The sequence below is a fragment of the Ixodes scapularis genome, unplaced genomic scaffold (assembly GCF_016920785.2).
Source record: "Ixodes scapularis isolate PalLabHiFi unplaced genomic scaffold, ASM1692078v2 PGA_scaffold4__175_contigs__length_147842914, whole genome shotgun sequence".
Classification (NCBI taxonomy): Eukaryota; Metazoa; Arthropoda; class Arachnida; order Ixodida; family Ixodidae; genus Ixodes; species Ixodes scapularis.
The window spans coordinates 27,606,821-27,750,999 of record NW_024609879.1 but is presented as its reverse complement, the minus strand read 5'-3'; the positions used below and the strand labels follow the sequence as shown (position 1 = coordinate 27,750,999).

Sequence of the window (144,179 nt, the reverse complement as noted above, 5' to 3'; positions counted from 1 at the left end):
TCGATGTAAACCGCATCGCGAACGAAGACGCGAAAGCGATTCCACCGACAATGTGGACAGCGTCGCCAATTAAAATACGACAACGTGATCAGCAATTCGATTGTCGATGTAAACCGCATCGCGAACGAAGACGCGAAAGCGATTCCACCGACAATGTGGACTGCGTCGCCAATTAAAATACGTCAACGTGATAAGCAATTCGATTGTCGATGTAAACCGCATCGCGAACGAAGACGCGAAAGCGATTCCACCGACAATGTGGACTGCGTCGCCAATTAAAATACGACAACGTGATAAGCAATTCGATTGTCGATGTAAACCGCATCGCGAACGAAGACGCGAAAGCGATTCCACCGACAATGTGGACAGCGTCGCCAATTAAAATACGACAACGTGATAAGCAATTCGATTGTCGATGTAAACCGCATCGCGAACGAAGACGCGAAAGCGATTCCACCGACAATGTGGACTGCGTCGCCAATTAAAATACGTCAACGTGATAAGCAATTCGATTGTCGATGTAAACCGCATCGCGAACGAAGACGCGAAAGCGATTCCACCGACAATGTGGACTGCGTCGCCAATTAAAATACGACAACGTGATAAGCAATTCGATTGTCGATGTAAACCGCATCGCGAACGAAGACGCGAAAGCGATTCCACCGACAATGTGGACAGCGTCGCCAATTAAAATACGACAACGTGATAAGCAATTCGATTGTCGATGTAAACCGCATCGCGAACGAAGACGCGAAAGCGATTCCACCGACAATGTGGACAGCGTCGCCAATTAAAATACGACAACGTGATAAGCAATTCGATTGTCGATGTAAACCGCATCGCGAACGAAGACGCGAAAGCGATTCCACCGACAATGTGGACAGCGTCGCCAATTAAAATACGACAACGTGATAAGCAATTCGATTGTCGATGTAAACCGCATCGCGAACGAAGACGCGAAAGCGATTCCACCGACAATGTGGACTGCGTCGCCAATTAAAATACGACAACGTGATAAGCAATTCGATTGTCGATGTAAACCGGATCGCGAACGAAGACGCGAAAGCGATTCCACCGACAATGTGGACAGCGTCGCCAATTAAAATACGACAACGTGATAAGCAATTCGATTGTCGATGTAAACCGCATCGCGAACGAAGACGCGAAAGCGATTCCACCGACAATGTGGACTGCGTCGCGAATTAAAATACGACAACGTGATAAGCAATTCGATTGTCGATGTAAACCGCATCGCGAACGAAGACGCGAAAGCGATTCCACCGACAATGTGGACAGCGTCGCCAATTAAACTACGACAACGTGATAAGCAATTCGATTGCCGATGTAAACCGCATCGCGAACGAAGACGCGAAAGCGATTCCACCGACAATGTGGACAGCGTCGCCAATTAAAATACGACAACGTGATAAGCAATTCGATTGTCGATGTAAACCGCATCGCGAACGAAGACGCGAAACCGATTCCACCGACAATGTGGACTGCGTCGACAATTAAAATACGACAACGTGATAAGCAGTTCGATTGTCGATGTAAACCGCATCCCGAACGAAGACGCGAAAGCGATTCCACCGACAATGTGGACAGCGTCGCCAATTAAAATACGACAACGTGATAAGCAATTCGATTGTCGATGTAAACCGCATCGCGAACGAAGACGCGAAAGCGATTCCACCGACAATGTGGACTGCGTCGCCAATTAAAATACGACAACGTGATAAGCAATTCGATTGTCGATGTAAACCGCATCGCGAACGAAGACGCGAAAGCGATTCCACCGACAATGTGGACTGCGTCGCGAATTAAAATACGACAACGTGATAAGCAATTCGATTGTCGATGTAAACCGCATCGCGAACGAAGACGCGAAAGCGATTCCACCGACAATGTGGACAGCGTCGCCAATTAAACTACGACAACGTGATAAGCAATTCGATTGCCGATGTAAACCGCATCGCGAACGAAGACGCGAAAGCGATTCCACCGACAATGTGGACAGCGTCGCCAATTAAAATACGACAACGTGATAAGCAATTCGATTGTCGATGTAAACCGCATCGCGAACGAAGACGCGAAACCGATTCCACCGACAATGTGGACTGCGTCGACAATTAAAATACGACAACGTGATAAGCAATTCGATTGTCGATGTAAACCGCATCGCGAACGAAGACGCGAAAGCGATTCCACCGACAATGTGGACAGCGTCGCCAATTAAAATACGACAACGTGATAAGCAATTCGATTGTCGATGTAAACCGCATCGCGAACGAAGACGCGAAAGCGATTCCACCGACAATGTGGACTGCGTCGCCAATTAAAATACGACAACGTGATAAGCAATTCGATTGTCGATGTAAACCGCATCCCGAACGAAGACGCGAAAGCGATTCCACCGACAATGTGGACAGCGTCGCCAATTAAAATACGACAACGTGATAAGCAATTCGATTGTCGATGTAAACCGCATCGCGAACGAAGACGCGAAAGCGATTCCACCGACAATGTGGACTGCGTCGCCAATTAAAATACGACAACGTGATAAGCAATTCGATTGTCGATGTAAACCGCATCGCGAACGAAGACGCGAAAGCGATTCCACCGACAATGTGGACTGCGTCGCCAATTAAAATACGACAACGTGATAAGCAATTCGATTGTCGATGTAAACCGGATCGCGAACGAAGACGCGAAAGCGATTCCACCGACAATGTGGACAGCGTCGCCAATTAAAATACGACAACGTGATAAGCAATTCGATTGTCGATGTAAACCGCATCGCGAACGAAGACGCGAAAGTGATTCCACCGACAATGTGGACTGCGTCGCCAATTAAAATACGACAACGTGATAAGCAATTCGATTGTCGATGTAAACCGCATCGCGAACGAAGACGCGAAAGCGATTCCACCGACAATGTGGACAGCGTCGCCAATTAAAATACGACAACGTGATAAGCAATTCGATTGTCGATGTAAACCGCATCGCGAACGAAGACGCGAAAGCGATTCCACCGACAATGTGGACAGCGTCGCCAATTAAAATACGACAACGTGATAAGCAATTCGATTGTCGATGTAAACCGCATCGCGAACGAAGACGCGAAAGCGATTCCACCGACAATGTGGACTGCGTCGCCAATTAAAATACGACAACGTGATAAGCAATTCGATTGTCGATGTAAACCGCATCGCGAACGAAGACGCGAAAGCGATTCCACTGACAATGTGGACTGCGTCGCCAATTAAAATACGACAACGTGATAAGCAATTCGATTGTCGATGTAAACCGCATCGCGAACGAAGACGCGAAAGCGATTCCACCGACAATGTGGACAGCGTCGCCAATTAGAATACGACAACGTGATAAGCAATTCGATTGTCGATGTAAACCGCATCGCGAACGAAGACGCGAAAGCGATTCCACCGACAATGTGGACTGCGTCGCCAATTAAAATACGACAACGTGATAAGCAATTCGATTGTCGATGTAAACCGCATCGCGATCGAAGACGCGAAAGCGATTCCACCGACAATGTGGACAGCGTCGCCAATTAAAATACGACAACGTGATAAGCAATTCGATTGTCGATGTAAACCGCATCGCGAACGAAGACGCGAAAGCGATTCCACCGACAATGTGGACTGCGTCGCCAATTAAAATACGACAACGTGATAAGCAATTCGATTGTCGATGTAAACCGGATCGCGAACGAAGACGCGAAAGCGATTCCACCGACAATGTGGACTGCGTCGCCAATTAAAATACGACAACGTGATAAGCAATTCGATTGTCGATGTAAACCGCATCGCGAACGAAGACGCGAAAGCGATTCCACCGACAATGTGGACAGCGTCGCCAATTAAAATACGACAACGTGATCAGCAATTCGATTGTCGATGTAAACCGCATCGCGAACGAAGACGCGAAAGCGATTCCACCGACAATGTGGACTGCGTCGCCAATTAAAATACGTCAACGTGATAAGCAATTCGATTGTCGATGTAAACCGCATCGCGAACGAAGACGCGAAAGCGATTCCACCGACAATGTGGACTACGTCGCCAATTAAAATACGACAACGTGATAAGCAATTCGATTGTCGATGTAAACCGCATCGCGAACGAAGACGCGAAAGCGATTCCACCGACAATGTGGACAGCGTCGCCAATTAAAATACGACAACGTGATAAGCAATTCGATTGTCGATGTAAACCGCATCGCGAACGAAGACGCGAAAGCGATTCCACCGACAATGTGGACTGCGTCGCCAATTAAAATACGTCAACGTGATAAGCAATTCGATTGTCGATGTAAACCGCATCGCGAACGAAGACGCGAAAGCGATTCCACCGACAATGTGGACTGCGTCGCCAATTAAAATACGACAACGTGATAAGCAATTCGATTGTCGATGTAAACCGCATCGCGAACGAAGACGCGAAAGCGATTCCACCGACAATGTGGACAGCGTCGCCAATTAAAATACGACAACGTGATAAGCAATTCGATTGTCGATGTAAACCGCATCGCGAACGAAGACGCGAAAGCGATTCCACCGACAATGTGGACAGCGTCGCCAATTAAAATACGACAACGTGATAAGCAATTCGATTGTCGATGTAAACCGCATCGCGAACGAAGACGCGAAAGCGATTCCACCGACAATGTGGACAGCGTCGCCAATTAAAATACGACAACGTGATAAGCAATTCGATTGTCGATGTAAACCGCATCGCGAACGAAGACGCGAAAGCGATTCCACCGACAAAGTGGACTGCGTCGCCAATTAAAATACGACAACGTGATAAGCAATTCGATTGTCGATGTAAACCGGATCGCGAACGAAGACGCGAAAGCGATTCCACCGACAATGTGGACAGCGTCGCCAATTAAAATACGACAACGTGATAAGCAATTCGATTGTCGATGTAAACCGCATCGCGAACGAAGACGCGAAAGCGATTCCACCGACAATGTGGACTGCGTCGCGAATTAAAATACGACAACGTGATAAGCAATTCGATTGTCGATGTAAACCGCATCGCGAACGAAGACGCGAAAGCGATTCCACCGACAATGTGGACAGCGTCGCCAATTAAACTACGACAACGTGATAAGCAATTCGATTGTCGATGTAAACCGCATCGCGAACGAAGACGCGAAAGCGATTCCACCGACAATGTGGACAGCGTCGCCAATTAAAATACGACAACGTGATAAGCAATTCGATTGTCGATGTAAACCGCATCGCGAACGAAGACGCGAAACCGATTCCACCGACAATGTGGACTGCGTCGACAATTAAAATACGACAACGTGATAAGCAATTCGATTGTCGATGTAAACCGCATCGCGAACGAAGACGCGAAAGCGATTCCACCGACAATGTGGACAGCGTCGCCAATTAAAATACGACAACGTGATAAGCAATTCGATTGTCGATGTAAACCGCATCGCGAACAAAGACGCGAAAGCGATTCCACCGACAATGTGGACTGCGTCGCCAATTAAAATACGACAACGTGATAAGCAATTCGATTGTCGATGTAAACCGCATCCCGAACGAAGACGCGAAAGCGATTCCACCGACAATGTGGACAGCGTCGCCAATTAAAATACGACAACGTGATAAGCAATTCGATTGTCGATGTAAACCGCATCGCGAACGAAGACGCGAAAGCGATTCCACCGACAATGTGGACTGCGTCGCCAATTAAAATACGACAACGTGATAAGCAATTCGATTGTCGATGTAAAAGGCATCGCGAACGAAGACGCGAAAGCGATTCCACCGACAATGTGGACTGCGTCGCCAATTAAAATACGACAACGTGATAAGCAATTCGATTGTCGATGTAAACCGCATCGCGAACGAAGACGCGAAAGCGATTCCACCGACAATGTGGACAGCGTCGCCAATTAAAATACGACAACGTGATAAGCAATTCGATTGTCGATGTAAACCGCATCGCGAACGAAGACGCGAAAGCGATTCCACCGACAATGTGGACTGCGTCGCCAATTAAAATACGACAACGTGATAAGCAATTCGATTGTCGATGTAAACCGCATCGCGAACGAAGACGCGAAAGCGATTCCACCGACAATGTGGACTGCGTCGCCAATTAAAATACGACAACGTGATAAGCAATTCGATTGTCGATGTAAACCGCATCGCGAACGAAGACGCGAAAGCGATTCCACCGACAATGTGGACAGCGTCGCCAATTAAAATACGACAACGTGATAAGCAATTCGATTGTCGATGTAAACCGCATCGCGAACGAAGACGCGAAAGCGATTCCACCGACAATGTGGACAGCGTCGCCAATTAAAATACGACAACGTGATAAGCAATTCGATTGTCGATGTAAACCGCATCGCGAACGAAGACGCGAAAGCGATTCCACCGACAATGTGGACTGCGTCGCCAATTAAAATACGACAACGTGATAAGCAAATCGATTGTCGATGTAAACCGCATCGCGAACGAAGACGCGAAAGCGATTCCACCGACAATGTGGACTGCGTCGCCAATTAAAATACGACAACGTGATAAGCAATTCGATTGTCGATGTAAACCGCATCGCGAACGAAGACGCGAAAGCGATTCCACCGACAATGTGGACTGCGTCGCCAATTAAAATACGACAACGTGATAAGCAATTCGATTGTCGATGTAAACCGCATCGCGAACGAAGACGCGAAAGCGATTCCACCGACAATGTGGACAGCGTCGCCAATTAAAATACGACAACGTGATAAGCAATTCGATTGTCGATGTAAACCGCATCGCGAACGAAGACGCGAAAGCGATTCCACCGACAACGTGGACTGCGTCGCCAATTAAAATACGACAACGTGATAAGCAATTCGATTGTCGATGTAAACCGCATCGCGAACGAAGACGCGAAAGCGATTCCACCGACAATGTGGACTGCGTCGCCAATTAAAATACGACAACGTGATAAGCAATTCGATTGTCGATGTAAACCGCATCGCGAACGAAGACGCGAAAGCGATTCCACCGACAATGTGGACAGCGTCGCCAATTAAAATACGACAACGTGATAAGCAATTCGATTGTCGATGTAAACCGCATCGCGAACGAAGACGCGAAAGCGATTCCACCGACAATGTGGACAGCGTCGCCAATTAAAATACGACAACGTGATAAGCAATTCGATTGTCGATGTAAACCGCATCGCGAACGAAGACGCGAAAGCGATTCCACCGACAATGTGGACTGCGTCGCCAATTAAAATACGACAACGTGATAAGCAATTCGATTGTCGATGTAAACCGCATCGCGAACGAAGACGCGAAAGCGATTCCACCGACAATGTGGACTGCGTCGCCAATTAAAATACGACAACGTGATAAGCAATTCGATTGTCGATGTAAACCGCATCGCGAACGAAGACGCGAAAGCGATTCCACCGACAATGTGGACAGCGTCGCCAATTAAAATACGACAACGTGATAAGCAATTCGATTGTCGATGTAAACCGCATCGCGAACGAAGACGCGAAAGCGATTCCACCGACAATGTGGACAGCGTCGCCAATTAAAATACGACAACGTGATAAGCAATTCGATTGTGGATGTAAACCGCATCGCGAACGAAGACGCGAAAGCGATTCCACCGACAATGTGGACAGCGTCGCCAATTAAAATACGACAACGTGATAAGCAATTCGATTGTCGATGTAAACCGCATCGCGAACGAAGACGCGAAAGCGATTCCACCGACAATGTGGACAGCGTCGCCAATTAAAATACGACAACGTGATAAGCAATTCGATTGTCGATGTAAACCGCATCGCGAACGAAGACGCGAAAGCGATTCCACCGACAATGTGGACTGCGTCGCCAATTAAAATACGACAACGTGATAAGCAATTCGATTGTCGATGTAAACCGCATCGCGAACGAAGACGCGAAAGCGATTCCACCGACAATGTGGTCTGCGTCGCCAATTAAAATACGACAACGTGATAAGCAATTCGATTGTCGATGTAAACCGCATCGCGAACGAAGACGCGAAAGCGATTCCACCGACAATGTGGACAGCGTCGCCAATTAAAATACGACAACGTGATAAGCAATTCGATTGTCGATGTAAACCGCATCGCGAACGAAGACGCGAAAGCGATTCCACCGACAATGTGGACTGCGTCGCCAATTAAAATACGACAACGTGATAAGCAATTCGATTGTCGATGTAAACCGCATCGCGAACGAAGACGCGAAAGCGATTCCACCGACAATGTGGACTGCGTCGCCAATTAAAATACGACAACGTGATAAGCAATTCGATTGGCGATGTAAACCGCATCGCGAACGAAGACGCGAAAGCGATTCCAAAGACAATGTGGACAGCGTCGCCAATTAAAATACGACAACGTGATAAGCAATTCGATTGTGGATGTAAACCGCATCGCGAACGAAGACGCGAAAGCGATTCCACCGACAATGTGGACAGCGTCGCCAATTAAAATACGACAACGTGATAAGCAATTCGATTGTCGATGTAAACCGCATTGCGAACGAAGACGCGAAAGCGATTCCACCGACAATGTGGACTGCGTCGCCAATTAAAATACGACAACGTGATAAGCAATTCGATTGTCGATGTAAACCGCATTGCGAACGAAGACGCGAAAGCGATTCCACCGACAATGTGAACTGCGTCGCCAATTAAAATACGACAACGTGATAAGCAATTCGATTGTCGATGTAAACCGCATCGCGAACGAAGACGCGAAAGCGATTCCACCGACAATGTGGACAGCGTCGCCAATTAAAATACGACAACGTGATAAGCAATTCGATTGTCGATGTAAACCACATCGCGAACGAAGACGCGAAAGCGATTCCACCGACAATGTGGACAGCGTCGCCAATTAAAATACGACAACGTGATAAGCAATTCGATTGTCGATGTAAACCGCATCGCGAACGAAGACGCGAAAGCGATTCCACCGACAATGTGGACAGCGTCGCCAATTAAAATACGACAACGTGATAAGCAATTCGATTGTCGATGTAAACCGCATCGCGAACGAAGACGCGAAAGCGATTCCACCGACAATGTGGACTGCGTCGCCAATTAAAATACGACAACGTGATAAGCAATTCGATTGTCGATGTAAACCGCATCGCGAACGAAGACGCGAAAGCGATTCCACCGACAATGTGGACAGCGTCGCCAATTAAAATACGACAACGTGATAAGCAATTCGATTGTCGATGTAAACCGCATCGCGAACGAAGACGCGAAAGCGATTCCACCGACAATGTGGACTGCGTCGCCAATTAAAATACGACAACGTGATAAGCAATTCGATTGTCGATGTAAACCGCATCGCGAACGAAGACGCGAAAGCGATTCCACCGACAATGTGGACTGCGTCGCCAATTAAAATACGACAACGTGATAAGCAATTCGATTGTCGATGTAAACCGCATCGCGAACGAAGACGCGAAAGCGATTCCACCGACAATGTGGACAGCGTCGCCAATTAAAATACGACAACGTGATAAGCAATTCGATTGTCGATGTAAACCGCATCGCGAAGGAAGACGCGAAAGCGATTCCACCGACAATGTGGACAGCGTCGCCAATTAAAATACGACAACGTGATAAGCAATTCGATTGTCGATGTAAACCGCATTGCGAACGAAGACGCGAAAGCGATTCCACCGACAATGTGGACTGCGTCGCCAATTAAAATACGACAACGTGATAAGCAATTCGATTGTCGATGTAAACCGCATTGCGAACGAAGACGCGAAAGCGATTCCACCGACAATGTGAACTGCGTCGCCAATTAAAATACGACAACGTGATAAGCAATTCGATTGTCGATGTAAACCGCATCGCGAACAAAGACGCGAAAGCGATTCCACCGACAATGTGGACAGCGTCGCCAATTAAAATACGACAACGTGATAAGCAATTCGATTGTCGATGTAAACCGCATCGCGAACGAAGACGCGAAAGCGATTCCACCGACAATGTGGACAGCGTCGCCAATTAAAATACGACAACGTGATAAGCAATTCGATTGTCGATGTAAACCGCATCGCGAACGAAGACGCGAAAGCGATTCCACCGACAATGTGGACAGCGTCGCCAATTAAAATACGACAACGTGATAAGCAATTCGATTGTCGATGTAAACCGCATCGCGAACGAAGACGCGAAAGCGATTCCACCGACAATGCGGACTGCGTCGCCAATTAAAATACGACAACGTGATAAGCAATTCGATTGTCGATGTAAACCGCATCGCGAACGAAGACGCGAAAGCGATTCCACCGACAATGTGGACTGCGTCGCCAATTAAAATACGACAACGTGATAAGCAATTCGATTGTCGATGTAAACCGCATCGCGAACGAAGACGCGAAAGCGATTCCACCGGCAATGTGGACAGCGTCGCCAATTAAAATACGACAACGTGATAAGCAATTCGATTGTCGATGTAAACCGCATCGCGAACGAAGACGCGAAAGCGATTCCACCGACAATGTGGACAGCGTCGCCAATTAAAATACGACAACGTGATAAGCAATTCGATTGTCGATGTAAACCGCATCGCGAACGAAGACGCGAAAGCGATTCCACCGACAATGTGGACAGCGTCGCCAATTAAAATACGACAACGTGATAAGCAATTCGATTGTCGATGTAAACCGCATCGCGAACGAAGACGCGAAAGCGATTCCACCGACAATGTGGACTGCGTCGCCAATTAAAATACGACAACGTGATAAGCAATTCGATTGTCGATGTAAACCGCATCGCGAACGAAGACGCGAAAGCGATTCCACCGACAATGTGGACTGCGTCGCCAATTAAAATACGACAACGTGATAAGCAATTCGATTGTCGATGTAAACCGCATCGCGAACGAAGACGCGAAAGCGATTCCACCGACAATGTGGACAGCGTCGCCAATTAAAATACGACAACGTGATAAGCAATTCGATTGTCGATGTAAACCGCATCGCGAACGAAGACGCGAAAGCGATTCCACCGACAATGTGGACTGCGTCGCCAATTAAAATACGACAACGTGATAAGCAATTCGATTGTCGATGTAAACCGCATCGCGAACGAAGACGCGAAAGCGATTCCACCGACAATGAGGACTGCGTCGCCAATTAAAATACGACAACGTGATAAGCAATTCGATTGTCGATGTAAACCGCATCGCGAACGAAGACGCGAAAGCGATTCCAGCGACAATGTGGACTGCGTCGCCAATTAAAATACGACAACGTGATAAGCAATTCGATTGTCGATGTAAACCGCATCGCGAACGAAGACGCGAAAGCGATTCCACCGACAATGTGGACTGCGTCGCCAATTAAAATACGACAACGTGATAAGCAATTCGATTGTCGATGTAAACCGCATCGCGAACGAAGACGCGAAAGCGATTCCACCGACAATGTGGACAGCGTCGCCAATTAAAATACGACAACGTGATAAGCAATTCGATTGTCGATGTAAACCGCATCGCGAACGAAGACGCGAAAGCGATTCCACCGACAATGTGGACTGCGTCGCCAATTAAAATACGACAACGTGATAAGCAATTCGATTGTCGATGTAAACCGCATCGCGAACGAAGACGCGAAAGCGATTCCACCGACAAAGTGGACAGCGTCGCCAATTAAAATACGACAACGTGATAAGCAATTCGATTGTCGATGTAAACCGCATCGCGAACGAAGACGCGAAAGCGATTCCACCGACAATGTGGACAGCGTCGCCAATTAAAATACGACAACGTGATAAGCAATTCGATTGTCGATGTAAACCGCATCGCGAACGAAGACGCGAAAGCGATTCCACCGACAATGTGGACTGCGTCGCCAATTAAAATACGACAACGTGATAAGCAATTCGATTGTCGATGTAAACCGCATCGCGAACGAAGACGCGAAAGCGATTCCACCGACAATGTGGACTGCGTCGCCAATTAAAATACGACAACGTGATAAGCAATTCGATTGTCGATGTAAACCGCATCGCGAACGAAGACGCGAAAGCGATTCCACCGACAATGTGGACTGCGTCGCCAATTAAAATACGACAACGTGATAAGCAATTCGATTGTCGATGTAAACCGCATCGCGAACGAAGACGCGAAAGCGATTCCACCGACAATGTGGACAGCGTCGCCAATTAAAATACGACAACGTGATAAGCAATTCGATTGTCGATGTAAACCGCATCGCGAACGAAGACGCGAAAGCGATCCCACCGACAATGTGGACTGCGTCGCCAATTAAAATACAACGTGATAAGCAATTCGATTGTCGATGTAAACCGCATCGCGAACGAAGACGCGAAAGCGATTCCACCGATAATGTGGACTGCGTCGCCAATTAAAATACGACAACGTGATAAGCAATTCGATTGTCGATGTAAACCGCATCGCGAACGAAGACGCGAAAGCGATTCCACCGACAATGTGGACAGCGTCGCCAATTAAAATACGACAACGTGATAAGCAATTCGATTGTCGATGTAAACCGCATCGCGAACGAAGACGCGAAAGCGATTCCACCGACAATGTGGACTGCGTCGCCAATTAAAATACGACAACGTGATAAGCAATTCGATTGTCGATGTAAACCGCATCGCGAACGAAGACGCGAAAGCGATTCCACCGACAATGTGGACAGCGTCGCCAATTAAAATACGACAACGTGATAAGCAATTCGATTGTCGATGTAAACCGCATCGCGAACGAAGACGCGAAAGCGATTCCACCGACAATGTGACTGCGTCGCCAATTAAAATACGACAACGTGATAAGCAATTCGATTGTCAATGTAAACCGCATCGCGAACGAAGACGCGAAAGCGATTCCACCGACAATGTGGACTGCGTCGCCAATTAAAATACGACAACGTGATAAGCAATTCGATTGTCGATGTAAACCGCATCGCGAACGAAGACGCGAAAGCGATTCCACCGACAATGTGGACAGCGTCGCCAATTAAAATACGACAACGTGATAAGCAATTCGATTGTCGATGTAAACCGCATCGCAAACGAAGACGCGAAAGCGATTCCACCGGCAATGTGGACAGCGTCGCCAATTAAAATACGACAACGTGATAAGCAATTCGATTGTCGATGTAAACCGCATCGCAAACGAAGACGCGAAAGCGATTCCACCGACAATGTGGACAGCGTCGCCAATTAAAATACGACAACGTGATAAGCAATTCGATTGTGGATGTAAACCGCATCGCGAACGAAGACGCGAAAGCGATTCCACCGACAATGTGGACAGCGTCGCCAATTAAAATACGACAACGTGATAAGCAATTCGATTGTCGATGTAAACCGCATCGCGAACGAAGACGCGAAAGCGATTCCACCGACAATGTGGACAGCGTCGCCAATTAAAATACGACAACGTGATAAGCAATTCGATTGTCGATGTAAACCGCATCGCGAACGAAGACGCGAAAGCGATTCCACCGACAATGTGGACAGCGTCGCCAATTAAAATACGACAACGTGATAAGCAATTCGATTGTCGATGTAAACCGCATCGCGAGCGAAGACGCGAAAGCGATTCCACCGACAATGTGGACTGCGTCGCCAATTAAAATACGACAACGTGATAAGCAATTCGATTGTCGATGTAAACCGCATCGCGAACGAAGACGCGAAAGCGATTCCACCGACAATGTGGACTGCGTCGCCAATTAAAATACGACAACGTGATAAGCAATTCGATTGTCGATGTAAACCGCATCGCGAACGAAGACGCGAAAGCGATTCCACCGACAATGTGGACAGCGTCGCCAATTAAAATACGACAACGTGATAAGCAATTCGATTGTCGATGTAAACCGCATCGCGAACGAAGACGCGAAAGCGATTCCACCGACAATGTGGACAGCGTCGCCAATTAAAATACGACAACGTGATAAGCAATTCGATTGTCGATGTAAACCGCATCGCGAACGAAGACGCGAAAGCGATTCCACCGACAATGTGGACTGCGTCGCCAATTAAAATACGACAACGTGATAAGCAATTCGATTGTCGATGTAAACCGCATCGCTTTTAAGACGCAAAAGCGATTCCACCGACAATGTGGACTGCGTCGCCAATTAAAATACGACAACGTGATAAGCAATTCGATTGTCGATGTAAACCGCATCGCGAACGAAGACGCGAAAGCGATTCCACCGACAATGTGGACAGCGTCGCCAATTAAGATACGACAACGTGATAAGCAATTCGATTGTCGATGTAAACCGCATCGCGAACGAAGACGCGAAAGCGATTCCACCGACAATGTGGACAGCGTCGCCAATTAAAATACGACAACGTGATAAGCAATTCGATTGTCGATGTAAACCGCATCGCGAACGAAGACGCGAAAGCGATTCCACCGACAATGTGGACTGCGTCGCCAATTAAAATACGACAACGTGATAAGCAATTCGATTGTCGATGTAAACCGCATCGCGAACGAAGACGCGAAAGCGATTCCAGCGACAATGTGGACTGCGTCGCCAATTAAAATACGACAACCTGATAAGCAATTCGATTGTCGATGTAAACTGCATCGCGAACGAAGACGCGAAAGCGATTCCACCGACAATGTGGACTGCGTCGCCAATTAAAATACGACAGCGTGATAAGCAATTCGATTGTCGATGTAAACCGCATCGCGAACGAAGACGCGAAAGCGATTCCACCGACAATGTGGACAGCGTCGCCAATTAAAATACGACAACGTGATAAGCAATTCGATTGTCGATGTAAACCGCATCGCGAACGAAGACGCGAAAGCGATTCCACCGACAATGTGGACTGCGTCGCCAATTAAAATACGACAACGTGATAAGCAATTCGATTGTCGATGTAAACCGCATCGCGAACGAAGACGCGAAAGCGATTCCACCGACAATGTGGACTGCGTCGCCAATTAATATACGACAACGTGATAAGCAATTCGATTGTCGATGTGAACCGCATCGCGAACGAAGACGCGAAAGCGATTCCACCGACAATGTGGACTGCGTCGCCAATTAAAATACGACAACGTGATAAGCAATTCGATTGTCGATGTAAACCGCATCGCGAACGAAGACGCGAAAGCGATTCCACCGACAAAGTGGACAGCGTCGCCAATTAAAATACGACAACGTGATAAGCAATTCGATTGTCGATGTAAACCGCATCGCGAACGAAGACGCGAAAGCGATTCCACCGACAATGTGGACAGCGTCGCCAATTAAAATACGACAACGTGATAAGCAATTCGATTGTCGATGTAAACCGCATCGCGAACAAAGACGCGAAAGCGATTCCACCGACAATGTGGACTGCGTCGCCAATTAAAATACGACAACGTGATAAGCAATTCGATTGTCGATGTAAACCGCATCGCGAACGAAGACGCGAAAGCGATTCCACCGACAATGTGGACAGCGTCGCCAATTAAAATACGACAACGTGATAAGCAATTCGATTGTCGATGTAAACCGCATCGCGAACGAAGACGCGAAAGCGATTCCACCGACAAAGTGGACAGCGTCGCCAATTAAAATACGACAACGTGATAAGCAATTCGATTGTCGATGTAAACCGCATCGCGAACGAAGACGCGAAAGCGATTCCACCGACAAAGTGGACAGCGTCGCCAATTAAAATACGACAACGTGATAAGCAATTCGATTGTCGATGTAAACCGCATCGCGAACGAAGACGCGAAAGCGATTCCACCGACAATGTGGACAGCGTCGCCAATTAAAATACGACAACGTGATAAGCAATTCGATTGTCGATGTAAACCGCATCGCGAACGAAGACGCGAAAGCGATTCCACCGACAATGTGGACTGCGTCGCCAATTAAAATACGACAACGTGATAAGCAATTCGATTGTCGATGTAAACCGCATCGCGAACGAAGACGCGAAAGCGATTCCACCGACAATGTGGACTGCGTCGCCAATTAAAATACGACAACGTGATAAGCAATTCGATTGTCGATGTAAACCGCATCGCGAACGAAGACGCGAAAGCGATTCCACCGACAATGTGGACAGCGTCACCAATTAAAATACGACAACGTGATAAGCAATTCGATTGTCGATGTAAACCGCATCGCGAACGAAGACGCGAAAACGATTCCACCGACAATGTGGACTGCGTCGCCAATTAAAATATGACAACGTGATAAGCAATTCGATTGTCGATGTAAACCGCATCGCGAACGAAGACGCGAAAGCGATTCCACCGACAATGTGGACTGCGTCGCCAATTAAAATACGACAACGTGATAAGCAATTCGATTGTCGATGTAAACCGCATCGCGAACGAAGACGCGAAAGCGATTCCACCGACAATGTGGACTGCGTCGCCAATTAAAATACGACAACGTGATAAGCAATTCGATTGTCAATGTAAACCGCATCGCGAACGAAGACGCGAAAGCGATTCCACCGACAATGTGGACTGCGTCGCCAATTAAAATACGACAACGTGATAAGCAATTCGATTGTCGATGTAAACCGCATCGCGAACGAAGACGCGAAAGCGATTCCACCGACAATGTGGACAGCGTCGCCAATTAAAGTACGACAACGTGATAAGCAATTCGATTGTCGATGTAAACCGCATCGCAAACGAAGACGCGAAAGCGATTCCACCGACAATGTGGACAGCGTCGCCAATTAAAATACGACAACGTGATAAGCAATTCGATTGTCGATGTAAACCGCATCGCAAACGAAGACGCGAAAGCGATTCCACCGACAATGTGGACAGCGTCGCCAATTAAAATACGACAACGTGATAAGCAATTCGATTGTGGATGTAAACCGCATCGCGAACGAAGACGCGAAAGCGATTCCACCGACAATGTGGACAGCGTCGCCAATTAAAATACGACAACGTGATAAGCAATTCGATTGTCGATGTAAACCGCATCGCGAACGAAGACGCGAAAGCGATTCCACCGACAATGTGGACTGCGTCGCCAATTAAAATACGACAACGTGATAAGCAATTCGATTGTCGATGTAAACCGCATCGCGAACGAAGACGCGAAAGCGATTCCACCGACAATATGGACAGCGTCGCCAATTAAAATACGACAACGTGATAAGCAATTCGATTGTCGATGTAAACCGCATCGCGAACGAAGACGCGAAAGCGATTCCACCGACAATGTGGACAGCGTCGCCAATTAAAATACGACAACGTGATAAGCAATTCGATTGTCGATGTAAACCGCATCGCAAACGAAGACGCGAAAGCGATTCCACCGACAATGTGGACAGCGTCGCCAATTAAAATACAACAACGTGATAAGCAATTCGATTGTCGATGTAAACCGCATCGCGAACGAAGACGCGAAAGCGATTCCACCGACAATGTGGACTGCGTCGCCAATTCAAATACGACAACGTGATAAGCAATTCGATTGGCGATGTAAACCGCATCGCGAACGAAGACGCGAAAGCGATTCCACCGACAATGTGGACTGCGTCGCCAATTAAAATACGACAACGTGATAAGCAATTCGATTGTCGATGTAAACCGCATCGCAAACGAAGACGCGAAAGCGATTCCACCGACAATGTGGACTGCGTCGCCAATTAAAATACGACAACGTGATAAGCAATTCGATTGTCGATGTAAACCGCATCGCGAACGAAGACGCGAAAGCGATTCCACCGACAATGTGGACAGCGTCGCCAATTAAAATACGACAACGTGATAAGCAATTCGATTGTCGATGTAAACCGCATCGCAAACGAAGACGCGAAAGCGATTCCACCGACAATGTGGACAGCGTCGCCAATTAAAATACGACAACGTGATAAGCAATTCGATTGTCGATGTAAACCGCATCGCGAACGAAGACGCGAAAGCGATTCCACCGACAATGTGGACTGCGTCGCCAATTAAAATACGACAACGTGATAAGCAATTCGATTGGCGATGTAAACCGCATCGCGAACGAAGACGCGAATGCGATTCCACCGACAATGTGGACAGCGTCGCCAATTAAAATACGACAACGTGATAAGCAATTCGATTGTCGATGTAAACCGCATCGCGAACGAAGACGCGAGAGCGATTCCACCGACAATGTGGACTGCGTCGCCAATTAAAATACGACAACGTGATAAGCAATTCGATTGTCGATGTAAACCGCATCGCGAACGAAGACGCGAAAGCGATTCCACCGACAATGTGGACTGCGTCGCCAATTAAAATACGACAACGTGATAAGCAATTCGATTGTCGATGTAAACCGCATCGCGAACGAAGACGCGAAAGCGATTCCACCGACAATGTGGACTGCGTCGCCAATTAAAATACGACAACGTGATAAGCAATTCGATTGTCGATGTAAACCGCATCGCGAACGAAGACGCGAAAGCGATTCCACCGACAACGTGGACAGCGTCGCCAATTAAAATACGACAACGTGATAAGCAATTCGATTGTCGATGTAAACCGCATCGCGAACGAAGACGCGAAAGCGATTCCACCGACAATGTGGACAGCGTCGCCAATTAAAATACGACAACGTGATAAGCAATTCGATTGTCGATGTAAACCGCATCGCAAACGAAGACGCGAAAGCGATTCCACCGACAATGTGGACAGCGTCGCCAATTAAAATACGACAACGTGATAAGCAATTCGATTGTCGATGTAAACCGCATCGCGAACGAAGACGCGAAAGCGATTCCACCGACAATGTGGACTGCGTCGCCAATTCAAATACGACAACGTGATAAGCAATTCGATTGGCGATGTAAACCGCATCGCGAACGAAGACGCGAAAGCGATTCCACCGACAATGTGGACTGCGTCGCCAATTAAAATACGACAACGTGATAAGCAATTCGATTGTCGATGTAAACCGCATCGCAAACGAAGACGCGAAAGCGATTCCACCGACAATGTGGACTGCGTCGCCAATTAAAATACGACAACGTGATAAGCAATTCGATTGTCGATGTAAACCGCATCGCGAACGAAGACGCGAAAGCGATTCCACCGACAATGTGGACAGCGTCGCCAATTAAAATACGACAACGTGATAAGCAATTCGATTGTCGATGTAAACCGCATCGCAAACGAAGACGCGAAAGCGATTCCACCGACAATGTTGACAGCGTCGCCAATTAAAATACGACAACGTGATAAGCAATTCGATTGTCGATGTAAACCGCATCGCGAACGAAGACGCGAAAGCGATTCCACCGACAATGTAGACTGCGTCGCCAATTAAAATACGACAACGTGATAAGCAATTCGATTGGCGATGTAAACCGCATCGCGAACGAAGACGCGAAAGCGATTCCACCGACAATGTGGACAGCGTCGCCAATTAAAATACGACAACGTGATAAGCAATTCGATTGTCGATGTAAACCGCATCGCGAACGAAGACGCGAAAGCGATTCCACCGACAATGTGGACTGCGTCGCCAATTAAAATACGACAACGTGATAAGCAATTCGATTGTCGATGTAAACCGCATCGCGAACGAAGACGCGAAAGCGATTCCACCGACAATGTGGACTGCGTCGCCAATTAAAATACGACAACGTGATAAGCAATTCGATTGTCGATGTAAACCGCATCGCAAACGAAGACGCGAAAGCGATTCCACCGACAATGTGGACAGCGTCGCTAATTAAAATACGACAACGTGATAAGCAATTCGATTGTCGATGTAAACCGCATCCCAAACGAAGACGCGAAAGCGATTCCACCGACACTGTGGACTGCGTCGCCAATTAAAATACGACAACGTGATAAGCAATTCGATTGTCGATGTAAACCGCATCGCAAACGAAGACGCGAAAGCGATTCCACCGACAATGTGGACTGCGTCGCCAATTAAAATACGACAACGTGATAAGCAATTCGATTGTCGATGTAAACCGCATCGCGAACGAAGACGCGAAAGCGATTCCACCGACAATGTGGACAGCGTCGCCAATTAAAATACGACAACGTGATAAGCAATTCGATTGTCGATGTAAACCGCATCGCGAACGAAGACGCGAAAGCGATTCCACCGACAATGTGGACTGCGTCGCAGATTAAAATACGACACCGTGATAAGCAATTTGATTGTCGATGTAAACCGCATCGCGAACGAAGACGCGAAAGCGATTCCACCAACAATGTGGACTGCGTCGCCAATTAAAATACGACAACGTGATAAGCAATTCGATTTTCGATGTAAACCGCATCGCGAACGAAGACGCGAAAGCGATTCCACCGACAATGTGGACAGCGTCGCCAATTAAAATACGACAACGTGATAAGCAATTCGATTGTCGATGTAAACCGCATCGCGAACGAAGACGCGAAAGCGATTCCACCGACAATGTGGACAGCGTCGCCAATTAAAATACGACAACGTGATAAGCAATTCAAATGTCGATGTAAACCGCATCGCGAACGAAGACGCGAAAGCGATTCCACCGACAATGTGGACTGCGTCGCCAATTAAAATACGACAACGTGATAAGCAATTCGATTGTCGATGTAAACCGCATCGCGAACGAAGACGCGAAAGCGATTCCACCGACAATGTGGACAGCGTCGCCAATTAAAATACGACAACGTGATAAGCAATTCGATTGTCGATGTAAACCGCATCGCGAACGAAGACGCGAAAGCGATTTTACCGACAATGTGGACAGCGTCGCCAATTAAAATACGACAACGTGATAAGCAATTCGATTGTCGATGTAAACCGCATCGCGAACGAAGACGCGAAAGCGATTCCACCGACAATGTGGACTGCGTCGCCAATTAAAATACGACAACGTGATAAGCAATTCGATTGTCGATGTAAAGCGCATCGCGAACGAAGACGCGAAAGCGATTCCACCGACAATGTGGACTGCGTCGCCAATTAAAATACGACAACGTGATAAGCAATTCGATTGTCGATGTAAACCGCATCGCGAACGAAGACGCGAAAGCGATTCCACCGACAATGTCGACAGCGTCGCCAATTAAAATACGACAACGTGATAAGCAATTCGATTGTCGATGTAAACCGCATCGCGAACGAAGACGCGAAAGCGATTCCACCGACAATGTGGACTGCGTCGCCAATTAAAATACGACAACGTTATAAGCAATTCGATTGGCGATGTAAACCGCATCGCGAACGAAGACGCGAAAGCGATTCCACCGACAATGTGGACAGCGTCGCCAATTAAAATACGACAACGTGATAAGCAATTCGATTGTCGATGTAAACCGCATCGCGAACGAAGACGCGAAAGCGATTCCACCAACAATGTGGACTGCGTCGCCAATTAAAATACGACAACGTGATAAGCAATTCGATTGTCGATGTAAACCGCATCGCGAACGAAGACGCGAAAGCGATTCCACCGACAATGTGGACTGCGTCGCCAATTAAAATACGACAACGTGATAAGCAATTCGATTGTCGATGTAAACCGCATCGCAAACGAAGACGCGAAAGCGATTCCACCGACAATGTGGACAGCGCCGCCAATTAAAATACGACAACGTGATAAGCAATTCGATTGTCGATGTAAACCGCATCGCAAACGAAGACGCGAAAGCGATTCCACCGACAATGTGGACTGCGTCGCCAATTAAAATACGACAACGTGATAAGCAATTCGATTGTCGATGTAAACCGCATCGCAAACGAAGACGCGAAAGCGATTCCACCGACAATGTGGACAGCGTCGCCAATTAAAATACGACAACGTGATAAGCAATTCGATTGTCGATGTAAACCGCATCGCGAACGAAGACGCGAAAGCGATTCCACCGACAATGTGGACTGCGTCGCCAATTAAAATACGACAACGTGATAAGCAATTCGATTGTCGATGTAAACCGCATCGCGAACGAAGACGCGAAAGCGATTCCACCGACAATGTAGACAGCGTCGCCAATTAAAATACGACAACGTGATAAGCAATTCGATTGTCGATGTAAACCGCATCGCGAACGAAGACGCGAAAGCGATTCCACCGACAATGTGGACAGCGTCGCCAATTAAAATACGACAACGTGATAAGCAATTCGATTGTCGATGTAAACCGCATCGCGAACGAAGACGCGAAAGCGATTCCACCGACAATGTGGACTGCGTCGCCAATTAAAATACGACAACGTGATAAGCAATTCGATTGTCGATGTAAACCGCATCGCGAACGAAGACGCGAAAGCGATTCCACCGACAATGTGGACAGCGCCGCCAATTAAAATACGACAACGTGATAAGCAATTCGATTGTCGATGTAAACCGCATCGCGAACGAAGACGCGAAAGCGATTCCACCGACAATGTGGACTGCGTCGCCAATTAAAATACGACAACGTGATAAGCAATTCGATTGTCGATGTAAACCGCATCGCGAACGAAGACGCGAAAGCGATTCCACCGACAATGTGGACAGCGTCGCCAATTAAAATACGACAACGTGATAAGCAATTCGATTGTCGATGTAAACCGCATCGCGAACGAAGACGCGAAAGCGATTCCACCGACAATGTGGACTGCGTCGCCAATTAAAATACGACAACGTGATAAGCAATTCGATTGTCGATGTAAACCGCATCGCGAACGAAGACGCGAAAGCGATTCCACCGACAATGTGGACAGCGTCGCCAATTAAAATACGACAACGTGATAAGCAATTCGATTGTTGATGTAAACCGCATCGCGAACGAAGACGCGAAAGCGATTCCACCGACAATGTGGACAGCGTCGCCAATTAAAATACGACAACGTGATAAGCAATTCGATTGTCGATGTAAACCGCATCGCGAACGAAGACGCGAAAGCGATTCCACCGACAATGTGGACAGCGTCGCCAATTAAAATACGACAACGTGATAAGCAATTCGATTGTCGATGTAAACCGCATCGCGAACGAAGACGCGAAAGCGATTCCACCGACAATGTGGACTGCGTCGCCAATTAAAATACGACAACGTGATAAGCAATTCGATTGTCGATGCAAACCGCATCGCGAACGAAGACGCGAAAGCGATTCCACCGACAATGTGGACAGCGTCGCCAATTAAAATACGACAACGTGATAAGCAATTCGATTGTCGATGTAAACCGCATCGCGAACGAAGACGCGAAAGCGATTCCACCAACAATGTGGACAGCGTCGCCAATTAAAATACGACAACGTGATAAGCAATTCGATTGTCGATGTAAACCGCATCGCGAACGAAGACGCGAAAGCGATTCCACCGACAATGTGGACTGTGTCGCCAATTAAAATACGACAACGTGATAAGCAATTCGATTGTCGATGTAAACCGCATCGCGAACGAAGACGCGAAAGCGATTCCACCGACAATGTGGACAGCGTCACCAATTAAAATACGACAACGTGATAAGCAATTCGATTGTCGATGTAAACCGCATCGCGAACGAAGACGCGAAAGCGATTCCACCGACAATGTGGACTGCGTCGCCAATTAAAATACGACAACGTGATAAGCAATTCGATTGTCGATGTAAACCGCATCGCGAACGAAGACGCGAAAGCGATTCCACCGACAATGTGGACAGCGTCGCCAATTAAAATACGACAACGTGATAAGCAATTCGATGGTCGATGTAAACCGCATCGCGAACGAAGACGCGAAAGCGATTCCACCGACAATGTGGACAGCGTCGCCAATTAAAATACGACAACGTGATAAGCAATTCGATTGTCGATGTAAACCGCATCGCGAACGAAGACGCGAAAGCGATTCCACCGATAATGTGGACAGCGTCGCCAATTAAAATACGACAACGTGATAAGCGATTCGATTGTCGATGTAAACCGCATCGCAATCGAAGACGCGAAAGCGATTCCACCGACAATGTGGACAGCGTCGCCAATTAAAATACGACAACGTGATAAGCAATTCGATTGTCGATGTAAACCGCATCGCGAACGAAGACGCGAAAGCGATTCCACCGACAATGTGGACTGCGTCGCCAATTAAAATACGACAACGTGATAAGCAATTCGATTGGCGATGTAAACCGCATCGCGAACGAAGACGCGAAAGCGATTCCACCGACAATGTGGACAGCGTCGCCAATTAAAATACGACAACGTGATAAGCAATTCCATTGTCGATGTAAACCGCATCGCGAACGAAGACGCGAAAGCGATTCCACCGACAATGTGGACTGCGTCGCCAATTAAAATACGACAACGTGATAAGCAATTCGATTGTCGATGTAAACCGCATCGCGAACGAAGACGCGAAAGCGATTCCACCGACAATGTGAACTGCGTCGCCAATTAAAATACGACAACGTGATAAGCAATTCGATTGTCGATGTAAACCGCATCGCAAACGAAGACGCGAAAGCGATTCCACCGACAATGTGGACAGCGTCGCCAATTAAAATACGACAACGTGATAAGCAATTCGATTGTCGATGTAAACCGCATCGCAAACGAAGACGCGAAAGCGATTCCACCGACAATGTGGACTGCGTCGCCAATTAAAATACGACAACGTGATAAGCAATTCGATTGTCGATGTAAACCGCATCGCAAACGAAGACGCGAAAGCGATTCCACCGACAATGTGGACAGCGTCGCCAATTAAAATACGACAACGTGATAAGCAATTCGATTGTCGATGTAAACCGCATCGCGAACGAAGACGCGAAAGCGATTCCACCGACAATGTGGACTGCGTCGCCAATTAAAATACGACAACGTGATAAGCAATTTGATTGTCGATGTAAACCGCATCGCGAACGAAGACGCGAAAGCGATTCCACCGACAATGTGGACAGCGTCGCCAATTAAAATACGACAACGTGATAAGCAATTCGATTGTCGATGTAAACCGCATCGCGAACGAAGACGCGAAAGCGATTCCACCGACAATGTGGACAGCGTCGCCAATTAAAATACGACAACGTGATAAGCAATTCGATTGTCGATGTAAACCGCATCGCGAACGAAGACGCGAAAGCGATTCCACCGACAATGTTGACTGCGTCGCCAATTAAAATACGACAACGTGATAAGCAATTCGATTGTCGATGTAAACCGCATCGCGAACGAAGACGCGAAAGCGATTCCACCGACAATGTGGACAGCGTCGCCAATTAAAATACGACAACGTGATAAGCAATTCGATTGTCGATGTAAACCGCATCGCGAACGAAGACGCGAAAGCGATTCCACCGACAATGTGGACTGCGTCGCCAATTAAAATACGACAACGTGATAAGCAATTCGATTGTCGATGTAAACCGCATCGCGAACGAAGACGCGAAAGCGATTCCACCGACAATGTGGACAGCGTCGCCAATTAAAATACGACAACGTGATAAGCAATTCGATTGTCGATGTAAACCGCATCGCGAACGAAGACGCGAAAGCGATTCCACCGACAATGTGGACTGCGTCGCCAATTAAAATACGACAACGTGATAAGCAATTCGATTGTCGATGTAAACCGCATCGCGAACGAAGACGCGAAAGCGATTCCACCGACAATGTGGACAGCGTCGCCAATTAAAATACGACAACGTGATAAGCAATTCGATTGTCGATGTAAACCGCATCGCGAACGAAGACGCGAAAGCGATTCCACCGACAATGTGGACAGCGTCGCCAATTAAAATACGACAACGTGATAAGCAATTCGATTGTCGATGTAAACCGCATCGCGAACGAAGACGCGAAAGCGATTCCACCGACAATGTGGACAGCGTCGCCAATTAAAATACGACAACGTGATAAGCAATTCGATTGTCGATGTAAACCGCATCGCGAACGAAGACGCGAAAGCGATTCCACCGACAATGTGGACTGCGTCGCCAATTAAAATACGACAACGTGATAAGCAATTCGATTGTCGATGTAAACCGCATCGCGAACGAAGACGCGAAAGCGATTCCACCGACAATGTGGACAGCGTCGCCAATTAAAATACGACAACGTGATAAGCAATTCGATTGTCGATGTAAACCGCATCGCGAACGAAGACGCGAAAGCGATTCCACCGACAATGTGGACTGCGTCGCCAATTAAAATACGACAACGTGATAAGCAATTCGATTGTCGATGTAAACCGCATCGCGAACGAAGACGCGAAAGCGATTCCACCGACAATGTGGACAGCGCCGCCAATTAAAATACGACAACGTGATAAGCAATTCGATTGTCGATGTAAACCGCATCGCGAACGAAGACGCGAAAGCGATTCCACCGACAATGTGGACAGCGTCGCCAATTAAAATACGACAACGTGATAAGCAATTCGATTGTCGATGTAAACCGCATCGCGAACGAAGACGCGAAAGCGATTCCACCGACAATGTGGACTGCGTCGCCAATTAAAATACGACAACGTGATAAGCAATTCGATTGTCGATGTAAACCGCATCGCGAACGAAGACGCGAAAGCGATTCCACCGACAATGTGGACAGCGTCGCCAATTAAAATACGACAACGTGATAAGCAATTCGATTGTCGATGTAAACCGCATCGCGAACGAAGACGCGAAAGCGATTCCACCGACAATGTGGACTGCGTCGCCAATTAAAATACGACAACGTGATAAGCAATTCGATTGTCGATGTAAACCGCATCGCGAACGAAGACGCGAAAGCGATTCCACCGACAATGTGGACAGCGCCGCCAATTAAAATACGACAACGTGATAAGCAATTCGATTGTCGATGTAAACCGCATCGCGAACGAAGACGCGAAAGCGATTCCACCGACAATGTGGACTGCGTCGCCAATTAAAATACGACAACGTGATAAGCAATTCGATTGTCGATGTAAACCGCATCGCGAACGAAGACGCGAAAGCGATTCCACCGACAATGTGGACAGCGTCGCCAATTAAAATACGACAACGTGATAAGCAATTCGATTGTCGATGTAAACCGCATCGCGAACGAAGACGCGAAAGCGATTCCACCGACAATGTGGACTGCGTCGCCAATTAAAATACGACAACGTGATAAGCAATTCGATTGTCGATGTAAACCGCATCGCGAACGAAGACGCGAAAGCGATTCCACCGACAATGTGGACAGCGTCGCCCATTAAAATACGACAACGTGATAAGCAATTCGATTGTTGATGTAAACCGCATCGCGAACGAAGACGCGAAAGCGATTCCACCGACAATGTGGACAGCGTCGCCAATTAAAATACGACAACGTGATAAGCAATTCGATTGTCGATGTAAACCGCATCGCGAACGAAGACGCGAAAGCGATTCCACCGACAATGTGGACAGCGTCGCCAATTAAAATACGACAACGTGATAAGCAATTCGATTGTCGATGTAAACCGCATCGCGAACGAAGACGCGAAAGCGATTCCACCGACAATGTGGACTGCGTCGCCAATTAAAATACGACAACGTGATAAGCAATTCGATTGTCGATGCAAACCGCATCGCGAACGAAGACGCGAAAGCGATTCCACCGACAATGTGGACAGCGTCGCCAATTAAAATACGACAACGTGATAAGCAATTCGATTGTCGATGTAAACCGCATCGCGAACGAAGACGCGAAAGCGATTCCACCAACAATGTGGACAGCGTCGCCAATTAAAATACGACAACGTGATAAGCAATTCGATTGTCGATGTAAACCGCATCGCGAACGAAGACGCGAAAGCGATTCCACCGACAATGTGGACTGTGTCGCCAATTAAAATACGACAACGTGATAAGCAATTCGATTGTCGATGTAAACCGCATCGCGAACGAAGACGCGAAAGCGATTCCACCGACAATGTGGACAGCGTCACCAATTAAAATACGACAACGTGATAAGCAATTCGATTGTCGATGTAAACCGCATCGCGAACGAAGACGCGAAAGCGATTCCACCGACAATGTGGACTGCGTCGCCAATTAAAATACGACAACGTGATAAGCAATTCGATTGTCGATGTAAACCGCATCGCGAACGAAGACGCGAAAGCGATTCCACCGACAATGTGGACAGCGTCGCCAATTAAAATACGACAACGTGATAAGCAATTCGATGGTCGATGTCAACCGCATCGCGAACGAAGACGCGAAAGCGATTCCACCGACAATGTGGACAGCGTCGCCAATTAAAATACGACAACGTGATAAGCAATTCGATTGTCGATGTAAACCGCATCGCGAACGAAGACGCGAAAGCGATTCCACCGATAATGTGGACAGCGTCGCCAATTAAAATACGACAACGTGATAAGCGATTCGATTGTCGATGTAAACCGCATCGCAATCGAAGACGCGAAAGCGATTCCACCGACAATGTGGACAGCGTCGCCAATTAAAATACGACAACGTGATAAGCAATTCGATTGTCGATGTAAACCGCATCGCGAACGAAGACGCGAAAGCGATTCCACCGACAATGTGGACTGCGTCGCCAATTAAAATACGACAACGTGATAAGCAATTCGATTGGCGATGTAAACCGCATCGCGAACGAAGACGCGAAAGCGATTCCACCGACAATGTGGACAGCGTCGCCAATTAAAATACGACAACGTGATAAGCAATTCCATTGTCGATGTAAACCGCATCGCGAACGAAGACGCGAAAGCGATTCCACCGACAATGTGGACTGCGTCGCCAATTAAAATACGACAACGTGATAAGCAATTCGATTGTCGATGTAAACCGCATCGCGAACGAAGACGCGAAAGCGATTCCACCGACAATGTGAACTGCGTCGCCAATTAAAATACGACAACGTGATAAGCAATTCGATTGTCGATGTAAACCGCATCGCAAACGAAGACGCGAAAGCGATTCCACCGACAATGTGGACAGCGTCGCCAATTAAAATACGACAACGTGATAAGCAATTCGATTGTCGATGTAAACCGCATCGCAAACGAAGACGCGAAAGCGATTCCACCGACAATGTGGACTGCGTCGCCAATTAAAATACGACAACGTGATAAGCAATTCGATTGTCGATGTAAACCGCATCGCAAACGAAGACGCGAAAGCGATTCCACCGACAATGTGGACAGCGTCGCCAATTAAAATACGACAACGTGATAAGCAATTCGATTGTCGATGTAAACCGCATCGCGAACGAAGACGCGAAAGCGATTCCACCGACAATGTGGACTGCGTCGCCAATTAAAATACGACAACGTGATAAGCAATTTGATTGTCGATGTAAACCGCATCGCGAACGAAGACGCGAAAGCGATTCCACCGACAATGTGGACAGCGTCGCCAATTAAAATACGACAACGTGATAAGCAATTCGATTGTCGATGTAAACCGCATCGCGAACGAAGACGCGAAAGCGATTCCACCGACAATGTGGACAGCGTCGCCAATTAAAATACGACAACGTGATAAGCAATTCGATTGTCGATGTAAACCGCATCGCGAACGAAGACGCGAAAGCGATTCCACCGACAATGTTGACTGCGTCGCCAATTAAAATACGACAACGTGATAAGCAATTCGATTGTCGATGTAAACCGCATCGCGAACGAAGACGCGAAAGCGATTCCACCGACAATGTGGACAGCGTCGCCAATTAAAATACGACAACGTGATAAGCAATTCGATTGTCGATGTAAACCGCATCGCGAACGAAGACGCGAAAGCGATTCCACCGACAATGTGGACTGCGTCGCCAATTAAAATACGACAACGTGATAAGCAATTCGATTGTCGATGTAAACCGCATCGCGAACGAAGACGCGAAAGCGATTCCACCGACAATGTGGACAGCGTCGCCAATTAAAATACGACAACGTGATAAGCAATTCGATTGTCGATGTAAACCGCATCGCGAACGAAGACGCGAAAGCGATTCCACCGACAATGTGGACTGCGTCGCCAATTAAAATACGACAACGTGATAAGCAATTCGATTGTCGATGTAAACCGCATCGCGAACGAAGACGCGAAAGCGATTCCACCGACAATGTGGACAGCGTCGCCAATTAAAATACGACAACGTGATAAGCAATTCGATTGTCGATGTAAACCGCATCGCGAACGAAGACGCGAAAGCGATTCCACCGACAATGTGGACAGCGTCGCCAATTAAAATACGACAACGTGATAAGCAATTCGATTGTCGATGTAAACCGCATCGCGAACGAAGACGCGAAAGCGATTCCACCGACAATGTGGACAGCGTCGCCAATTAAAATACGACAACGTGATAAGCAATTCGATTGTCGATGTAAACCGCATCGCGAACGAAGACGCGAAAGCGATTCCACCGACAATGTGGACTGCGTCGCCAATTAAAATACGACAACGTGATAAGCAATTCGATTGTCGATGTAAATCGCATCGCGAACGAAGACGCGAAAGCGATTCCACCGACAATGTGGACAGCGTCGCCAATTAAAATACGACAACGTGATAAGCAATTCGATTGTCGATGTAAACCGCATCGCGAACGAAGACGCGAAAGCGATTCCACCGACAATGTGGACAGCGTCGCCAATTAAAATACAACGTGATAAGCAATTCGATTGTCGATGTAAACCGCATCGCGAACGAAGACGCGAAAGCGATTCCACCGACAATGTGGACTGTGTCGCCAATTAAAATACGACAACGTGATAAGCAATTCGATTGTCGATGTAAACCGCATCGCGAACGAAGACGCGAAAGCGATTCCACCGACAATGTGGACAGCGTCGCCAATTAAAATACGACAACGTGATAAGCAATTCGATTGTCGATGTAAACCGCATCGCGAACGAAGACGCGAAAGCGATTCCACCGACAATGTGGACTGCGTCGCCAATTAAAATACGACAACGTGATAAGCAATTCGATTGTCGATGTAAACCGCATCGCGAACGAAGACGCGAAAGCGATTCCACCGACAATGTGGACAGCGTCGCCAATTAAAATACGACAACGTGATAAGCAATTCGATTGTCGATGTAAACCGCATCGCGAACGAAGACGCGAAAGCGATTCCACCGACAATGTGGACTGTGTCGCCAATTAAAATACGACAACGTGATAAGCAATTCGATTGTCGATGTAAACCGCATCGCGAACGAAGACGCGAAAGCGATTCCACCGACAATGTGGACTGTGTCGCCAATTAAAATACGACAACGTGATAAGCAATTCGATTGTCGATGTAAACCGCATCGCGAACGAAGACGCGAAAGCGATTCCACCGACAATGTGGACAGCGTCGCCAATTAAAATACGACAACGTGATAAGCAATTCGATTGTCGATGTAAACCGCATCGCGAACGAAGACGCGAAAGCGATTCCACCGACAATGTGGACAGCGTCGCCAATTAAAATACGACAACGTGATAAGCAATTCGATTGTCGATGTAAACCGCATCGCGAACGAAGACGCGAAAGCGATTCCACCGACAATGTGGACAGCGTCGCCAATTAAAATACGACAACGTGATAAGCAATTCGATTGTCGATGTAAACCGCATCGCGAACGAAGACGCGAAAGCGATTCCACCGACAATGTGGACTGCGTCGCCAATTAAAATACGACAACGTGATAAGCAATTCGATTGTCGATGTAAACCGCATCGCGAACGAAGACGCGAAAGCGATTCCACCGACAATGTGGACAGCGTCGCCAATTAAAATACGACAACGTGATAAGCAATTCGATTGTCGATGTAAACCGCATCGCGAACGAAGACGCGAAAGCGATTCCACCGACAATGTGGACTGTGTCGCCAATTAAAATACGACAACGTGATAAGCAATTCGATTGTCGATGTAAACCGCATCGCGAACGAAGACGCGAAAGCGATTCCACCGACAATGTGGACTGTGTCGCCAATTAAAATACGACAACGTGATAAGCAATTCGATTGTCGATGTAAACCGCATCGCGAACGAAGACGCGAAAGCGATTCCACCGACAATGTGGACAGCGTCGCCAATTAAAATACGACAACGTGATAAGCAATTCGATTGTCGATGTAAACCGCATCGCGAACGAAGACGCGAAAGCGATTCCACCGACAATGTGGACAGCGTCGCCAATTAAAATACGACAACGTGATAAGCAATTCGATTGTCGATGTAAACCGCATCGCGAACGAAGACGCGAAAGCGATTCCACCGACAATGTGGACTGTGTCGCCAATTAAAATACGACAACGTGATAAGCAATTCGATTGTCGATGTAAACCGCATCGCGAACGAAGACGCGAAAGCGATTCCACCGACAATGTGGACAGCGTCGCCAATTAAAATACGACAACGTGATAAGCAATTCGATTGTCGATGTAAACCGCATCGCGAACGAAGACGCGAAAGCGATTCCACCGACAATGTGGACTGCGTCGCCAATTAAAATACGACAACGTGATAAGCAATTCGATTATCGATGTAAACCGCATCGCGAACGAAGACGCGAAAGCGATTCCACCGTCAATGTGGACTGCGTCGCCAATTAAAATACGACAACGTGATAAGCAATTCGATTGTCGATGTAAACCGCATCGCGAACGAAGACGCGAAAGCGATTCCACCGACAATGTGGACTGTGTCGCCAATTAAAATACGACAACGTGATAAGCAATTCGATTGTCGATGTAAACCGCATCGCGAACGAAGACGCGAAAGCGATTCCACCGACAATGTGGACTGTGTCGCCAATTAAAATACGACAACGTGATAAGCAATTCGATTGTCGATGTAAACCGCATCGCGAACGAAGACGCGAAAGCGATTCCACCGACAATGTGGACTGTGTCGCCAATTAAAATACGACAACGTGATAAGCAATTCGATGGTCGATGTAAACCGCATCGCGAACGAAGACGCGAAAGCGATTCCACCGACAATGTGGACTGCGTCGCCAATTAAAATACGACAACGTGATAAGCAATTCGATTGTCGATGTAAACCGAATCGCGAACGAAGACGCGAAAGCGATTCCACCGACAATGTGGACTGCGTCGCCAATTAAAATACGACAACGTAATCAATTGCCGATGTAAGAACGAAGCCCTCGAAAACAATGTCGTCGTTTTTGCGAACGTGCCGGCACGTAACTTTCAGTCACAAACTTAAATTGCACCTTCGGTTTCGGTTGCCCATATTGTGGGCGACGTAGTTTTCGATACTTTATCCGTAGTTTATACCAATTTGGAATGTCAACCAGGCTCCTGGTCCACAATAGCGAATCAAGACCTGCGGCGGTGATGCTCGCGATCGCAGGCGCGCACCCCATAGGGGCAGTGCCTCGACCGGTCATGGTGACCAGCCGCACTTTCGAGCGCCCTTGAGGCAGCGGCTTATTGTTGCCAAGAGCGAGTTCGGAAAGGGTCTATTGATGCTTCTTATAATGCGGAATCGCGACTTCCTGAGTTTTAGACAGTGTCAGAGGGCTCAAGCGATACCATTTTTCACTTTTTCTAAGTGTTTTAATATTTCTGGAGGAAGGAAAATCATTTCTTGGGATTTCAGATAAAGCCTATGATAACTTGAGTGGGCACGGGAGCAGTGGCGTCGACATGGCTCTAATGCCGCGCTTCTGCGCTTTGCAGGCATTCCTGGCATTTTTCCTGCCCCTGTCTTCAACTTTGCCAAGCGATACAGCCGGATACCCCATCGGATTACAATCTAACGAGAGCGTCGGCCAGCAGCACGTCGTCAGCTCTTTTGTCCCGGATCACCCTCGTCTGCTGCAACCAGTTCGTGGTCCCGCAGCGTCATCGACAGCGACATCAATTCCCGCCCTACTCTTAAACGGCTGGCAGCGCGACTGCTTCTCCAGTGGGCACGGGAGCAGTGGCGTCGACATGGCTCTCATGCCGCGCTTCTGCGCTTTGCAGGTGTGTAATCAATTTTCTCTTTACGCCAAAAAAAAAAAAATAACGACCCCTACTTGCTCTTGCTCCCGTGCCCAGGAGTGCTTTGTGAAATTGCTTGTGATTGTTTTTCGATGTTTCGGTTGCTATTGCGCTGCGGTGACGTCGAAGTGAATCCGGGCCCTCATACTCGTTCTGGGACACTTATGGAGGTTGACACTCTGCCTGACGAGCCGTCCGAACAGATGGCTGTCCTTTTTCACCTTCTTAAAGACCTTCAGACACGGTCTGTTCAATCGGCACAGAGTCAAGTTGAGCTGGTCGCTGACGTAAAATCAATAAAGACTGGCCAAAAAAATATTGAAACTAAAATTGGCCACATTCAAAAACGGCTTGACGCCCTTGAAGAAAAAACAAAGGTACTCGACAATTTTAACACGAACCTGGTCGAAATTCAGGACTCGGTAAAAGTGCTAACCACTCAGCATGACATCAATGGAATCCCGCCTCGACGAACTGGAAGACAGGTCGCGGCGTGACAACTTACTCTTTTATGGCATTCCCGACTCTCGCGAGTCATGGGAGCAGTCTGAGGCACACGTGAAAAGAATTTTGACAAACGCACTCGATACCATGCCTGAAAATTCCATTGAACGCGCTCATCGCCTGGGGCCACTCACGCCGAACAAATGCCGCCCCATCATAGTTAAGCTTTCTGGCTACGAAATAAAAGATAAGATCCTTTCGGCACGCGCTAAGCTGAGGGAAATAAACGTTACTGTTAGCGAAGATTTCTCGCCCGCCACGCGTATTGCTCGAAGAAAGCTTATCGAGGTTGCTAAAAACCTACCTCAGTCACCAACATTCCAACTGCGCCACAATAAGCTCGTGATAAACAAAAAGCAATACGTGTATGACATGGCAACCGAGAGCGTAGTCGAACTTGCGCCCCAACGCGCTCCTGATAACCCACAGCCGAGCACCTCAGCACACGAGGAGAGATAGGGAAACCCGAGGGGCAGTGGTCTTAACGTATCTGATGTATCGGTTCTTTTCTGTAACATTCGTAGCATAACTAATAAGCGCGATTCACTAACCTCAGCTATAGATACCTGCAATGCTCATATCATAGCATTAACTGAAACCTGGTTGCATCCTCATTTTCGCGATCACGATATCTTCGAGTCAGCACATTGTTTTCTGTCTATCGCTGCGACCGCACAACGCTTCGAGGCGGCGGCGTTCTTTTGGCCATTTCCATGGAATTGCCTTCCCAGTGTATTCATATCGCCAGCAACTTGGAAATGGTATGGGCTATTATTGAAATGAATCGGCAAAAAGTTATTGTTGGCGCTTGCTATCGTTCCCCTAATTATTCTTCCACCTTTGTAAACGAGCTACATGATGTAATTAACCTAGTTGTGTCTCGTCATCCTACATTACCTTTATTTTTACTGGGCGATTTTAATATTCCTAATATTTCATGGGACAGCGAATCGCCTTGCATGCAACCTTTTTCCACTCTAGCAGATGAATTTCTAAATCTATGTTCTCTGTTTTCATTCACGCAACTTGTCAAGCAACCACAAGAATAACCGAATCAGTCGCGAATACACTAGACCTTGTACTAACATCTTGCCCTGATCTCATCTCAGAAATTACTTACTTACCTGGCTTGAGTGATCGTACCCTTTTGTCATTTCACGTCAACCTGCAGCGCGTTAAGACTAAAAGAAAAATGAAAACTATTCGTAATTATCAAAAGGCAAATTTTGAGGCTATTAATAGTGATCTATCTGTCTTCCTCGAAACATTTTTAAAGGACTTTGAAATTCGCAGCGTGCAATCCAACTGGGATATCTTCGTGGCCAAGATCAACGACTTAACTAATAAGTACATTCCTACCCGCACTATCATATCTAACAGTAATGCTCCCTGGTATAACCTCCACATCAGACGTCTATCTAACAAAAAAAAAAAACGATTGTACACATCGGCCAATTCATCATCAGACGATGCTCGTTGGGCCGCTTACAAACTGGCTTCTGATGAATACGTGGCGGCCATTAAAACAGCCAGAGAAAAATACCATAATACTACCTTACCATCCATGCTTGTAACCGACATTAAAAAATTTTGGCAAGTGACAAATCCCGCTGATGATGATGATATTTCATTAGTTGACAGTTCAGGGAATCTCATTCCCCCTCACCAATGTCCGCTTATCTTCAATGAAATTTTTACGCGTAATTTTTCTGTAACTTCCGACATCTCACTACCAACTACCTATTTTTACGACTACCCTGCTATGTTCCCGATAATCATAGATCCTTTAGGTGTCGAAAGCATAATTAGATCACTTAAACTTTCCTCCGCTCCTGGTTGTGACCTCATCAGCCCCAAATTTTTAAAATGTACGAGCGTTTATTGTTCAGTTATCCTGTCAAAACTTTTTCAACAGACCATCGATAATGGTTGTCTTCCAGCTGAGTGGACGGTCGGGAAGGTGATTCCACTTCATAAATCAGGTAACAAGCATTCTCCACTTAATTACCGACCAATATCACTAACCAGCATCCCGTGTGAAATTTTCGAACATATACTATCTTCGAACCTCGCCAACTTCCTTGAATATAATTCGTTTTTCACGTCGTCACAACATTGCTTTCGAAAAAACTACTCATGTGAAACACAATTGGTATCAGTCCTTCATAAACTAAATGTTATTCTTGACCATTCCTCATTAGCCGATTGCATCTTTTTAGACTTTTCAAAAGCTTTTGATAAGGTAAGCCATAAGCTATTACTCTATAAATTGCACCAACTTAACCTTGACCTAAAACTTCTTATCTGGCTTGAATGTTTTCTGGTTAACCGCTCGCAGTTCATTGTAGCTAATAATCACCTCTCTCAGCCGAGTGGCGTTCACTCCGGTGTGCCACAAGGCTCTGTGCTCGGACCTCTTCTTTTTCTTATATACATTAATGATCTACCCTCTTGTATCTCTTCCCATATTCATTTGTTTGCCGATGATTGTGTTGTTGTTAGGGAAATAACTTGTGAAAATGACATTAACACGCTCCAGTCCGATCTTAACGCTATTTCTGTTTGGTGCAAAACGTGGTGCATGCAATTGAACATTAACAAATGTAAATTTATGCGGGTGTCCAGGAAAAATCATAATCTACCTGTTTACCATCTTCATAACTCGCCCCTAGATGCTGTGACTAGTTATAAATATCTTGGTATTCACATCAGATCAAATCTCACTTGGACAGTTCATATAACATATATAATTAATAACGCTAACCGTATGTTGGGATATCTTCGACGTAATTTTGCAAAAGTTCCCTCGTCTCTAAAACTTTTACTTTACAAAACACTAATTCGTCCAAAACTCGAATATGCCGTTTCAGCCTGGGACCCTTGTCATGAAAATCTAATTCACTCACTCGAAATGGTCCAGAATAACTCTGTTCGCTTTATCTTGTCCAACTATAACAGAACTGCGAGCATAACCACAATGAAATTCAGCCTTGACTTACCGTCTTTGTCATCTCGTCGTAAAAACTTCCGTCTTTGCCTCTTTCACAAGTTATTTTATCACCCCCATCTCCGCGCCGAACTTATATTACCTCCCCAATACGTTTCATCTCGATTAGATCACGTCCAGAAGGTCGGTGTCCCATCGTGCAGGAGGAATGCTTTTTTTCAGTCATTTCTCCCACGCACATCAGAAGAGTGGAATCGCCTTCCCGTACCAACAGCTTCAATCGAAGACCTCCACCTGTTTAAGAACGCCTTAACTAATATTGTATGAATAGACGCCATTTTTTTTTTATTTCTAGTAACTGCTTTCTTTTACTTCAACACCATTTTTGTAACCACTCCCCTCTTCAATGCCAAAGGCCCTGAGGGTACATGTAATAAATAAATAAATAAATAAATAAATAACTGACATTAATGTATTTAAGCACTAAGAAGGTTGAAGTGAAGCTATCCTAAAGTTTAAATTATTTAGTCTATTTCCCCGTAGTGGTGCCTCAGCCTGAAACCAAAATTCTCAGCAAGCGTCAAAGAAATGGCGTTATTCCGTGTATGTTTCATACACAAGGAAACCAGAAAATGTTAAACATGTGCCCCAGAATGATCTATAAAAAACACAAATTAAAATATATATTTTTTGACAATCGTTTAAGTTGTTTGAACTCCTATCCGTTTGACTCTTTCAGTCACCCCGACCTTTCATACGGAGCACCTCAATAGAGTGGCTACAGTATTAAGGCTACCAACGTAAGAATAAGGAATGACGCAAAAAAAGTGAAAACATTCCGTCACGCAAAAAGGTCAGCCAATAATTATCACGAAATTTCAACTTGACTTCTGAGGTAATAGGTCGCTCTTGAACTTTCGGAAATGTCACTGCACACATCCATATCGTGCCGAATAACAAGTAACACCTTCACGAGAGCCACTTTATCAACAATTAGAAGCTGGCGTCACTACGCTAACGTTTGCTACGCAACGGCCAGTCGTCGTCTTTAAAAAGAAGTTTCGGGTTAACGTGAGGCGTCAGGAGATATGGCTCCATTTCTAGCTTCAGTGCTTATCTGTGCCATGGTGGCGGAGGGCCTTCGGGCAGGTAAGTTACGGATCGGACATTTATAAAAGTAATCTAAGCGTGTGCCTGTTCAAAGTACACTAACGGTGTCAGTAAGATTCAAAAATGTTTTGTAGTCTTTGTGTAGGACTGCTTTAAGTAAACTTAATAGAAACTATCGAAAATTCTACACACCAGCTACCTAAAGAGACGAGAAAAAAGAAACGCTAAATGTTAATGTAGATATTGAAATTGAATAATGCAGAATCGAGCCTTTATAAAGATATTCGTGAAAGCAACGCAGATAAGCTAAAAAAATGTATATCAAAGTTTGTTAGTCTATATCCTAATACTCTCAAGGGAACATGAGTGCCAAATATTTTATATTGATCTATCTATATCGCTCAAAGGCTATCATTGTAAAGGTTATACCAAATTAATATACGCCACACAAAAAAAATGTAAATGTAGATTTCACAAAAAAGCATAACAAAATTAAAGACACTATATATAACATGAATCTTGTAAAGCTGAGAACCTATTCGGGTACATTGAATATTATACATCTGAGACGCTTTAGGGTGTGTGTATTGCAGAAAAGAACGACAGAGTGATTAATAACATCTTTCGCGGGACGTAACCTTTCACACCTTCTTCCCGTGATTGTTTTGTTGTGAAGTAAAGTGCGGTACCTTTATACTTATGGTTATCAACGCCGATTTTAAATGTTAGAATCAGCATACAAATTTAAAACAATAATTTTCTCTGTTCATATAAAAAAAATTTCTAACCGATTTGGTACGTAATGTGGTCATAAAATACACTTTGGCCGAACCAAACAAGGATGCGGGTGTGGGTGGGTGCGAGTGCGAACACGGGTATTTTGTTGCACTTCTGCTGCCCGTGAGGGTTCGAAAGTGCGCAGTGGCGTTTGGACGACACACCAGTACACCGACCGCCGGAGCGACTGGTGAAGTGGCGTCGCGGCGGTTCTTCAGGCGGCCAGTCACGATGTATGTAATGTCACCAGCGATGGCCAACAGAAATCAAATGGAAGTGGTTGCAAAGGGAATGGGGGGAGGGGGGGTGGGAGACAAGGGGGTTGTTTGATGCTGTGGCAGCGGCGAAAAAAGAAAAGAAAAAACGCGCAGGCGTAGACACTACGGGCGAACGAAGGTAAACCAGCCTTTTGGTGGGATTTTCTAGGTACGTCAAAGATGATAATACAAAAAAACGGCTGTTCCTTAACCTCTGTTTGTACCTTTTTATGGTTCCCAAGAAGTGAAAGCTCCACCCCCTTATACGCACACACACCTTGACCCGATCCAGGCGCTCCGGGCCGCCGAATGTAGAAATAATTTCCACTCTCATTGTGGTGAGCAGCAAACGAAACACGTTATCTGTGCCGTCACGTCATTCCAAAAAGATATACGTGTACGGTTCCCGCACTCGCTTCCACTCACATTCCTGTTTGGTTTTCGTCCGCCCTTTATGCCCTGTGTCACATCGCAAATTACTCCACATTAACCTTCGCTCGGCCCCGTGAATGGCCAGGATTCCATAGCGATAACTATCTTAGCACTATGCAAAAATAGTTGTCATCTGCTACCAGAGAACGTATTATATTGTACTTGAGACTCGGGCATAGCCTCCTCTATTCTCACGAAGCCTCACAGTTCGACAACGGAGCCAAAAGGTGATCTGTCGCAGATATAGAGCCCGACGATCTGGTAGCACAGAGCATCAAAGAGCCATTTTTCGGGCAACCTGGAGGTCAGCGCAGAGCTTTTTGCAGCGGCGAGCACCCCAAACACACCTGTTCGCTTGAAAGAAGTTTGTTTGGGCGCCAATCACGTGGCTCTCCTCTCATCCGCAATCTGCGGCTCCACCTTTTTCTTCTTTTTTTTCATTTCGGTGGCCGATTCTCGCCGTGATCTGACAGACTTCGAATGTATTTAGGAGGCTATGGCTTGTGTTATGCGAAAGGGTAAAAGAGAAACATAGTGTAGAAACATTTGAGGCGAAGAATTGCATAACACAGAACAGTGAACATGATCATAAAAACAACCCGCAAAGGTTGGTCAATAAAGTTTGTTTTCTTGCGTTTATTGAATACCTGGAGCTATACTTGCCTCAATTACGCGGTGCAAATTTCATGTTAAAAAGCCACGCTGTGCAACCGCGATTTGCAGAATGCTTGTCTAACATGAAAGAGACCTAAATGATGTGTGTGGAAATCAAAAAAAAAAAGAAACGCACAAGGTGACTGAGAAGTTTGACGCAAAGTCTCGTTATGCTACAAAATACACCACATGAAATTAAGAGGTACCTGCTTGATAATGTGCCCTTTGGGCAGTATATGTACGTCGCAAAGTGTGCATACAATGATCGCTACGTTCAAACCCGGACGTTTGATGTTATAAAAGGCAAGGTATACATCATAACTGCAATGTTGTACATTATTTGGCATAATATATCGAAAAATAAACGTGCTTATGTGTTAGCCAAGAGAAAACCTGCAAGTTGTGTGATAGGTACCCATGCAAACTTTTTTGTAAGGCAAATAAACATTTTCAAAACAAAAAGCTCATCGAATGAGGAATTTCTCAAACGCTTCTATAGAGCAGCAGAACAAGCATAGGTTAAACTCACCCAATAGGGCGGCTTTAAAGCTAACCGTAAATTTGTGAAAGAATTTCAATAGGCGACGAAATTTGTCTTATCTTTTTTCTGTGCCCACATGAAATTCTCATTCTCACACCAATAAATATTTATGCTTAATATTTTATTTTAAGATAGATCGGTAATTTTTTTTTTATGGAAGTTAATGAATAAGGGTGGCGATGTGGGTTAGTTGGTTCATACTGACGAAAAGGCAAACAGCGCACAGTAAACGGGGTTTAAAAAAAGTGCAAACAGGACAAAGCGCCTGTCCTGTTTGCACTTCCTTTAGTCCCCGTTTACTGTGCGCTGTTTGCCTTTTCGTCAGTAAGCTAATGTTTTACCTCTTCACAAATATTGATGCAGAAGCAGAAAAGTGAACAATGAAGGGTTCTTTGAAAATGAATACCGCATTTGACACGTACTCTTACCGAAATTAGCTGCAATTATTGATTCCGGAGTATAAAGAGCCGTTAACTTCCCAGCGTATACAGAAGAAAATTTTAACATGTAACGCTCTATGGGCCGTGCATTTTGTTGGTGAAAATATTATGCACACGGTTTTCAGGTGGTAACAAAAGTTGATTTAAAAGAAATACCATCAATTCCGCATTGATTTAAAATTGCAAATAAAATTGCAATGTTGAAATTAGAAAGCTATAGTTCATGTTGCTGCTGGAATTTAAACAATATTCATGGCTCAGGAGTGAAAAAAAATTGTTTTTCGTGATTTTTAGCTATTCTCAGTTCGAAGTGGATAAATGCTGCAAAAGCAAATTCATCTTCTTTTTATTTTTTTGCTCTTTGGCAATTTTTATCTTGTGCACTAACTAACCCCCCCCCCCCCCCCCCCATTGTTTAGCATATCGGCCGCAGGGACGAGCCACTTTCCACTGCACACTTGGATAGGTGGCAGCTCTTCGCTTCTCTCCTACACAATTTTTCCGCTAGATGGAGTCGTTCTCCATGGGCTGTAAAGGAAAGAGTGATAAAGACGCGGGATAAAAAATGCAGAAGGAACCAACCATCGACAGCTACACGGCAAGAGACATTGATTTTAAAAAGAAGGGAATAATTGGTAATCTTAGAGGCTCCGCGTCATTATTGGAGACTAGACCACAGATATCTGAGAATTAGCAATTATTAGATAAAATGGAAGGAGCTGGATACAACATCCACTACAGTGAAGAAGAAATAAAAACGCCAGAAATTGTTATCATAAAATGTAAATGACTCGAGAACCCAAGGACATCACAAAATTAAGATCACTATTTTATTTCTGGAACTGGGATTTGAGCAGGAAGTTAAATCAAAGCATACCAAGAAGTACAAGAAAGGTAAAAGATGATTTGAGGAATTGTGATCAGAATACAGATTGGAATAGATGTACACTCTGATTAAAATTGTTTAACATCACTGAACACAACGCCAATTTTAGAATTTGGCTAGCTGGGGCAAGTCACCAGTCAATCAAAAGGGAACGGCCTCCACTCATCAATTCGTTCATCTAATTTGAATACACAGTTGGACATGATGCACTGCTCGAATTACTTGTATTTGCTAGTGACGGCAAAGCCGGGTTCGCCATAGGCCTTGTTCAAATGTTATGCCGCATCATAGCTGACATAAAGGTTCTGCATTGAGGAGACAAAACTCAGTTTTTGGAGCGTTTGACTGTGGCCGCGGCGTTACATCAGCTGAATTCGTCCTGGGCGCTAAGAATTATCTGAATATGGGTTCAGCATTTTTTTTTTGCTCAAATTTGGCACAAGAAAAGCGAAAGTGGCGTACGGGATTGAAAAGAGACGAAAAAGAACAAATGAAAAGGTCACGCCGTTCCTAGAATGCTACCTGAAAAAACATGTTTAGATACCGCTCTATTGCAATCATTGTTCCGGCCCCCGGCGCCCGAGAAAATGGCCGATTTCATAATAATTTCACAAGTATCACACTTTATTTCAGATAAATAGTGTCATTTGCTTTTGGGGGTCACCGATTCCCCCGTTTCGGAAAAAGAATATTTCTACATGGTTCGCAGTGAAGTTCCTTAAACTGGGTGTTTTCGATTGCTTTCATTATATAATCACAAGATCTGTCAAAATGGCGTGGATATCATTAATGGCTGCTACGGTGTTCAAAATTTAAAAGAGGCATTTCGAAAGCGCTCTAAAATAAGCCGTTCTAGAGGGAAAGGAAATGATGAGTCGTCTGTGAACATAAAACCCGAATCATTTGCTATTCAAGCTTTCAACTTCCTCAATGTTTGACATTTTGTACCGCGAAGAAATGCACGTGGTTATATTTTTTTTTTCTAGAGGTGCTTGAACTTTCACTTCGACAGAATCAACCAAACTCGTTCCTTTCTCTTTTTTTTACGTTTTCTCCCTCTCGATGAATTTAATACTTTTTGACATTTTCAATAGACGATTTGCGCAAGCGCGAGATCATGGCCACCATTGCTGACCCTCTCTTGTCTTACTGAGATGCCGAGCTACTAATGTGGGCTCTGACGAGCCACCACAAACGTCTGTGCTAGGGAGAAGGACACAGTAGAACATATAATGACAATGACCTGCCCTGCTGTGGTATTGACGAAGTCAAGTAGACGTACTAAGAGGAAGCAAAACTTGAAGGTTGGATATGGCGGCGCCCACGCAGAGCTCCTACAAAGCGTTTATATGCTGTCAATTCTTTAGCGTAAGAAGTGCTTAGCCGGGCTTGCTAAAATTCGATTTTTTTAAATACTGGCACATTATACACAATATTAGTGCTGCCTCTGCTGGAGCACTGCTGTGCATCATCACCTCTCCCTCAACATTACTTAATGGGGAAAGTAGAGAGTGTGCAGCTCCGCGCATCGCGTAAAATCTGTGCGTGGTCACCGGGAGCGGCCAACAGGTCTTTCCCCGCACGGTTGAAAGCTCTTGGCGGTGGCTAGAGCAGAGAAAACGAATTTCGCGAATCCTTGTTCTATATGAACTGCTTTACGGATCTTTTTCTTAAACTCGCCTGTTTGCCGTTGTGTGCCTCAGCAGAAGGTCGCGACAGCCTAAGCTTCGCGTGGCAGGACTGCGCGACGCAGGTAATCTCTTTTGCCTCCTGCCACCGGAGAAGTCCTGTCCATATCGTCGCTGCCGCAGCCCTCTGCCGAGATCGCGCGAGGAGTCCTGGGAACTTCGCAGGATATTTGTGACTCAAATGTCATCGGGCGTGTTGACATAATCCTAAATTTTATCAATCCGTCCCTTTCACCGTTCCCCTCTCCAATCTTAACCATCAATGAAAAAATCGTAAGGGTGCAGACGATCTGGTGAATATTAACCATGTTGAATTGACCTGAGACTTGGGTAGAGAAGAAACATCAAAACGTAGAAGGGACAGCAAATAGACGTCTCAAACTCAACTAACTCATTTATTCACTCCACCTCCTTATACCTGAAATTGACCTTGAGATTGGGACTATATAAAGAGGTGGACTAAATAAACGAGTTAGCTGAGTTTGAGACGTCGTCCTGTCTATTTTCTGTCCCTTCTACGTTTTGACGTTTCTTCTCTACCCCAGTCTCAGGCTAATTCAACATGCTTAACCATCAATTTGAGTTTTTGTTTTTGCGTTGTTTTATTTGCACTCGCAGCGTACACGGCTGGAGGCTAGCAGGCACTCTAGCGTAGGGGTTTTTACGTATCTGCTTTGTCCGGCACAGTGCCGTGTGCACACCTTTTTCGTGCCGATATATCACTTAATTCACTATTGACAGGTTAATCACTGTTAAAATAAACTGAAGTGGAATTATTGCAGTTTTGCACGAGGACCTTTGCAAGTGGACTCTTTTCTTCTCATCCGAAACGCAGGACCTTCTGCAGAATATGTTGTTTACCCAAGACTTGTGGAAGCAAGAGGACTGAATGGAACAAAGCAACTTCAAGTCAATGAGAAAATTACTCTGCATTTAGAGAAGAGTTCTGTACTCGCTGAAAATCTAGTTGTATCAACAATTAATGGCGACGAGCAAGTGGATACTTTGGTAAGTATTCTTTGTTATTCTGAAGTACAACTTTCTTTTCTTTTGCTACTTATAACTGTCTAACTCAGTGGCTAAATCAAGATTTGCAGCTAATAAAGTTTTATAAGCAACCACTTTATGGTGTGATGCCGAAATGTGTTATGCAACTCTAGTATATCCAAACTCGAGGTAAAAACAGATACGTGTAATACTTATAATTTCACTTTGCCAGACATACCAAGTGGATAACAATATATGCTTTGAAGCGGGGGCGGATTTATAGGTTATGCTTGAGCAGAGGGGAAGGGGCCTGCCAAGAGATGACGTCACAGGCAGAGCGTTGCCGAAATCTGTTTGGTTCAGCTAATATGCACCATGCCGCCGAAAAATGAACGTTTCTTCCTAGAAAAATCAGAAGCATGTCTCTTTTTTCCGTTACAAAAAAGTTGGCCCAAACCTGAAATCTGCCCATGCTTTGAAGCATACATGCATTACATGGCTCACGAAATATGTTTTTTTAAGGTTTTGTGCTGATGAAAATTCATGAATTATGAATCTTATATAAATAAGTATTAAAACATAAGTCTCTCTTGTGTATTATTTATTTTTCCTGCTTTCCACTTTTATATTCAATTCAATTCAATGTTTATTTACCACTTTTTTACAAAGGCGGGGGCTGGCAAAAAAAAGCAGAATGGACAGCTTGACGAGTTCCCAGCACCACAAAAGTTTCAGCAGCAGCGGCAATGCGAGTTCACACACAGGGTAACATATTAAAAGAAGGAAATGAAAAAAAAAAACTTAAAAAGTTATACAATATTAGCTAATGCAGAGAACAGTGTATTTAAAAACCAAAAACAAGCAGGATCCCGATTCTTGTATCTAAACTTGAACTCATCTCCGACATAAATTTATAAATTCATACGTCAATTTATAAATGATTTTGTGGTGTATAAATATCTTCGCACACTAAGGTTATTAGCTGCGACACTAAATTTGCAAATTTCGACCTTTTCCTTTGTTGTCCAGAAAAAAACAATAAGATAAACTAATCAGCAAAAATAACTTGAGAAAAATATATGCAAAGAATAGACACGTAAACAAAATTGTAGCCAAAAAAATTCAAAAATACGATTGTGACAACCTCAGGTATTTTCCGACTATTAATACCACTCTGAAGTGTCAATGGTGTGAGGCCCCACAGGAGTCGAAACCTATGTTTAGAATTTTCGGAACAATTTAGAGTGTAATTAAATTGACATTAGTTTTAATTTTAGAACGATTTTTTTTGTTACAGGCAATTTGACAAAACTTTTTACACCAGTTAGCGCTCATCCCTACTGAAAATAGCCCTTAACCCTCATTAGTTGTGAAACCATCTAAACCCTATAAACCCAATCTGCCCTTCAGACTCTTCAGCACTTCAGGCCGTTCACACCTCTAGCCCATCAGACCTTTCAGACCATTAGCCTTTTGGGCCCCTGTCTTTAAACCCTTTAGATGCCCAATTGATTGTGGACCATAAACCATTAACGCAGCTGTTTACGACGTCCTTGTAGGTTTATTTTAGATATTGAGTTTTACATGCATGCTGAAACTCAGAAGGATGACAAAAACTATGAGTATTCAAAACTAGGTAAAGTAGCCCGCGACCTTTCCCAGTACTAGCAGAACTAGCACGTTGCCGGCATCGGTCTTCTTTACCGCTGTGTACTGTATCAGAGCAATTCGTCCGGACGGCACTGTGCCGTTGTTGGTTGTACAAACAACCAGACAAACCGCAGGGTTCTTTTCGACACCCACTGCCTGTCACACAATTGCCTAAGAAGCTAGTGCGAATGCGACGTCTACGGCTTGCACAAGTTTAGCTGTAGACAAAATTCATCTTACAAAATAATTCCAACAAAGTTTTCAGAAGCCAAAAAAAAAAATCTTCTTCAAGGTACTCACAATGCCGCTCGTATGGTCAGTAGTTCAACCCTTAAAACCGAGCAGATGCACCACACACACGCACTCGCACGCGCGCGCGTACAGGCACTGCCAGTTACGTGTTCAGGAAAAACCACGAGCGCGAAACCAACACTCGCTGGGGTTGAAGAAATATTTTGCACGTCACTGTGGCATCCCTCTGTCTGTTTTGCTCGCTGGACGTGCTTCTGAGCTGCAGGGACTAACCGGCTCAAGAGACGGGGAACTCAAATCTTTGTTATACGCACACTGAGCTTCTTTAAGATTTTAGATCCCACGTGTGGGAAGGAAAGCCAACAATGAGTCACAGCTCGCTGCGGCCGCCAAACCCAAAAAAGACAAGCGGATTTCCCTACACACATATCACGAAGGGTCACGTGATATTTTCCACAAATACGTTAAAGCTACTATAAGAAGTCGCGTGCTTTCCCGGTAAAGATTACAACAGACCCCACAGGTTTCTCTGGAAACTAAAATGGACCTCAGATTATTGAGACGTTCTTGAGGGGTACGTCAACACATTTCTCAGAAAACCATGATGAACCTTTCAGACCTGTCAAACATTTCTGGAAGGTGCGACAAGAACCTACAGAAATTCTGGTGTGCCCATATACAATTTTTGTAATTCAGATGCCCTTCCCCGGACTTCTATTTTATGGTACTTACAATTTTGACCATGAGATTTTCCGCGCACTTTGATATTCTGCGTAAACATAATTTAATCAAAGGACAGACTCCAGAAAATTGAAATTGTTTTGATGATTCACCATCAGCGAAAAGGATGTCAGAGTTTGCTATCTTTTGCTGTTATGGTTTATGCTATGGTAGCTCTTGTGATCGGCAAGTCAAGGTAGCGTGGATGAAATTCTAGAATGTGTGATCTTTTGATTGAGCTTGGTAAACCAGCTTGTACCGGTGAATTCGTTATACAGAAGCATCGTCTCTCTATCTTTTTCTTTTTTATCTAGTTCGCCACACATTTGAAGGTTATCACTTGGCAACGATCACCATATAGGGCCATCTATTTTTTACTAACGGCTTAAGAAACGCAGGATACGGCTTATTGTGTTTACGTTTCTTGCTTCGTGATTTGTTTTTGTGCGTTCTTATCGTCGAGGAACGCAATCTCATTGACTACAAAGCGGAAGTGACATGGTCAGTGTTCGCCATGTTCTGCGTTCAAACTCTCAGTGACCAACTGTGCCAACCGAGATTCTATATGCGTGCTATATCCAATAACTAAAAAAATATTCCTACGCACCCTACACACCCGTCTTCGCGCGAAAACAATTGTTTGTGGTTAAGAACAGCTCTAAATTTTACTCTCGGGGTAATTATATTAAAGTACCTACGGTCGTTTTTCTGAAATATACTTGTAACGAGTAGGCATAGCTTCGGTTTGCTTTAACTTTCTTGGTGCCAATTTCGAAACTATGCACTCCTGCGAAAGCGGTGCAGGGTTTTTTATTGGGACAAAAGGACGGGACGGCAGAAGTGGACCTCAAAAACGGGACCTCAAAAGCGGGACTTGTGGTCACCCTACATTATGATTACGTTTATTGACTACTGTACAGTTGTATTTAGGTTAGCACATCACAATTAATAGCACAATATCGCGAACGTGTATTATTCAATGTTTTAGATTACATGGACGCTTCTTGCTTCAAGATCTAGCAACATCGACCCTTCCTAGAGTGAACACTCATCCCATTTTTTTGTAGCGTCCTAGCACGAAGTGAAGGAAGTTGGTAATTTAATCCGCCTTCGTCCAAAATACCTACTTTTGCACATTATTGCAAACAAAGCGTGAGCTATAAGAATAAAAAAACTTGTGTTTGTGTGTCTGTGTGCGTGTGCGTGCGTGCGTGCGCGTGTGTGTGTGTGTTGTTTTTTGTTGTTGTCGTTCTTGTTTTTTTTCTATTTAAAGGGAGAAGGGAAAAGCAATGAAGGATTGAGTGGCGTCCAAACACAAAGTTGGGACTTGACGTGCGACCAAAACGTTTCGAGACTGGTTTTGTAGCGTAAAAAGGGAGGGCAGCATGGTGATGAGCGCTCAGCAGTCGCATTCAGGGACCTTTCATATCTCATTATGCCAAAGGGCGTCGTCCTGTAAGCATTCGGAGCTGAACTTTTTTTTTACCACGTATACGAGCACCACGGCGATTAAACCACGGACTGCAAACTAGAGCCAGAGGGAACATCAATTCTGCGTTAAACTCGGCAAATCTAAAACAAAGGTATGCTTGGGAGAAGAGCGTGTTGGTTTAAGTCATGGATGAAGAAAGAATAAAACAATTAAAACAGGGACTACACAACCACATCTTTCAACTAGCAAAAGACGAGCAAACTTTCAACAGCGAGCAGCCGACTATACCCAAGAGGAGAAGGGGGAGAAGGGAAGATAAGAAAACGCGAAGTGCAAGTCAGAGTGGTGAGCTTATCTCGGATTTTAGAAATTCAACCTCAGCTTTCGTCAGCGGGAGGCAAGGGTTTGACACGTTGTTATTTGCTGTGGTCATAACGAATGACTCTATCATCCCCCTGCCGAATCTACTGTCATGCCCCCCCCCCCCAGGATTTTTGTTTCATAAAAGAGGGGATGACAACGCAAACACGAACGGGCATGTATTACTATCGGATGATGAGAATCTGGAGAGGCCTTAGGAACTTCGTTGCGATGTTCGCGGAGTCTGTGATTGGTGCGTCTGCCGGTCTGTCCTATGTATTGATGGCCGCAGCTCAAGGGAATGTAGTAAACTTTCTTCTCTTTGCATGGAATAAATTTCTTCTCGTGTTTAACAGTGCAGCCAATCGGAATCCTGTTGTTGTTCACTTGTTGACAGAGTTGTTTAAGACGCATGCGGTACGAGAAGACAACATTCGTGTCGAACTTTGAGGTAATGGATTTTATCCGGTGGGCTGAATTGTGTACGTAAGGAATGGCGGCGAATCGGGCTTTCTTTTTGTGGTTGGTGATTGGCGATCAGGCCCGCGAATCAGCCTTTCCATTACTTGTCGAAGAAGGTCGACGGGAAACCCTGCCCTGAGAATCCTCATGTGCTGCAATTTGAAGCTATCTCCTGAAAGATGACAGCAAGACTTCGTAAAGGATTAAGAAAGCAACGATTTGATGATACCTTGTTTTACCGACTTCGAATGGGCGCTAGAAAATGGTAGGACAGGTTTAGCAGACCTTTGTTGAAAGGCCCAGCAGAGTCCAGTGGCACTGACATGAAACCGCAAATCTAGGTACTAAAGACCTTTATTCGAAGGTTCTTCCTTCGTGAATGTAAGGCCTGACAAACAAGCGGAAAAAACGGCTGTAATGCTATCTGGAGAAGTTCGATCAGGATGAATGGTTAGGTAATCATCTACATATCTTAAAACATGGCAGCCAGGCGCGGAGATGTACAGTTCTACTTTTATAGCTCTGTCAACGAATAAAAGAAACAATTCGCTGAGAACAGGGGCGAGGCATGAACCGATGCAACCTCTTTTCTTTTGGCGGTAGATCCCTCTCTGTTGTTCAACTAAGGTGGACTGGAGATATAAAAGAAACAGCTCCACGAATCCAGCAACGAAGACACCGAAGAAATTCTGAAAATCCACAGCTCCGTGCTTAAAGATGGCGTCGGAGATTGAGGCAAGCAATGCGGTAGGATCTAGATTGAAAAACATGTCTTCTATGTCACGTGAAGAAATAGAGTGCGACAAGGAGAAGAAATGTTGGGAACTGATGACAGAGATGAGTTCTATTGAGTTAGACACTCTAAAGGATTGAGGGAGGTGGATGCAGGACAGATGCTTTTGTAGAAAAAGCCCGAGCTGCTTCTGCCAACAACCCTTTTCCGACACAATACTTCGGAGGGGAACTCCAGTATTATGTGTTTTTGCAGTGAAGAAAACTGAAAGGTACTGCTTCGCTGGACTACTAATGGCGCTTTTTAGGAGCGACAGGTTCAAAGACGAGCAGAGTAGTTTAGCTCTTGACCTGAGGCTCCGGGACGGTCGCGATGTCAGTTTGAGAAAAATTTTTGAAAGGGCGGCGTTCACCTCAGTTCCAAAATCTCCCTCCTCTAACACACCAAAAACACCCGTCTTATCGGATTCTAACAGCTTTAGGTGTTCTTGACGAAGCGCTTCAACATCGGCGAGTGGAGAGGTCTTGCCTGGCTCGGGGGGGGTGGGTGGAAGCACACGGCGCGGATGGCGGAGTCGAGAAAATTTTGCTTCTGTGGCTCTGAGATGGCGGCGGCGACTTGATGTACTGAGGCGAATTGTTGAACCTTCTTAGTATGAAGGTTTGGGGCGAACTTGGGGCCGAGAGCAATTCCATGGTGTCGGACGAGATAGCATTGTGTTGTCCTTGTTTTAATTGTTTTATTCTTTTTAGAGCGCAGCTCTTAGGGGCCCGTTTCCAGCTTGAGCGGCGTCGCCGTCGGCGTAACCGCGAGGTCACGTGACCCCCCCGAGGTCACGCGACCTCAGGGGGTCACGTGACCTGAAGGGATCACATGACCTTAGGGGGTCACGTGACCTCAAGGGGGTCACATGACCTTAGGGGGTCACGTGATCTCAAGGGGGTCACGTGACTTTAGGAGGTCACGTGACCTCAAGGGGGTCACGTGACTTCTGGAGTCACGCGACCTAGGGGGGTCACGTGACCTAAGGGGTCACGTGACCCACCCCCTGAGGTCAAGTGACCCCCTTAAGGTCACGTGACCCCTAAGGTCATGTGACCTTAGGGGGTCACGTGACCTGGGTGGGTCACGTGATCTAAGGGGTCACGTGACCCACCCAGGTCACATGACACCCCTAGGGCACGTGACCTCAAGGAGTCACCTATCCCTCAGTACGCTTCCATCTTCCTCCTCAAGAGCTGCGCTCTAACCGGCGTTACAGGGAATTGTAAACGGCTTTCATTTTTTTCGTCCATGACTAAAACAAAGGCGTTTCGAATGATTCAGCAGGCTTATGTCAGCAGGAAATAAATTCTGCTATGTATTTTATATAGCGCTTACGCTTCAAAAATGGCAGAACATCGCTGGAACACGAGGAGTGGTAAGGCGACCTTCTCCGACCTTTTTTTGTCTTCTATCGATATTCGTCCTGTTAGTGCTCATTTCTTGTTCACAAACCAGAATTAGTACGCCGCATGTGCCAGGGGGTAACAGTATAGCAAAAATTTATGTCCAAATTAATTTATATTTTTTCGTTGTTTAGTTTCCACGGACTCAACTGCTTAAAACAAGCTTATCGAGAAAAGAACTGTGATGGTTTATTGAATTCTTCCGGTGATATCTTGATGTCTGTGTCTTACTTTCGTTTTTCAGGTAGATGGCAGAGAAGTGGAAAAGGACATTTACCGTGATCAAAGTAAAATGGCAGCGGTATCTGTCACAGAGAAAGACGGATCTGTGGAAGTGGTAAGCAACACCAAATTATGACACTTGTGAGGTTCCTGCTATAAATTGGGATGCTTGAAGTTTATGAAATAAGTCAAAGTAAGTTGTATAATTAAAATAGCCATAAAGTTAGACTTCCGAATATTATATAATGCTTTATTAGAGTTGCATTAACTTAAGTTGACGTTTTTGTTTTTTTGTTCTATAGTAAACTTGAGTTCGCGTAGAAGCTGTACTTTTTCATTCTTCTACAGAGTGCTTTCGAGCACTATTCAGATGTCAAAACTCGTAAAAATAAGCAAATAATCCAGGTAATCTTAAGCGTTTCACAAAAGTGCCTATATGGGGGTCATTTGTCATTCCGAAATTTGAAGGTTGAAGGTATGTTGAAGCAAATTGATTTCACAACAATCCCGTTATTCTTAGGCGTAAAAGGAAAAACAGAAAAAAAACGTCTTTTTGCCGCTGCGCGACACAGAGGATACAAGATTAAACACGATATTAAACGTTTCTCCGACATAAGCATCCCAAAACAGATCCTTTAGATGCGAGCCTGTGTGGCTTAAGGAGTGAGTAGGAGCGTAAGCAAGGTGTGTTTTCGTGTTTGCTTCTTGTGCATACAAACAACTTGACTTTCTTTTTTCTTTAGTCTGTTTATTTATTTTTGTTACTTACAGTTGCTTAATATGCGTATGATAAACACACCACCTAAGACACCTTCGTGGAAAGTTTTGTTGCACTCCGTCCATTGACCTATTTATAAGTGTGTTTTACGCACGAATAACACTCGGGACGACCTCGCATCAGGGTGTCAAAGCATATCTCTTCCGGACAAGCTACGCAAAAAGTTTAACCGCAGTTACTTTCGTTTTTTGTAGCCTTCAATATTATTTTGTTTAATTCCCATTTGCTTAATAAGAGTAAAGTTCCAGTATCTGAACGAGGCATATAGCTCGTGCAGCGTTCCAACAATCGTTTTCCATAAACATGGTCAGAAAGAAAGGACTAATCTGGCCTTCATAAAATGTTGAGTTTAACATACTATATTATAACGTCGATGTTTATAAAAAGTTTAAAGTTCTAGTGTTGAAAACGCCGTCCCTTCATCAGTGAGATATAAATTATCTACTGAAAATACAATGCAAAACGATTAAAACGTGCAACCTGTTAAGTTGCCCTATTACATTCTGAAAATCTTAAATATTGAAAAAGTTAAAAACTTTTAGCGAATATATTCAGGCAGAGAGCCGGCTATTTTATGGCAAAAATTATTTGAATTGTATTTTTTATGCAATCATTCACACCGATAGGTTGACAAAAAATATGCTGCAATATTGGGAAGGAACATATCATGTAACGTAGTTAACAAAGTGTACGCAATAAGCTTCTATTCTAAGGAATCATTTATTTGTCAACACGTAAACGACTAAAACACTTCGCATTATGTAGTTGCTTTTCAATACAAAAACTATCAGGCACGAGTTTATTAAATAGTCTTCCGACCAAGAATTTTTCATAAGCCATCTCCATATTACTCACAGAGGGGGTCTTTGGGCCACACGCTGAGGATTGCCCCTCTGCCACTGATGGGGCGCTCTGAAGATGGACGCATCGCACACAAAGTTTTTGAAATCGAAGATCCGGCGGAATTCAAAACTGACTACATAGGTGAGATACTGCGCCACAGTTCCCATAAAAAGGATTGCTTTTTTCTGTCGTCGCCAGCCCATCATAGAAATAGGCGTCATCAGTAGAAACGAGGCGCGATATTTATCCCTTACATATAATGGCATGAAGGAACTGGTGATATTAAGGTTTCAGGCGAATGAAAGTTCTACTACATTTTCAGGCTACCACCCAAGGGGCTTGTCGTTCACTCGGAATTAAAGCAAACAGACACGTGGACAAGTGAATGCCGAAAATTACGTCTTTCCAGATGCCTAAAAACTAATTAAAATATTCTAAGATAGCAACTTTTTGCTGAATTTTTCTTACTTGTAAGAACTCAACTCAATTGTGTTTTTTTTTCGGTGTGTAATTAAAACAGTGAATTTTATCATATCAACCGTAAGTCTTGCCATAGCATGATGCTTCGCAAAAAGAACAAGAAATCATTTTGCTGACATGAAACAAAAAAAAAGGAGATATGGTACCGTCAGCAGCGATCATTCTCCAAACCATTCCTCGCCGTGGCCAAATGAGCTTCGAAGCGTGGTTCAGAGAGTTTTCACTGCCGCGCAGGCAGCTATTATTGGGACTCTTTCTAAGATTGTAGAAGGTGTTCCAATGGTGCTAGTACCCTACAATTCTCATCGCCCATACCCTTTTTTTTTCTTCTTTTTTTTACCGCAGTGACCACTTTTATTTGACTTACAGGTTTCTCCAAAATATATGACGCTATTTCTTCACATCAAAATTCATAGTGTTTATAATTCATGTTATTATCCTCGGTACCAGACTTTCGACGTAGTTACGCAGACTAAAAGAACTGCTCTCGTAAAATCAGCTCGTGGCGTTTTATATAACTAAAGTACAGAATAAACGAAACGAATCAATATTTAATTACGCAAACATATTATTGAAAAGCGGGTACCGCACACCCCTGTCAGCAACAAAGGATGGACTGAACACCTACAATAAATTTATATTTATTTTATACATTCTCAGTAGTTTATGTAAACAAACGCCTTAAATATCGCGATCAGTATGCTACTTTCCAGAATTATTAACAAATGACACACATTTTACCTAACATCGATTGAACCAGATTCTTTGAGTGAAAATCAACTGCAATACCATCTGCACGAAGCTATTTTATATTAACCTCGATAAGCTTGAGATATCTTGAGAAATTATTATCCCACTACAAATCTCGTTTTGCAGTCCCATCGGAACGGAATATCCCGCTAACACGACAACGTAAGTTGGTTCGCTTATTAAAAACTAATAATTCGAATTTTCTCCGTGTCTTAAAATTTGATGGAGTGAAATTTTTAGGTCAGAAGAACAATTAAAAAATAAAAAAAGAGCAAATGCGACGGATATAGTGCGTTCTCTATATATCTACAAAGAGAGCATACCTGTATATCATATATATCTATCTCAAAGGAAAGTGAAGCGAGAATTATTATTATAATTTGATTATAATTTTTGTTATTGTTATTATTATTAATATTATTATTATTTTCCGTTATCTTCATTACCTCAAGTAAAACTTCCAAAATTTATATTTTTACTTATTTTCATAATTTTTATTTTAAAATGCGTGTATGAATGTTTTATTTATTTGCGTATGGGGTATTAATTTTACCTCTGTAGCGTTGCGTTGTTTGGGTTTTGATATTGGCTTTTGTGTTTAATGTTACTGTAATGTACATCACCAAGGAGACCGATATAATTGCTTGCAGACACAACCAAAGTGAAGAAGAATTATTATTATCATAATATACTAGATGCGACGTAAACTTTACACTGCGCGATCCAGTCAACCGGAGCATGATATAAGTACTTACGCTTTATTCGCCTCCTTTAACATAGACTAACAAACGGTGTCACGCAAATTGATGCTGCGTATTCGCTTGTTCTCGTGTGACAAATAGCCCCGTTGGTAAATAGCCCCGAAACACTTCCGGTTCTAAACTATACTGCCGGTTTTGAAGTATTTTCAAAATCACATCTACGCGCTGTCTTCCGGGAAAGGTCACTTATGGCACTCTTACACATAATGCAATCTTATGGTAAAGGAATGGTGCGTAAATATTTACAAAATATGGACGAACCGGAGGTAGCTCCCCAAGAGATGGCGCCTTTAATTTTTTTGCCATAAAAAAAGAGAAAATAAGCACATTTTAGTGCGGAGTAGTTTTTATGACATTTTGTAACTGTCCGAGACAAAAATGAAAATACTATCAAAACCACATTCGCACTCCCGGTATGGCGCTCTGTGCGGGTCCGTAGAACAAATTTCCAATGCATGTTTTTAATATATGACACGATCATCTACGTAAATCTACTGTTTTCAAAAAGGGTTAAATAGTTGAAAGGGTCAAAATAAAAAAAAAAACATCTAAAAGATTTGGAACATTCTACTACTTGAGGTGTCAAAAATGATACCTTAAGAGGCAAGCAAAACTAAAAGCACATGTGTTTCTGCATAAAAATGTTTTTTCCTTAAAATGATAATAGACAGAAAATTTCGTTTGTTATCTCAAAGGTATCTAGTAACCTATTATTTCCTTGAAGAATTTACCTCCAGTTTGAGATATACCTGAGAAAATATACCTAGAAATCTAAGGTCAGATTAGCAAAGCTGGCTCTAATTGTGTAAGTTATTCTTGAACAGTTAAATGTGCGGACTCGTACGTAACTTACAACTCGTATAGAACCCTAGGCAGTGCCATATATTTGGGGAAACAATATTTCTACCCTGACACTTGTATTGAAAAATCAATGAACGTCACATCTTTAACACCCATATTTTACTATTTTTTAGCAATACGACCTCAAGTAAAATTGCCCGACCTTTTCCTTGCCGAGGTGCATTTTATTTTCGATGAAAACCACAGTAGACACTTTGCCGGGGTATCGAGCCTTTTAAAGTATGCAGCATTAACTGTTAACATGGTATGACCTCTTTTCTTCATAAATTATTACTAGTATAATGTTTGTTTACTTCTGTGTAACACATCTCGTCTGCCCGTTTTGATGCGCGAAAGACAAAGCTTCAATGTAAAGTTATGTAGGACATTTTTCACACCAGGTAGAGAACTCAAAAGACAACATTTTGCAACTCTATCATAATAATTGTCGATCTTCTATTTCCTTCCCCTAAAAACAGCGAGCGCTCGGCGCTCGCTGAACGAACGTATTTCTTTGCCCCTCGCGAAATGTGAGTTTTCTCTCCCTCTGTCACTGGTAGAAATGGAGCCGTTGGAGCGATCACTGCGCGGCTTCAGCTGATCAGTGGAAAAGTGGCGCTGGGCGTCGAGCGATCCTGAGAAAGTTTCTGCGCTACTTGCTCCCGAGAAGTTTGATCTATATTCATTTGCAAAATTTCAATTTTGATATTTGCGTCGGCGTTGTTGTTCCAGCCATGAAATCGAATGCACCAGCGGTACTTGACGTTGAAAGGTTGTGAGAATATCAGAGGGATGCGGTTATATTACCAGCCTCGTTACGAGCTGTTCGAAGCTTGGCGAAGAGATACGGCGATTTGCCCGGCGTTCCCACCAGATCGCCCCTGTTGCTATCAAGACGGGTGAAGTTGACTCGTACATGGGTGTATACTTAAAATTCCGAGGGAAGTGTAAGTCAATCGCTTGCCTTATAATCTAAGGCAGTAAATAGGAGCTGCGCTCGTCTAGCACGACGACGTTCGTGCTGTACACGGGGCTGTTGAGGCATCGGAGGGTGGCAGTAGAGTCACTAAATAAGCTACGCTTTCAGAGTACCGCATTCCTTTTCTTCGGAATTTTGCCGACAAGACAGTCGCTCTATTCAACAATATTCTGGTTCGCTGCGGCATCATCGGACAGCGGCAGTCACGCGAATCGCTATCATCACCATCGCATTTTTTTTTTCAAATCCACCATCTTGGGTCCAGCGGTACCTTCTGCCTGCTTCTGTTTACTGTTTACTGCGCGCGCACACTGAAGTCCGTCGCTCAGCACGCGCGTTTTCCGTGTTACGTCGAGATACGAACAACACGACCTTAATTCGCTGCCATAGCTGCGGCTGCGGCGGCTGGCGCAGGCGACGGCTGCAGCTCGGCTTGGCCCAGCTAGAGTCACTTCTCCATCTCTGCGTGGGCCCAAGGTGGCGGCGCCTGACGCGCTTCAGACGCGCAGTTTGGGGGTTTCGGTACTCTGGAAGCGTAGCTTTATTTAGTGACTCTAGGTGGCAGTGGAGTAGTAACAGCCAGAAAAGCGCCGTAGCAGCAGCGACAAGCAGAACAACTCTATATGATGTATTGTCCTCAGAGCAGTCGCTCGGCCGCTAAACCACCGAGACCGGATTTCCAAATCTACGAACGCTTTCTATTTTGAAAAGAAGGGGGCTATTAGTAATAGCTTGCTTCTCCCGACGCAGCGAAATATTTCAAAAGTAGCTTGCCTTGTCAGCGATCACAGAAACGAAAACCTGGTCTGAAACTTGTCCAAGTTTAATTTTCTGTCCATGTTTAAAAGTATTCTTTGACTTTTGACATGAAGTCGGAAACACGTGCACGTCACTTTTAAATATGATAAAAACTTATTTTTTTCCTAATTAATAATCAAGCATTTTTAGTAGCGATACACTCAGTTATGATCCACCATGTACAAAAAATTCTGTAAAGTAAGAAAACTTATACTGGAGATCTCACTCAATTCATAGCTATATTAATTTGTGTTTTTGAAACGGGCTCCCTTCAACATCTATTTCAATGTTTTCAATTTCAATAACCTGTTTTAATTATACCTTAAATAAAGCGTGTTCACTAGGAAGCGTATAAATATGCAAAATTAGTTTAAAGACTCACTAAAGCACAGGCTAGAAATAGGAAACTCATAAATAGACTCAAATTGTAGTCAATTTAAGTAGTCATTTCAATATATCGCTGTCGATGTATTCTTTTGGTGCCGAATTATTACTGGCATATAATGATGCAAACAAAAGTTTCTTAACTTCTTGTTGGGGGAGTGATTACTTCAGTAGACGGGTGTTAAGAATGGCACCGGTCATTAGGGTGGACGGACTCAGTCAACTACATCTCGGAGAGGGGGGTGGGGTGAAACCTCCCCACCGAGCACTCACCTGCTTACTAATATAAAAATACATTTCAATTTCACCATACTTTCTCTCAAGATAAACATGCGATACGCCGTTATGACGCATCCAAGAGTTCAGTTTGTTCTGGTTGGTGTTTCTACCATAACAGGGGTATGTACACTTTGCTCAGTTTTTCTCAGATATTCGCTGTTTTTCGTGCGTTTCCAAGAGACTTGTAATGCAAAATCTTAATTTTCCTTTTTCTAGAGGGACTCTATTACGGAAATAGTAGAAGATCAAGATGTCTTGAGGCCACACACCCACAGGAAAAAATACGCGCTATCTGAGAAAACGCTGGAGAATCTTGCAGATGCTGTTTACACCAATAAGATTAAAGTCATTGCAGACCTCACCGTCTTGGTTACATCGTAAGAGAAATTAATTTATATGTACTGATTAAAATTATAACTAGTTCTAAGTCAGGGAATGATTTTGGTAATATTTCTCAATAAGATATAGCACTTTGCAATTCACATCTTAGCCCTTAAAATAATAATTAAAACGTTATCCAAGTAGTCTTAAGTAGTTACATACCGAGGTGCACTAAATACTTCGCGAATTTTCTTATGACCTTTGGTAACAACGTGAAGTAGGTTTCGCTCTAACAAAACACTTCGTTAGTGCTTTTTATTTGTGTGTGTGTGTGTTTTTGCAAGTTATTTGTGACCTCTTGTATAAGGCAATATAGAACGCGCATGGTCGCGGTGGGGCCGAGGAAGTAGTTAAAATTCACTAGCGCTTTTTGCTTTGTGATTTGATGTGTGCAATTTTTATACACCGAAGAAGTGCGCGAAAGAAGGAGATAAGACAGGACGTCAGAAGGCCGAGCTCTGATTCTAACGATTACTGGGTAGGCGTAAAGCTACCCTTACAAAAATTTTTAATGAATTTCATTTGACAGTTTATGGAGTCTACTCATTACATCTTTTCGAGTCTCAATAGAAATGCAAACGAGTTTTGTAACGAGTCCGTAAGGAGTTTACGAAAACTATTGGCCACCGCATTCCAATTGATATTTCGACAAAGCTACCGCATAAAGTTTCCAATGTATTTCATATGAATATAATTTGAAAGTCTATTGACACCGTTTCGAGTCTGTGTTGAAAAACAATTGATTTTTTGTAACGAGTCCCTAAGGAGTTTACGAAAACTATTGGCCACCGCGTTTCAATTACGGTTTTGCCGTGCCACCTCGTAAGAATTTCTAATGGATCTCATTTGAAAGTTTAGATACACTGCTTTGAGTCTCTGTTGAAAATCAAATGTTTTTTTCTACCACGTTGTACTTGAGGTTTTGACGTGCCATCTCATTAGGTATATTCCGACGAGTCGGAATATACCAAATGAGATGGCTCATCAAAATCTGAATTGCAACGCTGTAGAAAATAACATTTGATTTTCAACAGAGACTCAAAGCAGTGTATCTAGACTTTCAAATGAAATGTAATAGAAATTATACTCCTAGCATGGGTTTCTAGATAGACGACTCTAAGGGGGAAGACGGCAATAGGTTGCATAACATGTGATCCGGATCTAACCGTTGTTTTGAGGGAAGGGGGAAGTGAGTGCAAGTGTTTTACTTATATGTATGCCTATATACGCATGCAAGGTTCGGAAAATGCCTGCATAAAACCGTGGGAAGGAGTAATAACTGGTTTATTAAAAATGCAAAATTCGAGTATACGGTACACTGCCTTCGTGTTCATGGGGGACCTTGTACTGCCTTCGTGTCCATGGGAGACCTTGTACTGCCTTCGTGTCCATGGGAGACCTTGTACTGCCTTCGTGTCCATGGGAGACCTTGTACTGCCTTCATGTCCATGGGAGACCTTGTACTGGTAACCTATAAAAAAAAAACATGCACAGTTACACGTTGATCTGCTTATCTAAACTTCAATGTCCGCGCAAGGTATCCTGATCACAGCGCAGCACTACCTCAGCGCTGAATCAGTATTGCAAACCGGGACATCAGTCCTTTATGAAAGGAGGACCCTCAGAACACACAATACAGGCCATGGAAGTAGCAGTGACTCCTTGCCTTAACAGGACTGAGTTAGCGCTGCACTGTATGTGTGAACCAGCCTTAAATGCAGAAAGTCACATTCAAAATTCCTACATTTTTGCTCACCCAGGCACTTAATTTAGACACTACCTTGATAGTTTAATGACTGGCACTAATAACACTGTCAGGGGCACCATAATGCAAAAGTATGTTTTGCCCCCGAGTCTGCGAGAATCAATCGCTCACTGTTTTTGCCGCCGCATTGCACTCTTTTTTATTTCGGCTTTTGAAAAAGTCTACCAAAGATAAGCCAGCAGATGTTGCCGCTTATGAAGTTTACCAAATTCGAACATAGAGAAGCTAAGACTTATAAGCATCTCGCAGAATTAATATGGCAATTCGAGCCAATTGATCCGTGATCGTAGACTAGCGCCGCAAAAAACACATGGACAATAAGTGGTGGTAAACACTGGCGCCAGTGTTTTATGCCCACAATTGTTGTCCCTGTGTATTTTTATTTACTTTTTTGTGTTTGTTTACTATCTTGAAGAAGTATTTTTAATCACAACGGACACGAAGGAAAGGGTAATAGGGTTCTATGCGGATCATAAAGCCATGCTCCGAATGGGTGAGTGTCAACTGCAGCTTTCACAACAGTGGCGGATCTAAAGGGGGGGGAGGGGGGGGGGGCCGCCCCCCCCCTACAAAGTTGACCCCCCTCGCTCCCCCCTTCTCGGACGGCAATTTGATATGAGTGGACCCCCCTTGCACAAGAAAGAATGGGAAAATAGTATCCTTAAAAATTCTCCGCCCACACCAAAACGGAGGTCTGGATCCGCCACACTAAGTTTGAATTATTGAGAGGATCGAGACATCCGAGGCCGAATTCAAAAAGCAAACTTACGATAAAAACTTGCGTATGACAAAACCCGAGAAAAAATCCTAATTAACAAAACAAGATTGTCGCAACTTTTGTGTGACTTACAACGGAATATTACGACATTATCCAAAGTGTCTCACAAACTTTTTAGGGCAAACATGGCCGCACATCACTTGGCTATTTCGCCGCGACCAGCAATGAATATAGAAGCGTGGGCAAGAGGCATGTGTTTTGCGCACTGTTCACATGCATCCCTACTTGAAGCAGCCTAAGGACAATGCTAAACAACACACGAAGGATTCAGCCGACGAGTCTGCCGAGCTGTCCACCCTGCCCGTTAGAGCTAACGAGGTGCAGGACTGCAATCAAAGGCGAGATGCGCCAATGAATCAACGAAAGAAAGTGCCACACAAATCTTCAGTGCACCCAAAAGGATCCTTCACCTATGAATGGCGTGAACCTGATTTGGTGATCACTAGCGCCCTCTCATACTTCAGTAGTGATTTTCAAAGTGGTGAGCAGCTGTGCGACCCTACCACACGAAAAGGCACATTCCTGACTGGATGTGCCTTTTTAATGCGAAAGCATTATATGTCCACGGACAGAAAATCCGAGTTGTACCAAACGTTAACAGAGGAATAAAAGAAAGAATAAAATGTGCTTCCACGGCTGAGATGTGAATCCAGTGTTGCTGTGTGAGAGCCGGGCATGCCAGCTGCTCTGCTATCTCAGCCGCTTCGGAATGCAACATTACTCTCCCCTCAAAAAGAAGCCTGTCCCATTACAGCAAAAGACGGCATGTCTTTACCCGCTCTTCGTCCCTGTTTATCCGAGGCTGTTTTTTCATCATGTTTGACGGCATCGGCGTTGATGTGCCCGAAAGATGGTCATAAAAATATGTCCTCGGTTTGATGACATCACACTCCACGTGACGACATGACGTACCATGATGTGTGACGCCGCATGATGTAATGTAAAACAAATATTAGAGGGGCAATTAGGTATTCCTATGTGGATTGAATGCGAAAGCATTGCCATTCCTAACAATAGAGGGGAAAAAGAAGGAAGTGTCGTTAGGAATGGCAATGCTTTCGCTTTCAATCCACAAAGGGATACCTAAGTGCCCCTCTAATATTTTGTGTGGAGTAGAGCTCAAATAAATGCCGTACGGTGCAGTATATCCACGATTAAGTTGCTGCTAGTCGTGAGGCTTAATGTTTTGCACCAACAATACCATAGTTTTTCCTCGGTTGCGACGAAGCGCCACTGCGCTACGAACTTCCTAGAAATTTCTGCATATGCGACCGCTTTCTTCTGGAAACCTATGGTGACCTGCCACTCACTTTTGGCCAAAGAACAGTGAAAATACCAGATGTGAAAACAGCCATAACAAGCATTAAAGAAATCAAGATGGGGTCATAGCATTAGCTTCCTAACGTGGCGAGACTAGCACAGGATTTCTGTTACTCGCCGTTTATAAGACAGGAGTCGACTTTTTCCGGTCTGATCTTGAAAACAAAGTTTGGTTCGGTTAATTTTGTAGCAGAAGGCCTGTGCTTTCCCATTTGTAGGGTCATTTTCTCGGTTCAAAATATGACACCGAGTCCTTCCCATAAAAATGCATGGGTGCCCGCTAGGACTCTTCGAAATGATTAAATTAACTGAGGTCATGCTATACTCTGTTGCCACTCTAGAATAGCAAAGCCCCTCCCACAAAGCCATTCACTCTTTTTAATAAGCACACACTAGAGAGGAGGAAAGCCAAGAGGACACCGCCAATCATGGCGAGCAAAGGGAATTGTGGGAGGGGCTTGTGCTATTCTATAGTTGCAACGGACTATAACAAAAGTTTACAGTACAATGAAAACAAAAAGACCAAGTATGCACAGAAATTTGCAGGAAGTGTAGCAGGGTAAGAATAGAAAAAACTGCAGCTGCAATATTTACCCTTTAAATTTCCGTCGAACGCATAGCAGAGACAACATGCTGGTCGTCAGAGCCTGGAGGGCCACCCCCTTGTACTGGGAGCACATGTAGTCTGAAACAAACAACAAACAAAAAATTAAATGCATGGACAACCCGCACATGCTGTTATTTCGCTTCATTGGCCGCTTCAGAGAAAGCAAGCATGCACACCGTTGTCCAACCATGTCAACTGCTAGCCGAATCTTCCTGCCGCCAGGATTAAAAAATTTCTTGCGCTATTAAAAAAAAAAAAGTTACACACTACCCAGCTGGCACGCTGAAAGTTCAAACATTGAAGAAACTAACTCATAAAACTTCAATGCACGAGCCACACCTCGTGGACAATACACAAAAGTATGTTCAATGTAAACCTTGGTGCACTGCAAGGCTGCTTTACCTCAGCCAGTTTGGAACATCTGCAGTTTCATTCTTTTCAAGATATTATGCCTGAAAATTTGTGACAAATTAACTGGGTTAAAATTTCTTAATCGATACCCGGCCCAAATATTTAGGAAGTATACTAGTGGGATAATTTCTAACTTACCATAATTATTTTCGGCATCCTGAAGGCGTCGCTTCAGGGTCCAGTTTTCATATTGGATCCAGCTCACCCTCACAGCTGCAACCACACTGAAATGTTTGCAAAGTTTCAGGCAGGGTATTAAACGTCTGCAGTTTCTCTCGAACACCGCTGTCACAAATTTTGTCTTTTTTGTCATTTTGTTCTGTTTAAGGGTGGTTTGGGGGAGGGTCAGTTGCGATTCTCGCACATGTTTACCTGAGCGCCAAAGGCATGAGCTCGGATGAGACTATACTCCCTTTCATACTTAGGGTGCAACGCTGTCAAAGCTACTGGCGCGAGCGTGGGGCTTGATCTCGTTGATCATTTGCACGCCTTCTCGCGCAAGCAAAACCGTAGATAAAGCCACGCACCCGCGCCAGTAGCTTTGACAGCGTTGCACGCTAAGTATGAAACAGAGTATAATGCCGGCCGAACTTCAAACCAATGGGAAGAGGAAGACAAGAAGAAGGAAGTGGGACTTGGAGCGTTTCAGGTTGACCAACCACGAACCTGTGACAACCGCATAGGTCATTCAACACACGTCCCATACCACTTAAACACTGTCAAACTGCATTTTGAAGTCAGTCCCAGTTCCAACGGTGTATGAATAAAGGCATCCATTTCGTGGCATGCCTTGAAATGAATCGAAGTGACGCAAGCTGGGAATACACTGCTGCTGCTTCATTTGGGAACAACTGCGGCCCTTGGCTTTATCACATCACAATTGCAAAATGAAAGAGAAAAAAAAAGGCAAAAGGAACAACTGCTTTATCAATCTAACCAACAAATGTAAACCCAGTTCAATTCTAGAAAGCCAGGGGACCGAAGTTTGTCCTAACAGTACAATCCAGTCCACTTCCATAACTTCAAAACAAAAGGTGGATATCCTCTTCAACCATTTTGACTGAAAAGGAATATTGGCTCTGCATGAAGCGAATTCCAAGGAAGTCTAACTTCTGAAATGTAATGAAGTATTATGAATGTAATCAATTTATAGTTGAATGACATCAGTACACTGCTAAACCAATAAGACATTTTCTAAAGCAACGGAGTGAAAGTAGCATTAGGAATTCAATACATGCTCTGTTGACATAAGCTACAATTTCTTGGACCATACACAGAATGAGTGGCAACTTTTCATTACGCTACACATAGAACCAAACATTAGGACAAATAAAGCAAACCCAACTAGTTAAAAAAAGAAAAAAAAAATTCTAGCTTAACGAGAAAACGTGTGCCGAGAAAATAGGGAGTTTTAGAATATCGGGCGCTACTTTACCGCGCGTTACGGACGGTAAAATAGCGAGGATTGCGGCGAAGAGTTTTAGAATAGCGTTTCTCTGCCGGGGACCCCCCAAAACGCAAGCATCTCGCGCTTAAAACGCCACCAAGATGTCGCGACAGCTTTTATTTGGAATTTAGAAAATTAAACAAGCTTTTGTCCAGAGTAACATTTTTATAGTTGTTTTATACTCAATGCCGCATGTTTTGTTTCTGTCACTGCCAAGCTGCTCTGTTGTACCAGAGCATTGAACGACTCTGGTTGTACTTACGAAGCCCAGACGACCCACTACCCAGGCATGCTTAGATGTCTGCCACGATCGTAAGTACACGCGCCTCGATAGCTTTGCGCCTCGATAGCTTTGCGCCTCGATAGCTCTGAGCTGTGAATCCAGCGATCCGTGGCGTTTGGAAAACGCTTCGACCATACCGACCGCGGGCGCCGAGTGCGACTCACGCAGTTCCCGAGCGGGCGACGGCGTCGAAGACGCGATCAACGGAGATGTCGTGGGCGCCGCCTTTTGCGGTACCCACGCCATTATCGAGAAATAACGGGCCCCAAAGCTCGAGTCCGAAGCTTGTTTTGGGTCTCCGCATGCACAGCAGCCACGAGATTACTCTAAAACTCCATAATGTTCACTTCTCGTTCAACGCGTACAATGCAAACAAAGAAGTATGCTTACCAACTGCGTTGAGTTGCTCGTTCTGTCGCGTCGTCGGTTTTCCGCGCTCTTCTTGAACATAATCATCACAAGAGAAACTTCACAGATAGATAAACTTGATTAAATTAGCACATTTCCATGTCTAAAGGCCATTTCCATCCCGCGACACACCCAACGGTCGCAAAACTGGCGAAACCATGGCTGCCATGGCGGAAAAAGAAAAAAAAAAAAAATAACTGGTGTCGCTACCGATGGGGCGTCGAAGACGCGGTCCTTAAAATATCAAACCGAAACCAGTCAAAGTTACAATACTGAAACCGAAACTGACCAAATCGCGGTAGAGGGGCGCTGTAAATAGGTCTGTTCACATGATGCATCGTGTTGGCGAATCTTGTGGCGCAAAACTAGGTTTCGGGAAACAGATGAACTCGACCGAAAAAGTGGCGCGCCTCCGAAAAAAGTGGCGCGTGTTTCTCACTTCTGCAGCAATTTTTCTCTGAAACCTCACCGACGCCCGTCAATCACCCGAAGGAGAAACGCGGACGCTGCCAATGGCCGCTCGACTTCGCTATGACGTCTGACCTTCGAGGAGGAGCGAGCTTTTGGAGGAGTCTGATTTTTGGCCGATCCCGTATCCGAGCTTTGCCGAAAGAAAACAAACAAACATGGCGAGCGACAAGCCCCCCTATGCGACAAGCGAAGAAGCGGTGCGTACGGGCGACGAGTCTTGGTCCTACTCGGTTGCAGGTGTGTGAACGGCGCCTACAGTACGGATTAGGGGCGCGGTGCAGATTCGTCAACAGTCGCGGCGGGTGCAAGCACCGTGTATAAACATGATGACTGGGGATAACGTTTTTTATTAGCGGTGTAAAAATGTCTAAAATGCTTCGAGATCATCTCGCGGTTTTTCCCGGGTTTGGCAGGACTAGTAAACCCAGTGAGCCGAATCTGACGAAATTCATTGAGTGGCATTAATAAAACAGGCTGTTCCTTCACACTGTGCGTACTTCATATCATTTTGATGCGAAACGCTCGGTATTCCCGGTGCAGATGACAAGGTTTGGCGGAATTCTCGTGAGTCAATACGTCACAGGTTTCGCGCGTCAAACTCCACGTGTGAACAGGCTGATTTCGCGAAATCTTGGTTTCGCTAAACTGTGGCGCGTTGAAGAGATACATCGTGTGAATAAGCCTTTAGGAGTAAAAGAGAGTGAATACAGTTATTATTTTAAGCACAGGAAATAAATCTGTATATCAGAACTAGCACCGACGCGCTATTTGTTTCGGGTGCAATGCAGTAGGGAGTAGATTTATTGATTTTTTTTTTATAACACTCATTTCAATGTGTAATGAGTAAACTCAAAAGAATTGCTATTGATTGGGTAACGATAAACCTCACTTGAATTTGTAATGAGTAAACTCGAAAGAATTGATATTGATTGGGTAACGATAAACCTCACTTGAATTTGTAATGAGTAAATTCAAAAGAATAGATATGGAGTGGGTAATGATAAAACTCATTTAATGATGAGTTTCTTATGAGTTTCATTTGACCCTATAAAAACACATTAGAAGCTCAATTGAAATTCATTGTTCATTTTTGTAAGGGTAGCTGCCTTTGTCTCCCCTGCACTTGTCGAACGCGTGAGAATGCAAAAAGCCAAACGCTGGACGCCGGCGTTCCGTGTTCTAACGCGATCGGCGAGTGCAGTGTGGACAAAGGCAGCTTTACGTCTACCCAGTAATCGTTCCAATCAGAGCGCGGCCTTCTGGCGTCCCCCCACGCGTTCTCGTCTACTCCTGTATCTCACTTTCCCACCGCATAGGATGATGCGGAAATCTCATTGGCTACACAGTGATGATAAAATGCTCCATACTGGCCACGCCATGCGTTTCTCCAGCTGGCAGTGGCAGTCTGCAACTCCAGAGGAGGTGACGCCGCCCAGCGGGAAAGACGTGAAGGAAAAAGGTCTGTTTTTAACGCGATAGCGGTAAGGAGCTCCTGTCGCAGAAAAGCCGGCGTCGGTGGCGTGACGCGAAAATCCTGATGGGTCGATAGGGTCATGACGTCACAGCCAAATGACTTCGCAAGGGAATTTCAAACAACTCACAACGCTCACATGAAACTTGACGTCACGATGCAATGAAAGTGATTGAAAAATGACATATGATGCGAATTAAAGGTTGCCGCATGTGTCAAGTGATTCTACATTATAAAAAAATTAAATTTCTTTAAACATTTTTTTTACTAATTTTAGGTGAGATTCAAATCCACCACCCTTCGGTTGCGAGCCGGACACACTACTGACTAAGCCACACAAGGCACGCTTGTAGTGTTCCACCCTTAAAGGCGAAGTGCAAGTGTCCTTTTAGTTTTTTCTCACAATGTTCGAAGAGATGAAAGCGGTGGATGTGTGCACGTTCGTGATATGCGGGCGAAATGTTGACCGGACGCACTTGAGGAGGGTACGTGACTACACCATTTTGTCTGCATTTTGCGAACGTGCTACAATTTATGAAAGTGCAATCAATGCCAATGTACAAAGAGATGGCAGAGATTATCGATAATAATTCCTGGAGAATATGAAGAAGGGTTGCAAGGGACAAATAAATCTCCAAACACACCCAGGTGACTGGTGCGCGACTGAATAAAATCCACCTTGTCCTAATATCGAAACAGGGAGCTCTCCATTTCCAGTAGAGCGCTCTACCGAGTGAGTTAACCCGCTTGCTTCACTGACGTCTAACTCCTGGTTAGCTCAGTTGATAGAATACTCCACTGGAAATGAAGAGGTCTCTGGTTTGATTCCAGAACCAGGCGGATTTTTTCAGTCTCGCTGCAGTCACCTAGCTGTGTTTGGAGACTCGTCTCTGTACTTTGTCCCCCTTGTACCCCTTCTGCAGGGATTGTTATCGTTGTGCTGCAGTTATCGATCTCACTTCTTCGCAGATTGACGGGAATTCCCACGCCGACACAAGCAAAGGCGCAGGTACTCCCAATGTTGTTGAGCGGTAAAAGCAGGGGGTGACGTTGATGTTCAGCGATGTGCGGAGAGATGGGCGCAAACGTAGAAACGAGGCGAAGCTTTGCGAAATGAACGATGGAAAACGACTAGTTCTAGCACAACATATCTTGTATTTCAAGCGCCGTTTAAAACGTAGAGATGTCATAGAGAAATCTATCGCTGTGGAAGTTTAAAAAACCCTGCAACATTAGGCGTAGAAACCGTATACTGCCAAAGCGGGATTTTGTATAATGCGAGTTTGTTTGAAAACACCTGTTTTGAAATGATCGTTAATAGGCGACGCTTTCTCGTCGTCTCACCGTCATCGGCGGGCTGCCGGAAATCTCCTCTCTTGCCTTTTTCTTTTTGCGTTTTCGAGTTTTAAGGGGAGAGATGAAAAGTATTTTCATCACCGCTGCGACGACAGACTACAAACGCCGACACAGGTAAAGCTGTCGCTTTAAAAAGCTCGAACTTAGGGCTTATCCATTAGTGCAGTGTGTCTAGATTGTCAAGTTTTTCGAACTGCTTGATCGGGGTCAAGTGGACCATGGGCCGTGTTTGCAATGAGAGCTGCAAGGAGATGGCGGGAGCGTCGATCGTCTGAAAGCGTCTCCGCCTCGATCGACTTCCCTCTTTGCAAAGCCACAATGCGCCGCATGCGCCCTTGCGACTAATTTGAACAGGAGGCGTCCGCCATTAAAGTGCAAACGCTCTCTATGGTTTGATATGCTCCTTCTCTTAAATCTAGACTCACCACATGTGTTCAGTGCAAGTGGCACTATTCTGGCGGCCGAAGTGTGAAGTTGCGAAGGGTTTAAATGCACTCCGAGACGAAAAGAGATGCAGCAATTAACCATCCCTGTGCTCTAACACGAAAAGTGGGAGCTCAATGTGCGTTTAAAAACATACAATGCTCGACCGTTTCTTTTTTTTTTTTTTATAGGTTGGACTTTGCAGATTATGAAAATGGACAACTCTCTAATGGCGTCTTGGGTAAGAGAATAGCTTTAACGTGTATGAGGCATTTATAGGGAAAACGCTTTGAATGCTTCTGTTTGACCATGAACTCACACCTTCTCATGTGGTCTCGGAGTAGTAATTCACATTTTACGCACACTTTAAATTATGCTCGGGAAACCTTTCATCTCCCGCGTTGAAACCGCAGCTCTTGTCGCGTTTAATTGGGCACCCTTGATAGAGTGGTTAAAATACTAGCGGTATTCCCGAAGTTAGATGATTATGTTCTGGGCAGTATTCATTAAAAAAAAAAATGTTGCCTTCTGGGCCCTCAAGAAATATACCTAAGTCAAGATAAAAAAAAATTCAACTGTCAAACATAAGAATTGTTATATTTTTATTGTATTTGTGCGCCTCCTCTGCTTTCACCGATCACCCTGCAATTGGGGCATCAATCTTCTCAGGGGCATGGGAGAAGAATTGTTTGGCTCACACTGCATGGAATGACATACATATGTCAGGACGCCAAAACCAGGTTTTACCTCACACGAAAACGAGCCTAATTCAGAACAGGACAATGACATTCAAGTTGTTTGTGAAAAACGTCCCAATGTTTTCCTTCCTAATGGGGTTGCCGTCCGAACTTGGCTTCACCTTTGGCAAAGAAGGCACGAAATTTCACTTTCTCGCAGAGCTCGCTGACCGATTATCTTTTCTTCAGATAATTGGCCAATCGACAAGGCAAGTGTTGGGGGATCGGTGGCCGAGTGGGCTAGCGCACACTAGCTCGGAGCATGTGGAGGGAAAGCTCGCGCTGCAGGACCCAGGGTTCAATGGTTCAATCCCCAGCCCTGCCTGTTTTGATCTGGATGAGCATTGTACCGGCGTGCGGTCGAGTATCACTACTGCGTGATACACGTTAAAGACCCTAGGCTAGCGGTGTGTACTGCACAGGCTAAATTGCTCATTTACAGCTGAGACACCAGATGCCCACTGCGGCTTATTAACTTCCGGCTGTATAAACATACACACATTCTAATCGCTATTAAGGTACCGCATGTGCTGAGGCACTGCACCTGGCAATATAGCTATTTATTCTCCTCGATATATTGTTTTTTCTGGAAGGCTGAAAAGGTAAAGCTTAAATAAACGGTCACTGGTGCAAACTGAAACAGGACGGAAAAAGACACACGTACGACAAAGAAAAGCGCCTTCATAAAAAGGGGGCCGTCAGATAAGGCTAAGGTGAGAGGAGGCGCAGGATGAGGATTAAGAAAAAGAGAGGGAGGATACGGGTCAAGCTGAGGGGTATGGTAGGTGTTGGCCATGAACTAGTGGCGAGCGTACAAGGTTGGTATGCACCTACTCGTGCTGGTATTAGGCAGGTCTTTTCCTTTTCTGTTGGTGTCGCTATTGTCCTTTCATGTGCTAGGGATCATTTCCATTGATAAAGGGTCACCTTCGTGGTCGAGCGTCGTATGCCTGTCTGTAGACTCCGTTGACCAATTAGATACCTTCCCATCTGCTGTTGGCAAGCTGTTCTTGATCAATCATTTCTTGTAAGCTGCTTTCACGGCTTCTGTCATTTCTGTGGCTTGAGATAGATAAGCATTTTTTTTTCAGCTGGTGCTTTGCTTTCGCCGGAACTCTGACGCAGCGTCTATCGGGTTCTACTTGGTATGAGAGAACATCGCCGCTAGCATCCCCGACTTCTAATATGTTCATCAAAAGTTTCGGATTGTGTCGCGGTCGTCTCCAGAGCCTTGTAGTGAAAGTGTATAACTTGACAAGCACTCTTCACTATCATGCCCAAGCCAATTACAACGCGCGCATTTTCGAATAATTCACCGTTGTCAAATATCAGCAGCCCACTTGCATCGTAAACAAAAGGGCAGTCGTCCTGTCATCACCAGAAGGGACTGTATGCCGTAAACCCTGGGTAGCTGAAAAATGTCTTCGGACGTCACCTTGTTATGCCGACGTCACCGTCGCAATTTTAGGCAGACGTCCCTATTCAGTGCCTTTGTGTTCCCCATTCGTTCGCGGTTTCAACTTTTCTGTCGCTTCGGAGCTAGCCGACGTCACCATCCACATATGACTCACCTGAAACTGTCCTTAGGACACCACTTCGTTCATATCGACGCCACCTCAGAATGCATCGCGAAAGGGAACTGCATGGTAAGGCAGACCCGTGAGTTAAGCGTGAACGAAGTTGAGGCACAAGGCTCCAGGTGCAAAACGCATGAGTATAGTCTTATACTTTTCTCTACTGACTGTCAAACTTGAGACGTTTCTTGCGACCATGGGTGCATCTGCAGTGTTCTCCAAATACATTTTAACTTTCCTCACCAGTATAAGAGCCAGCGGTAAAAGTGTTTTCAAATCCTGAGGCAGAGGTTTTTTTTTTTATAGTGAACATAAAAGCACGACCGTTTAAAACAGCCTCTTCTTTTTACTCCTTCATCAACGGAGAAGGTCGTGCAGGGGGCAGCCACTAAAAGTGCTAACGTTTTGTTCGCCATTCGACACCGCGGAACGTGCAAGTGGTACAAGCGTGTGGCTCCGACTTTTGCTCCAGCTGTTGATTAGATGGCTCGTGCAGCCCGGGTGCTATCGAAAGCAAGGAGCTTGCGCTTATGTCCGCAATTGTGCAGGGAAACACAACAAAAAGCCAAACGTTTAAAGGGGGTCATAGTACATGGTACTCATGAAGTATGTAAGAAATACACTGCAGAAACTAAGTGACATATGCGGACAGGAAGGGGACATCTTGGGCCAGAGGTTTAGTAGTGACAAGTCTGGAGTAATGATGTTTAACGACGAAAAAAGAGAACCCCTGAAAATACAAGACAATGTAGAAAGGTGCAAAAATCTGAGGGTAGGGCTCAGTGAGTGAAGAAAATATGTAAGAATCATGAAAATAAATAGATTAAAAAAAAGGAAAGAAAGTTCAGCTATCTATGAACCAAAACGCAGTAGAATTATGTGAGGCATGAACTCTTCAGTGAGTATAAAAAACTAGTGCTGCCCAGTGGACTTTTTCGCAGTAATGTACTGTACACCTGGTTGGAGGTTCAAACAGGATTGGATATTTGATAAAGAATCCTGGGCATATTGTAGCTGGGAGTCTATGGGAACACACCAAATGAGGGGTACATAGGGAATTGGGCTGGACGTTTGCAAATAGCACAGGGTAAATTATGAAACACATTTGAACAAAGGTAAAAATAAACGGAGGATGCGCGGTAGTCATGAAAATAATACAGGCAATTATAAATGAAGCCTTTAAACGAAACAGTAACGAACCGAACTCGAAAGCTGACATTTATTAAACTACAAATAGTAATTGGGCTGAGCAGACTAGTTCAGTAGAATAGAGAGTAATAGAAGGAAAAATGAAAATATTGGAGGAAAGAATGCAAGGAAAGTCAGCTTTAGCAATGCACAAGACACACAAAAAAGCAGGGCAGAAGAAAATAAACAAGTGTTTGATAATTCACGGGAAAGCTCTTTACTGTTTGAAACGAGAACGTGCGTGTTAAGGTCAAACACATTGAGGGCTAAATATAATGAGGTAGGCACATATATGTAATTCGCAATTGTGAAAGCGACACACTAAAACACGCGGTTTAAAAGTGCACCGGTCTTCGTTTTGCCATCCTTACTTCGGTAACGAACTCGGTGGAAGCGTTGGATTTCGCTAGAAAAGATGGATGAACGTAAAAACAAAATAATATAATAACAAGAAAGTAGGCTAGCAGATTGTTAAAGAAGGCCTAGAAAAGCAAGAGAACCGATTCTAGACTAGGTGGTGCCAGTTACCACCCGATACGAAAAGTACCGCCAAGAGTATTCATTTATGCATCCATCCTGCGATAAAAGAGACGCTTACTGGAAGTGTTTTGATCATTTTAACGCTGCCCATCATGAAACAATTGATCTTCACAAAGCCTCGCAAGAGTGTTAGGCTCGGTATATAGAAGAAAGATGGGCTCGTTCTGCTAGAACCAAGGGCTAAAGAAGGAAACGATGTCCATTTCCTTAAAATTAGACAAAATATGATTTTCATAAAAAAAACTACGAAATGATATTACGATTGATGCAGCCTGCAACTAAGGCCCACAAAAATATAGTGAGGATAACATCTTGTTAACAGCAGAAACGAAGGTATCTAGAAGGTCAACGGAGTCTGCAGAGACGAATACAACGTTCGACCTCAAAGGTGACCCTTTATCAATGGAGATGATTCCTAGCAGGTGCAAGCACAATAGTGGCACAAAGTGAAAAAAAAAATATCTGCCTAACACCAGCGCCAATAGGCGAAAACCCAACCTTGTATTCTAGCCACTAGGACATGGCCAATCCGTACCCTACCCCTCCACTTGACCCTCCTCCTTCCTCTACTTGTTTAATCCTCATCCACCGCCTCTTCTTCCTTTACCCTTATCTGACAGCGCTCGTTTTGTGATCCTCAATATGCCAGAGGATTTAACTCCCGAAAGAAACAATATCATTTGGAGGGTCTACTTGGTGGCGAAAAAGTAGACTTTCTATCCGTACAGGTAACAAGAGTGTCCAAGACAGAGTTGGTAGAACAAGCATTACAACATGTTCTGTACGACTACAAGGTATACTTTAGCCCTTCTGTGAGTGCTTTCGCTGGAAATTTATTGCCTATTTAGAAGTCTTTTCATTTGTCTGAGTTAACTGTCACGAGAGACCATTCTGCGCGCTGCATTATCTGCGACTTTCAGGTTTTTGACATACTATGAAGAGTGAAATAAGCGTTGATTCGCGAGTGAGAGGAATTCCACTATCCTTCCTTCAGAAGCAATCAGAGCTCGGCGTCTTCCTGACGTCATCACAACCTCTGCAAAGGAAGCAGACGAACTTGCGCTCCGCACAACCATTGGTGGCAGCAGTCTCGAACAACGCGACTTACAGCGCGCGTCTTTGGTTCTGAGAGTGAACATCAGTGCTGCACGACTGCACCGAGCTGTGGGTTTTCTCGTGAACGGGCTCTGGCTGTCTGCGTAGGCTCGATTTCGGGAGATGGTGGCGGCTAAATTGCTGCGTTCTATTGCTTTCTTTTTCTTTTTTTTGCGTTCTATGGTGAACAGGACTTCTCCGGGATTGAAAAGAAATGTATTGTTTTGGGTAATAAAAACAAACGAATGAAAGCTACTTTTGGCAGGTCCGTGCGCGGCAGAACAAATGCAGCTGGAATGTTTGTTTCACTTTATGTTGAATTTTAAGGCACTATACACTCAGCCGTGTCAATCTACGAAGGTATTAACAGTCCAAAATATTTTACCACAAATGATAGCCGAATAACATGGGCATTCTCCGCTCACAACATAAAATGCAACGAGTCTCATCAATTGAACAAGATATACATTCGTACCCCACGCTGCCGCGTTGGGCGAACAAGATTTTAGAAAGGTTTGAAATAACACAGCATATGCAATGTATAGTGACAATGACAATCACTTCACGACGATCAGGCAGAATCCGGCTTGTTTTGGGGCACGGTTTGAAGACAGCCGCTTTTTTACACAGTATCAGAGCAAATGAACGAACGTCTCTATTCCGTCCCCACGCCGGAGACATAACCGGCAAGGCTTTTCGGGCATTATCTCGGACGGAAATTGCTGCATCTCAGACATCATCTTGTTCGCGCGTGTGCGTCTGGTGTCGGACTAACGACGACGACAACCAACAGACAGTCTCGAGAACAACACGCGAGCAAATCACTGCAATGGAACTGATGGCCTAGCCCAACTAGCTGCCGATGCCCGGTCTGTTGCAAGAGCACATCTCCTGTAAATACTTGTACATAGATTAAAGAGCACTAGTAACGTCTCTAATAATGTCTAGCAATGGCGACGAGTACCGAACCACCCTCTGAAGTCAACGGACGCAACTCCGAGTCTGCGGTGATGACGTACCAAGTACCACAGTTCGACGAGATGAAAGATAAGTGGGCTTCGTATATTATCCGCATTGAGTCCTACTTCGAGGGAAACGGCATCATGGACGATGTAAAGAAGAGAGCGCTTCTCGTTTCGGCACTGGGCTCAAGAGCAATCGACATCTTGAGTGGGCGTTGCGCGCCAAGGAAGGTTAAAGAACTAACCTACTCTCAAGCGATTGAAATTCTCGAGGAATTTTACGCACCGAGACCGAACGAGATAGCTGAAAGCTTCAAATTTTTCACGAGGGTTCAGAAAGAGAAAGAGTCGGCTCAGCAATTCATCGTGGAACTGCGACAAGCAAAGATGCTCACGCACTTCGACCCAGCGAAGCCATTGCGCCTGGAGTGCGACGCATCGCCGTGCGGAATAGGAGCGGTGTTGTCGCATCGCGTTGGAAACATAGACAAGCCAATTGGGTTCCGATCCCGAAGACTGTCAAAGGCCGAAAGAAACTACTCTCAACTCGAGCGTGAAGCATTGGCGTTGGTGTTCGGAGTGTCTAGGTTCCGCGACTATCTGCTTGGTCGATCGTTTATTTTGGTCACAGATCACAAGCCTTTGGTTGGACTGTTTCGTGAGGACCGCCCGACACCAGTCATGGCCGCGGCTCGGATTCAGCGCTGGTCTTTGCTGCTGGGAGCTTACAACTACAGGATAGAGTATAAGCCTGGGCCAGACAACCAAAACGCCGACGCACTCAGTCGACTTCCACTGGAGACTTCCGAGGAAGCAACCGATGAGCTACCTGAGTATGTCCATTCGCTTCAACAGCTCGACAATACTCATCTTTCGTCACAAGTGCTCCGCCAACTGACCTTGAAGGATGAGGTCCTCCGTACGGTGAAGTCCTACATTCTCAGAGGTTGGCCTCGGGAGAGGAAAGTGTCTGATCCACGCATGCGAGCGTATTTTACTAGGAGGCTAGAAATGACCGTAGTCCAAGGTCTTATCTACTGGGACCACCGAGTCATTGTTCCTGAGCCCGCACGAGACCAGATGCTGCAGCTTCTGCACGAGACGCACCAGGGTGCCTCAGCAATGAAGTCTGTCGCACGTACAATCGTGTGGTGGCCTGGACTTGACGGTGAGATCGAACGTCTGGCGAGCAATTGCCACACCTGTGTACAAGCAAGGTCGATGCCGCCGGCGAAAACTCCTTTTAATTGGCCTTTGACTCAGGAGAACTGGTCGCGTGTTCACCTGGATTTCGCTGGTCCAGTAAACGGTGCGATGATCTTGGTTGCGGTGGATTCGCACTCGAAGTGGATAGAGGCAATCGCTATGCAACATGCCACGACCGAGTCCACAATCACGGCATTACGCGAGATTTTTAGCCGGTTTGGCATACCGAGAACCATCGTGAGTGACAATGGCACTCAGTTTACATCCGAAGCGTTTGCCATGTTTTTGTCCAACAACAACGTGAAACACTTGCGCACAGCTCCGTACCACCCACAATCGAACGGCCTCGCGGAGAGAGCCGTACGCACCATCAAGGAGGGTCTCAAGAAACTTCAGACCGGTAGTTTGTCTATGCGCCTCGCAAAGGTGCTATTCAACTACCGTAGGACGCCATTGGAGGATGCAAGATCTCCGTCCCAGCGGCTTTTAGGATACCAAATCCGCTCCCGCCTGGATACCTGCCTTCCGCCTCCTGTCTCTTTTCCTCTCTGCTCAGAGGGAGATACTGCGAGTAAGCTTTGCCCTGGCGACTCCGTCTGGGCACGCAACTTTGGGGAAGGGGAAAAGTGGCTTCCGGGGACAGTTAAAGAAACAACGGGTTCCCGCATGATCACGGTCAAGACGTCAGCAGGAGAGCTGAAACGGCACATGGACCACATTCGTCCAAGAGAGAGCACGGCACCTGCACCACCGGTGAGCAAGACGCCACCGGTGAGCAAGACGCCTGAACCACCCCATCAAGATGCAGCCGCACCAGCGCAGCCTGACGCAGCGGAAGACGAGGCCGTCCCAGCTGTTCGGCGGTCGACAAGACCCAAGAAACCTGTTGACCGATATTCACCTTAAGGAGGGAGGAATGCTGCATCTCAGACATCATCTTGTTCGCGCGTGTGCGTCTGGTGTCGGACTAACGACGACGACAACCAACAGACAGTCTCGAGAACAACACGCGAGCAAATCACTGCAATGAAACTGATGGCCTAGCCCAACTAGCTGCCGATGCCCGGTCTGTTGCAAGAGCACATCTCCTGTAAATACTTGTACATAGATTAAAGAGCACTAGTAACGTCTCTAATAATGTCTAGCAGAAATTTCCTGACCAATTTGACTATGTAGCCAGCGCCAATTTAACGTGCACTTCTAAGGGCCGTTTGCACCAACGTCGCTTACCTTAACCCAAAGCGGCTCTTTCCTAAGTCGGCTTAGCGTACTAAACCGAGCTCGGATAAGCACCGGTTTAAATTCCGGTTGCACCAACGTTAACTCGGCTTTACAGACGCGCCCCTAGCTAAACGCTGAAATTGCCTAGGGAATGTGGGGACAAACAGAGCGAACTAGGGAACGCTCAGAGGGACGAATACGATTGGCAGTGAGGAATCTCGAGATGTAAACAAAAAACTTGCTGTAGTCGGTGCCTGCTTTTTGCTGTATTTCTTCGGTGAGTAAGGAATTAAAGGTCTCCAAATTCATTCATTTTTTCGCTTAACTTTCAAAAACAGGAGTCAGCGCTTTAAATAAACACGAATGCTCTTCACATCTATGATTGTGTATTTAATATCGGTCAATAACAAAATACTTTGACAGTGACAGTACTGTTTTCGTGCTCACATTTTGAAATAAAGGAGCCCTCGGGGGCCATAAGTCTCACCGAACGCGAGAAGGACGCTCTACTCGTTACATCACTGGAGACAAAACATCATCGAGAATAAGTAGGCAGGTAAGATCACCACTAAAATCAAGTCATGCCTGAGACCGATGAAGTTCAAAACAGTGACGAACTTGCCACGGCAGCTGCGAAAATGCCCGGAAATCGTCGAATAGAAGTCGTCGAGTTGTCGTCGCCACGAATGTAAGCTATAAAGCAAAATATGCCTAAAAAAGGCGATCACCAGAAAAGTTACGGTTATGGAACGATACAGTTTTCTGAAGCCAAGATTCTACTCGCGAGACAAGAAAAATTCACCGAAGATTGTCTCGAAACCCAGAAAACAAAAATGAAATTGACTTTTCGCTGTTTTATAATTTAAGAGCGCCGCAATCTGATGCAAATGGCAGAAGTGTCGACAATCAACTGGTCGCCAAGATCATGTACTGCCACTATTCAACGCGCTGATCGGATTAAAGGATATGCATTGCAAGTAGAAATAAACAAGGTGGTAAATAACAATACGTTACAGTTATGCGAAAATGAGTAGAATAAGTACGTATGAATAAGCTCGTTGACAGAATAACCAACGGGAAGACAGACGTGAGCCCCACAGCTCCGTACGTATCTTGGTTAGGGCTAACACGCACTGAAAGTGGAGAGCCAACTTGAAAACAAGGGTCGATAAACACTTCACGCGACAATATTTTGCATCCTTGTCACAATCGATGGCCATTCTGTCGAGACTCTCACGCTGTTGTAGCCTAAAACACTTTGTACAACTAATTTCGTCCACCGCGTCGACCGCCACAAACCAGCCGCCATGTTTTAAATCCAATATTCAGAAACAACCAAAAGCAAAGCGCCCAATGTTCAGCGCTTACGATAAGCGTAGTTTAGAGCTAGGTTTAGCGATAAGCGATTTTGGTGCAACCGAACGAAACCGAAACTTAGCTTAGGTTCCCGGCTCAGCTCCGCTTTGCGCTAAGCGGCGTTGGTGCAACCGGCCCCAAGGAGCTGTGGAATAGATAATGCGTCCTTTCGAGCAAAATAGCTTGTCAGTGAAAAAAACATTCATAATCCCATGAATATTCCGTTTGCGTGACTGCGGAAACAGGCAGTAAAAATATCGGATACATATTTACATCGGCCGAAGATATTAATTTGCAATAATATCTTTGTTTGATTTTTGCGGCTTTTTTTGTGGAAGTGAGGCACATTCCTTCATACATTCCTTACTTTTGTCACCGTCAAAAAAAAAAATTGGAAGTTTTGTTTTTTTGAATTTTTAAGTTCATTACATAAAAAATTGTTTAGTACGCATAAGTTATAGTGTCAATGTTCCCTGCAGGTGTTGCCTACCTTGGGGGTATGTGCAGTATACGTCTGCGAGCTGCCGAAACAGAGGACACACCTCATACATACAGCATGGTCTCCATTTTAGTGCACGAACTCGGGCACTCGTAAGTACTGGCATGACCCGTCTGCTTTACTCTTAATGAAATGATGTACTAGCTTCAAGATAAATGCTAAATTCCGTTCAGTACCTTTCAAAATGTGAAGTATGTCGGTTCTTTTCCATTTTTAACCCTGGAGAGTGAGGAAACAGAGGGACAGTACAACACAGGCCTCCAAACGACGCTAGAAAAATTCAAGTTCCTAACTTGCTCGCCCGAACGCTTGAATTAACTTGGTCATCTACGTTATATCCTTAAAACTTTGATTACTGATGGGCATTTTTCCTCTACAATAACCGGAAATCTTGACATTAAACATTTTTTTTTTATATATCACGAGTGTGTCAGATGAAAATGAAAGAAAGTTCAGTAGGTTATGGACCAACTCAATTCCACTGACGTCACGCCACTGGTACTGCGCATGCGCAGACGCTTCACTCCTCCTGAATTTGGTTTCTGTACACGCGCAGTGCCCACACCTGGTGTGGGCAAGGCGATCTTGTTTTAGAACACTGTGTTGTAGTATGCAGTCGCTGATCACCTAAGCACAATATCGCCTTCGGAGTTCCGATTATTTCGTTATCCGTAGACAAACAATGAGAGTGTAGTATTGCGTGTCCCAGTTGACAGGAAACGCGCCTCAAGCGCCGTTCTTTACGTTCTGATTGACTTGATGATGATGATGATGATGCAGCGTTCCTTTTGTGGCGGGCGGGCTCAAAACAAAAAGAAAAACGTTCCCGAATCAAAATAGTAAAAAAAAAAAGGCCTTAGACTACCATCTTCCACTGTCGAGAATCCTTGTCTACAAGTGTTCCAGTCTCATTTTCGGTGAACGCACAGTCTGCTGACCTTCGTATACTTTACTTGAGCGGCTCTGCTGGTCATGGAAGGGTTCACAATAACCCCGCATGTATTTTTTGCTTATAGCATCAATTATCGTACATCCGAGGGCGTCTGCTAGCGGTCTGTCGGGTTGAAGCAGACGGAGGTTCATTGGGTGTGGCAGCCTGTGCTCACAAAAAAAAAGCAACAGGGGTTTCATTGTCTCTCTTCCCCTCCGCACGCCCGACACACCTTGGACTCCACCGTGTGGTTGAAGTATTTGTGATAGGAGAGGGTACTTTTTTCGACTGACGAGTGCAATCGGGAGGAGGAGAGGGAGGGGAGGGGGGGGGGGGGGGGGGGTGTCGTTTGCGTCTTACACCTGAAAAACAGCCCTTCGTGTCTCCGCCAGTCAAAACACGTTGTCGTCGTATCGTTCTTTCGGTCCTCATTGCTTTTTACGTCCCAGCTCACCGATTCTGGAAACAGAATAAAAAAGAAATACGAAATACGCTAAAGACGTTGACAACATTGGCCGTGCGATTTGGTGCCCTCCGAAAATGATGATAGTAAGAAACGAAACAGGAGAAAAGGTGTACGGATGCACAGCGGCTTACTGAAAAAAGGGTAATTCGAGATTTATTTTTTAACCAAACCAGCACCGGTCTGTTAGTCTGCCTTTATAACCAGAGCTATTATGAACTCTTTGAGCAGGGTGCGAAAACAAGACCTGACTTCGAGAAGAAAGAGAAAGGTGGCGTGAGAAAAGCAGGGGAGGTTGTTCTAGGGGGGATGCTGAACTGGCTATGTCGTTGAGAACATGCATATAGTTTGCCAGTGACTGCCAAGCGAAAAGTAATCTTCAGCAGGGTTGAGTTCTAAAGCTCACGCTAAAGGTTTAATGGTACAACTCAAGCTAAATCAGGATTTTTTTCATTAAGCTTCACTGCCTTATATTTATGTATGCGCGTATTGCACAAAACGTGGACGCGCGTGGTGTCCGCCTTTAGGCTACCGTTTCACGGGCACGCCATTAACAAACCTCGCTTTTTCAACTTTCTTTACAGGCTTGGAATGGTTCATGATGGGGACAAAGCAGTCTATAGCACTGCTAGATACAAACATCATGTATGCAGTGCACGTGATGGCTACACGATGGCACCTGTTGCACACGGCGCTCGGGATGGACAATGGTCTTCGTGTTCCTTGGAACACTTGCGTGGTTTTCTTGAGTACGATTTTTATATTATACTATTTTTAGGCTTCTGCCCTACCTTTCAGCCTCGTCGTACACACGCCCATTGTAATAAACGAACCTTACTTTAAAAAGACTGATCTTTCAAGTACTAGTAATACAGGTTGTTTTTTAGAGCTTAACAGATCTTCTTAAAACAACCCTGAAAGCAACACTTATAAGGTTGGTTCAGGTGAGTTATATGGCGAGGGAGACAATACAGAGGGCAAGTTGTAACGATCAGTCGGCAAATTATCTAAAAATTGGTAACTATATTTTAATTAGTGAATATAAACATATGATTCCAGTTATACAATCGCTGAGCGTCATCAAAAACCACTAACTCAGTACCTTTGCACATACTTCGAGCGCGTGAGAAGCGCAGAAGTGCGGTAAAGTTACCACCCGTGCAGCAGGAGCAAGGGTATACCGGTGCGATAGCGCGCCCGTGTGGTTTTTTTGTTTCTTATCATAGCCCCAGCCTTATACCTGTTGCAGGATCGATACCTTCAGCGCACTACTAGGGTTCCCACGCGCTCAAAGAATTCCAAAAAATTGATTATTTGGTGGTTTTCTATCACCCTCAGTAAGTTCTATTTGGAACTATATGTCTATATTTACTAATTAAAAAGTTAATTAGCTAATTTTACTTATTTAGCTAATTTTACTTATTTAGCTTACTGATTGCTACGATTAGCTCCTATACTATCCCCCCTGGCCGTATAACTCACTTGCATAAATCGCGTAAGTGTAGCTTTCGCAGCTTTCCGTTTTTTTTTTTTTAATTTGTTAAGTCAGGAAAAAAATTGGTATAATGAGTGACAGGGGCGTCAACTCAAATCTAAACTGTTTGTACATTATTTCTTCGCCATTTGAAAATTAAATTGCACAGATTTGTTATCAGGGCTGCAAATATATCCTTTAATAATTTGCTTCTCCAGTTCAAAATTTATATACAAACGTCGCGGTAAAAAATTATCCACGAAAATTGAAAGGATTAGATAAATGTGTAGTTTTTAGAAGGAAGTGCGTAATGTGCTAAACCCTTAACTGAATAGTCTGATGCATTTAAAACATACCCAGATAAATGATTATCGCAAACATGAACAAACTTTCTATAATATATTTGACAGAAAAAAATAAACGCAGAAAAATCGTTTCGGTAGATAGTCACCTAGTTACAGTTTAGATTAACCGTCAAAATATTGCCAAATATATATCGACACGAATAAAAAATTGCAGCACGCAAGAACCACTGTTTTATGTGGCCATACTAAACATATAGGTCCTTGTTTCATTCCAATAAACAAAGATGACGGCAATTCTAAGATTGTTGTTCTCTCAATGATCTGGTGCATTTTGCAGACATCAGCGAAAAACTTCGAAAGCAAACCAAAATAGATAGCAAAATAGATAGCTGATCGTTCTTACAATAAAGAAGCATAAGGCCATGCAGGTGCCTTTGGAACCTCGCGACGACTTCATCTTGGTCAATCAGTAGCGAGCTTCGCTGCATCCTCGCGCACCTGAAGCAGGTGCACTATTCTCTCGGCGGCGAAGATACATGAGCACGCGCAGTACGTCAGTGGCCGGAGCATTTCCTGAATTTTTACTCCCGTCACAGACTAGAGACCTTTCCAAAAAAGAGCTACTGGCCGGTTCCATTTTCAGTATTGGTGCGCATGGCGTGTGACTTGCTCGCTTTCCGAAGAGACGATCCGCACGTTAGGCTGAGGACTTCTAAATATTAGAATGATCTATAGGTAATGTTTATTTCTTTTGGCTTTTTTTTTTTCAGGACTCTAAAACAGGCTTGCTTTGATATGTTATCAGCGAAACATTACCAGATAAATATGACACGATTTCCGGGAGCGGACATTACAAAGCAACAATTGTGTGAGAAAAAGTATTCAGACTTCAAGGGCGTGACCGTTCATCCCGTAAGTTCCCGGTGTTTAAGCGCGCCTTCAATAACCCAAACTACGCAGAAAACTTTCTATTAGGGTTCGGCAACAGCGACAAATATATGATGTGTCCCTGAATGCCATAACACGGTGGACAGGTATTTGTTTCTTGAAGGATTGATTCTACATTATTCGGCGAAACAATACGAGAGTTATGTTGAATCTTAAACACTAGTATTTTATATTGAATGATCTTTGGCAGGGTAGGAGATAACGAACTGCTCATAGACACCTTAACTCTCTTATATGCAATTGGCGGTAAGATTTTTCGATGGCGCAACCTCTGGGATACTTTACTGTTTCACACCGTCTGATTCAAGCAGACTACGGGGAAAGCGGACGCTGAATGGTTATATTAGTTCTGATCTATATCTCTTTAAAAGTGTTCATTTATATCTAAAATGGGGCATGGCATTTGTATCATATTTTTCTTGAATTGAACGATTGTATGTGCACAATTTTTTGAAATATTCACGAGCGAGACTTGACCTTCCGATTCCAACCTGCGCGACTTACGTCACGGAGTCTTTGATTCTTCTTTTGAATCTGTAGAATATCTCGTCTATACTTTCTTTTTAGTCATTACGGTGTGAGACGACGGGCTGCCATCTTAGCTGTTCACGTGCGGGCTGTTGTTCTGCGTGGCGCCGCGGCTAACCCAGCTCGTCCATACCGACGCTTCCATCCATGTGTGATTCGCCAATATAATTTATATTTATTCCTAACTTACATTTATTTTGGAAGGCATTATTGTAGGAGTTATAATATTATCGAAATACACACATGCAAAGGCAAGAAATAGGCATGCATACTAACTGCTCTAAAAAATAAAACAAGGTGCAAGCAAAAAAGAAATATACAGATACATGCACACGGCTGCTGAATGTAAAAGAAAGCGCAAGCAATGAAAGTAAATTTGTGAAATAACAAATAAAATACTGACTTGTCATGTTTCGCTTTCATCTAAGTGTAGCTTCAGCTAACTGTCAAGTTTCGTGAGAGGCTGAAACCACAGTGTCAGGGAGTATATTACACTGGTTTATGTATCGGGGGGAAAAGATTGGATTGTAGAAGAGACGTTCTTCATGTGATTGTACTCCATTTTTTCTTTTTATTTTTTTTTTTTAGTGGTCTAATTTTTGAGAAGTAGGAGTATGGTGTTTTAGGTAAATATCATTTTCAATGGCAACATATTCACGCACCACTTGATTTAGGAACGAGTACCTTGATAATCTGTGCGTAGCTCAAGCGAGTCCCGCAACACGTTTGTTTGTTTGCTTGTTTTTGTTCTTGTAATACCGTGGCACTGATATCAAAGTAATATGAGTTAACAGCAAACCAGCGTGGTCAATTTTGAATCGACTCAAGTTTACAAAAGGGACACTGACACCCTTCAAATTGTTTATTTTTTTATTTTTTTACACGCGATCCACTATAGTGTCAGAAGACTACCCAATCTATATTTTGTTATAGTGTCACGTATATTTTTATTAAAGTAAAAAAAACAAAAAAAAAACGTAGCGGCTTGGAACCGGAACCAAAACTGCACTGGGGAGAAAGAAAACATTTGGAGGCGAAAAATATAAAAAATCAGGTGGTTGGACAACTTTTTTTTTTTTGTTGTTAATCAACATATTTGCTGCTTTTTACAAGCTGAAAAAAATGGGTATAATATTTTTTGTCCCTTTCTAGCATGATAGTATGTGCCTTTAATGACTCACAACTTTGATCATCTTTGGTTGTTTCGTCTAAACCATCGAAAACAGCACGTGACCACGGAGAAGAGAGTAAGCACGACTGAAACCGGCTGTTTCTCGGTCGGCGGTTTTCGGGCGAAAAGAAAACAAATTTCGAGCCGCAAATTGTGTCTTGGGTGGTTCTGCTCTCACAACCACCCAAGTATCATGTACAGACAAAACCCTTGAGGATCATAAACACCCTCGCAGTGTCCCTCTAAAGCTTTAGTGTCAAAATGTCATACTACAGAGGCATATTTATCCGTCCGTCCGTCCGTCCGTCTCTCTGTCTACGCATTTATTTTTTTTTCTTTTGCACCGACATTTTCCGGTGGGCATTACAGTAAAAGGGACGGGAATAATTATACAAAAGCGAACATATAGCGAAGCAAACAACAAAAAATATCAATCATACGGGAGAAACATACCAATATATACTCCAATGATATGAGAAGATTGACACGATCCACAGCAAGTGCAGACCGAACAAAGTAAACCGTCAAAACAGGCTACAATAACATGATTTTATCGAAAATAATTGAACGTTAGGAAGCCCAACCAGTGAGTAGGGCAGCGCGTTACAGTCACTGATTGGTTGCTGGAAAATGAATATAAATTACAGAGAAGATGCAAGCAAGCTGGAGAATTTTCAATATCGGGTTTTACAATGTAAAAAAATGAATATTTTGAAACGTCGGTACGTGTGAAAAACTCTCGGATCTTTTTCTTATCGACAGTTCGAAAAAATACATAATGAGGTGCCAATACGAATCTTGATTTATCTATCCTGACGCTACAGTAACACAGATTATGCATAAACGTGAAACGGGGACACTTTCGTTTTAGTTGTAGAGGTTTCCTACCGAGCTTGAGCTTTATTTAAGAGACACTATCGTGAAAATCATAGATATTCTAAGATAGAACTCACATTAGAAATGAATTAAACTTTATTGACGTCACGAGGTGCCCATTTCAAGTTCCTCTCGATAAAATTAAGTACATGTCCTGTTTTCATCGAAATGCATTAACATGACGCATCCGCGTTGCATTACATAAAATAATCAGTTCCAAATATTTTACATCCTTCGCCAGGGAAGTTTTATTTCCATTTAAATGGAAATTTCTCTGAATGATTAGTCGCTTTCTGCTAAATTTAATGCAATTACACTTCGCGAAATTCAGATTAATTTTCCATTTCATGACCCATGTCAGTCCATGAGCAAGATCACCTTGTAAAGCAAAAATATTGCCTTGGGTATATATCGCTGTATAAGACACATTCATTTGCATAAAAGTTGACTTTGGAGATATAATTCTGTAGCCGATATCGTTAAAGCAGACCAAGAACTGGAATGGACCGAGCACAAATCCCTAAGGAACACCGACCTTACTTAAGCAAAAGAGATTATGAGCCATTAATGACTACTTTTTGGGAGTGACTGACTAGATAGTTAAGTGCCAAACCAAGTGCAAAATCAGGTGAACCTAAAGATGAGTGTTTGTGAAGCAATAGAGTGTGTTTCAGAGTGTTATGTCAGTTAAAGTCAGGAGGCCGGATTAAGCAAACTGTTTAATAAAATATAAGAGGAAGAAAATCAGCAGCCGGGTTTTCAATTCCAAACCATGACCGCGCCCCGGTCATGACAGCGTGCTCACCGAGAGTCCTCTTCTTCTGCAATAGCACATCATGACGCGCCGCCCTTCTTTTTTCTTTTTTTGGAAAGTATTGTTATAGTTTGTGGAAATAACTCAGTGCTCGTGCCGCGGTTAGCAGTCTTTGTATCCTAGTGGCTGCATCACAACAGGTCCACTACTTGTGGTCACTTGACGGTCCTGACGATGCAGGCTCTGAGTCTCTGTAGACCCTGACATACTTTCAGTCGGTTGGTAAGGCGGTTGAAGACTTCTTTTGAGACTGTCGGGCAATCGTCTTCAGAACCTGTACTGGTCTTTAATTCTCCATACGCTTCCTTGATGTGGTGTCGATTGCACCTGTAGGAGCGTCCTTCTTGTCCTTGCACAATGTCGCTCGGGTTCTCGCTCGGGCCCTTCCTTAAAATCAGACCTCTGTTTTATTCTCTTTTTTTTTAAACCACAAATGCTGTTTTGGCACTAGGGGCAAAATAATTTTTGTATTTATGTCTCCTGGTAATTCTGTCTCACTTGTCGTCGTGAGAGTTGCGTTTGAGTTTCTCTGCAGTCCAAGCTGGGAAGCAGGTAACCTGGCGGAGTTGTACCAATGCCCTCAATTCTCTTATGACCAAGAGTTCGGCTGGTGATTTAAGACCATCCATCGACGTGCTGCGGTAATCCAGAAGGACCGTGAATAGGTCCTTTCATCTTATTTCGCCTTTACCAAAGAATGCTTCATTGTCTGCAATGCACGCTTCCGTCAATCTATTTGACCTCGGACTATACGGGCTAGATGGATTATATCGTGCATCCCAGCGACTCAATAATGCTTTGAATTCTGCCGAGTCAAAATGTGGTTCATTAACGTTCACTACTTCGTCTGGTATACAAATCTTGCAAATAATACCTTGTAAGAGAAAATAAGACCCCTGGCAACTGCTCACGCCATTGTTTGAACACCGATGTACTTGCTGTAGTAATCGATCAGGATAAAACATAAGGTACCATCTGGATAAAAAAAAAAACGTGGCAACCTTTTCCCAAGGCTTTTGTGACAGCTGATTAGCTGCGAGCGGGTCACGCTGGTTGTTTCTTTACTGTGATTGGCGCATTTCAGAACGATATACCGTGTTTTCTATATATTTGTTAATAGTTGGTCAATAAAAACTTTCACGTGCACAATTCTTGCACGAGACAATAACCGATTAGCTGCGTGAAGACGCCTAAGCGCATAAGGTTAACACGATACCGGTAGTACAAGATGTACTACCCTGCACACCAACTGATCAGCCAGTAAAATGCGGTATTGACTTGATGTGATTTTTATCTGGATTTCAGGTTTCCATTAGTGATTACTTTGTTCACAATCTGGATTTGATGTTTCCAGAAACAAATCCAGTTAGATTCGGAGTTTCATAATGTAGGACTAGGAAGTGGAAAGTTATACTGGGTTTTTTCGGTAAGGTTGTGGAGGTGGTTTTGTACGTTTCACGTTGACCGGGTTAATCAGCAGCCATTCAGTTAAAATGACTTGAAGAGGATGACACACACTATTCAAGCCAGCTATTTCGGGTAAATATTTGTTAACTTGTTTTCGAAATGAAAAAGGAATGAACGTGCAACCCCTAAAATAACAGAACTCACAATAGACTATGCTCGAAATTGCTTATTTGCAAGTGTTTACCACACACGCGCGAGAGGTTCTTGAGCTTGGACTGCCAATTTTCAACCCGATAAGCTAACCCTTCTCAATTTTCTCTCGAGTGGATAATATTAAAAACACTTTACCACGCTCACAATGGTAGGTGTTGCATGGTGGTAAAGCGCTGAATATTCTATTTTTATTATCCAGCGCTATAGCACTTGTGTAGCGAATAGTTGATCACCATCGCGGCGCCCTGACACTTCAGCATCAGAACTTTGCTTAACGCGAGCACGCGTTCCTCGTCCTCAAGCTATATTAAAATACTATTGCACACATATCACTCCACCAAATAAACACAACTTGTGAAATAGGTTTTGCCGCACTACCCAAACTACGCACGAAGCGACCTCACGTGCAGAGGATTATGCGTCCTCTTCCCGAACTGCCCTACCTGCACGTCACACAAGATGATGACAAAAAGCTGGAGAAGCGCCACTGCAGTTCGCGCACGCCACCAATATCTGGATACTTGCGTGCATTATCTTGACAGAGTTCATACAAACATGTTCTGGACATATACTTCGCTTCAAGTTACGTTCCACTGCAGTCGACACTACAGTCCGATGAATCCAATCAAGCAAGCGATAAAAATTGCACCGTCACGTGACTCGTCATTTTTGTGCGTTTGCTCTCATCAGCTAAAGCAATCATGCGCTCAAGAAACTGCAGACGCAGAATTCAGTGTGCGGTGCGTGATTGGTTCAGCCGGGGCATAGCCTCCTCTATACTCACAAAGCCAACGAAGCCATAGAGTGCCCGGTCGCAGATTTGGATTGCGAGGATCTGGTAGCACAGAGCAACAAAGAGCCATTTCTCGGGGAACCTGGACAGCAGCTCAAAACTTTTGCAGCGGCGAGGACTTCAAACACACTTGTTCGCTCGAGAAAAGTGTCTTTCCGTGTCTCGTCGCAACGGGGCGCCAGTCACGTGGCATCCGTTGTGTTTCGCTCCACCTTTTCTGTTTTGGCGGCCGCTTCGAGTGGCGATCTTCCAGGCTTTGTCACTTTACAGGAGGCTATGGCCGGTGATAGACAGCCCACAAAGACAACAGGAGCCGTGACGGTGCGCTTTTAGAGCTGATTGATTGGCTCCATCTGATTATAGCGTTGGCATGCGGTCAGACTTGATGTGGAACGGTGTAAAGTACAGTGCTAATCACACTTGTCTATAACGCGCGAGCGTGCGGCTTTCTCCGGGGAGCGCTAGACTGGTGGCATTCGCAGAAACCAAGCTAGTCACGTGGCACAGTATGGAAAGGCCCGCTCGAGGGGTGTCCTGCCCACTCTATCAGTTTGATAAGCGATAAAAGTAAAATGCTTTATGATATATTTTGTATTTTGATGACGACATGGTTGATACGCCTTCATGCTTTAGTTTGTTTATTGTTCGAGCAATGATGTTTCTAAAAAGCGTGCGAGCAGCCTTTCGCGTTCGCCGCCAGCTGATAGACTGGGCAGGACACCCCTCGAGCGGGCCGTTCCATGTTGCGCCCCGTGACTAGCTTAGTTTCCGCGAATGCCACCAGTCTAGCGCTCCCCAGAGAAAGCCGCACGCTCGCGCGTTATAGAAAAGTGTGATTAGCACTGTACCTTAACTTTTGTCATTCGGCTAGAATATTACTTCTAATACCAAATATTGATGTTGTCAAACAATCGCTCAGACTTGTTAGTAGACTCAGGCGTGAATTCTTGAAATTCATTCCTTCCTTTTCCGCATTGCGGGTAGCTTAACATTTTCCAGAAACGCGTACAAGCCCTACGAACTGTTTCGACTTCACGAGCAAGCTTGCAGGAAACAACATCAAAGGGAATAGCTCAAACGCAGGCTTGCTGGGTGATTTTTGTCTTTCTATTAAACGAAAACTTTCTTGGAACTCTTCACTTCGGGAACACACCATGCGTGCTTGTCCGTTTTTGTTTTCTTCTTGCTCTGGAGCAAATTGTTGAAGTTCTTTAAGAAATTGAGGAAGTGCCATTGTGTTCTTATGCACTGTTGTGTGCGTTAGAACTGCAGCTTATGGCTTTAGGAGCTTACTAATCAGTTCTGTGGCACGTTAAGCCTATGTAATTCAGAGTGAAGAAACCGTGTTATGTTTACCCGAGAAATAAGGAAGCACTTGGGCTAATTTGAGCTACGCACAGCACGCAAGGGACATAGTCAGATATATAAAGTTTTGAGAGCTGCCAACACTCTGCTCGACTATTTAAGTAGGGGCAATTGAAAGCTTGCCAAGATTATCCTCCCGAAGACAGTCGTTTTCCGCCAGGGAAGCCAGAAGGGACCCATCTTGAAATTGTACCAATGGCCATTTCAGAGACTCACATAGGTGACAATCTCTTCAGAGTGTTTCGCAGGACTTAATAGTTTCTTTTTTTTTTGTAAAGTAAGTGTAATTTGATTGGAGAGCAGTTTTGTTATATTGGTACCAACCTGAGCAGTGCGGCATGCTGAGACCAGGACCTTTATATCTTCATTACCATTAAAATGCCCTACCTTTTTCGACATTTTATAACAAATAATTTTTACGGCGATTTATTTTTACGTTACTCCACGTTGTGCCGCGAGAGATGCTGAATGAAACCACCAGAGCGTAATTCTGTAACGAAGCCACCAAACTAAATGTTAATCATTCTTCTCCACAGGAATCCCTAAATGCCGCGGATTGCAGAATATGGTGCTGTCCTCGTAATTTCAGCCGCCGATGTCTACAAGCTCATCTTACGGATGGAATGGAATGTAAAAAAGGATTTGTAAGGACCATTTTCTAATTTGCATGGTGAACGTTTCCCGTGAAAAGCATTCGATGTATAAACATTTAAGTTCACAACAATTCGCTTGTTGAAATAACTATGGATAAGGATCGGCTGTGGTGAAAGAACAGCGGCTATAGTCCCTTGCAACTCAAGAAGGTAGGGCGAGGGTAAGGCGGGCCGGTGAGGAGGAAGCAGACGGAACGCTAAAGAGAGAAAGAAGGTTCCCCACTCGGTCTCCAGCGTTCCGTCTGCTTCCTTTTCCCCGGCCCGTCTTACCCTCGCGCTACCTTCTATAGTTGCAACGGGCTATATTCACGTAATAAGAAAATAATTGACCCTGTCTTTTTATCATGTCATCAATCGTGCACTTTGAACTTTATTAAAATGTTAGTAACATATCGCAATTTAATGTTTTTTTTTTATTTATAAAAATGCAAACACATTGTGCCGGTTATTTTCTCTATTAAATGAGCATACCTAATTATGTAGCGGAAGGGTACATAGTTTGCGTTGGTATCATTAGCCAATCAATAATATCGTAAATACACCGATTGCACAAACACCCGGAGGTTGAATTGCTAATATAGGTTGTAAGATTACCCTTGCTTGCACCCGCCTCGGAGCACGATGCAACGGACTGGTCCAGCAACACGTAGTCACATATCGACTATTATGGTCTAGTGCCTGACCCAGAAAGGCCAAGTACACACTCTGCGCCAGCCTTTTATGAGCGGTGGAGAGCAGCGCCACTTGGCCTATTTCACTTGGGTAACTCGCGGTGGAAATGACCGGACACGATTTAACATGCTGACAACTTGGTCGAAAGCTGTGTGTCACCAGGTAGCCCAAGAAGTATAATGATCAAGGCTGTTGAATTTTAAGAATCAATAGGACGGGGGGAGGGGGGGATAGATACTAAGTGACTTCCATCAGGGCGCTGGTTCATTTATCAATTGTAATATATGCACCTATAATGTAAGTACCCCATGTACACCAACGCTTCGGACAGATTTTAGATGGTTCGCAATAAACGGTTTGTTAGAGTGTCGCGCTGCAATTTACTACCGTTGTGCGGCTATGTGGTGGAACCTTGGTGTAAAAATATAAAGTGCTCCGTTAAAAAAGAAAAGGTGTGGTTCAGGTAGTCTGCAGCGGCATTCGCAGGCGGTGTCATGGACATGCTCTCCTAGTTGCATGTTCCTAAGACTGATGTCGGAAACGTCGAAAGTGCGCGAGTGCCGTGCTTATCAGATGATCTTATGAAAGTCTTCACTATACCAGCGCACATATGTGTAATGTACAATTTTGAAAGTGCGATAATTTATTCATTTAAGAAAAACCTGAACATGTATGCAGACTATTAAATCCTTCGTGGCTCCTCATTTTTTATACAGAAGTATTCATTCGAGGCGTATAGTTAATATAATAATCTAGACCCTACTAAAAATGTCACTTCAGCCTTGATGTGTAATTGGACCCTCTCAGCCATTCAACGCCCTAGATTCCATCAAGCCCTTGAGCCCATGAAACCCCTTCAGCCCTTCAACCCTTTAGATGTTCAAATTACTGGGAATTATACATAAAAGATACAGCTTCAAGGAACCAATTATTTATTTCACTTCAGAAGCTGATATGAAATAAAGCGTTAGTGGAAGTCTATTTCAGACATTGAGTTTTATATGTATGGTGTAGCTCAAAAAGACGATAAGAATCAATGAGTACTCAAACCTGGGCGCAGGCAACTGTACACAAAAGAGATCAGACCAAATAGGAACAACTGAAATATTGGTCACAAAAAATACATTTCGAGGTACTCACAATGCTCTGGGTAAAGTCTTGAGATGTACGGCAGCTCAGTAAAGCCAAGCAGGTATTCTACGCGCACACATACTCACCCTCCGTAGGACGTTTAGTGACACCACGAACGCGAAATCAACGTCCGCCGCTGTTGAGAAACTCTGAGCACGGTGAAGGTGTCGTCGCTGGTGTCGTCGCGGTGGCGTCTCTGGCTTCTTGTTCACTCGCTGGACGAGTTTCTGAAGCCGGAACGGACGAAGAGGCGCAAGAAACAGAGGACCAAGATATTCTTTCCTTGATCCGCACACTGAGCTGTTCTATAAGATAGGTCCCACGCATGGTACAGGAAGCCAACACTGAGCGTCCGCTCGGTCCTTCCGCCCGATAGAAAATGGCCAACCGGCTTCCCTACGCATGTATCGTGAAGGGTCAAATGACCTCTCCCACAGACCCGTTATAACGTTTTTGATAGGTGTTTTGCTTCTACAGAAAAGGTTGGAAGAGACTCCACGGGCTTCCCATGAACTATGATTGGTCATTACATTCATTAGAAATTTTTAAATTGTACTTCAGGCCCCTTAGAAAACTTCAAAGGACATCTCAAATTCTTAAAACAAAGTTGGAAGATGCGGCAAAACATTTCAGAAATCATGGTGGACGCCATAGACGGTTTATCAATTGGGGAGCGAAACGTCCCATGGGCATTGGAGCCCCATGCGAACGGCGAGGTGTAGACGCGGACATCGGCGGTCCCAGTTGAAGGTTGCGAGGAAGCCCACTGGCGACGCTTTAATATGCAGAGAGAAGAAGGAAAACAACACATGTATGCTCTCTACCCTGTGTGTTTGTCTAGTTTACTTTGTAGGAAAACACCGGAAGCTTGCATTGTGTGAAATGAAATAAAGTTGGCAAGCGTTCGAGCATCTTCAACCCGTCAGGGTAAAACGAACGCTCTTAACTTTTCGTCTGCTTTTATTATTTGCTGTTTTGTCACTTTCTTTCTCGTTATTTCTTTGGGGGCCGCCGATGTCAGCGTCAAGGATTGGCAGCAGTTTCACTCCCATTTCAGCCCCCTCGATTGAGGCGCCGCACACGTAATCTTGATGACCATGATCTTGAAGCTACTCCCTATGGAACAGTCGGTTGCAAAACGATTCGTTCGTACCTAACCAAGTTAAAACAAAACACGTATATTGTAACTTCTCCTGTGGTCTTCGCCACCAATTCTCTCACCTCCTCTTGGTTTTTTCGATCGATTTTCTGCACTGTTCCTTATGCTCCGTTTCCACTGCGACGCGCGTTGCGTCCGCACCTTGAACGTTAGCTACAGTAGTCCTGTACGCACTAGAGGTCTTATGTAGCGTCATTCGTCGACAGCACACGCAACTAGGCGAGCACGATCATGTCATCGTCTGCGAATGCCGTCGTCGCGGAATGTCCGAAACACGTCTTTGTTTTCTTTTTACTTAACAAGGTAATCTTGTCCATTAATAACTCTCTCCCAGGCCGCAACTCTGTAGTATACCGTTAACGAGGTAATCCCGTTAATGACATAATCTCGTCCCTTAACATAAACACCTAGTCGCACCTCTGTAGTCAATGGGACAGCGATACGTTGGGAAACCGGTCTTCGGACCGTCTAAGCTGAGTTCGAAGCGTTAATTTATACGAACGCTCTCGAAGAATTGCATAAATGCAAAATATGGTAACTTCTTAGCTTATTTTGTATTCAATCAACAGGCCATTTTAGTACATAAACATCATAATCGTATGAACTTTAACTCTTCTATGAGTCACTTCAGATCCCTTATTCGGGTATGATCAGGACTAACACAATTTGCTAATTGTTATAAAACGTATAAATTTTTTATTAAAGTCAAAATTCAAACTGGACGTTTTAGTGTTTATATAGCGTAAGGTCGGTCTGCCAGGAGGGGGCGCACTGATTTACACTGCAGATGAGCAATTTTGCCAGTGCAGTACGACCGCTAACCTGGGGTCATTAACGTGCACACGCAGTAGTGATCGCGTTAAAGACCCCAGGATAGCTGACAAACTTTGCTTACAGAATAGCTATATACAAAGGTTTCATTTTGTCTGAACAGATTCTTTTTAAACGAGCAGTGAATGCTTCATTAATGCGAATTCGGCCAGTGAGGTATACTTTCGAGGGAAAGCATTTTAGGGGCTAATCATAATAACCCAAATAACTAATAAAAATTAGCAAATGAACTTTTTATAATTAGGCGAACCAGAGGGCGCCGTCGAACGAGGAGAGGCTTCTCCTCGTCTGACGCCGCCCTCTGGTGTCTGCGATAATTCCGAGGTAATCTGTTATGTACTAAGGGGTATGGAGTCGCCATCTAGCAAATACATAGCAGACCGCGCCACCTTGTGGAGCAGGGCAATTTATGTTTGGGGGCGCTCGCGCTCATTTTATGTTGAGTCAGGCCTTCCATTTTTATTCCGTAAAAGTACCTTTTCCTGTTTAAATAAATAGTTATGTGCTACTGTGGTAATTAAGTCACGGTCAGGATCTAAGATAATTTATCTTTGATACCAATTCTAATAAAGAAATCGGTCACTCATGAATGCAATGTTTAATTTTTTTTTAAAGATGCTTAGAGCCCATAGATTGAGTGATGACCATGAATAAATAAATATACTATCACAAAAAGTTGTTTAGTGCCCTGATAAGTCCAGGCGCAGCCGACGCTGGAGCTGATAGAACCAGTCTGATAGCGTCAACAACTTACCAACATGGCGTTCTTTATGTTTATGTGCGTGTTCTACCATCGCTGAACTAATCATAAACAAAAAAGGTCATTACCTCGAAAAGATCCCGTACGTGCTTATTTTGGCGTGTATCGCTTTGAAAGCCCGTAAACAGCGTTAATACCCTGTCATGGTTCGCGGGAAATGACGGGGTTTTTAGGTCGCTTTTTAAGTGCAGTTGGGGTACAAGCGCAGACTTTCTTTAAAAGATATATGCGGCGAGAGGGGTTAGCAATTGAGAGGGCCGGAAGCGTTTGAGAGCTGCAGTACCGGAGTTGGCCGTGAACTGGGACATTCCCATTGCCTCACTCCTCTTGAAACGGGTTCCTATTTCGCAGTGAACACATGAGCTGTGCGCGAACATACTTGTTTATAAATATGGGCCAGATGCATTACTTTTTTTTTTATTTTGACCACGGTATAACATATAAATACCGGACGTACCAGATAATTTCAAAAAAATAAAAATAAAAAATAAATAGAAAAAAAAACGAACGAAGTGAAACCAACTCTATGTTACAAATCCATGAAAGAAAAAAAAACATAGAAGACGGGGACAAAAACCGAAGTTTTCGTTTCCTCCTCGTCCCATATGTTTGAATCCTTCCGTTTATTTGTATCGAATTCACCAACAAGCTCCTTTTCAATTAATAGTGCAACTGTATGTTATCAAGCGTCTTACAAACTGCAAAAGGTTTTTAATGCGCCTAGTTATTTAACTCAGCAATACTAATTCGATAACTTTTTTAATATTTGTTAATGGGTCGACGTGTGAATCGGAAAATTGTAAAGCTCGTTGATAAACCCCAAAATTAAGGTGTTTTCTATATGATACGCTTTGCGCAATTATTTTAACTAGCCAAGAATTAAAACCCACGAAATATACAAATGCAGTTCGTCGATTTTTTACTGGTTTCATTGAAATGTAGCCTCAGCTGCTGTCTGCCTTAAAGTGAATAAGAGTAGAGCGATGCGGCTCTCTACCATCCAGCTTCGGAAGAGGCGTGGAGACTTCTGTGCATTTCCTTAGGCAACTCGGCGGGCGCCTGTAACAACTGGATATCTTTCTCCCACGCTGCAATATTACTTCACTGATATCAATCATAAGCCCCAAATAGTTCATTATGCTTGTGTGGGGTGTAATAACAGCCTTAATCCAGGCGAACGCAAAGCAAGTTAAAATAAATTCCCTCGAGTTACAATTTAAAAACTGCATGTTTTGATATTGCAGTACTGTGTCAAACACCAATGCGTTGAGAAGGTGACGCACCAGCCATCCAGGCCAGCGCCGCCTGCACGTTATACAACACGGTCAACGACAACAACCACTACACGGAGGAGACTCACCACTCGAAGAAATTGGTGGGCGTTTCGGCCGTACATGGGCCGAGACAGTAGAAACCCCGACTCGAAGAGCACCCATCAGTCAAGGACGGACGCAGTTTTAAGGAAGACGCATCATTCGCTCGTGGAGCGGGCCAGGGCTACACTCCCACATTAATTGGACTGCGCCCAATCTCAGACAGTCACCTTGCTCGAGGACTCACATGGAGATAGTGTAAACCAACTAACTAAACCACGACTGTGAAAATGCAAGAAATAAAGTGATTACAGTAGCCAAGCCAGTCTAGTAACTATGTCTGTTCCTAATTTTACTTGGAGGGTTTTGATCTCCGATAACGATACCCGATAATAATATGATTCGTGTGCAAAGGCGCCCCTTTAACTGGAGTTACCGGAAGGATCTACAGAAACGTTTTACTATACCTCAGCACTATAGCCCGTTTCACTTTACGATGTACCACAACGGTGGCTATGAGCACAAGAGGGCAATGCATAGCAAGGAGCGTGTCTCGTGACTTTCTGAATAGGTGGATCAACACGTTGTGAGAGGTCACGTGACAAACGCAGAGCGCTGGATTGGCGGACATTGCTCGTAATTAACGTCCGTAGCAGCAGACAGTAACGCTAGACGAAGTGTAAAAACGAGGGAAAGATCAATTTTATGCATACGGTTCCTGTTATCATAGTCTAATCAGGTTCATATATACAATAAACCTCTGTCTTATTGGCGAATTAACATTTATGAACTGAAATAATATTTACTTTTTCACTCCATACTATGTACCGCTATGACGAACTACAGGTGCAGTACTGTTAGCTGAGACCAGTCTTCAATATGTTGTTTATTCTTGTTACAACTCTAAAATGTATTTCCCTCGTTGATTCCCCTAAATGACGCCTTTAAGGCTGAAATGATCGAATTAATTAATGAATAAAACAATCCTAGAAAAACGTATTCTCAATTATATAACATCCGTCGCTGTCAAAAGAAACCGGCATCAAAAAATTGCATTTTTGTAGAAGAGTTTTCACATCACAGAAGGGATCCTGAACCAAACAAGCGATATGCGCGCCCATATCCCATAAAATTCACTTTTCGTATTGCCCCTTTCTTACGTGGAATCTTCAGAACATAACAGGCATTATTTCAGTGCTTTTCAGGTTAAACATGGACGTCCACAAAATCATCCCACTGACACTAGCCAAAACGAACTGGCACCTCTTTGAATAAAATCAAGAGAAACAAATTTCGATATTTTCTGTATTATGAATCTTACCAAAAGTGGTCATTCGAGTTTTTTCCCCTACTCGGTTGTTCTTAGGAACATTATGATTTAGATTGTAAGCCTTCCCTACGTACCAATTGTTAGTTATAGGGCCGTCTTCCATGAAAATGTATGTAGTCACTCGAATTGATGCTATGATACTTTCACATAAAACGGCAAGTGTAGTGTACGAAGGTCGGGGAAGGAATATCTATAACGACGTGAGCTGCCGCCTAGTTTCCCGGAGCCCTCCCCCATCTTCGAATTCCCCGACACGTGCGGAAAGTGTCCTTCGGCCCCTCACTCGGGCTGTGTTCCAGACTTTACTCGATCCGACTCCGGAGTAAAGTTTTCGTACCTTGGCGTTTCAAAACTTACTCGCGCTCACTTGATGACGTCAGAACTCGCGTTCCAGAAGCGGGTTGTTTACTCCGGAGTAATTACTCAGGCTACCCTCCTCGATCGGGGGGTAACGCCGGCTCAAATCGAGTAAATGCGTCACGTGATCTGTTCGTCGTCTGCTTCCTGCGCAGACAGCCGTAAATGCTCGTTTGCTCCGTTGGCTTTGGCGGCAGACGTTGGCGGCAGACGCTAGAAATAACGAAGAATGAGGTGCAGCCATTGATGTGTGGTTATCGCGATTTGCTGTTTTCAACGCAGGAATTGATCGCAACACATGCAGACCGTCTACCTTCCCTTAGGAAGGTATACTTGTTGTTATCAGAGTGCGAGCGTAAACAGGATCTTCTCCACATCCTCGTCCTTGGCGTTGGAGGGAACTCTGTATTCTTACGCTAAAAGATTCGTTCGAACGCAGTAGATAATACGAAAGGTTTTTTTTTTTCTCCGCATGTAATGCAGTGAAGCCATCGAAGGTTTTATGCACACGACTAGACAACAACCCCCTACCGCAGCCCCCTCCCTAATAAATGGTCTATAGCGGCTTCGATGTGCACTCTGTGATTTTATAAACATATTCGCGTCAAAGCGAACCTAAGTTACATACGACTATTGAGAAAGCCCCGTGCGCTCTATCACTACACCGTGTGGAAGCGAAATGTTGTGAATTAATAGCCAAATTATAAAAAATGCAACGAACAGCAAACCAAAACAAAACGGTCAAATTTTCACATACAGCCTTTCGAAGTCTTTAAATTATTTCGATTGAAGACGAGTACACCTCTGCTTCAGAAAGGCTGTTCCACTCTTCGATTGTTCTTGGAAACAAAGGTAAATTCAAAAGGGGGGGGGGGGGGGGGGGGGGTGTCACCACGGCAAAGAAAATGACCGCATCTCCACGTGGTGAATGATGTTGATTGGGGCGAAGCTCTGGTGGTGCTGATGACACTGATTTTGTTCGTAGGTAGTGCTGATGGTGCTGATCTTTTTTTTCAATCCTCTCCGGAGCAGCTTGCTGTCTGCGTAGACTCTGAGCCGCAGCATGTCGAGCTTTTCGATCGTTTTCATCCATGTCAGAAAGAGAATATCTTGTATAGAACGTGGTTATATACGCGTTTGAGCATTTGACCGCAGCGCCCTCTCGTCTATAAACGTTGATCCAATGCATGCAAAGCTTATCGCGATTATATGCGCATTTGACCGCAGCGCCCTCTCTTGTATAGACGTTGAGCGGCTCCATGCAACGTTTCATCCATCACAGAAACCCAAGCTCTTGAGTTACTACCACATCTCAGAACCCCCTACTCGTCCCGCAGTCGTGGCCGAGTGGTTAAGGCGATGGACTAGAAATCCATTGGGGTCTCGCCGCAACAGGTTCGAATCCTGTTGACTGCGCAAACATTTCTTTTTCTTTTTTTAAGAAGACAGACGGGAGGGCAATCGATGTGAGCAGGGACGCCGAACAAGGCTATACCCTAAGGAGCTTCGCCCCTTATACGGAACCATTGCCCTCTAGACCCGTGTCGAAGGACTGGCCTCTGTTGGCAGCTGGGGAATCCCTGCACAATGGCGGACTAAACCGCAACATTACGAGAACTTGTATGCGTTTGAATTAATTAGAAGGCAAAAACACACCCAAAAAAAAATGGTGATGAGTGCAGTGACGTTGCACTTTCGACGCTGCTTGATTGGCTCGTCGGCTCCCAGGGTTGAGCGCGCTCCGACTTTCGTTATTTCATGGAATGTCGGGCACGCTTCACGGTGTCAGTTGTTTCGCCATTGTGCAATGATTCCGACCTTCTAATAATCAGTACGTGACTTTTGAAAACGGTTTGTTCCCTAATGAAAAATCCGGCAAAACCTTCAAGTGACATCCGGTGAACTTCCAGTGACACCCGGTGGAAACTCGTCAAGTTTCACCCATTTTGATCCTTAACCAGCGTAGTTTACCAGTGTTTGCTGGAATATTGCCGGCAGCTGCCCTCAGTTCCAAGATTTCGCTGGAATTTCACCGGCAGCCACTTTCGTCGACTCGGCTTTGCTGGAAGTTTTACCGCAAACGAGTGACTCGTTTCCCCGTTTTCCGAACTTCACTGGAAGCCGACGCGAGGATAGGGGCAGCCGAGGCGAGCCGGTGACTGTATCTGTAATTATAGTTCCTTGAATGAAGCAAGGACGAGTCCCCACGCACCTTCTTTCCCTCGCACTGGGTTCGTGGGGAAAATGTGAGAGGGTCCTTTTGCTGTCTCTTTTGGAGAAAACCGGTTCCTTTGTCCGTCAGCGAGCAACGGCAACGAACGGACGGTCAGTGCCGGCTTCCCGTTCCATGTTTGCGACCGGTATCTTCCAGAGCAGCTGCGTGAGCGGATAGAGAGAAAATATCTTGCAGTGACCTGTTTCTTACGCCTCTTTGTACCTCCGGCTTCAGAAGCATCCAGCGAGCGAAAAAGGCGTAGGAGACGCCTCTGTGACGGCATCTGGGACGACACCGCAAGGCCTCATTCACACAGCCGTTTTTTTTCTCCCGGCCCGGCGAAAACGCCGGCCGTCTTTTGCGCCGGGGGAGAGGGTGTTGGGACCGGTTTCCGGCCGAAATCAGGGCGCCGGACCCGAAAAAGGCCCTAGGAGGATGTTCAACGTCCCCGGCACCGGCGAGAGACCGGGAACGCCGGCGCCCCGCCGCATCGAGGGACGGCCAATCACAAAATAGGAAACTTTCACTGAATCTGGCGGATTCGCGAAAGTTGGGTGACCATGGGCACGGCCACGGGAGGGAGAGTTGACCGTACTGTGCCACTGTGCCCTCACGCCCTAACCGCCCTAACAACGAAGCGACGAAGCCAACAAAGCTCTTTTCGGGAAGGATGGAGGCCAGCGAGACGACGGCCGCATTGTGCGATGTTTACGGCTCTTGAACAACGGGCATACAGAGATTTGGATTTACCGCTGAGCTGCTGCTCGAAATGGTGAGACCACATCAGTTCCTTTGCGATAGACGTAAATGCGATTTTAAGGAAGAACAGCCGAAGAAACAAAATACGGTCGTCGATCATCGGGGACGAAATGCGGCGCAAGGAATGATTGATGTGAAACGTGCTCGCGTTGGGTCTTGTCGTTTTTGTTTCGAAACGTGGAGACAAATAAAATGTTTTGAAACATGCAAGATCGTTATCGGCGACCCAAACGCAAGCTCTGAGGAACAAAACAGTTGTGGCTGCGCCCGTCGACGCCGATCGTCCGCTACCTTTGGTGGTCCACGCCGCCACAAAGCAGCCACAAATACGGGATTACAAGATTGGTAATAGAGATCGAGGGAAGTGTGTAATTGCGCACGAAATAATAGGTTATATCGGTAATACAGTTTTACGGGATACAAACGTTCGAAGCGGAATTTGAAAGGTGCACGAAGATTTCTAAGCTAGGTGACGCAAGCTAGGTGACGCCCGATTCGAACCAGCGGCGCCGTGGGCGCCGCTGGTTCGAACACTCCTCCGTCCCCGCACCGTCCCGTTTTCGGCACGGCGCCCACGGCGCTTTCGCCGGGACGGGGCGAGACGCCGGCTGTGTGAACGACGCCTAAGGCCTCATTCACACAGCCGGCGCCTCTCCCACCCCGGCACCGTCACCGGGGCACGCCGGTGCGAGGACGCGACGACAGGGTGCCCGAACAGGCCGCGCAAGCAAAGCGGCAGCAGGATTGGATTGAATCGGATTGCTTATTTATTCAACTTAAATTACAAAATATTGCTGTGCCTGAACATTAGTGCCAACCAACGTTACTAAGACACTCAGTTGGGAAACTCGACGTCGAAAATTGGGCCGCTGGCGTCCACCGAGACCGAGCTAAATAAGACAACAGCGCCACTCTTTATCATTTGTCTGTACTGTTGTCACCTTGAGCTTTTAGAAAGCATGTTTTTACGTAAAAACCAACGGAAAAGACTCTTTTCGTATGAAATTTGTTGGGGTTTAGTACAAAATGATGGGCGCGTGTTGTTTTTTAAAATCTTTAGTTTGCAGGGTTTTGCGGCATAATTAATATTGTTTTTATACAACCACGCCTCAGAGGTGCTTTCAGGTAGCGCGTCCTGACCTAGGTGCAGTTTAACTTCAAAAGGAAGTCGCGGCGCGTCCGCTGGGGAGACGGGGGTGGCACCCCTCTAACCTTTTTCGCTGTATCTGTTTTGGCGCCAAAATGGCCGATTAAAGCCAAAATAGACGTCACGTGCAGTTTGTCAAGTAACCGCTGCGGGAGAAATGGCGGCATTGTGTTCGCCATTAGGTCGGTTCTCGAGCACAGATCGGGGTCACTTCTTCAGAGCAGTCTGTATGGCAGTTTTCCAACTGAGTGTTTTAGTAAGGTTGGTGCTAACGTTTCTTTTTTTCGCAAATTATGGATTTGCGTCCACTAATAGCAATTCCCGCTGAAAAGGAACAAGAAAAACCAGACAACAAGCCTTGTCTGACTGTTGGCAAACGAACAATGAAAAATCTCCCAAACTTAGCGAACGTCTGTATTTTGTGATTAGCAGGCTTTCGATGGGGGCGGGACTCCGTCATCCGCCGGGACGCCGGTACGCCGGTGCCCTAGAGCAGCTCCCTACGACGCCCGGCACCCGGCGCGGCTCAGCTTCCCGGCAAAAACCGGGCTGAAAAACCCCTCCCTGCCGGGAACGCCCCCCGCGACGGTACCGGGATGGGAGATACGCCCGCTGTGTGAATGAGGCCTAACTGTGCCCATGACTTCTCAATGGCGGCGGATGTTGGTATGTTCGTGGTTTTCGCTGAAAGTGCTACTGAGTGTGTAGGTGTGCGTGTGCCATAACAGTGGCGACGGCATCAGAGACGACACCGTGACTGCGCTCGGGATTTCTCAACGGCGGCAGATGTTGATTGCTTGTTCGTGGTTTTCGCTAAACGTGCTAGAGACAGTGTATTAGGAAATTGGAAACAGCGCGAAAAGACGAAGACAACGAGAGAAGAGCACAGGACAAGGGCTGTCCTGTGCTCTCCTCTGTTTCCAATTTCCTAAGTCAATAATCAACTCGCTTGCATCGCCACCTTAATGACAGTGGGGGTGTGTCCGTGTGGTGCACCTGCACGGTTTTATTAGTTTAACTACCGTACAGTCTCCGGCGATATGAAAGACCCACTGGGAGCGCGTGGCCGAGGTGGTGGCTGGCGGGGGCGCTGCGAGCGCTCCGGGCAGTTCCATTCTGCTTCGAGGGGAGGACGCTCACTCGGGACTCGGCACAAACTGATAAGCGCGTTTCGCTTCATCTGAGCCCTAGTGAGCGTCCTCCCCTCGAAGCAGAATGGAATTACCCGGAGCGCTCGCAGCGCCCCCGCCAGCCACCGCCTCGGCCACGCGCTCCCAGTGTGTCTTTCATATTGCCGGAGAGTGTACATCTAGGAATTTGCCCAGCGGCATTGTGAGCACCTTGAAATATATTTTTCCGACAAAGAACTTGGTTGTTCCTATTTGGTCTGCTTTTGTCTATATCTGTGCAAATTGTTTCACTGATATCGACCAAGCGAAATAAAGACATGAACATGGACTAACCGTTGTAATTGTTACCTATAGTCCGCTACAACCTAAGAACGAAGGGCGAGGGTAAGACGGGCCAGGGAGGAGGATGCAGACGGAACGCTGGAGAAGAGAGGGGGGAAACCTCCTTCCCTCTTTAGCGTTCCGTCTGCTTCCTCCTCCCCGGCCCGTCTTACCCTCGCCCTTCGTTCTTAGTCTAGCATCTGGTAAACATACACCCCCTATGGTTCTCAGGCTTCTTCCTAAATGCCTTCCTTTGACGTCCGAAAAAAAAAAAAAGTAAGTTCAAGTAAATTGTTGCAAATCCGGTGACTTCCGGTAAGTTCCGGCCTTACCGGAAGTGAGAAGAGTTTCATAATCTAGTAAAACAATATTTTTACTGGAAATTAAATTTCGGTAGAAAGTCTGGTGACTTCCGGTAAATTCCGGGTTTACCGTAAGTGAAAAGAGTCCCATACTTTAGTAAAATAATTTTTTACTCGAACATTAATTCCGGTAAAAAATATTTTTAAATAGGGTTGTGCAAGCTTCGCGTAGCTCGGGCCAGTCGTGGCGTTAAACGCCTTCCAGCATGAATGCTAAAATCGCCATTCAGTAGTGTATATAAAAACTTCATCCTTGCTGTATGGCGCCTTGAGGATAGGAACTCTAGTTGAGCATTCTCGTACAATAGACCTTACAGATTCGTTTCGTTTGAATTTATTGCAAATAAATCGCAATTGATATCTCTGAACTTTTTTTAGCTTGTAAATGTTTAAAGCCGTTTAAGGATCCCATACCTGTGTGGCATATTCGAGAACAGGTCGAATCAAGGTTTTCAAAGTTGTGATTTTGGTATCAAACGAAGCTGAAGTTTATCGCGAACTTTCCGAGCAACACAATCAACGTGTACATTCCACTTCAGAGCAGACGCAAAGTGCACACCAAGAAACGTCTAAACAATTTGAATATAGTTGCTATTAACATGGTACTGGAAACAAAGTCGGGAATGTTTCCTAGAAAACGACTTCTGGATTCATTTCGCTATACTAAGGGCCAGTTGCCGAGTTGTACACCACTTCAACAACCTTCTAGCCAAAGTTTAAGTAACTGTTGATCCTTGATGTTTTCACTTCGCTGAATAAAATACAGCTATAAGCATACAGACATATATCTGCACTACTGATATTCTAAACATCATTGCTACACATCAGAAACAGCAGCGGTCCTAAGGCAGATCCCTACGAGACACCGACAAAACATCATCAGAAACTAAAGAGGCACCGCCCAGCCAAACAAACAAACGACAAGCATCTAAGTAATTTTGAAGCCAAGACGTTATGTTTTGGATTATTTGAGGTGCGTTCATGTTTTAACAATAGCTTTCGATGAGAAACGCGATCGAACGCTGTTTACTAATCGATGATTATAATGTGTACTTGTACCTGTGGGTCCAGAACTTTAACAAAGGCACGCGACGTTTTATTCAGTTGGGAGTTGCGGAAAGCCCAAAACGAAACCCATGTTGTCCACGAAAGAGGAAAACAAATATGTGTTTGAACACGATATGTTTCAGAATTTAAGCACATGACGATAGTAAAGGTATGGGCCAAAAGTTCCACTCGTAGGCTATCCCCCGATTAGTAATTAGATTGACTTTTGCAATATCCCACTGGAGCGAACAACCGCCTCTGGTAACGACCAGGTAAAGAAAACAAAAAATAAAGCTGAGCGCAATTCAGCACACTGTTTTAGATCTGTATTAGGAATGCCGTCAGCAACCTGCGATTTTTTTTAATCAAGGTTTAGTAATAAAGAAAAATGCCCTCAATAGAAACCTCGATGTCAGGAATGCTGAACTTGTCAACCAGCGGCGCAACAGTAAAATCACTATTATCCTCCGTAAAAACAAAACCAAAATGGCGACTGAAGCACGATGCCATTATCGAATCGGCTGAGATAATATCGTTTTCTACTTTAAGACTGCTAATCTGGGAACCTTTAGGTGATACGTGTCTCGAAAATTCTAATGTATACGAGTACAAAAATTGTTAAGGGTGGAGTTTTAGTACAGGAACTTTGCTTGCGCACCTGGGTACGAATGGTCGGTTTTAAGCCGCTCCTGTGCAGGGCGACTCTTTTTAGCACGCCAATAGGTTTTCTGTCAAAACCTATCGTCGCCTGACAATAAACTTTTTTTAATTTTCTTCAATTCTCACTCAGAATAGTTTGGGAAACAATATTATTCAGAGAATGGTAATAACCGTCATATTCAAATGTGGAACGCCTTTACAGTACTTGTGTAGAAGGGAGACAAAAAGTGAAAGCCGTTTACAATTCGCTGTAACGCCGAATGGGAGCGCAGCTCTTGAGGAGGAGGACTGAAGGGTACTGAGGGGAGGGTAGAAACCTCCTCCTTCCCTCATTCTTTAATATGCTCCGGGGGTCACGTGACCTCCGGAAGGGGGAGTCACGTGACTTCGGGGAGGGGGGTCACGCGACCTCGGGGAGGCGTGATCTAGGGGTCACGTGACCTTGGGGGTCACGTGGGGGTCACCTTGGGGGTCACGTGACCTTGAGGTGACCTTGGGAGGGGTCACGTGGCCTGGAGGAGCCACGTGACTTGGAGGGGTCACGTGACCCCTCCAGGTCACATGAATTTGGGGTGACCTTGGGAGGGGTCACATGACCTCGGGGAGTCACGTGGCCTGGAGGAGCCACGTGACTTGGAGGGGTCATGTGACCCCCCCAGGTCACGTGGCCTTGGGGTGACCTTGGGAGGGGTCACGTGACCTTGGGGAGGGGGTCACGTGACCTCGGGGTCAAGTAAACTTGGAGGGGTCACGTGACCTTCAGGGGGTCACGTGGGGTCACCTTGGGGGTCACGTGACCTTGAGGTGACCTTAGGAGGGGTCAAGTGACCTCGGGGGTCACGTGACCTTGGGGGATCACGTGACCTGGAGGGGTCACGTGACCTTGGGGTGACCTTGGAGGTCCCGTGACCTTGAGATGACCTTGGTTACGCCGACGGCGACGGCGACGGCGACGCCGCTTAAGCCGGAAACGGGCCCCTAAGACCTGCGCTCTAAAAAATGGTCAATGAAATCCTAAAAAGTAGAAAGAATCAACCTACGAAACCTTTGTCTTTTCTGCTGAAACCACCTAAGAGGAGACTATTCACAGCACAAGAGAATAGGTGATTTCACTGACGATTGCAGCTATACTTTGTTCATTTTTCTCGGATTGACCACCTAAGGCTTCGCAGCTGCAGAGCAAGTTTTGGGCCAAGGTACAGTTGCTTAGAGAGGGGTAGTTGCTTCACTCGGCCGCGAAACCGGTCTTGGCGAGGAGACCCATAAACATGGAAAAAAGCAGAGGATAGCGGTGGCACTGTAGTCGACTTTCCCTGAACAGTCTCACCGGCAGTTAACTGCCAGCGTGCTGCGGTCGCTCCGAGTTTGCGGCGCCTTTCATTTAATTTATGAAACATCTGCTTTTTGACGCAGCGAACGTTTTGTACAAACACAATTATGAAGCCTGAGATGTTGAAGTATAACAAAAATAGACAAGGCAACAAAACGCAAACTCAGCGGGGGTTTATTGAGCAGAAAACGCGAGTTCATACAATTGAAGCAAGGTATTGGGGGGAAAAAACACGTGCCTAAGCTTAGTGTGTTTACGGGCACGAGCCCAGTTGGCTAATCCTCTTCAAGTTTCACCACACCACTGAGACAGAAAATAGGCACGCAAAAACCCAACAAGGAAACATCCCCCAAGAATAGCAGAGCTAACATCTAATCGCTTTGAGACGTTTGAGGCGTTTGAGATTAGAGCAAAGGGAGATGAATGCGTTAGCGAGCCTTCCCTTGCCGTCTCAGGAAAAGAGTTTGATTTTATCAAGAGGTCTTCTGGATTGATGGGATGAATAGGCGTTTTTAACGGCCTATATATTATGTGTTTTTTCCTAAATAAACTTTAGTTGCGAGTGCGCCTCGTCCTGTTTACTCTCGTCTTTGTCCTGTCGTTTTTTGGCTCTGTATACACTGATCATGAACCAACTAGTCCAAATTTCTACTTTTTTGACAAAACCCCCGTAATTTTCTTCTTACTACAATCCGCTTAACATCAAACCAGAAGTTAGGGCAATGAAGAGAAATAGATAAACTTAAAATAAACTACTCTACTCACTAATACCAACGAGAATGTCTCCCGTAAAGCAAGACGCGCACATAAATACAAGGGTCATTATATGTTTGGCGAGGCACTTTCCGCGACGCAAACGTGTCTCTTTTGATCAACCAGAATCTCTGGCACCTTTTCTTCATGATTATTTAGACATACTGAATGATCTGAGGGATCCGTCTCTCCAGAAGGGATATATCAGATCGGTGTCATCGTTGAAAGGGGAGCGGAAAGACAAGTCGTTGGCCGTGCTCCAGACCGACTAGACTGGGTTATTATTGGCGGTCCCGAAAAGTACAAACAAAGCTTTAATAAACAAATAATAATTACTGCTTAAAATGTTTTGAAAGAAAAGGAGGAAATTCTAGTAGCCATACGGGAAGTGTGTACAATTTTGGGTGACGATGAAATAACTTCCACTTGGAAAAGGATACCTTTCACCGGGAAGATCTTGTAAAACAAAAAGTCCAAGGCCACACTCAGTGCTTTCTATCCCAGTGGTAATTGATTAAAATCGCTCATACCAGAAGGTTTTTGCCGTTTTTATATGTAATTATATGAGGGTATGTTTAAAAGGAATCGCGCACTTCGAATCCCTAGAAGCTACTCGAAACTGGGCTTTCTCCCCTTCATCAAAACGCTTGCACCATGGTGCATCAGGCATAAAGGAACTCTATTATTGTATGGACCGTAACATATCATAGACCATTTCCGAATTTACCCGAGTGCCAAGAAGTGTGCGCGTGCTAGCGTTTGCAAAATAACTTTTCAGAGCAAAAAAATAGAAAGAAAAGGAAATACTTGGCAAGCAAATTTTTTAACGCCTTATTTTGGTTATTTGCGTACTTTAAATATTTTATGCAGGTAAGGAAAACGCGCGCGTGTACTCGCACTCCCAGTATTCTGCTCGATATGAGTAGCTTGGCAAAAGGCATACACCTTCCAATATTTACAAATCCTCAGCCCAGCGTCCCATCATCTCATCCCAGTACGCGCGCATGTTCGTCGCTTTGGAAAGCGAGGAAATTACTCACTACAGGCACGGACACTGAAAATGGAATCGTCCAGGGGGCCTTTTTTTTTAAAATGACCTTATTTAACAGAGTGAGGAACATTCTGGAACATAATTTGGCAATTTCCGAAGTTGGGGCTGGCATCTGGTTGCTGAAGCCCTTGAACTTGTTTTGAGGTGAACTGTAGTAAATTTTAATAGCAAGTCTAATTCAACGAAACAGCGCGAGTTCGCTGACTTCCGCAGTGCTTTGGTTGCGCGTGCCTGCGCGTTCCCTGTTGTGTTAGCAAGGGCGGGAAGCTCGCGCTGAAGGCGGAGCTTCTAGTCTGAGCCTAAGAGCCGGTTCTCACATACAGCGAAGCGCGCTGTTCGCGTGCCATCAGCTACTTATCATCTGCCATAAACACCAGTTTCGACCGTGCAATACAAGATTGTGAACGCTCCCGTCAGCGCGCGCTTAGAGCAATTCGTGTGTTAAGAGCCATCCTCTCACCAAAGCACCAAATCGGCTTAAACGCGCTGCTTTGGATCCACTGGGTGAAGTGCGCTTGTAACCGCGCTACTTGCCCAATGATAGAACGACAAGCAGCAGTAAAATACGGGAATAATATGCAGTTTTTTTTTTATTCTCTTCAAACATATGCTTTCGGAATTAATATTTTTATAAAAATATAATTAAAGCGGCGGTCATCGTACAGCGCTTTCCATTAGTCAACGGAGCGGAGGCGGAGGGGCCGGAGAACTTCAAGCGAAGGCGGCGGTGGCGCCCTCTACTAGCATCCACAGAAAGTGTAACCTCTCCGGCCAGCATGTGGACTCACTACTCCTCTCTACACTGTTAGCAAAAATAACACGCCCAGACGTGTAAACCGTTGTCCCATAGCGGACACGTCGAAACGTGTTCATTTTACACGCAGCCATCTGTGTTTTTCGTCTACACATGAGGTGCTGTGTAAACTTAACACGATACACCGTGTTTTTCTTCCGCTAAGCACGGTTCAGCGTGTTGGCTGAGCGTGCTCATAAAACATGGCGGCCAGCAGCCGAGAACAGGCGAGGGACGAGCCCAGCAAGCCGCGCGCCTTTCGGCTGAATTGAAAGCACACAGGACGGCGTTTGTTCTCCTTCGATGTCTTTTATACACACTAAACAGTCTCCAAGCGGCGGACGTAGCTACGCGCAAAAATACGTACAGTCGGCCGCAGAATTTTGCGGGACATGGGAGCGCCAGCCAAACTGCATTGCCGCGCCGTCTCGTGGCCCGCTGCCTGGTGTCAAGACCCGCGCATTGCGCATGCGCGGTCTTTCATACTAGGAGGCTTGTCCTGTTCCCTGGCTTCCGTCCGACGCGCTCCCGATTACTGCGACCGGCGCAAGGTGCCGCTTCGCAACCGCTATGCAGCGAGTCTGCTTCAGCCGGCGCGACGGGCAGCTGGGCTCGCTTGAACCGTCTTCGCGGCGCGGTACACTCTCCAGATAACATTTCACTGGAATTCACTGCTCAACGCGTAGCCGAGATTCCAGCGAAATGTTATCTGGGCTTCTAAACTCGTCATGCACAAAGTTGGGGCCGAAGTTGACGGAGCGCACCGATGGGCTCATCACGACGATGACTTCGCGCTTTTTGCGCCGACGTCCAATGGACGCGCTCCGCGAACTTTCGGCTCATGCTTTGTGTTTGACGAGTTCAGGGCCCTTAGAAAGTGCACCGCGACGCGAAGAGGGTTCAAGCGAGCTTGGCTGCCCGTCGCGCCGGCTGAAGCAGACTCGCTGCACAGCGGTTGCGAAGCGGCATCTTGCGCCGGTCGCAGTAATCGGGAGCGCGTCGGACGGAAGCCAGTGAACAGGACAATCCTCCTAGTATGAAAGGCCGCGCATGCGCATAGCGCTGGTCTTGACACCAGGCAGCAGGCCACGAGACGGCGCGGCAATGCAGTTTGGCTGGCGCTCCCATGTCCCGCAAAATTTTGCGGCCGACTGTACGTGCGTCGTCGGCGGTCGGCGGCGTCGGTAGCTACGGTAGCTACGATCGCGCCGCTAGACAGAAAAGCGAACTTAAATGGACAAATAACTCGAGCAAACTATTTGAAATCGGGCGGTAACTTCCGCCACCTAGCGGGATTTCTAGCAGTCTATAAAAAAAGTTTGTTGATATGCTACGAGCCTACGACCGATCACAAGTAGACACAACGCACATCACCGACATATACACAAACACAACACCCGACACTGCGCCCGACACTTCCTACTTAAAATGCTTTTCTCTCCGCGGCGTATATAAGCTTGGCATGTGCGGGTGAGCTATTTAGTCGCTGACCGTTACAGATTTATAGAAGAAGACACAAAACACGGCGCAATGGACAGCCGTATGTAAGAACTCTTTGCATTTAAAAAGTATGGAGGCAAAATCTATAATGTTAGTCCGTTGCGAAAGATAACGATGTATTGACAATAAATCCTAAACCGGTCATGAAGAAATTCAAATTTTTGTTATTTTTATGCTAGACCAGTGTTATGAGCAGTCCGACTAGCTTGAATCAGATTTTTTTTTTAATTATTAAGATTTTATCATTATATAATTAATAATAAACGGAAATGATGCTTGCGCAAAGCATTTTTTTTATATATTCTTGTGAAGGACATGTGCTCAACACTTCACTTCCGCTAGTTGCAGTACAGGAGCAGACGCCTTCACTTTTGGGTCGTGTTGATGCAGTTTGTTGTCTGCCGTGTCGGTGTTGAGTGGAGCGGTGGGGCTCGGGAGTTCGTGGCCGGTGTTATTCGTGATCACTAATGTAAAGCGCTAATGCGTTTTTTTTTTTTTTACACTGCCACGCTGTTGCCATTCCGAACTTTGAATATACACGGGCCCGTAGCTCTGCATTATGCTGAATGGCGAGCTAATTCTCTGCTGACGTCGCTTTCCTGGTACCACTCATGGATACTGCAAGCGTTTAAACAGTGTACACCGTCTCGCCTACATCCCCGGTGACGTATTCGACCTGTTGAAACGTTTTGCTTCCGTCATTTTTAAGTACGCAAGGCAGTTATCTCGTTGCTCTGGTTCCGGTTATAAAAGCAAGGCAAAACGCTCGTAGTTCCCGCCCTCAGTACACGTTGGACATCTTCCACACTTTGACACCGGATAACTGAATGAACGAGGATCTACATTCACTTCAGAGGTCACTCTCGCCGCTTCCTCACCGTTTAGCAGCAGGATCAGCTGGCGACAAGCCACGGATGAAAGCATTCGTGGCTTGTGAGCATCAACAGCCCAAGCGCACTCGGTGCCAGGGTTGGGCAGAAATACTTAAAAATGTATTTGGAAATACAAATACTGGGATACATTGAAACAGTAGCTAAAATACTGATACTAAGATACATCTGTAAAAATGTATCGCGATACGTATCGGAAATACATTTTAAAAAGAGGCAAAAAGTATTTGGAAATACAAATACAGGAATACATTTTAGGGAGGGCAGAAATACAAATACAGAAATACTGATACTGAAATACATTTTTCAAATTTTTTGAGACGCCAACTGAGATGAAGCTTGAAGTTTGAAGTGGATGTTTTCGATCCCAAAATTACGTTCCCTTAGGCTTGGCACTTTGCCTTGAAGGTAGTGGTTTCGGACGGCAAGGAGTCTTCAATGGGCCCAAAAAAACGTTCCAACAATTGCCGACCGCGGTCCCTTCCATGACATCCTGTCTGTCTGACGAGGGAATCCTGTCAACATTGATCACATTATGTCACGGCGGAATGAACAAGAATTCTTTATCTGTAGGTGTGGCCTTGAACACGAAACTTTACCACGCTGCTGTATGAAAGGACAATGCGCACTTTCGTTGTAGGCTACCTAGCTGAAGATCGTGCATGCAGTGTCATTTGGAATTTTTGAGAATAGTGGACCACCTGAAGAATCTTGGAATACATGTCTTATCTTCTGTTTTACAGTTGAAAAAACGATACTTTAGCATCCCTGTTCTGAAGGTCCTTACTACCGACCCTCCGCCACCGACGCACGGATTGCAGTCCTCAAGTTTTGCCTAGCATTATCCAAACAGAGACCTCGTGGATTACCAGCTGATATTGCCGGCACAGGTGCGAGCTGTCCAAGAAACGGCGGTCTCGAGACTAGTTGCGGGAGTACGTAGTCTGGGATGGCACAGCGATGCTACTTCTGGCCTCCTTCTGGGTTTCGGATCACCAGAGCAGCGGGTCACGTTCACGTCGACTGATGACGTACCCTTGAGCCGTGCAATATTACGGGCGCAGCCTCAGATGCATTCGGATATCTGTTGAACTTCACAGCATGAGTCTTCCTACTATTTCAAGTCAGCCACCGCCTGGCTCGAGCTGCAACGGAATGTGACTCAGCTTTGCCGGCAGGGTGTACTCTGTACGCTAAGGCGAGAGAGACGGTTAGCAGCGGGCATTGGATGCCAGGAAACAATGACTCAAGAAATCCCTCTCTAAAAACCTGCGGCAGAAGATGCTCTGACTCCACTCCTGGCACGCCACCTGGTTCGAGTTTCCCACTATGCAACACTTCTCAGAAGAGAGAAGAGGACTAATAGAAAAAATAGTTTGCAGAATCAAAAGGAACTAATTGGTCAGCATAGTAACAATACCCCAGCATCTCCTTGACTCTGGTGCCCTTAGAAGTAAAAAAAAAAAAAAGAATGCTTTCGAACTTGTTTCTCTTTTTTTTTTCGGGGGGGGGGGGGGGGGGGCAGTATTTCTCAAGAATTTTAACGAAATACATTTCATCGTGATTGTATCGCGATACAAAGAAACATTCAAAATGTATTTCGATACAGGAATACAGATACTGGTGAAAAAAATGTATCGCGATACAGAAATACAGATACGAAATGTATTTCTGAAATACTACCGCGATACATTTGTATCGCGATACTGCCCAACCCTGCTCGGTGCCGACGCGGGCGATGCGGGTTTCTGTCAACGGGGAGGCCAGCACAAACCGTGACCGTTCCAGCTCTTCGTCATGGCACGGTGTTGCAGAGAGCAGAGTAAAATACAACTACACGGACCACCGAAGCAAACGCACTGCTATTGTAAATCTTGGCTTGTGATTGCGCCTTTGTAGATCATCTTATTCGTTTTACTGGAGAGACGCAAACGACAGGCATAACAAAATCGCTTGCATACTCCGCATACCTCGCAAAAGCATTTACCCAGTCACCTTACGAAAAGCGCGAAACACGGAGTCCGCACCGTCCTAAGCTTCTTCTGTTTTTTACCTGCTTTAGAGCAGTTTGTACCCGCTTTTAGATATGCCTACTGAAACTGAAACAGGGCAGTGCCATAGAAAACAGACAAAGTTGGGAAAGCTTGCTCGCTCTCTCCAATTTCTCAACTCTCAAGTGATTGTACCGTAGTAAATGCACCAGCGCCTTTCCAAAACAAAGAAAAAGCACTATGTTCACCACGCAAAAAATGGTCTCAGTTCATGCATCTGTGGGCAGGTAGGAAATCTTGCCCCAATTTATTCACACCGCATGATGAGCGCAACAAACTCGCACGAGATTTAAAGGAAAATATCAGTGGTGACTTAAGTTTCCATGAAATTCTGTTACCGGTCGTTTGCAGGACCGAGTCATCTACTCGAGCTGTGTGCGTCGCTGTGCAAACGCAGTCCAACACGAAGCATAAAAACGGCAGATCTAGGACAACAATCCGGAGTCCATTGTTCAATTTAAACGACGTAATTTTGTCGAAAACGCCCACAGCTTTTTACTCACGGTATGCGTCGGTATACTTCCACATTTTGAAACAGAACGAGGGAAGATTTACTTTTAAAAACGCTCGCTGCGTCCTCCCGGACCAGCTGGACCGGATCAGCTGATTACGACGGACTAAACCCACAGCAACCAATTCGCGCTCCGTGTTAGTGTGGCTTTCTACCTCCAAGCACCGCACCACACACCACGGACACTTCAGCTCTTTGTCGCATCGCCGCGTTGCACCAAACAGAACGAGATCGCCGAAGTAAACGCAGCGCTGTCGTGACCCTTGGCTTGTGGTTGCGCACTCGTGGACCCGGTGACACCCTTCGCTTTCCAAGCACACACGACGATTGCGAATGATGCTTTCCGTCGTCCGGGAACATCACAGGGGCACGTCTCCGGTCACGTCTTCGCTACATGTGCTCGCAAACCGAGCACCTTCCAACCTTCTTGCCCAACCAAAAGAATACCGGCGCCATGTTAAACGTGCGTTGTTGCCAGATTTTCTCCGACCAAATAAAAAACAACGAAAGCAAACCGGTTCTAGCTTCCAGCTTACATCGGCGTTACGCCGTGGCCAAATTTTTTCTGTCCGCTCTAACTTAAAGATGACCTACAGATGCAGCAACACTGGACACCACGGAGCGCCGTAAATTCTGAGGAGGATGCATGGGAAGCGGCGGCACCTTCGCTTGCAGTTGGAAGGCTTGAAGCCAAAACGAAACCAACTGCAATGTCGCGTGTTCAGATCAAGGGCACGCTTTTTATAGCCATTGTAACTGTTTAGAACGAGTAATTATACGCCTAACTTTATTTTTGGTGTGTGAGAAACAATTATCAAGACCCCTAATATAAATACAAACAAGGGCGACATAAGGGAAGCCGCATTGTCATTGTCGACCACAAACAATGGCAGCCAGCACGCACGGTAATCGCGGGGTTCGCCCCGTCTCGCGACATGGCGTAATTGCTTTTGGTGCTTATCTGTCTCCGAGACATGTTCCTTTCCGCGGAATTTGACTCCACGGTCCTTTCTAGGTGTGTCCCCAAGCGTTCCGGTGCTCCGGTAGCCGGCAATGCTGCGGTCGTCGCCGGCGGTGGTGCGTGTTTTCGAGGTCGGCTACACGGTTATGCGTGTATGACCGAACGAAAACACGTTTTTTACAACCTCGCATGATTTTTGAACGAATTATCCGTTACTCAACGTGTAAATTTATGGTAATTTGTGTAAATAGCGTGTTTTTCACCCCAAATATTCACCAAATACACGGGACTTGCTAACAGTGTATTTCACTGTAGCCAAGGTATGGCAAGGGTTGCGTGCGTTTTTAAAGAGGTTATGACACACCAAAACTAAAATATGAGATATCTATACTGATTGGACCCATTGTGTTTCCATAATCCTGCTAAATTTGCTTTAAAAATCACGCGATAGTTACGTGGATCAATCGATTTATATACGGATCCCTCAGATTCACTCCTATCAAAAAGGCCGCCGTGGTTGGGAGGCTGGTGACGTAGCCAGCCTCCCGCTTGGTGTCCACTTGCACACACTCACAGACTTGGCTATCTTGGCGTCTCGAGCTTCAGCTTCCTCGTTTACCTTCAGGCTTTTGAGCTTGCCGTCCGTGACGACTAAATCTACGGCATCACTCGCCTCGTCAAAGTGTTCGACATAGATCACAGTAGCGATGAAAGTGATTGCTATCTAGCTATGTTGGAAGCTGTTCAATTTGACTGCGACCCGCGGGCCTCTGGCGACCAGCTCCAGCGATGGCGAGTCACGGCCGAACTCGACATAGTCACCGTCGTCCGGGAATATCTCGCAGGGGCATCCAGGGTGGAAGGTCAACGGGCCGGGGGTGAGAGCGAGAATGGCGTTCGGGTTGCCGAGTTGGGGGAGTGGTTTTTTTTCCTACCGGCGGCGTGGAAAGCTTGGGAGATCATGGGGTGCGCCTAGAATAAGAAAGCGTTCATGATCACGTGGTCTATGTAAATTACGTTATGGCTAACTTGGGCAGTGTTGTCTGGTCGCCAGATGAAAGTGATAAAAATTCGTAAATTGATTATTGGAATTACCAGAGCTCTATAATCGCGTAACTTGGTGTATATACTAAGTAGCCTATGGGCATTCCATCTCAAGAATAATATATTCGTTAAAGTTTTGTGTCATAACCCCTTTAAGAAAATAAACTATAGACGCTAAATTAAATCTTCAGGGGAAGCTCCTCTTACTTCTTTCCGCTTTAGCAAAGCGGAGGCTGGAGAGGAGGCGAACTCCACTTCAGCGTTTCCTCTGCTAAATTGGAAAGGGGTGGGAGGAGATTCCCCTGAACTCTTAGGCTGCAACAATCTATAGGAATTATTACTGGTTACTCAAACAAAAAATAAAAAAAAATGTGTTACTCCTTGCTTTTGTCAGAAAGTAATTAAGTCGGTATACCGAGAAAAGTAGATAAATACAAGTAATGCGTTGTAGCTCGTTACGTATCATAGCTAGAATTGATTTGGGTGTAATCGCCTCTGTGAATCCTGTACAGAAGGCAGGCGATAGGTACTGCAATCCTAGTGAGAAAGGTTATTATTCACTCAAAATGTCACAAAGTGAACCCTGAAAGGGTTTGAGGAATGTGATATAATTGTTTTTTATCGATATAGTTGTAGTGACATTAGCCTAAGCACTCTTCAAGACAATTATACGAACCGGCTGACTGAATCGTATTCACACGGCGCTAATGATAATCGTAAATGTGCCACATCAATACGGATAAGTTGTTTGTACTCCGTTTCACATTAAGGTCGATCACAGCCAACGCAATCACATGGAGCTAATCAAGCAACACCAATAGTGTATCATCAAGTCGCTCGTTCCCTTTTTAGCGTTTGCTATATTCGGCTAAGCCAATCACATACAGTATGAGAGGAGGATCAGGCCGCATTCACATTGAGTATATTGTTTAGTCACTGACATGCCCGGAGTCCCACTAGAGCGAGAAACAGAAACAAACGACAGCGACAAGCCTCCAACCAAATGCAGCATTCTCGCGACGGGACATTTGGCGGGCGTTTAGTCGTTCGGTGCTCGTGAAGTAAGCACGAGTGATTGCAAGCCTGCCAAAAATACCCTCGCGTGCATGATGATTGTGTTTGCGAATAGCCTTCTTTATTCTACAGAGCCAGTGAAATCGCGAGAGACTCTGGTTTGAAGTTTGTCCTTGTTTTTTTGTTTTTTTTTTTTGTCGCTCTAGTGGGACTTGGGCAATAGCGAATTATAAACGCACCCTAGCTACATGACGATGAACTTTCGGCACTGATTGATTGGATCCATTGAATTGCAGCGTTCGCTACAGTCACATTTAGCGATAAAAGGAGTATTCACAGCTCCAGCCCGTCGCTCGCATTCTCGCGGACGAGCGAGGAACCAGAGGAGCGGGGACGGCTGCGGAGACGGTGGCAGGGACCGTCACGCTGGTGCTTCTGCTCTGCGCGGCGTGTTCGCACATCGTGCAAAACTTTTTTTTTTTTTTTTGTGGGGGGGGGGGGGGGGGTGGGGGGGGGAGGGGCGCTGAGGGAAAGTGAAGCTTTAAAATAGGAAATGTTGGTGTTCGCCTAGCAACATCGCCGCACAAAGGAACCGGGATATCTCATTTCATTGGGAACATTTCGCATATCGCATAAGCTGCAGATTTCGGGTCCTGCGGTCGCCAGCACAATCTGTGCTCAGCGTGACGGCAAAAGCTCCCGCTAGTAGCTCGAAGGTCTTGCGTAGGATCTGCGAAAAGTTTACTGTTTCCAGAAAGTAGTTGAGAACTGCTCGCGCAACGGTGCATCGAGAGATAGATATAGGGAATGGGTTCGCATTCTATGCACTAAAAGGCTGTGATAAGGAACATAACAGTTTGCTCCAGGCCCTTTTAAAAAAAACTGAGTAGGACTAGGCCTACCTGGTTTCAGTTAATTAGAAGGGCTAGTGAAGAAATGCTTGAACCATTTTTTTTTTTAATTCCGTATGTGCGCTTCCCACGAGGTACGCTTAGAACAGGCGGTTTTGGCCAGACTGGTCTTCATGATCAGTGTAACAGGGTGCGTGAATATTTTTTTCGGCAGAGAAATAACTAATGCCCCTCAACACTCCGATGGGGTTATTAGGTAGTTTTCTCAAATTGTTTTTCCTACTCAGCTACGCTCTTCTCAACGATGACGCCACTAGTGCGGATGCGCGCCTCTGGCCTTGACTGCGGAGTTCGGGATATCGCAGCGGGTTACGGAGGGTGTAGCGGGACGGAAAACACCACCTACGAAAACTCCCTATTCGCAGTTCTTGGATAGCGTTACCGCAAGCTACCATAGACACGGCAACGATAATGGCGCACGCTGGGAATCATGCGTCAAAGGTGCAGGGCGAACGTCTGGTCGCAATGCCTCACTGCACGGTAGTTCGTGAATAAGCTTTGCAAAAACTGCCCATTAGTGATCGTGGAGCAAGTTGACCGCGTGTTACAGTGCACTAAAACAGCGACTGTGTTCAGTCAGCTATGGCCCTCTGACATACGATACATCAATACTGTGAACGCTGCTCTACCAGAGCTTGAAGGTCACCATGCGCGACTCATGTTATAGACCACTGGTGACCGGGCACAGCGGAAACAACGATATTTTCACTACCCAAAAAACTATTTTGCCAAACAAAATGATGTGACCACTCCCGAAACACGCTCGCCTTCCCCAAAGAGTCAAAAATTGTGTGTCGTTTCCGCAGTTTCTAGAAATGAAATGCTAGCTTTCTTATAGACCTTTTCATCTGAGTAGTTACCCGACCGACGGATAGAGGGCGCTGACGCCCTCGCCGCCATTGGGTGGCTTCACTTTGATTGGTTTCGGTTTCGGTGCGGTCGTGGCTGTGTTTATGTGTTATGTCACTTTCGCATAATTTCGTGATACAAATTGTGGGGACCCTCTCCCTGGCTCCTCCGCTCTCCGTGACCTTGCCGGTCCCCGCCGCCGTATTGTCGGGCGCTCCTTCGTTCCCTGTGACCTTCCCGTTTCCAGTCGCCGTCCTGTCGCGGAGCCTCCGAGCTCTCCGGGAGGAACGGGGCAAGCGCCCCCTCACCCAGCGCTGACGTCGGAGGGTCGGCTCGCAGCAAGGTTCCCGATTGGACGGTCGGCGGGACAAGGACTTGGGAAGGTCTTAAGAGGGCAACGGAGACAAAGGAAGAGGGCTTGGGCTGCCGACTTCACAAGGGACCGGTCACGGAGGCGAGCTCGGACGGCGCTGGACGCTGGCGCAGGGAGTGCGGGCACTACGTCGAGTGGCGGACTCGACGAACGGACCGGACAGCGACCCTGGACGACGACGTCCCCATGACGCGGTGTGGACGACCACCGCTGGGACTCGGAGAAGCTGCTGTGGCAGCGGACTCTACCGCGGCCTCGCTGTTGATCGCCCCCCGATCCCGAAACCCCCCAAGGCAATGAGTGAGTGAATAAACCCTTTTGCCGAGAGCGAAGTATTGCAGTGTCATATTCATCCGGAGACAGGGTCTGTGAGAATCGGGGCTAGAAGATGCCCGCATAAACTGGCGCCCAACGTGGGCCTGATTTTGATCAGGCAGGCATTCCGATTCCTAACCTGTTTCCGGTTGAATTGGGGCACTGTTTCGCGCTCTTTTTGGGGGTCATCTTTGTCGCGGGAGCGCCGCACGAAGTTTCGTTGCGGGAGCGCCGCACGGAGGCCCTGACATTATCGCCTGTCTGACTAGGAGGCGCGGATTTTGACCGCTGTTTTAAGGGATTAACCCTTTTCCCCAGCCTGTCAGGAATTTACTTATCCCCCGTTACGAGAAGCGCCATGAGTATTTGCTGTCCAGCGCACCGTTGGATGCTGGCAGGTTGATCCTGCTACGCAAGAGCGCTGTGTGCGTGGAAATTACCGCACCCCTCGAGGCATGTAGCGTCGGGCGTCACCCCACCTACGCCTCCGGCCGTCCACGTCTGCTGGGAAAGATGCCGGCTCACGCTTTGGGGGATGTGACGCGCCTAACCGCCTTTGCTCGCGTATCGATGTAATGGTTTGTAACGCTTGTTAGTGATCGGACACGTTAAAGAGGCATCGCTCTGGGTGGACAACGCTCCCATTGCGCATGGCGGTTGCATGGACTGTGTTTGGAAATTATTCCCGCATTGCATTTTGTCCGGGAGGAGACTAGCGTCTCGGTTTGATCCCATGCTAGCTCCCAGTTGGCCTTGCTTGAGCTGTCGGCGCGGTTTTGAGCGTCGTTAGTTGACAGCGTTTTAAGGTACGGATACGCTCTTGTGGTTCCGACCAAGATCGCTTTGAACGAGTACCTTGTGGCCAGAGGCTACATTTAGGGGCTGAGCCCACTAAATTGTGCCGGATACGCGATGTCTGGTGCGTAGACATCGAAATCCCGAAAGCCACAGAGTTTCCGTGTTCACTTATCAGTGGCTGTGCGTGTGTAATGCTCCGTGGAGTCCAGTGTGACGCGATGGGCATGACCCGTGCGTATCTGGTTGTAGAGTCGTGAGGTTGATCCTGTTTGATTGTGCGCACAGTTGGTTCCGGATCCTCACACCGCCATATCGATGGTTGAGCCTCGAGGCGGGAGTTACTCTTTATTTCGTTTTCTCCGTCTCCGGAGGAGCGGCGGCCAGCGCGCGCTTTGCGCTGCCGCCGGATACGGTTCTCAGCCGTGCTTTGGTTCGCGTTGGGACGCGAGGGCTTAGAGAGCGTAATTGGTAGTGCAGAGACCTGGATTAAGTGAAATTATAAATTTAGCGAAGAAAAGACAGCTAGGTAAGGAAAGAGCTGGGCTCGTGCAGTCAAAACCTGCACGAGGGGAGTGGCGGTCTTGCGAGGATGTGACGAGTTGTTCATAGTTTTATCCTGTACAGATGCGCGGTTGGCCCGGGAAAACGTACGGTTCACGTCGGCGGGTACGTGCCCGGGAAGCCTAGAAATTATGGCAGCGGCATGGCCGTCGGCGGCCTATAACTGTTGTGCGTTGGGTCAGCCCGTCGCTGTACTAACTGCAGCCTTTGCGTGAATGGGTAGCGGGTGTTGGAATGCGGCGGTAAATGCTGTAGACACTTCGACGCTGCGGAAACTGTTTATGCAGAGCAAATATAGTTTATTAGCTCGTCCATTTCCAAGACCGGCCGGTTAGATTATTTGGCATTTCGGTATCGCGCTCGTTGTGTGGAAGTTGAAAGGTGCGCGTGTGGGGTACTTACATTGTTCGAACCCTGCCTGTCCTCACAGTCGCAAGAAGACTTTTCAGTCATGCGGCGTGTTGACTTGGCTGGGGGCGAGCTTTGTGCGTAACTCACTGCGTTTGTATGCGGACACGTTGCTCGATTCGAGAACGTTGAAGAGTCGCGAGACGCGTTGACGGCGTACCTTTATTGCTCGATCCCGGCCAGCCTTGACATCAGCTGGAAGACTTTTTAGTTATGCGGTGTCGGGGTTTGGCCGGGGGAGAACTCTAACGTGCGTCGATGCGCTTATCGCAGTTGTCGAGCCCATGCGGGTTCGGTGCGGACCGCCGTTACGCGCTCGTCGCTCCTGTTGGGTGGTCGCCTCCGAGCAGTGAAGCGGTAACGTCTGGTACATGCCCAGACGTTACGGACATAGCCGTGTAAATAGGCTGTCCAATGAGATCTGCTGTTCGCACGATCCAGGTATGTTCTCTTTGTACGGGTGTAAGTGGCCGGTACCACGGAACAACGGCCTCTCAGTAAGGTGATTACCCCCTCTGATGATGGCGTGCTGCGTAGCTTGGCTGTAGCGTGTTTGTAGCTCGGGTAGCGTGAACGCCGAGTGCATGAGTGCCCGTCATGGGTTGTTGGCAGCGTGTTCCTTCCGAGTCGCACCTCGAACGGGACTGGATTTGTGACCGTTTCTGTTTTTTCGGAAGGTTATTCTTAGTTTTTGAGGTTTTGTTGCTTTCTTTGCGAATGTGTTGGAGATTAATATTGTTGTCAGAGGTGTGCGGTTCTAACGCCCTGGTAGATTGCTTACTGTTTTAAAAGAATGCGGTTGAGTTTGATAGGAGCAAATGTTGTATAGTGGGCGTATGTACGATTTGAGTATACAATGAGTGCTCATACTTTTTAGTTCAGGAATAGATTTCCTCTTAAGTACCTCATGAACGCGCAGCGTGATGTTCTTGATGATTGCCTGCCCGTTAGTATTGAAATGAAAAGTTTTGTTTTTATTTCGTGGCATGTCCGACGATCGAAAGATTTTGGTTTCGTCGCGCTGTCTGATATAGCGTGCCGCTATTCGTTTTTGCGCGATTCGCTGTCTGTTACATTAGGGACGGAAGCGAACTTTAAGAGCCGGCGTGTTGTGTGTGCCTGAGTGCCCGTCCGTGTTGTGAGCTGTGGTGCTCCGGACCAGTTCGTGGACCGTGCTCCATCGGTCACGAGCTTCCCAGTGAATCAACGTTCACCGCTGACCTGCCTGGTTTGATGCCATCGTCATCATCGAGGGTGCTCGTCGTCATCGGCGACACTCAGCTGAACGAGCTCCCTGCCCAGGGTCCTGGGGACCACGCAACCTCAAGCCCCCCGGGGTCCGAGCCTTGAGGGAGGGGAGGTGTGGGACCCTCTCCCTGGCTCCTCCGCTCTCCGTGACCTTGCCGGTCCCCGCCGCCGTATTGTCGGGCGCTCCTTCGTTCCCTGTGACCTTCCCGTTTCCAGTCGCCGTCCTGTCGCGGAGCCTCCGAGCTCTCCGGGAGGAACGGGGCAAGCGCCCCCTCACCCAGCGCTGACGTCGGAGGGTCGGCTCGCAGCAAGGTTCCCGATTGGACGGTCGGCGGGACAAGGACTTGGGAAGGTCTTAAGAGGGCAACGGAGACAAAGGAAGAGGGCTTGGGCTGCCGACTTCACAAGGGACCGGTCACGGAGGCGAGCTCGGACGGCGCTGGACGCTGGCGCAGGGAGTGCGGGCACTACGTCGAGTGGCGGACTCGACGAACGGACCGGACAGCGACCCTGGACGACGACGTCCCCATGACGCGGTGTGGACGACCACCGCTGGGACTCGGAGAAGCTGCTGTGGCAGCGGACTCTCCCGCGGCCTCGCTGTTGATCGCCCCCCGATCCCGAAACCCCCCAAGGCAATGAGTGAGTGAATAAACCCTTTTGCCGAGAGCGAAGTATTGCAGTGTCATATTCATCCGGAGACAGGGTCTGTGAGAATCGGAGCTAGAAGATGCCCGCAAAATGTACCCGTTATAGCACACAACTAATAAAACTGTGGTACTGAGCCAATTTGAGAACTACGAAGTGATTTCGGATCATATTCGCCGACTTTTTTACGAACACTTTACGATACATATGGGGATGTTCGTTGTTAATTTCAATCAGGTTCGGCAACGAAACGATTATGATGCACAAGGAGGATTCCAATCATCTACGGCCGTACCCACCGACCCTAGTTTTCATAAGAATGAACTAATAAAAATACTAATGAGTAGATGTATAGTAAAAATGCAGGTCCACAACCTCAATCAACACCTCCTGAATCGCGAAAAGTACATAAAATCGCCAGTTCACTGCTCGCTGCGATTTTCGGGGACAATAACTTTTTCTGAACTTTACAGACTCGAAATGTATCCTATAATAACGCAGATATACTAAGAAATAAGTGACATTGTCTCAGGCTGTTTTCTTTAAATAAATTAAGTACTCGATAAATATTTGGATGGTCCGTCCTAGGTCGGGTGCGAAATTCCTAAAGTACTTATTAAAAGCATTTCACAACCTTGGCGTTAGAAAATTAGATATTTGTTTTACTGACATTTGATTACGACGTGCTTGGCACATGAGATGAGTGACAGGCCCATCAATTGAAGTCTAAATTTTTTTCTTTGTATAAACTTTGCCAAATAAAATTAAAAGGTCCGAGAGAAGTGATCTCCCGTACGTTTGGCTGTAGTCGAATGCTAGGCACGACTTCATGAACCTGTATAGACAGATCTCCATTAAAACTGATGCGATCTAGGATCAACGACACTGAAATCGGGTGATTTCTATATAGATGCTTATTTTCGGCATAACATAATGCGAGCCCTAGGCACTCTCAAACTGCTTGTGAGTTTTTTTGTTTTTTTTTACAGGGGTTTTTGTGCTAAATTATTTAAAATAAATAAATTAAACGTTCTGTTAAAAAAATGTCAACACCCTTGAATAACTGCAGATATGGGACCGAACATGGTGTAGTTCCTCTAAACTCATTAATAAATCAAGCAAACGTTTATACTGCAAAAACCTTTAAGAACGTATGGGAGATTTAGGAGTAACGTCGTGAACAAACAAATTGCTTGATGTGGACGTTACCATTTTCCCGAGCATCAGATAAAATGTGAGTTAAAGGTTCGTCAATTATATCTCTTATATATCCTATATAATCAAAAGAAACTTGGAGCATTCTAAATTTGTTATGAAGGCATGGCAGGAGACTTTCATTAAACACACGTAGCTTTTAATGTATGAGTATTTTGGTCACATTCCTTAAGATCCTAAGGGCGCGGTTATATATATTTATTGCACTATACTTATTTCGAATATGCCACCACTACCATTGAGCATGACTTCAGTTGTCATAAATAATTAGGCTAAATATGCGCCAGGGCTGACGCTGATTCCTGTACCCTGCCCCCTTCTCACACGTATATCCGGTGCGCCGGCGGTTGAAATAGTACTAATCTGTTACAAAATTAACTGCAGATGTCCTCGTGCACATTATTATGGCATGCAAATAAGTTGTAAATCTAAGCATCGGGCGGCGATTTACAATAAGGCGCGAAACGCGGTAAAAAACGACGAAAAACGCGAATGCAACGCCTTCGGCAAGGCGCGGAGGGGAGAGTGGAGCGACGAGTTGAAGCCACCTTGTGGCGGCCGCGTCACGCGATTCCAAGATGGCAGCGCCCATGCGACGGAGGCTGAAAAGGTCTATAGTGTACATTCACAACTCCGTCGCTTGTGATACGCTCCTGCCCTGATCATTTCTTCTTTATAGCCAAATTAATTAATTATGTCACACTGGGTAGGCTCCGCTAGCAGGGGCATGAAATATCTCTCTCCGTCCCTTCCGCAAACTTAAATTTTCCGTCCTGCCATCTCTATGCGTTAGAGTTTCAAATAAAACCGCTTATTATAAATGCCGCATCGTGAAGTTTTCAGGGAAATCGAATGTAATGACGAGATGCCAGTGTTAAAGCAGATGATCTTGTTGATTAGCGCCAAGCGTCAGCCTTCCTATATATGTCGTTATTCGGTTTGGTTGTTTCTAAAGGTACACAAGAAGTTTTTTTTAATCATCCACTTGGCACTATTAAAATTAATTTTGGGGGGCATCTTAAACCTGAGTTTTATGGTCGCGGCGGAATTACACGACTGAAAAAGGACACTCTTAAAGCTGCGCGTAAATTTATATTTATGAGGCCTAGGCTACGATGCGGTTGCAATTTTAAATGTCTCAAGCACGAAAAAAGGGTGTACAACCCCGGTTTATTGAAAAAATCTACGCGGAACCGGACATGCACACGAAGAAAATTTAAAGATTTTAAGAGTAAAATAATAATTATTTTTCATTTTCTTTTTTCATTGAACTAACAATTTTCTCGGTGACAGTGACCGTAATCAGAGCCACTTAACAAGCTGAGCTTAGACTAATCCGGACTCCATTCTCCCATGTTCTTGTACGCGCTGCCACTTTAATGCTTAGAGCGGAGAGAGCGCAATTGCAGATTATAACGATTCAAAAATGCAACTTCCTGCTCTTTAGATGCGGCCTCAGGAAGATCAGGCTCTATTGCTCTGTAGACTGGTGTAATATTTTAGGAGGGCGGAAAACTGTTTCCTGGGATGTTAAATAAAGTCTCAGATAACTGCAAACAATAGTTTTTAGAACCAAGTTGGCTGAACTGATGCTACTTTGAAGCGTAAGTTACAAAGGTGTAGTGGTGCGTCATTCTGACGTCTGAGATTTCTCAGCAAGTGTCATCGAAATGTGAAAGGGGTACTTAGTAAACTCCAAACAAAATTCTTTACTGTGCCCAGGGTTTGAAAGCCGGCTCGGATCTTTGCTAACGGTTGACTGCATGTGGGCCCAAAGGTCAAAATCTCTTTTTCGACTTTTGGGCTTCCATACACTTGCCCGTGAACAAGGAACCGAGCCGGATTCAAAACATCCGGCAGCTTGAAGAAATCGTTTAGAGTTTACCAAGTACCCCATTCCTATTGCTTTGCTAGCCAGGCCAAGTTCCGCCGAAATGTTTACGCTTAAGTCATAAAAATGCCTTTATAATAGTCGCACTTTTACTACGAGATGCGACGAGAAGGTTCAAAATATGCGCTAGATTAACTCCTTAGAGGAAAAAAAAAACCTTAATTTGTGATTGACTCTTGATCTGTAAAACCATCCCGACCTTTCTTCCAGAGCGTCGGAATTGATCATTTATTGTGGAAGCTACCAACGTCATTAAGAAAGGAGTGACGCTAGAAAGTAACGAAATATGACGTCGCACAAGAAGTCTTCCAATCATTATCATCAAGGTTAAGATGATCCCTGAACAAACAAGTCGCTCTCGATCTTTCAGAAATCTCACAGCAGATGTGTCTGCGACAACGCGTTGAAAGCAAACGCCGTTACCGGTAACGCTTTTTTTTTTTTTGGTAACGAGGAACGTGCTCTTTACTTTTTCAGAACAGTATCGGGTCACATACTTACGTTACTTATTTCGAGTAACGGGTAACGGAGTTACGTTACTCGTCACTTTTTTCCCAAACTTAAAAAAATTACACTTCAAATCCTTTCGCGCTTCTAAGCGCCAAGCCGCCTGCATTATTTAGTTTTGCATTTTAGTTTGCCTTTTTTTGTGAATATTCAAGTGAAACCTTAAAAACGATAAAGAGATTAGGTTCAGTTTCTCCATAAACATAACGTTTCTTGAAAGATGGCGCTTATCGTACCCCTAACATCAGTACAATAAAACCTGTTAATTAATCCCAAAAAAAAGTAACATAAAAGTTCAATACATTACTTTTCATCGGTAACGCTAACCATAACGCGTTTTTTTTCATTTTCAATTATTGTAGGAAGGAAAACGCGTTACTTTTATTTGAAAGGAACGAATAACGTATTTCGTTACTTTTTTTCGGTAACCCCTACAACGCAGCACAACACGCACCCGAAACGTGCTGAGTTACAAACAACACCCTTATGTGCGAGATTGAAGGTTCAGTGCTCCACAGAATAGTCTCTTTACGAACAATGAAAAGCTGGAGTCATCACGGCTAACCATTCTTCCGCAAATTCGATCGCACGTCCTTAAAATAAGTCTCAGACTAAAGTAAGCACGGAGAAGAGATGTCTTCACTCCTTGCTTTAGTGTTCATCTGCGCCATGATGGCGGAAGGCCTTAGGGCAGGTGAGTTAAGGCAATACCTCTTAGATAACAAAGCCGCAGTGCAAAATGAGACGGCGTCATCAGAGATGGCCACAGCTGGGCGCATATTGGACACGACAAACGCGTCAACGTTTGACTCAAACGGGACTAGAAGCCGATCTCTGACGCAGCACTTGTTTCCAATTTGTGTCCAGCGTTGGCCGTTTTCTGGTGACGCAAAAATGTCAGCACTACTGCCTTGTCTTCAAGGTGGTTTGGTTAACGATGGGCCATTTTCACGTGAAGCGTGCTATGTCTCGTCATGGGGGCCTAGAAATTTGTAAAACCAAAAAGTGAAGCTGCCGATTAACTCGATGCTGATTAGTTGAGCCTCGTGACGACGTAACAATCCTATTTCTGACACTGCCACCATTTTGAAAGGGGAAGGGGGGACATAGCAGGAAAGCAATCGTAAACAGCTGGCGGTAGTCTAACCCAGACCATTATGATTATTAACCGAGTGAGTTTCCTGCATGTCCAGCAAACAATAAAACGTTAAAAAATAGTCATTGTGTCTAATGCAAGCACTCAAAAATCTTTGATGGTCGCTAGCCTCTCAAGAAGCAGCACAAAGTCAGGAGGGGCTGCTGTACTTTAAACGTTTCCTTAAACACTAACATTTTCATAACATACTTCAAAGCAGGACGCACATCGACGTCCGCGTCTCTCACCGCCATGAGGCATCGCCAGGAAACATAGGAAAACAGGCGAGCATAATATTATCATAGTCACAAAAATTTGTCCTCTCCCTCCAGAAACAAATGTCGAATGTCGTGAGGCATCAACGAATTTTTTTTTATTTAAAGTCATTTTAAGGACGTCCCAGAAGAACACTCCGTCGCGGCAGTTAAGGAACGCATCTTCTATCCTCTCGAGTACTTCAAAGCAAATAGTTTACCGACCAAGCAACAGAAATAGCTTTTTCTTCCAAAACTACTTTTACCCATAGTGTTTGAGTGTGCAATTTTCAAAAAAAAAAAGTATTTATGTAAGCGGGGACCCTCATTTTTTAATTTGACATGCTTTAAAACACCCTGGTTAAGTTCTGCACTGTACAACGAACTGTACAGCGGAGTAGGAAAAAGGTGAACAATCGAAAGTTTCGCGAAGAAACTTCGCGACGCACTGGACAAATATTCAAGCGAAAAACAGGCTTCCAAAGACCTATAAGCCGCCATAACCTCTTTCGAAAGACCCCGTACATCATCACTGAAATGAATACCAGTCAAAAAAATGAACTCCGACAGTGCACAGCACAACTTCAACTGAATGGTTCAGCGAAGAAAAGGGTCATTCTGGTCCATTGGAAAAATTAACTTATCAGCTAGTTGTCTGACAAAAAAAAAAAATGCGTCAGACCCTGCCTGCCGTCTTTGACACGATGTAAAAGAGGGGTTCGGCTTGTCCTTTCCTAAGCTGAGCTCCAAATAAAAATAGAAAGCACACAATGCATACGTTGGATATTGACACGCGAGTGGTGCAGACCTGCAGCAAGTTACCATACTTTTTCGGCAAAAAAAGCTATCGGATACAGCTGCGCGCGTAAAATTTTAAAAGCCTTCACTCTTCCCCCTCCCCTTTCCCCCTCACTTATCGCGCGCAACGCCTTAGCTCGCTCGCTCCGATGGTTTGTGTTGTCAAGATACTGTTCCAGCGAAACCATGAGATAACGCGCCGCCATGTCCGTCCACATGACGCGCTCAAAAATATCGGGCTACGAGGCCCAGTCCCCGTACTTAAAACCGAGACAATTTTTCCAATTCACGGCACTACACGTCTGCTTGCAGAACTTCTCTGTTAGTTCTACGGCGTTGTCCACACTCTCTTGATCAACGCAAACATAGCCACATCATCGGCGTAGGCCAAAACCCGGAGCTCGCTGGCTTGCCAATTAAAGCCCCGTACATGGCCACTACGGATCAAGCTTAAGCAAAAGGACTTAAGGAAAATACCAAAAAAAATTGAAAGCCGCTTACAACTCCCTGTGACGCCGAATTAGAGCGCAGCTATTGAGGAGGAGGAGGGAAGGGCACTGGGGGGTGTAAACTAACCTGAGGGGGTCACGTGACCTTGGGGGTCACGTGACCCCCAATGCCGATGATGTTATCACTGACGTCACTGATGACGTCATCAGTGACGATGACGATGCGGGTACCGATGACGTCATTAGTGACGTCACTGATGACTTCACCAGTGATGATGACGATGACGATGCGAATGTCGGTGACGTCATCAGTGACGTCGCTGATGACGTCATCAGTGATGGTGACGATGACGATGCGGATGTCGGTAACGTCATCAGTGATGATGACGATGACGATGCCGGTGACGTCATCAGTGATGATGACGATGACGATGCGTATGCCGGTGACGTCATCAGTGATGATGACGATGACGATGCGGATGCCGGTGACGACATCAGTGACGTCACTGATGACGTCATCAGTGATGATGACGATGACGATGCGGATGTCGGTAACGTCATCAGTCATGATGACGATGACGATGCGGATGCCGGTGACGTCATCAGTGATGATGAGGATGACGATGTGGATGCCGGTGACGTCATCATTGATGATGACGTCATCAGTGACGATGACGATGTGGATGCCGGTGACGTCATCAGTGACGATGACGTAATCGGGGGTCACGCGACATCGCCTTGGGTCACGTGACCTCGGGGGGTCACGTGACCTCGGGGGGTCACGTGACCTCGAGGAGGGGGTCACATGACCTCAGGGGAGTCACGTGACATCGAGGGGTCACGTGACCTCGGGGGGTCACGTGCCCCCCCCCCCCCCCCCGAGGTCACGTGCCCACGGTGGGGGGCTCGCGCGGTGCATTATGGGACACTTCCCATGATGCACCGGGGTCACGTGACCTCGGGGGGTCACGTGCCCCCACGAGGTCACGTGACCCCGGTGGGGGGCTCGCGCGGTGCATTATGGGACATTTCCCATGATGCACCGCGCGGTTACGCCGACGGCGACGGCGACGGCGACGCCGCTCAAGCTGGAAACGGGCCCCTAAGAGCTGCGCTCTAAAACTAGTGGCGAAAGCGGGCATCCCTGCGCACAGAAGGATCAAAGTGGAAGTGCTAAGTCACACTCTTATTCACCACAATACTGGTGGCACTGTTCCCATAAACCATGCGTAACTCATCACGGTAGCGCCGCACCTTGCCAATCCATCCGCGCTTGAGGCGTCAAAGTTGCTTGTCGCAGATGTTGGGGGCTGCGACGTCAAGCCGTCGCTTCAGAGAAGCGAACATGGCGTCCTAAAACCACAGTCATCGACGTCGTCACCGCTTTTGACCTCGCCTTCATCGACGGTCATGCCGATATCTTCGCCCTGGCCCTTGCCATCTTCGTTCCAAAGCCCGGCAGTTGCCGCAGGGGGGCGAGTGTCGTTTCCGCCCCAGTGTCGGGCGCTACCTCTTCGACGACCTCGCCGGGCTACATCATGCAAGCAAGACGGACCTGCTTGAAGAATGAATCTTTGGAAAAGATATTGTTTCTTCACAAAAAAAAACATGTAGGAAGAAAAGTTCTCTGCGGAACAAATTGCACAACAAAAAGTGCTGTTCAAAAAATGCATCAAAAAATTACCCACCTTTTTTCTTGAAATTCTTATGAAGTAGATATATCGCCCATATTCCCAAAAATACATCATTTAAATCTGGATACGTATCGTGTAAAAAAAAAAAAAAACTTGGTTTAAGTTTAAAATAAGTTTAAATCAAATATGCTCGTTTTATATATAGACAGTGATAAGATCAAAACGTGAAAACCTCTTCAGGCTCAAGTTTATAATCCGTCGAGCTCGGGCCCAGCTCTGGCCCGGCTCGGGTTTATTTCTAAAAATTATGTCGGACTCGGGCCTGCCCTGCGTAGTGTCTCTAACGGGCCGGGTAGGGCTGGGCCTAGAAAATAAATATTCTGTCGGGCCGGGGCCGGGCCGTGTCTTTACTGGACCGGGCCTAGAATTTCCGGCCCGTGCAGTGCTCTATAGGATAGTGTACTTACACCTCTTGTCCCATATATAGCACCCCAAGACTACATTTCGACGTTCAGTTTACTGACGCTGAACTGACGGTACCAACATTTTCAAGTGGCTGCATAACTCTGGGATATAACTTACTGAATAGCTAATTTGCGTATCAAAGAGCATAAAAAACGCTGAGGTTTTGCAGCAGGGCCAACAGGATTTAAGTGTTTTCTTGTAATCTTCATGCATACAATACTTATTTAATAAGTTGCATCACTCGACCATCAAGCCGCTCGTGAAAGTTGGTATCGTCGGTTGGAAGATAATGAGCTAAACGTCAAATGGTAGTTTTTGGAGTGTCATATATAGGAAAAGGGATCTAAGTACTTCGCGGCCCCTATTTCTAAGAGTTTAACAGTGTCAGACTCCATCTCATCACCCGAGGTTTGATTAGCCTTACCCTGTTAAAGTATTCTAAGGGCTAGTAATCAGTTTCGACAACGAACGTTTTCCCATAAAGGTAGGGGGCGTATTCACCTGCTGCCCAGACTTGCGTAGGGCAGTCCCGTACTACGGCTGAGAAGTATCTCCCGCTTGCACTTAGCTTACAGGATAGAGCATACCTTCATGTTCCTCCTGGGGCACTGCTCCTACTGCCGTGTCAGATGCGTCTGCCCGCAAAGTTAACTGTTTTGACATATCCGGCGACAAACATATTGGTGGTTCTGCCAACTTCTTCAGTTATGCAAGGTTAGCATTGTGTTCTCCAGTCCGCGTGACGGCATTACTTGGACCTTTTTTGTGAGCTCGGCCATCGGTGCTGCTATTTCAAAGTAACGTGATATGAACTGTATGCAATATCCCCTAAGACCAAGGAAGGCCCTCACTTGTTTTTTTTTTGTTTTTTTTTGTTGGCACCGGCAATTCTTGCGTTCTTTTCTAGTACCTCTGGCCTTGGAGCAATTTGTCTCCAGTCTTATGACCCACGAATGTTATGGAATCCAAACCCACCTCGCACTTCATTGATTTTGCCGTCAGCTGGTTTCCGCTGAGAGGTGCAAATATTTCCTTTCGCGTTTGGCAGTCCTCTGTTGGTGAACCTTTGGCTACTACTGTGCAATTAATGTAATGGTATACGTTAGGAACACTTTCAACGATATGTCGTATAAACGTCGTGAACGCTGCTCTTTAACCTTAAAGAAATGAATTTGAATTTATAAAGTCTGAAAGTTCTACAAAGGCGGTCTGCTCTTTCGCTGATGTTTCGAGGGGTACTTGCCACCCGTCTTTCGCTAAATCTATTTTCGAAAAGTAATTCTTTTTACCCACTTTGGTGAACAATATATCTGCCCTCGGTATTGGTTCAGAGCCTGTTATCAATACCGTATTTAGGCTTCAGGAATCGTCATAGAGCCTATTACATCCTCCGGGCTTCTTCACCGTTACAAAAAAGGAATTATAAGACCAAGTCGATCACTCAATGCTGCCTGATTTAAATATTTTCTGTACTTCTTCTACCTAGTCCTAGATATCAAATGGCAGAGAATTGTGTTAGAAGCAAACAGATTTTTCAGTGGTCACTCGTAAAGTGCACTGCTGCACGTCCGTTCGTCCAGGTGAATCAGATAATATATCATCATATTTTCTTGTCGCGTCAGACAGGTCCTCGCTTTGTATTTGACCTAGTTGAGAATTAATAAGCACGTTCTCTGCGTCTTGTTGCTCGCTCAGACGTAGTCTCCCCATCTCTTCTAGATTATCCTAAGTGTGTACATCAACTATTACAGCGCAAATGTCCTTCTTGAGTGTGTGATCTTCGTACCTCTGCAACATATTCATGTAGAACATTTTTTTTGCCACCAATGAGCAATTTGTAGGTCGTTTCTCCTTTCCGCCTGGTGTCTGGTATGGGTCCTTCCATTGCATGGTCAAAATGTTGCGATCAATTGGCAGAAGAATGAGCACAAGGTCTCATTATTCGAATCTTCTTGTCTGGCTCTTGCGAACGTAGTACAATTTTGTTTTGTTTCAGCTTCTTTTACGCTCTCGTGTGTTACTTCGCACGTGTTCTTTAGCTTGTGCCTCAACCCCAACGCATATTTATACGATGCTTCTACCTTTCCGTCCAAACTTTTGTTCGACCTCAACTCTTTCAATATAGTAAAGAGGCCTCTTACATTGCGCCCGTATAACATCTCGAAGAGTGCGAATCCGAACGTCGCCTGTGTACCCCTCTTTAAGCAAAGAACAGGGCAGGAATATACCGATCCCAGTGGGTGAGGCACTCCTTACGCATCCTCTTCAGCACGTCCTTAATAGTGCCATTAAAATCGCTCAACACTTCCGTTGCACATGGGATGGTATGGTGGGGTCAACAACCGTCTGAATGATAATAGACGACTGACATCCTTCGTGAGCTCTGAAGTGAAATCAGATCCTCGGTCGCTCAAGATATCTTTGGCTATTCTGTACCTAGAGAACGTCCCTAGCAAATACGTTGCAGTTTCGCCAATATTGGAAACTGCTCCGAAAACCAATTGGAGTGGTGACGAACGTGATAGTGGCGCCTCTAGCGGACACGGGGTCTACGGAAGCAGATGACGCAATGGAAGAGTATAGGCTCCGCGACGGTCCTCGAGCTTTGCGAGACCCGTTTCGTCAACTCAACAGCTGAAAAAAAATCATTACGGCCAGTCAGCTTGCAAAATGGAATCCACTAATTGCAACTGCAACCACAATCAAATAACGACGGCGGCAGAAACAAAGATAAAGCAGTTTATTTAGTGGTCTTAAGCGCCACTAACGGAATCACACGCGTTTGAAGCGCCTCCGGTAAACGGAAAAAAAAGGCGCTTAGCTACTCAAACTACGTCGTAAAAGGTTACTGTTGATCCGTCACAAACTGAGTTGTCACAATTTCTTACACGAATAGGTGATCATTAAAACGTGGGCAAACAACTTGTTAAGATTACCAGAGCAACCACACCAGCCGCTGCAGCATAACAAAAACAAAATGTAACGAGAAAAATGACCATGCAAACACTTCCCGAACTTTCTAGGAATGTTGGGTCCCTACTGAGACAAAAATAAAAATATATGGGGAACAGTCGCGAACAACGACGAATAAGACACGATACAACGATGCAAATCACCCAGCAAAGACCTTCAACAACGACGATGGTTGCGACACGATCGTTGCGACGCTTATGAAAAGAAAAAGAAAGGAAAGCAGCATATGGCGGTCGCCGTCGGTGTAGAGTCCACAACAAACAAAGCCGAAGCAACCAGACGAAACTGATAAAAAAAGAGCTTCACTTTTTGTCAGCTGCTTGCTGCACGTTTGTTTATTTGCTTTCGCGGCATTGGTAAGACCTAAAAACAAAACAGGGGAATGGAACAACGTAGCCCAGTTCACACCTGGGACTCAAACCGTAAACGTAACTGAAACGGAAAACCGTTTAGGAACGACATTTTTTCTGTAACCAGAACCGGAACGAAATCATTATTTGAAATTTGTTGTAACCGTAACCGCAAATTATTTACTGGTAAACAATATTAACCGATATTAACCAAACAACCGAAATATTATATTTTCTCCAGAATAACCTCCAGGAGATATCTTGAAATGTCGCGGCCATTTGAGAAAGTTACCGTCAGCGAATGGTGCTTCTTGCAATACAATTCCATTCAATCTAAAATTAGAATTAGGATTAATGATTTGGGATCAGTGGTTGATTTCAAAATAAAAGGTCTCTATTTCTTAATCTGCCATTCTCCGAAATCCGCTACGCGTTTTAAGCAAGTGTGCCCTTCAGGGTATTCACTATAAGTTAGATTCTAAAGATGTCCATCCAGCTCGTTTTTTTTTTTTTCAATATTACCAATCTTCCTGACTTGCAGTAGTCAGTATGAAGGAAATAGGTAACTTGACCATCATGCAGAGCTGGCGGAAAATAAAACCTGCTGTTAATTTTGTCTATGACTATATCGTTAGTCCTTTTAGTATTTGTCGGTTTCTAGCTCCAGACTCCACCACCGACGTATCGACTCGGTTATTTACAAGAAAAATAATCATCTTAGCGGCCCCCCCCCCCCCCCCCCTCGGTCGCCTCATAAACCTCGAAAGGGTATAATACGACCAAAACAGTGAAAGGTGATGAGGGTATGGAAGAGGACGGATACTGAGCAAAAATTGAGAGCGCGAAGTGTAGTACTACGCTCAGTCGATATTTTGAGCCACCCATTCCAAAGGCGTGATCTGAATGCTAATGGCTTCCTGGTTCCAAAATGATATCTCGTCCATCTCGATTCACTCTAGTTAATTAAAAAAAGTAATATTTTATTCACTGTCAAAACCAATACATCCTTCTTCCCAGTTTTTCCCCAGACTCCCCTGCCAAACAAACGTGACGTCACCGGCGGGCAGCGAGGTGCGCGGCCGGCGATCGGTATACACTCGCACTTACCCTTCTCGAGTCGAACAGCCAGAAAACAGGGGCGTTCGTGGTATCTAATGTTAATAATAACCCCTATTTGTGCAAAGTATCACATTGGCCTACGGATTGAAATATGATAAAGTAAAAAAAAAAAAAAAAAACAGAAGCCATTCGGATTTTGAGGAACCGTTTTTGCAACTCAGTACGCTCAAGCTGTGGCTCGCTAGTTTCGTGAAATCGCTAGCAAATATGTTCTCCTTCTAACAAAAGCTGACAGTTGCGCTTGGATAGAAAGATCGAAGAGTTACGCATACCAATTTTTTTTTTTTTTGACAAATTATTAAAGCACACGGAAGATGCTCGGAGTTTGGGTACGGGTGCCACACACGCCATGTTACCTAAAGGACTTTATTTAGAAATGTCGATCTTGCAGATTCCAGCGAGAGCAACTTCTTTTGTAGCATGCATATGCTCCTTGGTGCATAAGTAATTTAGCAAAAAATATATGGACGCTTTGCACACGCGACAGATTATGGACGCCATTGCTGACATTTTATTGTCAAACTAGATCCTGTGGAGCGAGCTCGGACGAACTTCTACAAAGGCCAATGCTGGGAGAAGTACACAGTAGAATCTAAAATGGCAATAACCTACCCTGATGTCGTCATTGCGAAGTAAGTGAACGATATAGAAGAAAACAAAAATTGAAGGTCGGTTACCGTGGCGCCCATGCACAGCTCCTGCAAAGGTCATGCCAGAAAAACTTTTCTGGTCAGTGGCATTTTCAGCGTTCGTGAGTGTCGCGCGTACTTTGCTCGTCTTCCAAAGCGGCGGATATGCGCGTGCTGAGCTGTGGCCTAGCACATGTAAAATGTGATTCTCGTAAACGATGAAATCAATACAATGAAATGAACCGCAGTCATGTAGGCCAGATGACAGCTTACTGTTTAATAAGATCGTGCTAAAATGAAAAATTAAGAGAACTCCGAAACCACCAGGCGAAATATCAAGCTGCAATGAACCGTGTAAGAAATACACAAATACACTATTTATCTCCAAATAAATAATATTCGCTTTAAGATAAAATAGTGCAAAAGTGTAGAAATGGATCATAAAAGTTTCAATTCAAAATAGGTTAAAAAAAGTGCCTCAAACAACAAGTTGTACCCATATTTCTCTTCTTTCTTTTTTTTTTCTTTTTCTTTGAAAGTCGGAAAAGAATGCAACGCGATCAAGCACTGATTTACGAGTGGGCACGAGGAGCTACTTCTAGATACGAGTTTTTCTTCATTATGTTTTGGTTTTGGGCAGTTTTCATCAGGTGTAAATTTATCTGCCTCTTGTAAACGAAATCAATATTTTAATAGTTTTAAAATATTTTCATCCACATATAGCATTCCTCCGTAATAGAATAAAATACATACTTTTTCATCTCCTCTTCTCCGAGACAATATTGCACGCCAGTCATTTGACAAACCAGGCAACGGCTCTAGGCTATATTAATAGAGCTCGACACCGGCTTCATTCATCCCTGTAATACCAGATATGAATAGCAACGTGCCGAAAGTCATGTCTAAACTCATACTTGAACTTTGTTTAGACAAATTACGTCTCGTCTTCCATAGATCGGCCGTGTGAGTGGAACTCTGAGGCTAGCCCGAGCTATATTCGATGCCGAAAACGGATGGGATGTTCATAAAAATGAACACTAAAGCAATTGTGAGCGCCAAATCTAACTTCGCCAACTGTCAACTTTACTGCTAGAATGAGCACCATTTTTCTCGATATTATTAGCGCTCCTTTTTGAGCGAATGTTGTAGTGGCCACAGACGGTTTGAGTCAGCAGTTGCCGCCCTTGAAGCTGTTCGAGCTGCAGAAAGATACGCGCATGGCTATAAAGTATTCCGAGCACAACTAAGAATGTTTCGCCTGACACTACTTCTCTCGGCACACAGCTGGCGCCAAAGCACCTTGACGTTGCATGCCTTCATTGTTGGAGGGCTGAGCTTTGTTTTTCTCTCACAAAAACAAGGGTGAAAAAATTTCCCGGAATTGTCTTTACAATTTTCCGCGAGGCACAGATTGCTACCCATTGCAAAGACTCTTTCACACTTGAAGCTGTGAAACAATAATGACGATCGCTGGCGCCCGGGAAGCCACTTCGCGACTGCCCGCGCGGGTCGCTCGTCCGCCTGCCCGCCGGTGACGTACGCGGGTAGGGAAGAGTAGCAATTTTTCCTTGTTACCAGTAGAGAGTCGCCTTCTGGAAACCTCGAGGCCGGCTGATGCGGTCTGCCAGTTTCCAGCTCAATCGATGACTATAAAGAAATCGGCAAAGTTCCAACTTTATGCCATCTGGCACGGCATCTAGGGAAGTCACGAACCCGTTGAAGTTCGAGTTCGACCAGATTCCACTTTATCGAACTTTTATTACAAAGTTCGAGAAAGGTCGACTAGGGTTCGACTGTTATTTGCATGCGCGAAGGGCCGGCTGAGTTGACTTTGGATTGGATGGTGATGACCAAATGTCAAGTCAAAGGGCGGAAGAGGCTGGTTGTTTTGGTAATATAACAATATTAAACTATACTCTTAACTTTTCGGTTATTAGAAATATGTTCTGTCGATTGTAATTATTTATAAAATAAAACAACCCATTCCGTAAAAACATTTTTTTTTCTAAACTTATTCATGCTTGTATCAAAGTCAAACTACCCTCCCACAAAGTCGAACCTTGTAGAAGCTGATTTGAAGGACGAAGGTTCATCGAACCAGTCAACCTTTAAGGTTCAACGAAAACATCCGGTTCATCGAAAGTTCGGGACATCCCATGTTGTAACATATCTGTAGGAGAAGCTCCTCCTCAAAAAAACTCGAAGACGGACGGCGCTTCTATAAAAATGCACATTTTTTCTACCGTCAGAGAATACGAAAGAGAGGAAAGTGCGTTTTTATAACCACATGCATTAGCTTGGAGATAGCAAATATGACGTAGGTGTAAAGGCACACAACAACGGAGACAAGGGAAAGGAACGAACAACACAGCACATATCTTTACAGCTTTCTGTGTTGTCCGTTCCCCTGCTCAGCTTGCATTGTTTACCACTATTGCATTTAGATGATGTCTGACTTTCACCAACCAGCCCAGCTCACAATTTTATTACTTTGTTCCGCTTAGTAAAACTTTACTAGGGGGGCTATAGATCTGATCCTTCCTTCAGCAAGGGCTAAGCCTCTTCTGCATACCTTAGGCCGCAACAAACTATAGCAGCGAGAAGGTGCGAATGGTTCTTCCAGCACTCAGTGGGGACTTTCTGAGGCCTGTTTACAAACGCTGCAGAAGAACAAAGTAGCGATGCTTATTTTATTTTTTTTTTATTATATAGAACGAGATGATCCCCGAGTAAGGGGGTAACATGTGTGCTTGGGTATCAAACTATATACTGCAAATATACGCTATGTAGTGAAATAGTTTTGGTACTAGAAACGTGTGCAACTTTTGACCAATCAGAAGTACCGTATTTTCCGGGCTATAGTCCATGGACTATACAGGTTTAAAAGTTGAAATTTCTGGCTGTGCGGAATACCTACGCCACCGAACTATACAGGAATTTTGTTTTTCAAGATTGTTCATTGTGACAAGTTGTGACGGAATCTGTGAGTGAAAGAGTATGTTAATGATGATTTCTGTGAAATAATACAAGTTTCTTTGCCAGTTAATAAAGCTGACATTTGTCAAGGTGTGCGTGTATCAGAAGATTTTCCTGTCGACTAAGCACCAGGTGCGGACTGTGCACGGCCAGCGGGCTGTACACCGGTTGCGGGCTTAAGCCCGGATGATACGGTACAAAGACTCTTTTTTGAGTTCTTGTTATTACGAATCCCCATTGTTGGATATCTGGGACTGCTTTTAAACGTTTATTATAAAACGACTATCTAGCATTTCTATCAGACAAATTACTGGAGAAACCGTAAAAAAATGAGACGAAACCGATATAAATAGGAAACAGTAACCGTAACCGCAACCGTAACCGAAACGTTTTATTTTTCGGCTTGAGTCCCTGCTTTTAGTTGAGCAAAAAACTCAATTGTCGGCATGAACACCAATACAAGCAGTGGAGCTCTTAGTTCTGTGGCGATGAATCGAAGCTGTTTCATGCCATGACGAAAATCGTGTATCATAAAAACGGACCCAAATGCCCAATCCTGTTTATTTTGCCCTGACCTTATGACCGAATGCCCAGATATTTAGAACTCTCTACTTTACTCTATGTTAATAACCGCTCTTTCACCCTTTTTTCCTTTTTTTTTTTTTTGGAACACCGCATGGGTGATTTAGGCTCATCACCGATATCAGCGTTCATTAAGCAATCGTTAGCCGTTGAAGAGGGAAGTGGCGGCGAAAATGAAACAGCCGGCGATATATCCCGAGCGTATATTTCTGATCATAAATTAGCTTTCAGATAACGAGGTATCGTGAACCGATGTTGCGCTCTTATTTTTGAAACGTGACTTTTAAACTTGAAGGGGTCTATTTCAAAGCCTGTCTCGTGTCTGTTGCCTTCGCGGAACGGTGTGTATTCGCAAGGACAATAAAAGCCGTCTGTGCATCCTCTGCCATCTTTCCATACCGGGCTGCGGAACAACATCTGAACATGCACAATAGCTCCCTCTCCCCCCCTCCCCCCCCCAAACACTCACACACACACATACGCACACGACATATCGTCCAACAGTGCTTGCGTTCACAGCTCGGTGACTCGGCATTTTCCGCCTGGGAGATATGTGCCTGAGAGGTCGATGTAGAGTGTTTCGCCGAAGTAGGCGAAGGTTTCGTGCAAAACCGAGTCATCGCAAATGAATATTACTGCTACCTTATCAATCGCTGTCAAATGGCATATTGATTAAGGTATGCAATGTCTTAAACAAATTGCTTAATAATTAGCCTTGCATAATAAAGTTCTGGAATAATGAAGATAAGAATACGGCTTTTATGAGAAGTTTGCAGATTATGGTTCGAAATAGCGAAATGGATCAATTTCACTTAGACTTGGGACACGTGGGTAGCGTAATGGTGTGCTGAATTGGCTGCTTCTGAGACAATCAGAAGGCTGGCGGAGAGACAATGCGGATGCTAAGAGACGCGAAAGCGGAGGAGCTAGCTGCATGCATTTTCGGGGCCGGATAAAACGAATCGCATGCTTCAAATATCTCTTACGTCGAATTATTTAGTGGTGTTTGATTATGTCCAGCAAGCTTCCAGTTGGAACGACACGTTACTATTAAGTTATTAAAATGTGATTTAGCAAAACTACCTTATGAAGCTATTTAATTAAAAAAGCGATGAACCTTAATCAATTGATCTGTAGCAGCCATTGATTCGGTAGTAATCGCATTTCTCAGAGATACCTAGTTTTTACACGAACTTTGCCAAAGTTCGGTGAAGCACGCTCTACATAGCTTGGCATAAACTGAGCGGCAGGAAG

At 45.3% G+C, this 144,179-nt stretch overlaps 1 protein-coding gene across 1 annotated transcript; it reads left to right on the top strand.

Annotated features, from left to right (window-relative positions):
* The first annotated feature begins 38,450 nt into the window (after nt 1-38,450).
* LOC115310789 (snake venom metalloproteinase kistomin-like) lies at nt 38,451-98,831 on the top strand. Its single transcript, XM_029969264.3, has 14 exons — nt 38,451-38,511; nt 44,983-45,155; nt 52,436-52,528; nt 54,049-54,175; nt 55,391-55,426; nt 57,000-57,130; nt 59,351-59,425; nt 59,522-59,682; nt 70,618-70,667; nt 80,785-80,896; nt 82,783-82,947; nt 84,748-84,889; nt 92,629-92,736; nt 98,543-98,831. The coding sequence occupies exons 1-14, from the start codon at nt 38,451-38,453 to the stop codon at nt 98,810-98,812; spliced, it is 1,704 nt and encodes a 567-aa protein (XP_029825124.3). The 3' UTR covers nt 98,813-98,831.
* The last annotated feature ends 45,348 nt before the right edge of the window (nt 98,832-144,179 follow it).

Coding starts and splice junctions, on each gene's coding strand:
- LOC115310789 (XM_029969264.3), top strand. CDS start 38,451: ATGGCTCCATTTCTAGCTTCAGTGCTTATCTGTGCCATGGTGGCGGAG. Junction 84,890..92,628: donor AGGGCGTGACCGTTCATCCC/GTAAGTTCCCGG, acceptor TCTTCTCCACAG/GAATCCCTAAATGCCGCGGA. Junction 92,737..98,542: donor TGGAATGTAAAAAAGGATTT/GTAAGGACCATT, acceptor TTGATATTGCAG/TACTGTGTCAAACACCAATG.